Genomic DNA, 121,896 nt, shown 5'->3' on the forward strand with positions numbered 1-121,896 from the left:
CTGACCTTCCAGCCTGGGATCAAGGATGTGGTTCCACCTACCACTGCTATTTATACAAAATTATAGGCCTGTGTATTACAAGTTTCTTATTTTATATAATGCTAGCCATATTGTGTCCTTATCTCTAGGCTGTGATCCTACATGGTCAAACTTGACAAATCTGACCCCAAGGGATGTTGCCAAGATGGGTGGGTTTAAAGCAGCAGCAGCAGTGTTGCGCAAAGCTGAAAAAGCCTTTAAAAAGCCAGATGAGGTCCTTGCCTGGTACCTGAAGGTGTACGACTGGTCCTTGCAGCACGAGGATGCCATCCGCAAGGAGCTGGAGACTGACGGAGAAGGAGATGGGACGGTATCCAGAAATGAGTTTATGTCAGTCATTCGGAAGCGCTGGGCCACCGTGGATGAGGAACAAATAGAAATTCTTGCTAAAAAGCATGAAGTATCTTCTGACAGGATCAGCCTTGATGATTTTTTTAAAGGCTCAAAATACCTGCAGAAAACCTTTCTTCTATCATCCTTTGGGCCCAAAGCAAAGAAGAAGAAGAAACCACTGAGAAAGAAAGGCAAGAAAGGCCTCCCTGTGCCGATTTGTGTCGTCCCAAAGAGTGAATGCCCACTGAGGGAAAATGGCATCCCCACCTACATGGTTGAGGCTGTCCCAAGCATTCCTGAAGAGCAGCGATTCAAGCGGGCCCTCCAGTCCGCCCATCCCGTGTTCGATGACCGCGCCTGGTACGCAGAGGAGCCGAGGAAAACCCTCATGGATATCAACTACCTGGTCAGAGAAGGAGACTTTGTGTCTCTGCAGAAAGCCTTCGACCAGGGCGTGCCAGTAGACATAAAAGATAAATATTACAAAACACCTTTGATGGTTGCATGTGCAAGTGGCAACATAGTTCTGGTGGAGTTTCTTCTGGAAAAGGGGTAAGATCATTTCAATTTAATTGCTGTTTTGGGAAGGCTTTCAAAAGCATAAATATCCAGTAAATATTTGGATGCAAAAGGCTATGGTTTGTTTTTTGCTTACATAACATTTAATATTAAAGTTAATTCCCTAAGATCTCAAGTCACAGGGGGTAAGTTTATTATTTTTCACATTTTAGTAGGATGGAAATGAAAACAGGCAACAGACAAGTTCCCAGGACTGAAATTTTTGGTGTCTGGGCTGTTTACGTTTGGTGAGCAGCAGAAGTTCATACCCATGTCTCAAGTAATGCATCCTCACAAGTGAACTCGCAAAACTGGGAAATGATTTTGGGGAAATCTGACTGGAAGGACTTGCCTGAAATCATCGAGGTGGTCCTGGACTTTCTTGTTCCACATGCCTGGTTTAAACCTTCTCTTCCCTCTGCAGCTGAGGCAGGCTGAAACAGCAGGATTTACATCAGAGGCCCCTGCTACTAATTAGCCTGTTCCTCATTTTAGAAGTGCTTCAGCGATTCTGTAGCCTGCAGACACACTTGTGAAAAATCTCAATGACAGCTTAAAAATGAAAGCAATTTCAGAAAGATTCAGTCATACTTGTGTAACAGCGTAATCTCTTGTTGTCAGACTGCTGTGTGCTACAATCCTTCACATAAATGCTTAAATGAACATTTTCCAAAGATATTTACGTTAACTCTGTTCTCTCTGCTATACATAGATAGAATTCACGTTAATATTAATATCTCAGGGAAAGGGGCTGTAGTCATTGCTCTGGTTCCTGCAAAGACTAACAGCACATGGATCCCTCCACACCCTGGTAATTACACTGACATTCCTAGAGCACATGGAAAATTGGGTAATGTGTGTATTCAGGTTTACCAAAGGTAAAGATGTCGGAGCTACCACATTAATCCAGCAGATTAATCTCTACTCCTTTTCCCAAGCCTCAGTAGACAGCACTGGAGTCACATCCTACTTAACAATAAGACCTAGAAACACAGTGACTTAGCTTGAAAAAATAGTACCAGTTTTGAGATTTTTTTCAATTGACAGAAATTAAAATGGAGAGGAAAGTTATCAGTAACATTTAGGTTTGCACCTCTCAGCATCATGGGCTTGCAGTTTGGCACAGGCATTCGAATAGCTTTTACAATATAACCTTTTCAGTACAGAACCACAAATACATATTGAATACAAAACAAAACATGTATCCAGATAAATGGCTAACATTTATTAGGTTAAAATTAAATTGGTGGTATCAACTTTATATCTTCCTTCAGAAAGAATTGGAAGTAAATGAAATTTGGTCTGATGGGAAATTCTGTGCTTGATTGGCAGAGAATGCCAAGGAATTTTTAAGTCAGTGTTGCATTGTCCCTGCTCATATTGACTGGTTTCTTTCTCATAGGATGAAGTTAGGAAAAAGGGTTCAGGGGCAGACAGAGTCTGAGTGCAGGCAAAGAGGTTGTGTTGAGGGAAAAAGTGAAATAACTGAAGGAGCTTATTTTGATGAGAATTAAAACAAATTAAAACTGCATACAAATAAACCATAACAGATTAATGTCTGAAAGATAAGAGAGCTAAACATGATAGGTCAGGGGAATTTACTGTGCTAAGATGTCATCAAAGACAGAATTCTGAAAAATATTAAAAATTTAAACAAGGGAAGAAGAACAAATGGATCTGTGCTTTTATTTAGACAATCACCTGACCTGAAGAGCAAACAGCTATCCCTAGAAGCAGCTTCCTTCATAATTTTTCTGCTTTCTTCCTTCCTCCTTGTCCTTTGGGAAGACAGCAGCTTTTTGCCCACCGAGTAAGTGGGACAGTGTCCCCAGCTCCCTTTAGGACCCCTGGGGCTGGGAGTGCTTTTCCTGCCAGTTCCATCCAAAGGCAGCCTATTGCAAGGATCTCCCTGAGCTGGCCCTTGCTTTCTGCAGAGCATCCCACTTTCAATTGGGGAGCAGAACAGATCCTCCCCAGCAGCACACAGCTGAACAGTTTTTGAGTGCTCAGACTCCCAAGGCAGACCTTGTGTAATGGTTTGTCGAAGGGAAGCAGGCAGAGGGCAGCAACACTGAAAGGAAAGGTGAACACTTCCCTCTCTGCAGGCGAGCTCTGCAGTTGCAACATGTCCTGTAGCACCTGTTCTTGGCCCAGAAGTGAACTTTTTGAGTTCCTTAATTGCTTTCTGCCATTCTCGGTGAAGCTGGAGCACAAACACTAGCAGCCTTTTACAGGACTAAGGTGTTTGAATGCCTGTGTTTTTCCTGTACCCATGAAAAGCTCCATGTGAAGGACACTGATGGCTTGGGGGAGACATGAGCAGCACCCAGGCACATTTACAATTACTATTCCATGACAAGTTCAGGGACTCAAATGGGTTCAGAGTAGCAGCAGCAATATGAAAATAGCTATTTACATTGGAAATGCCATTGCAGGGGGCAGTTCCAGATTGCACATGGAGCTGGGGCTGTTGCTGCGGGTACCCAACAGCTGCAGCTGCCACAACTGCTCTTACCCTGTGCAGGGCTGACGTAAATGCAGCAGACAACTTCCTGTGGACCCCTCTGCACCACGCCTGCTATAATGGACACCTGGACATCGCCGAGGCGCTGGTGAAGGCTGGCGCAGCCGTGAATGCCCCTGCAATAGGGGAGGCCACCCCGCTGATGAGAGCCATCGAGGCCTGCAGGCTGGACTTGGTCTACTTCTTAATCACTGCAGGGGCTGATGTCCAGGCTATAAACAGCAATGGTAAATAGCAATGCCTCCAAAACAGGCTGTTTCTTTGTGAAAAACATCTGGAACACTTGGAGAACTGTTCTGCGTTTAGGGTTGCTGTCAGGATTGGGATGAAGGGAACAGGTTTGATATTAAGTCCCCAAAGTCTTATGAGGTGTCTTTTTACCTAATTGAAGAAAAAAAACTTTTAGGCTTTTTTTCTTTTTTAAAGAGACAAAAGATAATTTTGTCACTCCATCAAAAGAAAGAGCATTCCTACACAGGTTCAGTTAGTTTTCTCCAGTCTGGAATCATTATTGAAAAAAGGCTTTCTTGGGCTTTGCATATCTAGAAAATGAAGTAACATGATTAATTACTTAATTCGGGAGACTGTTACTCCTCACAAGATACATACAAAGTTATAAGTGCTTTAATGAAAACATTCCATCTAGTTATTATTATTTGAGAGAAAATTAGATTTCAGCTGTGGCTCAGAGTATAGTCTGCCACTCATTTAAGTGATTTATTTTCAGGCACAGGCAGCCCTGGTTACAAAACTTCCTTGCTGCTCTACATGTAGATGTAACTCCTGAGAAAAAATATTTAACAGAAAACCAAATCTGAGCCGGTACTGAAGTGTTACCTCCTCACAGCAGATCCCTCCTTCAGATTTTTTCCCACTGTCTCCAGAGTAATTTAAAAGTTCACATGCATCACCTTTCAAGCTCTTGCTCTAACATAAGAAGCAACATTGCTGCTCAATGAGACTTTCCTTGCCAAAATGCCTAGCAGTGAAGCCCTGCTTGGAGAAGGGACGTGTACTCCTTATTTCTTATATCATGTGGAGTTCTGATTCACACAGCAGTTCAGTCTCACCATACTTTACAGCCAGGACAGATTTTTTCCTTCATTAAGCACCGAGGCTGCTCCTTGCCAGCCACAGAGCAAGCACAGGCAGAAGGAGATGGCCAGCACAGCACAAGGTCAGGAATGCAGACCATCTCCTAGTGCTAAATGCTCTCAGCTCTCAGAGATCAAAATGACAACCTGCAGGACCAGTGTATTAACTGCAAATGGCAGAACATTAAGAACAAAGCAAGCAATACAAGAATTTCTGCAATATTCTTGCCAAACAGGTTTCAGAGCTTGTTTCTGCCAGGCTTTATTTCTGCACTCAGTGCTGATGATGGCTGGTCCTCACACCATGTCAGGCAGCTGCTGGCACACGGGATGGGTAATAAAATACTGGCCATATTAAATTCAGTTGATTGTCCAGTTGCAATAAACCGATGCCAAAGTTAATTTTCGTGGTTTACACAGATATTTATTTTTTTTAAATACAGGAAGGAGTGCTCTTGATCTTGCTCAAGTACTTGAAGATGCTACAATAATTGAACTGCTTGAAAATCAACTGCAAATTTTGGCAGAAGAACAAGAAAAAGAAGAAGCAAAGACTGCAAAAGGTGGGAAGCCAAAAGCAGCAGAGCCACCGAAACCTGTGAAGAAGGAGGTATGAGGGATGGCAACAAAGGACTGACTTGCTAATAGCAGGGAGCTTCCTTCCTTCCTTTCTTTGCCACCCATTCCTCTCCAATGCTGTAACTTGGGCAGCTTTGTTAAAGTGAGTATTTTCAGATGCCCATACTTGTTCTTGTATTAGAACTTGTTCACTGGCTGAAATTTGTCTTACTAATTAGACAAACTTCATGCCTTCCCCAGACACACATCAGAATGATGTCCTGTATCACTACTGGACACAGAAAAGAATTTCCTTTTCTTTTTCTCTCCTCCTGAAGTATATGCTCATCCAGCTCTGTTTTGGTAAACACTGAACAACCGGTAGCCATAATTTCTCAAAGGGAGAACCTCTTTTTTCACAAGATAAAAGCAATACCCTTCAAACTGGTTAAAAGGTTTTTTATTCTCCTAGTTGAACTCACTGAGACAACACCAGGCTTGCTAACTTCCTATTTGCCATTTTGTCCCATATCCTGTTTCTCAAATCCCACACTGATGTTTGCCTGTTTTATTTCTGAATGCTTTTCCTGCACCCTCTGGGAGTCTTGAGCACCTCAGCATTGCCCTATTCCCAAGCTGACACCAGCCTCCGTGACCACATCCTGGCTCTCCTACTGTGGATGAGACCTTCCTGATTGACCAGTGGTACTTCAGTCACATCCAGTGTGCTATTTAGGGACAAGATGAAATTTTATCTGCGTGGCTGGAGGTGTCCTTCAGCTGCCCTGGACAGTGCAGTAAATATGTGCCAGTAGCTAAATGTTGGCATCCCCTTTGCACAAAGGTTTTGAATGTCTGGGACAGCACAGGACTTTCAGAGGGAGGAGGATAAGAACCTTAGGTGCTTGTTGATTCCTCGCTTGGAAGAGGATGGGATCACCAGTGGTACAAGGTGACTGTCTTGGGAGTCACAAAGAGCAGTTAATGTTTTGGTGCCCAAGGAAGAGAGGTGCCTTTTACCTTTCAAAAGGTTGGCCCTTGCAATTTTTGATTTTAAAAAATCAGCTTTGACAGAACCAGGTTCTGAAGAGATTAAGAAAAATGCTTGCCCAGTAAACATCATAGCAGAGTATCAGAAGATGCAGGATGCATGCCTTGCTTCTGAACATGATGTATTGGTATAATTGGTACCTTCTTCCCCTTCAGTCTCCAGATGTGTCTCCACCACCTGAGGAAGAACCTGTTCCTGAAAAGACAAAGCGTTCCCGTAAGGACAGTTCTGCTTATTGGAAATCTTTGGCAGCGAGAGAAGACAAAAATGACATCTCCTTCAGACCCAGAAAAGTACGTACAGCAGCAAAACATGAGTGCAGTTCCATGGTAACTTAAAGGTGGACCTTGCTGAGATCAAAACCCAGAACAATCCAATGACATTTCCAGCATTCAGCTAGCTTTGAGATGATGTGACACAGCCTGGAGAGGGTGCCACCAAACAAGAGTAAAGAGTTCCTGGATGTATATTATATAATTACACAAATATAGATATAAAACAAATATTTGTGGAAATCAATCCCTTATCAGATTTTAAAATTGGATTAAAGGGGAGCCAGAGTAAAACAAAAATGCAACTACATTTATGACATGTATTTTTATATTCTGCTTTTAAAAGATAGGTGTCTATTTGCATAGCATGGGCACCAACTTCTAACTTGCCCTGTTGATTAGTTATCACATGATGACTTCTGGCAGTGACAGTTACTGAACTAGATGGATCACAGCACACTAAATAATTGCTACCTAGAGTTGGAATAGTGGAAATATAACCTTTGTATCAACCCTTTGTCACGGTCTTGTTAATACATGCTTAGAAACAACTGAGAAACAGAACAACATAATCACAGTGAGGTAATTTTTGTAATATTTTTTTCTCTTTAAAAAGGAAAAAAACCCCACTGCTGGCTGAGCGGTTGTGTTTGGAGTTTGTTTATCATTTCTCTAACCCTGATTTATGCTAGTTTCTACAATGGTCTCAGAGGACTGAGGCTACATAGCTGATGACTCTACAGCTAATTACTATTTTCCACTCTGAGGATTGTGAGCCCGAGTCAGTAATTTTAAATAATTACCTTAAGATCTTCTTTCCCACATTATCTGTAATCGGAGTCCATGGCATGATATAGATTGGAAGTGACAACAAGAGAATGCTCTGTTTATACACACACAGATTGCTGACCTCTCCTCTGCTGGGAGGCCACACTGCTTCTTTTCTGTGTCTCATAGTGGAAAGCAGTGCTAGAACGTGGCTCTCTTTGGCTAACAGTATCCTCTTAGTGCTTCTGTTGCAAAAGGCCCATCCAAATTAACTCCACAAACCTTTATTTTGTAGATATGGAGCCCTGATGCCACAGCAATGCAGCTTGCAGAAAAGCGAGAATGGCTCCGTGAACGTGCTGCTCTTTGTGGTCACATGGAAGATTTTACAACCCTCTTCAATAGAAAATTTAAGGAATAAGCACAGCAACTGGAAAAAGCTACTTCAGCTCATGTTTTGAGGGGACAAAGATGTAAAAGGCCATTCCTTTGCAAGGAAGCAATCGTTCAGTGCTCAGTAAATGTACCTCGGTTACCATAAAAGAAAATCTTATCAAGTTTTTTCTCTATAGCACCTGTTGCATTCCACAGCAGCAGACAGTTGTTGTTTACATTTCTTTCCTGAGGCTCCTCAGCTTCCCAGGAGGGAAAAGTCTTAGCAAATGATTTTTCATAAAATATTATGGCTACACTCCCACCACCTCCTGGGCAGCCCATTCCAAGGCTAAGCCTTTCCATGAAGAAATTCCTCCTAATGTCCAACCTGAATATGTCCAACCTCTTCATCCTCCAGGTAATTTTTCCTCAGCTCTTCCAATTTGCCAGATGGGGTTATTTACAAACATTGTTCTGGGGCATCCAAAAATTACATCATGTTCATTGTTCCAAATTTTTTTGCTTCTAGCTTCTTTCTAAGAGATTTATCTTGCTCCATCACTTCCTGAATGACCAATTGAAGCAACTGATTAATTTTCCATTCCCTCTGAATCACTTCTGGTTCAGCAGCTCCCAGTGAGCCTTCGTGAGAGCTGCAAAGCTTTCACCAATAATGACCCTCTGAGGGTTGTCCTGACTTCTGGAGAAAAAGGTTCCAGCAGGTCTGGAGCCCCCTGCTCACTGCACCAGAGCCAGGGGAGCCTGTCTGTGATGCCAGTTTAACATTGTGACCCACGTCTGCAGCAAGAACTGAAGTTCTTGTTAACAGATCCCTCAGGGGCAATCAGAGCAAAACAACACTGAATGACCAGTGTGTGATTTTTATCTGCCAGCATAAAACTTCTGCTGGCTGCAGATGATTGTAAATAACCAAAATAGTAGAGCTTCAGTCAAGTCATAGAAGGCAGTGTGGGCAAGGAGCCCATGAACAATTGTAAATGAAACTGCATCTCTGAAAGAAGGAGAAGCAAAGGGGCAATTTGCTGAACGGTCATCAAAATAAAATCAAGCAGCAGTCAGAAATTATATTGTAAGGTAAAACTGTGTTTCTGGCAGAGCTCTGTCATGGAGATTACCTAGGACAGTTCACAGCCTTCACATTTCCAACAAGGCTTTTCCTGGTTCTTAGTACAAGGTTGAGCAGCCCACCATTCCTTGTGGGATCCTTCATTACCTGTGTCAGGAAGGGATCATCAAAGCTTTCCAGGAACCTCCTGGACTGTCTGTACTTTGCTGTGCTGCCTCTCCAGCTGTCAGTGTGATTGAAATGCCTCACAAGAGGGGAGAACCAGGACCTGTGTATTGAGGCTGCTTTGAGCATCCTGCATTGTGGCATCACAGTGGTGATGGAATAAGGAGGCTGAGTCCTGTGCAGGACACCCACTGCAGGACATCCGTAAGGGATGGGGGAATAGGAAAACCTGCTTGGCCTGGAGGAGGCAGAGTCACCCACAGCTCCCCTGGCCGTCAGACTGGCCCGGGACAGTGTGACACAGAGCAGCACTGCAGGCACACAGCCCCTCAGCCAGGGGCAATTCTTGAGCAGCTGACACCCCAGCTGCCCCTGGCCCAGCAGGCCAAGGCCAAGGCACAGCAGGGCTGTGGAGTGCAGCTGGGATGCTGGCCGAAGGCTTGGCAGGTCCGGAAATGCCATGGCAGGATCCCCAGACTTGGTGAGGCAGAGGCAGACAGGTCAGCACATTCTCCCCCTCCCTGCCCACCCCATGGGCCTGGGGACAACGGGCTCAGGTGGGGCTGTCCTCACAGGGCAGGTGGCAGCTGCCAACATCGGCCAGCACGATGGCCAGCAGCACGCGGCCGAGTCTGAGCGGCTCCGGAAGGCCAGGCTGCGCGTGGAGAAGGCCATTAAGGTGAGGGCTCGATTTCACACTGCCCCGGGATGGCACGTGCCTGCGCTGGTGCACCTGTGCTCAGGTGGGCAGGCTGAGCTCGCTGCTGTCCCGCAGGAGAAGAAGATCTTCACAGTGCACGGCCCTTACCCCGTCATCCGCCGGCTGCTGCGCGCCCGCGGCTGGGTGGAGAGGAAGCTGCCCCTCAATGGCAAGCAGCTGAAGCAGCAGCCTGGCGACCAGAGGAAACAGCAGCCGGAGAAGAGGGCAAGTGGTGGCGGTGATGAGCAGGGGGAGGCAGGGCTGAACCCACATGGTGGGGCACAGCCTTCCTCGGGCACCGCAGAGCCTCTGCAACACCCATGTGGCACAGCACACGATAGGGAGAACAAGGGGGAAAGGGAAGATGAAGACAAGGAGGAAGACCAGGAGCAGTGCAGTGAGGACTCTGAAGACATCCATGACCTCATGGTTAGCTAAGAGGGCTAGAGCTGAGCTCTGCCACAGCTCCCCACGTCCTCCCCAGGGACCCTCAGGGGCAGGGCTCAGCCTGGAGCTCCCTGGCTCACCCCAGCCCACTCCCTCCCGCAGTCCTTCCTGGTGCAGGACCAGGTGCCAAACTTCCTCTGGACCATTCGCCTGAGCAGCGTTGACCAGGAGCTGCTGCCGAGGATTGAGGTGGTGAACCGCTATCCCCGGCTGGCCGCGCTTTGCACCAAGGTGGGAGCACGGGGGCCTCAGGGAGGGGGCACAAGGGGTGGAGGGGTCCAGAAGGGAATGACAAGCTTCTCTAAACAGGAGGGGCTGTGCCAAAACCTGCAAAACTTGTCCTGGTTTGAGCAAATAGACTTCAACACCTTTTTCCCCCGGTGCTACCGGCTGGGGTTCATGGACGAGGAGCAAGCCTTCACTGGTGAGCGTGGGGCTGCTGCTCCCCTGTCACTCCTTGTGCTCCAGTCTTCCCATGTCCTGTGCAGGACTGGCTAGGGATGATGCTTGCCTCTTGCAGAGGATTTCCGCCTGACAGCAGCTCGCAGCCTTCTCAAACTGGCCCTGCAGAAGGTCGGGGACAGGCCCGTGGGGACAGAGCAGCTCCCAAAACCCGACGAGGTGCCAGGTGAGTGCACAGAGCTGGCTAAGAGGGGTGGAGGTGAGTTCAGGGTGTGTCTGAGGGCTGAGCTTGGCAGCTGAGCCTCTGCTCATGTCTGTGGCTTGGGATCCCTTACTCCATCCCCTGCCCTGGCTCCAAAGGCACCCGTCCCACAAGAAGGCTCAGTGCTTCAGCCCCAAGGCTGGCGTAGGAGTCATGAATCTCACCCCATGCTGTCCACAGCAGGGCCGCGCTCCCCCCTGTATCCCCAGCTGGTGGAGGAGGCCCTGAAGGTCTGTGAGCAGCACCTGGGAGTCCTGAGGCACCAGGACATCGACAGGAACACCCCATCGCCCTGCCGCACATGCATCGACTGGGACCGCTTCCTGCTGGAATACTACCGTGTGGCACAGTGGGTGCTGAGCGGGACGGGCAGGGGGCGGTGGTGGGGCCGGTGCTGACCCCCTGTGTCCCCCCACAGTGAGGGGACCGGGCTGGTGCTGGGCAGGGAGCAGCGGGAGCGGTGCCAGGACCTGCTGCAGCGGCTGGAGGAGAAGCTGCCGCAGCTCGGCATAGAGGGCAACCTCAACATCTGGATCGTCAAGCCCAGCGCCAAATCCCGCGGCAGGGGTAGGCTGGGGAAGCATGGGGCACAGACCTCCCCGCGGAGGAGGGATCTCAGCATCCCTGTGTTGCCCAGGCATCATGTGCGCCACGCGGCTGGAGGAGGTGCTGGAGCTGGCGCAGAGCTGCACGGGCCCCCCGGTGCAGATGTGCGAGTGGGTGGTGCAGAAGTACGTGGAGCGGCCGCTGACCATCTTCAACACCAAATTCGACATCCGGCAGTGGTTCCTGGTGACTGACTGGAAGCCACTGACTGTCTGGTTCTACCGAGACTGCTACCTGCGCTTCTGCTCCCGGCCCTTCTCTCTGTGTCACCTGGAGCCGTGAGTGTCCCCCCCTCACCCTGGCTCACACTGCCCAGCCGCCGGCACCCCTGACCCAGCCCCGCTCTCCCTGCCCCAGCGCCAGGCACCTCTGCAACGTCTCCATCCAGAAGCGGTACAAAACATCACAGCCGGACCCCCGCGTGCCCCCCGACAAGATCTGGTGCAACAAGCAGTTCCAGGCCCACCTGGCACGCCTGGGGCGGGCGGGTGCTTGGCAGCGGGTGACGGTGCCCGGCATGAAGGCGGCGATCCTGAACGCCCTGCGCTGCACCCGGGACCAGGTGGGCTCCCGCAAGGGCAGCTTTGAGCTCTTCGGGGCCGACTTTCTCATCGGGGAGGACTTCCAGCCCTGGCTGCTGGAGGTCAACTCCTGCCCCACCATGAGCCCCTCCTCGGCGGTGACACGCCGGCTGTGCGCCAACGTGCAGCGGGACACGCTGCGCCTGGTGATCGACCGCAAGGACGACCCCTCCTGCTCCATTGGTGCCTTTGAGCTCCTCTACAGGGAGGTAGGCTGGGGGCTGGGGACAGCCACCCCCAGGCACCCGAGCCCCCACTGCCCCTCGTGTCCCCCTGCAGGCAGCCGTGTCCTCGTGTCTGACTGCGGGGCTGAAGCTGATGGTCACAGGCTGTTCCCTGAAGAAGGCCCAGCCAGCAAAGCATCGATCCAAGGACAGGCTCCCCAGCACTGTACCCAGAACTCTCCAGCTGCCTGCACCCTCAGGGGTCAGAGGCACCAAGGTCCCCTGGTCCAGAGCGGCACAGGAAAAGCTGTCTCCCCTGCGGCCGCCCAAGTCTAACCCTGCAGCACTGCCACAGCCCCCGGCCTGCTCTGCTGGGAGCCAGGAGCTGCCATGGCTCCTTCACCTGGTTGGGCAGCCCGAGGAAGCTCAGCCCCTGATCAGTAGTTGTCGCATGGATAGAATGCCAGGGCCACCAAGCCAGGGAGACCCCAGGAGCCCCCGGTGGCCCCCAGGCTACTCTGCTGGAGACCAGGAGCTGCCATGGCTCCTTCACCTGGTGGTCGGGCAGCCCAAGGAAGCTCAACCCCAGACAACTTTGCTGCCGATCACCGGCTGTCCTCTGGATAGGGCACCTGTGCCACTGCCCCGAGGAGCGACCAGGAGTCCCTGGCTGCCTCCGGGCGGTTCTGCCAGGAGCCAGGAGCTGCCATGGCTCCTCCACCTGGCTGGGCAAGCCGAGGACGCTCAGCCTCAGTTGGCTCACACCCAGGGAGCGCAGCCCCTGATCAATAGCCGTCCCCTGGATAGGTTGCCCCCGCCCCAGGAAGCGCCCAGGAGGCCCTGGCGACCCCCAGGGCCCGGGAGCCGTGGATTGGCACAGCTCAGTCGGCCGGGAGGGCAGCCCCAGGCTGCTCGGTCCCGCACAGTTCTGCCCCCGATCAAGGCCCGTCCCCCGGTGCGGGGGCCCGTGCCACAACCCCGCGGAGCGCCCAGCAGACCCTGGCGACCCCCGGGCTGTGCACGGGCCCCTGCAGGAGTTCCTGCCAGGCCAGCGCGCCTGCCGGCGCTGTGACAGAGCACCGCACCCCCAGCCCTGCCGGGAACACAGGACACGCCAGCTCCCAAGGGGTGCAGGGACCTGGGACACAGAGACAGCCCCCAGCGACAGCGCCCTGCCCGTCCTGCGCGGGCTGACACCGCAGCACCCTCTGCCTCCCACGGCAACCAGAGCCCACTGCTGCGCCGCGGTGCCACCTTACCCTGCACGCCTGCTTTAATAGACTTTGGTGAGAAGGAGCCTGCCTTGGACCTTCTGTGCGTGGGAGATGTGGACACAGCTGGGGATGGTGCTGCAGGCAGCACCCGGGGCTGCCAGGGCAGCTGCTCTGCTGGGTACAGACACAGCAGGCAGGAAAAGCTGCTCTGCTCGGCCCGCCTGCGGTGGCCCGTGCCAGGCAGAGCTGTGGCAGCAGTGACAGTGCAGCAGGGCACTGGGAATCGGCCAGGCACGGAGTGCTGGCAGGGCTGGTGCCCCTGGCACGCCAGGGGATGGCAGGAGGGATCCCATCCTGCGGGCGTGCCAGGAAAAGTAGTGGGTGCTTGAGCCTGGCAGCGGGTGGGATTAATGGGCTGGCAAAGGGAAGTCAGGTGTGCTCAGGACATCCCTGTGGGCTCCTGGGGCTGCTCGGATGTACAGGAAAGGAGGGGGGACTGCAGTGGGGCCCTGGGCTGCACCAGCTCCTGCAGGTTCCTTTTGTGACAAGGCTACCCACCTTGCTACAGAATCCCAGACGGGTCAGTTTGGAAGGACCACGGTGGGTCATTGGTGCCACTTCCCTGCTGCAGCAGCGTGATCCCAGAGCACTGGCACAGGATTGTGTCCAGGCATTCATGAGTGTCTGCAGGGAGGGACATTCCTTAGTCTCTCTGGGGCATCTGTTCCAGTGTGTGGAGTGAGTTCTTCCTGACAGCTGGAGCTGGCACTGCCAGGGCAGCTCCCGTGCTGGCAGAGAGCAGACAGGATCTTGTGGCTCCCCAGTGCTTGTGCCCACCAGGCCCTGTGCCTGCTGCTGTCCCTGGGGATGGCTGGGCCAGGCCCTCCAGTGCATGGTACATCAGCTGCAGAAAAAGGCTGGTGCTTCTGGCAGAGTTCTGACGTGGAGACTGAAGCTGGGAGAGTTCTCTGCTGTGAGAGCCAGATCATCAGGCCTCCTCTCTGCAAAAGTTCTTCCTCACTGGGGAACTCGTGCTGCAATAAGGTACAGACAGACCATTTTCTGCTGGCTGCCTTCATCAGGACCACTGTGAACAAGTGGAAGAGAACCTGGATGCAAAGGGAAAATCAAACCTGTCCAGTAGCAGGGGCCATCTCCTGCATCAGTTTGGATCATGTGCCCATGTTGGTGAGTAGCTCCTGAAAAAGTTGTTTGGCAGAACAATAACTGAGGGGGGGACCATCTTCTGTTCCCCTAGAAATCCTTCTGGGCATCACCCTCATGCCATCTCATCCCAGCCAGAAGGGTCTGCAGATTCTCCCAGTCTTCACATGTTGTTCCACACAAAGGAAGGGAGAAGAGCTGACTTGATTGGCATTTTGATATCTACCACTCAGTCAGGAAACCCAGTGCTCAGAAAATGTTTTTGCATGACTGGTAAAGTCATTCAGATGCCAGTGGCCCAGAGGCAGGAGTCGGAGCAAACAGAGGGGCTTGGCTGAGTCAGGATGAATCTTTCAAGACTGTCCTCGAGGGTGGCAGGGAGGATGTATTTAGAGACTTCCCTTGTACATCAGAAGTGGAATAGGAGAGTCTCTTGCATGAAGCAATGACAGCAGCACAGGAAGATTTTAGGTATGTGAGAGCAGGTGTCACAAGGAGAGTCAAAGGATGAAGCTCCAGAACTCAAATGACATCAGCAGAAAAAGGGTGTTGAACAAAGAGCTGGAAGTAAGCTGTGAGAGAGGGAAAGAAACTGTACTAATAGACTGGTTATGGAAAACTGAGTGATCACTGGTGGATGGTTTTAAAGGGGGGCAAGGGATAGTCAGAGAGAGAGACCTGGGTAATGGAGGGGAAAGCTCTGCTCTCCCCAGTGACAGATGCCTCTGGGGAGCTGAATCAGTTGTGTGCCAGAAAATGTACCGAGAACAAGGAAATCTGCAGGTAGGAGTTCAAACAGATTACTGCTGTGACTCAGTCTCTTGAGATGGGAAGCACAAGCAAAAAATAAATCAAAGGGGGAGACCAGTGGGGAGAAGTTAAACAGAGAGCAGCAACAAGAAAAGGCAAGGAAAGATGAACTCTGCAGATGTACACAACCTAAGGCCAGAGGAGTTGTATGCTAGTGCTGTTCACAGTCAGGCTGTCATCCAACCTGAGGCACACTTTGTGATTTGTCTTTGAAGTTCCAACACTTGTGAAGCCTCCAGGGATTGTTTCAATCTAACAGAAGGACCTTGGGCTGGCTGCTCTTGCTGCCTCAGAGTGCTTCATGTCCTGCTGGGTTCGTGCCCACCTGATTCCCTGTTTCACCCATGCCCCACCAGGCAGCCCTCACACATCTCCCCGCACCACAAACAGTGAGTCCCTTTGTGCAGCTCCTGGTTCCCAAGGCTTCCCTGAGCCTCCCTGGAGTTTCCCCAGCCTGCCTCTGCTATGGCTGTTCCAGGAGGAAGATGTGATCACAGTTACCTCGTGCTAGCAAACAGGACACTAAGTCATCGCTCTGATACCACAGCAGCCTCAGTAAAAGGCACAAAATAACATATAATGTAAATGAGAACAATCATTTACATTTGCATTGTTCTCATGTAAATGAGAACAATCCCTCTCACCTCTGTCCTCGGGTTAATCTTACCTGTGTCCTACATCCACTACGTGTATTTTGCCCAATTTATCACATATTTCACTAAGTATGTATTTATGACTGAAATACAAGAACCTGCTTTTTCCTCCCCATTTTAAACACATTTACCATTCTGTTGGGTTTTCCTGAAAGGCAACTTGCAACACAAATACTGTTCTAGTCCCAGTAATCTGTGCTCATACGTTACTGGAAAACAGACACAAATTCCACAAAGTGGAATTCTTGGGCTGCTGTAAGCACAGTGGAGCTAATAAATACATTTACAGCTTAGGACTTTTGAATGGCTCCTGAATAACCCAGCTTTATCAATTGTTTGAGACTGAATCCCAGGAAATTAAATTTAGCATTACTACTGCCACAAATCGCTTGCTATAGCTCCAAGGAACATCTCATTTATAATAACAAATCAGGGAAGACTTTCAGTAAGAGGAATTGTATTGACGTAAATGGGCTGGAGGAAGGAGGATTTCCTCATCCCTAAGTAATGGCTTCACTTCCTGCTCCCAGGATGAACTTGACTGGGGCAAGGCTAAATCATGGTGTGTTGGCATTACAGGCCATGGAGACCTCCTGGAAGCAGGCAGGGGGGAAAAATAAAATAAAGTGGCAGAGTATTTGCTGTGTGTGGTATTACAGAAGGATGGGGTGAATAAATTGTCTCCTACTAGCAGCAGTGCCTGTACCACCCAACAGCTGTTCTGTGGCACAGGGATTGCAGGGAAATCGAACTCGAGCTGCTACAGCTGCTACAGCCTGTGACATGCTGCTCACAGGAGAAACAGAGCCCAGGGACCCCCAAAGGCAGGAGAGCTGTAGAAACACAGAAAACAGTCTATAAACAGGAATCTGTTCGTTTTGTGCAATGCAGCTCCTAGCTGCTGACTAAGGATGCCAGAAGAAGCCTGGCGCATCATAGGGAATTGCTGTTGAGCTGTGCAACCATTACACAGGACAAACAGAAACATTCACAAGAGCCAGAAGTAGCTTCAAATTGCCTGTTAATTCTGGATGCCTGTCAGCAATTGTTATCTGATGGGCCAGAGCGAGCTGGCATCTTCTGCAGAGGAAAAAAAGAAATCAAATCTAACCATTACTTAAAAGAAATAGCTAAAGGATCATTTCATCATGACTTTCATCCCCTTTGCCTTTTAGCCCCCCTTCACAATGGCTGGTTCCTCCTGGCAGCACTCCCCTCCCAGCCTGCTGGAGCCCTTGGCCCTGTTCTTCCCCCCACTGACCCTGTGCCAGCCGAGGGGGTGGCGCTGGTGAAGGGGCAGGGCCCCCTCCCCGCTGGAATTGCCAGCAGCTGGGGCATCCCCTCCCTGAACATTCAGTGCTTTCTCCTTGTCACCGCGTGGCTCTGAAAGCTTTGAAGCTTTCCTGGGTGAGCAGATTTGAATTTATTGGTAAACAAGGAACATCCACCTTCTGACAGTCAAACCTGTGTGCGCTGACAGCACCATCCGCATTTGAAACACTGATTTGCATCTTGGTGTAAATGAGTTTGCTGGGGCCAGGCTTGTGCAGTGTGCTTTCCGTGTGGGGGAAGCTTTACCTGAATGTAAAAATATTCGGTGAAAATGAATTTCAGAGATGCGTGTTGCTCTGCTTACAGAACCCAATTTTAATGTGACCCTTCAGCAGTGACAGCAGGATCTGAAAAATGCTGAAATATGTCATTTTAAATAAAATTTTCGTGGGGTATGTAATCAAAACTTTAAAACTGACTGTTTTCTGTCAGGCTCAAGATAGGGTTATAAATTTAAAAAAAAAAATCAAAAACCCCCAAAAAAGAAACAAACAAAAAACCAAAACCAAAACCAAAAAGAAAACAAACAAATAAAAACTCCTTCATGCTTAATATCTCTGTTCTAACAGACTTTTGAGACTTACATCAATAGTTTTCACTAGAATGAATAACAGCAAATCTGCGGGCTTTGGGCAGTTGTTTCCTTGAGTCTATTGGCATGCTCACCCAGTCGGGGAAGACAAACAATTGCTCATGACAGGTCTGACCCTTCCCCACCAAACGCCTTGGCTGCCCTGCTGCCTGCTTGCAGGGAGGGCTCGCAGGGCTTGGGAGAGGCTGCCTCTCTCCCAACAGTGCCAGAAGAGTGGCTTTGGTGCAAATCCCCACTGAGGAGCTCTTTTTGCTTTGGTCCTGCTGCCGCCTGGGAAGCCTTGGGGTGCATTACACATGTGCTGGGAGCAGGGCAAGGCCAGATCCTTGCTAGACTCCTAGATTTAAAATCCTGCCTGAACCCTCAGAAGAGTTTTCTGAGATGTCATGAACACCATTCAGCCCCCCACACCTCCCAGTTTGTTTATCTCACACGCTGTGCCTTGGGGCCTGCATTGGTACCATGTCAAACACGCCTGAGAGACTCTCCACAGCCCTGTCTTTAGTTTATCCTCAGCCACTGACATTTACAGCCTCAAACTCAGCTGCAGCGAGAAACTGTGGGAAAGAGGTCCTGAGTCCAGTTCTGGTATGGAGCTCCTGACCCAACATCTGCTTGGGAATCTTGTGTTAAAGGGGCACTGGAATAAAAAACAACTTGGCAGGTCAAGCTTTACTAGCACACCTCATCAGCTGCCTCTCTTCGTGCTTTGAAGGGATGCCCATTCCCTCCCTGCAGCTCCCTTCCTCCTTATCACTGCAAAGGCCTCCTGAGAGTGTGGAAGGAGGAGGAGGAAGGATGGCAAACACCATCATGGCACGACAATGCAAAAAGACCATTCTCCTTTCTTTAGTAGTAAAAAAATGCCTTCTAATTCCAAAAGGCTTACACTACAGCAGCTGAGACACCAGTACTGTTTCACTGGGTTCTCTGCCCAGGGTCCTGACAACATTCAGAAATTTGCCTGGAAGCAATAAAGTAAGCCAAAAAAAAAAAAATCAGCACAAGTGAAAGGCTCAATTGAAAGTCACATCCAAGCAGGCAAGACACAGTGCCAAGGCAGTCAGCAGCCTGGTGGATATTTTAGGCTATTTAATCCTTCAATATATGCCAGATATCTACCTGCAAGCCCTCAGCAGGCAGCTTTGCTTCAGTGAGGGGTTCACTCCTAAGGAAGGTGTTGGTGCCTTTCTTCCACTGGACCTTCTAATAACATCAAGTTAAACAAATATTTAACACTAATAAATGCAGTACAACACAAATAACTGGATCCCTAACAATCCTGTTTTGGGGAGGCTCCCCAGTCCATAAGCTGAATTACTTTGTGAGGAAATCAGCTGTGTTTGAGGTCTGCTCCTGGGGGCTGGGGCACAGTGGTGGTGATGGCACAGGGGGCACAGGGGCACTTTGCCCACAAGCCATGAATAAAAGTCACTCTCGGGGGAAAGATCCCTCCACAAGGCTTTTGCCTCGGCTGGGCAAGAGGGACCCAGCGTTTGCACGCTCTATTTTCTTCCCAGCCCAGAGCAGGACGTGGGGCACCGCTGTCAATCTGAGCTGCTCTTCGCCTTCCCTGGAACATTCATCCGCAGCATTTCGGCTGTGGCAGGCACTGGCAGCAGGCAGGTCCCGGTGCAGGGCGCAGCGGAGGGACAGAGCTGTTTGCATTCCTGCAGGTGCAGCAGCGGTGCAGGGCCGAGCCCCGGGCACACTGCTCACCATTCCCGGAGGAGGCGTTCTGCCGCCTCCGGCCGCGGGGTTTTCGCAGCCGTTTTCTTCCGATCTCTGCTGCCCTCTGGTGATGCGCAGCCGAGGCAGAGACGGGAGCCCTCCTGAGCAGCCCAAGCCTCGGTCTTTTGCAGCAAAATCTCACTCTCAGCCTCATTAAAACCCCAGCAGAGGCACAGCGGGTTTGATTCTTCTTTGTCCCCAACACAAACCCTAAAGTCACTCGGTGAAGGATTTCTTGTCTAATAACACCACGGGGAATTCACTGAGAAGTTAATTCATCCTCATTACCTCACGTCAGGTAAATACTGGTTTAATAATAAAAAAAAAAAGGTAGGATGAGGGTTAAAGACACTTGAATTTCTCTCTGCATCAGGAGCCATTCTGGGAAAATTAGCCCTGCCCCATCCACTGCTGCTTACAGCCCCACATTTAGATCAGGCATCTATTTTCCATCACCAACTCAGGGAAGGGCTACCTCTCACAGGGTCTTGCCCAGACTCTGTGCAGAGCTCTGGGGAAAAACCAGGGGAGGATATTCTCTAATCCCTGCCAGATGCAATTTCCAAATAAGTTAAGACAAAAGCTGCCTTTCTTAGGGAGATAAATGCTGTGGCAAGCGAGCAGGGATGGACCCAGACTGCTGCATATTCCAACAGGCTTCATTTTCTCCCAAGCCCCGCTGTTCCCATCACCTGCTGCAAAACAGATCTTTAAACCCCACACAGACTGCTCTGCCTCTGCTGCATGCGCTCAGACCAGTTGAGAGGAGAGGAAAAAAGCCCCATTAGGCAGGCTCCTGGCTGAAGAGGTAGAGCTGCTTCAAGCCTGCTCCTGCGCTGCCTCTCAGCATCCTTCTGGACAATCTCCATGGCTCAGTGCTGCTCCGCAGGGCCCAGAGGGAAACGCTTCCCTAAAGCACCTGCCAGAGAGCTGGAAATTGCCAGCAGGCTGTTCCTATGCCACTTCACTTGGTCACGGTAGGGAGGCAATGCAGCCCTGTGGATAACACACCGACCCAGGAATCCAGCCCCTTGTTTCTCTGCTGCATCTCTAGGAACGAGCACTCCCTTCCTCGACGCTTGAATTTCCACCTCTGCAAAACGAGGGCATCTTTTCCCCCATAAAGCAGCGTGAGAGCTGTTGGTAACAAGATTTATGATTATTGAGGAGTTATTTAGTGCAGCTTTTAGATCCTGCTCCATTGATTTTGCTTCACAGACTCGGTGGCTCCTGCCGCTATTACCGGCTAACTCACGCCGGCCCTCCGGTACCTCCTGGCCGTGGTGTTTGTGGAGGAGGATCCTGGCACTCAGAGCTGCTCAGAGAGCCATGGTCACCAGGGGATTTACGGTCCAAATTAGAGCTTGGATGTAACCTAGTTTCTTTCTTTTTGTATTGCCCCCTTGGACGGGGTGCTTGCAACAAGCATAAACCACGGCCACCAGTGTCATGTTTAACTCATGTGATACTTAAGAGGGTGAAACAGCTTTCTCTGATAAGCCCTGTGAAAAGTCAGTGGTGAATGTAAATCCTAAAGTAGGTTACTTCTCATCATCCTGCTGCTTCTATGACTTGTGGCCAGTTCAACACCCCTTGTGAGCTCTGCTGCCCTGTGCTGCCCTGCTCTGCAGTCCCAGGGAAGTGATGGATTACGCAGTGGAGGGTTCTCTGAGCTGATCCATATTTTGATCCATAATGAGTCATTTTAAACAACTGTGCTGCAGAGCAAAGGGAGGCGCCTTGTCCAGGTCACGGTGTTTGGGTTTAGGTGAGGAGGTGGGTTAATAGCAGGTAAATGAACTTTCTTCCTCCAAGACTGTTCTAGGTTGCATTATTTGGATAGCAACAAGCAATTTTCCCCTCAGTAAAATCTATACTGTTTGGCTCAGTGGGATTAACAATTTTCTAATTTTTAAAAAATTAGAAAGCAAACCAATCAGTCAGGAGCAGACTGCCTGATCATCCTTTGTCATCCTTTTTGTATGTGTCTGAGCACACGAGGGACCAAGGCCCTGAGTCACCAAAGGGGAAGGTCTCAGGAAGCCCACGTCAACATCAAATCATTCAGCAGCACTTCTGCTTTGTTTATGCAGTTGTCATTCGGCCACAGTCACAAAACCAAGTCTCCCTTCAAGGAGCTGAGCTGCCAGTTTGAGGTCCACTATGAAACAGCCCAAACTCAGAGTGAGTGCTGCCTGTGCTTTGCCTCCCTGGTCCCCCATACCTGAATTAAACCAGGTAGGTTGGGAGGCAATGCTGCAGGATTTTCCATTTCCCAATCCGAGCAGACAGCAAGCCACCCCCAAGCAGATCATCCTACCCTACTGCTGCTTTAAAACCCAAGTCAAAACCCAAGCAGGTCAGTACTCCATTTAGACCCAAAAGCCAGGTTTTCATTCAAACACTTTTGTTTTACTCCAAATGCCATTCAAAAAGCCACACTGGACAGACAGTGTCTGCAGACAGGAGACGTGAAAATGCCTTCTCCATGAGTGGAGTTTGTGGACATTGGAGCCTCTCTACAGCACCACTGGGCCCTTTGCTGTTCAGGATGCAAATAATCGTCACTGAACTCACTGACAGATTTGGATTTTCATTTACTTGGAGAGAATGGCCAGTCCTTAATAAGGTAATTAAAGGTCCTCTTTAATAAACTAGCACGAGACATTTTATGTCTCCTGGCTAGTGCCCAGTGCAGCCGAAGTTCAGCTAAACACGCTGACGAAGGAACCTCGCTGTACCTAATGTTTATTGACCGGGTTTAAAGCGGCCGGCTGCTGCAGGGATCCCCGAGAGCCCGCTGCTGCTGGGGCTGGCTCCGCAGCTCTGCCGGGCCGGGGAGCCCTCCCAGCCGCCCGCCGCTCCAGCGGGAGATCGCGGCTCCCCCCGCTGCCGTCCCGTACTGCGGCAGCGCCGGAGCTCGCTGGGAGCCAGCCTGCCGGGAGCCGCTCGGGAAGGCTGGCCTTATCGCCGCTCAAACAGCTCCTCGCAGGTGCTGCGCTAATTAATGTATCACCGGGGCTGCCGGCAGCACACGCTCATTAACCGCCAGCCCGCTGGAGAGGGGCTGGGGGAGCTGGGATGCTGGAGCTGCTGGCTTTATTGAACTCCAGAGCTTTTTGCCTCCCTGCAGCAGCAGCTTTCTGCCTGCGCCTCTCTAACGCTCTCTGTCACAGCCCCAGGCACCACAACAACTTTGATTTCTTAAAGACAGACACAAACTAGATTTGTGCTGAATTATTTTTACCCATAGATATCACAGATGTGAAGACAGTACAAGGAGCGAGAGTGTTTTAACCAAACCAACCTGCCACACCTCAACCCCAGCATTTAAAGATGCCTGTGAATAATCTGGAGATTTCAGGTCACCCAAAAGGCTGTTAAATTGTACCCATGAGGATCTCTTTCAGAATTTCTAGTATAGCCGGATGCCAAAAGCACGGTGGCCTCTCACCTGCTGTCATTTTTGCTGGAAAACAATCTCTCAGTTTCTGCTACCTGCTGTCATCCTTCTTTTGGCTTTGCTTTATCCTTCATGCCCTCTGCCTCATGACAACAACTGAAATCTCTGTGGCCTGCCTTGTTTCACCTTTTCTACATCTCTCCAAGCCTGCACCTCATCCTGGCTGCCCCTTTCTGGACAGCCACCCGCTGGTTTTCTCCCGTGCTCTAAGTGGGGTTTCTGCTACATCACTTCCAGCTCCGTGTGCTTCTCCCTCTTGCATCTGACTCTCCCTCCCCATGGTTATCTTCTGGTTTTTGGCCCTCCTTTCACTAAACTGGCAATATTCCTGCACTGGAGGAAGCGCTCAGCGCAGTCCTTGGGCACGGTTTTGAATTCCCATTGCTCACAGAGTCTCCTTCAGTTACCCAAAAGGGAGCTCAGCAGATAACTTTTCAGCTGCCAGAGAGCAAAAGTCCTCAGGAGGATTCTCTATTTCTGCCCAGAGCTTCTCCATTGCTACAACCACATACCCAGATCATATATCCTAACATTTTTCCATGGGAAAAGATAAGTCAGCCAGAATCTTGTGACTTTCAAAAGCAATAACTTATTGTCTCACTGTTGCAACCAGGAATGCCTCGAGGAAACTTGTACTTCTGAATGCAGCCAGGGCACCCGCAAAGATTTCTTCTTGGCAGGATTCAAATCTGCACTTGTGCTGCCAAAATGCAAATGCCACTGTGAGCCAGCTGAGAGCACACCAGTAGCTCCAACCCTCTAAACAATCCAGATGTGTGATTGACTGGTGTTACCCACCTTGTACCTTGGGTTCACAGCTGCAGGTCAGAGCAGCAGGACGTGCCTGGAGCGTGTGTCAGCACCAGCCTAGACACGTTTGGCAGGGGCTGCTGGCACACAGGAGCAAGCGGGTTTGACATTGGCCACCACGTGGTATTTCTGAAAAGCCACACACCACATACAGCAGTTCCTTGGGGAGTTTAGGAGCTCTGATCCTCACAGCCCCACAAAGCACGGAGAGCAGCAGAGCCACCCATCACTGCTGGTGCAAGGTGCTGCAGCCACTTTGACCCGCAGCTCTTCTTTCCCAGCTCTGGGTCTGGCCGTGCTCTGCAGACATGAGGGAGCACAATGCTCCAAGGCCACAACATCAGCACAGAGTGAAATGATCGTGGCTTCCTGCTTCCAAGGGAGCTCAAGACTCCCACTGTAGTAGGGGTGGTGGCTCCCAAAGCTCTGTGATCTGCAGGACCAGACCAGCTCCGTTACAGGGCTCAAGCTGGTTAGATTTGACCCCTCCTGCTCTCACTGCTGCAATTGCCAAGATCTGTCTCCACTTTGTGCCCAGCACGAGAAGACAAGGACACTCGGCTCTGGGGGCTCAAGTCTCCCCCGTGGCCAGCACGGTGCAGGTGCCAGGTTGGAGTGGGTGGCAGAATGTGGCAAACCACACACAAGGACTTGGCAAGCCATGAGAGCACAGTAACTTCAGCTGGAAACTGCAACCCTGCCTTGCAGTGGAAGGATATCTGCCATGAGCATTTTCCAGAGCCCTGGATCTCTGCTCTTCTGCACTGACCCCCTCTCCAGCACGTGCAGTGAGTGCTACCACAGGGGAAGGTGCCCCTCTGCAATCGCCCCCGTGTGCCTGAGCTTCACCTCCCTTTAGGGAAGGTGTGGTCCCAGGGATGACAAGGACAGCAGACATCTCCAAACTGCCTGGGTTAGATCAGGCTCTGTCTGCACAACAACATACCATGAAAAGGTGCCAAGAAAATCCCTCCTCGAGATTGGCTGCAAACTGCCATATACATCATCTACATTTACATATACGTACAAAAGCTGAATATATATGTAAACTATATTTACATACAAACATATGCGAAAGCCTTTGGTAGGGTTGAATGATCCCTACAGGCTGAGCTATTTGAATTTCTCAGGGAAAGACTTAGGCTGCACTAAGGATGTTAAGCTTAAGATATTTATATGAAAAAAAATTAATATTTTTCAATAGCTGAAATTCTTAAGGCCTTAATCAGATTAGAGGGATTTAGAAGTTAGATCAATATCTCATCACACGGCATATAGAATTGGCTTTTTTCTAACTGCCTACAATAATGATTTGAAAAGGAAAGAAAATCCTACCATTTTAGCAGACTTCTCCAAGACCACACAAGACACAGTGTGCCACCCTTCTAGTTTCCAAGAGCTCTGTGGCATTCCAAGGCATTACTGCAGAAAACAGATGTATTTTTATGGTAATCGTTTTAACACCTTTGACTTTGTTTTGTAACTACCTTGGATCCCAATATGCTTCACAAAGCTGCAGAGAGAGGTGAGGGCTGACGAGTCTAAATTTAAGGAGCAGGAAACCTGACTCACTGCTGGCACTGCCAGGGGCTCCCTGCAGGAGGGGTAAATCACCCGGGCTGGTGTCTGCAGCACTCAGCCTCGCCCTGGAGCCCTTCTCCCTTCAGCATTAGCTCCAGGAGACATTTCCAGGGAGCAGGTGAGCATGAGGAGGCTGGCAGCATCCCTGAACGTCTCCATCACCGGCTGCAGGGTGTCCTCACCCACCTTCCATCGCCACACAAGGAAGGGTGATCTGGTCAGCCTGTGGGTGCAGGCCAAACCTAAACTTTGTGCTTTGCCTTAGGCAACCAGTTCTAAATAATAGTGAAAACTAACCCTTCAAAACAGGCAAATGGCCTTTTCAACCACAATTAAAAACCTCGGGGAATTTTTAGTTTCTGCTCCTGGCATTCTACATTTCTAATGGTAAACTAGGAAAGGGGAGAGTATATAGAGACACCTGGGTTTGGATAAAAAGTTGTCTTCAATTTTCAGAGATCCAGGTGTTGTTTAGTAACCTCTGAAAATGTCTTGCTGTTGAAAATGGAAACATTTTGATGACCATTTTTAAAAGACCATGAGAAAACTGGAGATGCCTTTCCTCTGGCCCTGCCCTCGGCTGGGAAAATCCCTGACTGCCTGGGACCACAGGAGCTGTGGAGCATCGCCCTACAAGCAGCCACAAGAGCCTCTGGGTCAATGCACGTCTCAGTGGCAGTGTTTGTATCTGACAAATTCTCTGCTTGTGAGACCCGCGTGTTGTGGTGACCCCTTCTTTCCTGTGCTACGAGCAGCAGAGAGGCCTTTCTGGAGGGAGGAAACTGTGCTGAGTGGAGGATAACATCTGCAAGGTGATGCTGCTGCTAAGATTTCTGCACTGTGACTTCTGCCACATCCAGAGCCAGCAGAGCTCCTTGGAGACAGACTCCTCCAAAGCCATCTGCTTGTGAGGGTGATACCTCACACACCTCGGAGGGAGCAAGCAGAAATGCAGCACAGCTCCCCTGCCCCCCTGGCTGACAAGCCAGAGCCCAGAAAGACTGAGCCCAGCCAAGGAATTAAATATCATGCTGGAAGACCAAAGCTCTCCCTCCCCTGAAAGAGAAGGTAAATATCTCTAGCATTTACAGTACCAAAGACATATTGGAGAAGGCTCCCACAGAGACACTGATTCAAAGGAAAGTGTGGCCAGGGTTTTGGCTAGCACGTGGATTTAGTCCCAGCTGCAAAGCCATGTCCTGAGGACAGGAGGGCCTGGGACAGCCAGGGTCACGCAGCCCCCCAGCTTCCTGGCTGAGGAGCAGCAGAGCATTAGAAAGAGCTGCAGGGGAAAATAATAGAGAAGGATAAAAATAAAAATAGTCAAACTTCATCTTGTCATTAATATATTAAAAAAAATACTCAACCACCATTTTGTCCTTAGCACAACAGGACCAGGCTATACTTTGGAGGTGCATCCCTGCTCCATCAACCCCACCACTGTCCTGCTGCCAGATCCCTGACATACTGGAACAGCCCTAAGGCACGGGGCCTTGCCACCCCAGAACAGGGATTTCCTTGGGAACATCAGCTTTGCTCCAGAAACAGGGTGGTGGCTGGTTTGGATTCACACTTCCTTGCTGTCAGGAAGCCAGGCCTGTCCCACAGCTTGGCTGAACATTGGACCTGGATGCAGGAATAATCTGAGGCTGAAATGATGCTGCTGGTGACAGAGAGAAAAGCACAATTTTGCTCTCACTTGCTACATCCCCAGCTCTCTGCTACCCTGTTTTGCTGTTGCTCCAGGCCCTGTGATGGTTTAAACCCTGTGGGCTGCCATGGAGCTGCAGACACTGAGCATCAGATCAGTTTTTCCCAGGGTGCTCCTGACTCAGTCTCAGGATGCAGCAGAAGCTGCCTTCCCTAGGAACCTTCTCCTCAACGCCGCAATTCCTGAATCTCTTCAAATAATCAACTTCAGGAGGAAAGCGAGGAAGAAATGCCTGTGGGATTCACTTTGTTTCAGGGGAAATCAAAGGCAGCAAGACACAACAAGACAAATTCCCTTCCCGTTAGCACGGAATTCTGCTCCGCACGCAGAGCTTCCCACGGCACAGCTCATCCCCAGTGACTCGTGGGAGCAGCTGAGGTTGTGCAGCCTGTCCTGAGACACACACAGCTCCCTGTGACACAGAAAGCACCCTGCCCTCCCCAGTGCCTCAGCAGTCTCTTTCACCCCTTACAACCTAGCTGAATGTTTTCAGCTGCCTGTTTCACTGCAGTCCTCCAAAATTCTCCGTCTGCAGATCTCAACAGCTCCATCCTCTCTAGGGCAGGGACTGCCTGCTGGTCCCAGCGCTGTATCTGCACTTTCTGGATTTCAGCTTTGGAAGAAGCTCAGGACAGGCTGAACCAGGGGACTTCTCCCACCAAAAACTAGCAGCAACAGCCTCAGACTCTGTTTGTGTCCCCAGTTCCCAGCGCTGGAGCAGAGAGCAATCCCTTCTCCATCCTCTTTTGCCCCAGGGTGCTGGCTGCAGGAGCAGGGCTGCAGGGCTGCTGGTGAAGCAGCAGGCACGGGGAGGCCCTCAGGGCAGTCACCAGAATGGCATTCCCACCAGTGTGGGCAGGGAAAGAAAGGGAATATACCTCGTTGGAACCCAGGGTGTCCCCAGGGTACACCCACAACACCTATTTTCATTCCGAGGTACAAACAAAGACTTCCTAGATTTAGAGCTTCTTGATCCATTTCACTCCTTGGACCCACTCCAGAGCTTTCAGCCTGTCTTTGAGAGCTGGAGTCCAGCTCAACCCATCTCCAACATCCCTCATTTTTGATGGCTTCTAGTCATGTCCCAGCTACCAGTTCATCCTACACTGGGTGGAAAGCAAGGGATCCCTTGACAAACACACACCCCCACGCCCAGCTCTGCCTTCCCCTTCTGCCACTCAAGCTTACCCGATCAGCAAAGGGGCCCTTGGGTTTCCCTGTTTGGTGTGGAAGCATTTGATTTGTGTCTCATTTTGCTGCAGAACAGAGTGTAGGCTGTTTCTCATTGCCAACCACCCCCTCAGCCTTCCCGAGGGGATATTCCTGTCCCTTGAGCCTGCTCTGTGCAGTGAACCCTCCGGCACCAGCAGCAGCCTGAGCATTTGTCATTAATAACATGATTTCCTGGGGATTGGAGAGGGAAGGTAACCCAGACCACCAAACACAGCTCTGAAATGATGAATCAGAAAAGAGGCACTCATTAAACATCTCAGTTCTCACTGTAAAAGCCTCCTTTAAATCAAAAAAACAGCTCTTAGAGACTATACCTGGCCTTCCTCTCCATCCATAGAGAGCCAAGGAGCCTACAAGTACTGATCAGGGCTGGATTCAGAGAAACAGAAGAATTTGTCTTGAAAGCTGCCCCTTTTAAGGTCCTCAGTTGTATTTTAGCCTGACCACCAAGACTCGCAGCAGTCTGTGCACCTGAGCTCCCTTGCCCAGAGTGAACACGTGCCCTGGGCAGATGGAGATGCTGAGCAGACAGAAGCTGCAGCAAAAGCAGAACTGTTGCATGCACTGCTTGAAAATCATTTCACTTTCAATAACTCACCAAAAGCAGCCCAGCTGCCACTAAAACCATTCATTCCCTTGCTCTGCCTTGAGTATAACAGTGAATAGCTGCATTAGAAGTTTTGTAGGTGCTCCCAGCCTGAAAGCCCCCTTTCCAAATTCCAGCCTGGAGAGACTTCCACTGCTGAGTAACGAACCCTGAAATTGGACAGCGAGGCTTGGGACTGCCATAGAAACAATGGAACAATGCACTGCCTCCACTCACAGGGAGCAGGGCCAGAGCTCATCCATACCTTCAAGGTGCAGTACATGAGAAGGCTGGAAATCATTCATAACTTTAACAGAGCTGGAGACAGAAATTTCACTTACAGGTAGTCATGAAGGAAAATACCTACACTTGTGGGAAGTTCTTGGCAAAAAAGCTGTAAAGAGTTCAGCAATGTGAAAAACTCACTGGAGAGAAAGAAACTCTGCCTGGCTCAGGCACAATCCACATTCCTGGGCCTGTTGCCCCTCACTCAGCTGATATAAAGGATATCCATGAGCAATGAGGTCAGATCCCTTGTGGCCACACCAGAGCTCAGACTTACAACCCAGCAAAGCTGAAGTACAAAAGAAGAGAAGGCCACAAGCTGCCCAAGTGTTTTCACAAATACCATTAACTTTGTTCAGCTTCTGACTAAATGTATCAATACATGTGCCCAGTAAAACTGGGCTTTTTTTCCTCCATGTAGAGCAGCCAAAATGCATCTCCAGCCATTTCCAGCACATGAAGAAACTGGAGGGGCTGGAGACTGAATGGCTGCTGCTAATTTATTACAGTCAAGTGAACAGCAGCCCAATCTGCCATTGCATTTGCAGGCTGATGGAAGAAGAGGAAGGTAGAGGGGCTGACAAGGGTTATCAGACATTTCCTCACTGGTGCTGCCAGGCACTCTGACCCATGCAAACCTCCCTGAGCACACAAACGTGTGACCCACACGTGTTGTGAGGGGTGCTGGCACCTCCCTGCCTCTGGGGAGACATTGGGAAAGATCACATTTCCTTTTCGTGACCTAACTGGTTCCTTGTATTTCTTTGCAGCTGCAACAGCAGCAGCCTTCAGCAGCAGCACAGCAGCCTCCAGGCCCAGTCCAAATCTATGATTTCCTTCAGAATTTTCCATGGCAATGCTTCCTGCTGTCAGTTTGTGTCTGCATCCCCGTCGTGATGTGCTGGGCAGGAGAGAAGCGCTGGGGCAATGTTCCCAGCCACCCTTGACTTCCCAAGGAGCTCTGAGACTGCTTATTTCAGTGCTGCTTCAGTGTTTCTCTCCTGTTTGAGAGTCTCAGTACATGATGCTCTACTTTGGGTAATTAATTTTTAAAGAAGCTGTGTATATTAATGCAAATTCTATTAGCGATGCCTCTTGGCGGCCTGGGTATTAAATACAATGCCATAGCATGACAACACTTGACAGTCTCCACAGTGGTAAATTACATATATTATTATTTTATGCCACTTTTAATGCTTTTAAGACACATCCTTAAAATAAACTGGAATTGTTAGTATGCTTATACTAAAGCACAAAAATATTCCTTCCTAATTTAGCCAAGCGTATGTTCCTATTAGAGCTGGAGATGCCAGATGAAGGCTGGCACACACCATGTGTGGTGCGAAGTGCTGGAGCTGTGCTGCCTTCAGAGGCATTGCAGAGGCTGATATCAACAGAGGCTCTGACTTGCTGTTCCTTTGGAGCCATGACCTGATATTCCACACTGGATGCTTAGCATCAAGGGACAATCGCAGCATTTGACAGCAAGCCCGACTGCTCTGCAAAACTGTTTGGTGATGGAAATTCATAAATCTCTGCTTGTGTGCTGGCCACTAGAGAGGGACAGAGGAAGATGCTTTGCAAGAGCAAATCCCTGCTTGGAGGAGTTTATAATGCAGAGTACAGCGGCAGTGCTGTGTTGGATTCAGCCTTTCCACGAGGAAGGAGAAAAATCTGCTGACAGGTTATATCCCACAGCAAATGAGTTGTGCTGACTGCTCTCAAGTGAGCAGGAGTTGGACACAGGAAGGGCACTGTGCAGGATCCAAGCAAAGCTGGATCTTGCACAGCACGAGGTACAGTGGAGAGAAAAGAAAACTAAACAGGGCCATCACATAAGTGCCTGACAGTTCACTGCTCTGCTAGTCCATAAAGCAAAGTAAAGCGAATCAAAAGGTCCGTGTGGCTGTTAAAGGCAATGCCACAAAACAGGACAGATGGATTTCTAGTTCTCCCTCTCTTTTTTTTTTCTTTTTTTTTTTAAAGCAGCACACAGAAGACATGGAAGCAGTTCAGCTCTCAGAGGGTGGGATGCAGCAGAATCAAGTCTGCACAAATAACCTGAACTCAAGATTGTAACAAAACCTGGAGCCAACCAGTTGCATTCTGGTCTTGGTCACAGCTTCACTTCACTGTGCAGGAGGGGTAACGCGGCAGGAGCTGATGTTCTGCTCCAGCAAACACTGTTTTCCATCCCCTGCCTCTGACTGCATAACCTCAGCCCCCTTCAAATGAAAGAGACTGAATCCACTGATAAGGTCAGGCTGCTCTGTGCCCCGAGGCATTCACCACTGCTCAGCTGAGCTCACCTGGCTCGCTGCACGGAAGGGAAAAGGTGCTGGCTGACAAACCCAGCCAAAAGGCACCCTCCTGGCAGTGACTTGTGACTGGACAGCATCTGCCTGTGTCAGGAGCCAGCAGGGCAAGATAGGGCAGATTGGTTTTGTGGCCGAGCCCTGCTACAGATGGGACCCTGTGGAGATGTGGCTGCCTGCAGACACCTTGGGCTCTGCGCGTGGTGTTTTTGTTCCCTTCGTCAGCTGGGACAAGTCGTGTCTGCAAACAGCACAATGCAGCAGGCAGTGCATGCACGCTGTGCCACGGGGGAGCTGAGCCTGCAGCGGGGAGGCTGCTGGAACGGCCACTTCTGTCCATCCTCACCTGCACACTCTCCAGCCCCGTCTCAGGAGAAAGTAAAACAAAACACACGCTTTGCTACGTAACGAGGCAGCAACACCAATGCACTTCTTCACTGATGGCTCCCAGAAGACAAGCACCAAGAGGCCTTGTCACTGTCTGGTAGGAAAACATAACTGAAAAATCCCAGTATTCCTTAAAGTCTGCAGTGCCTCCTCTTGTGTGGGCCATGGAAGAGGCACTGAAGATCTCTTGGAGTGAACCTCGCACAGCACCACCAGTGCTCCAGTGATGCTGGGAGAGGCCCCTGGCCTCAGGCAGCTGCCTGCGCTCCCCCTAAAGAAGAGTCTTTTCAGAAGGCTCTCTGCCAACTCTTATTTCCATCAGCTGAAGGCTCAGAGCAGCTGGGAGGTAGTGGTCACTAAGGAGAGGGTGAGGAGGGGGCAAGGGGGACGTCCATCACTTAGGCCTTGGGAGTGGCTCTCCCAGTTTCTTTAAGCCTCAGGTCCCAGCTCTGTAAATGCAGATATTTCGTTGAAGGTCAAAAGCCTTGTTCAGTCCCAAGCAGCTTTCCTCACATCCTTCCTCAGCCGTGCCTTCATTCCTCCAGAAAACAGACGGGAGGGAGCAGGGAAAAAAAAAGCCCTGGCACAGCTCTGCCTTGGACTACCATATGCTGCTCTGAATCGCCTCTCGGCCTCTGAAGAACCACTCCTGCTCCCTCCCCTCTCACAAGCAGATGAAAGTACCCATCCTTTGCTCAGTTTTCAGTTTGAAAACCCAGCCCCTGGCCCCTTCCTCACCCCGCTGGCACAGACCACATTTCTCTTCCCTGCTCACTGAGATTTGGTTGGTGGTGACGAGAGACTTTGGCAAAACATCCTCTTCCAAAGCACACGGCACATATGAGAGATCAGTGGCAATCATCCCACCCATAATGTCAGGATCTAAAGAGAGATTTAATCCTATGATATTTGAAGACTTCACAAGAACACGTTTCCTTTTTTTAATTCAACTTTGGGATTTCCTGTGACAGAAATAGCAATCTTCACATTATCCTTTCCTGTTGGAAGGAAAGTTTTGCTGTACGAGGCATACAGCAACGCCTCAAAGCAGTTCTTACCTCCTAGGAACAAAAGGTCACCACAAGAAAAAGCGCAGGAAGCAGAACTTGCACATTGCAAGGATCAAATGTAGGTCAGCCCTGGCCTGCTTTGAATTCTTCTTCCTCTGCACTGAACAAAGAGGTTAATTCCACCCCAGGCCAGACCACTCTGGGAGGGAGGGTGGCTCTCCTCCACCCCTTGGCTCCTCCCTAGGCTGCAGCTCAAGCCAGCAGTCAGCAGTGCAACGGGAGTGTTTACAAGATCTGAGGGCGTCTCGCTGGATTTTTTACAGGATGCAGGGTAGGTTTATTCTCAGCAATAGTAGTGCCATTCTCACATAGTCACTGGAGCTAACTGGGACACCAGACCTCTGGTTACAACTCGCACATTACACTGCAGGCACCAATTCCCCCAGCAAAGGCAGCTCTAAGCTCAGTGCACTGAGCTGCCCTTCTGCAGCCTCTGCCCCATCCCTGCAATGAAACAAGCTTTTGACACTGCAGCAATGCCCCCAGGGACTCACTGGAGGCAACTTCTGCACCTCCATACAGAGTGGGGGAAGGCTTTGGCAGCTGCAGGCAGGAGCACTTGCCAACAGCCCATCCACAAACCCCACAAAACAGAGGAAAGCTTCCACCAGCATTGAAGTCAGCCACTGTCAACTCTGATTTGCTAAAAAGCAGGTGAGCCTTGAAGCCTCAAAAGTGGTGTGTGGGGAGATTAGTTAAGAGGTCTGAGCTAATCCTCCACTCTCTGAAACCATCTTGTACAGAGAGCACAGCAAACCACAGCTCCAGTGCTGCAGGAGCAATTTGTTATCTAACAAAAGGCAGGGGGCAAAAAAAAGGACCCCTGTGAAATACTGGAGTGGGAGGGAAAGAACATCAGGCTTCAACAAACTCAGCCTAAAATCCAAAGAAACTTACAGGAAACTCTCTAGAAATGAAAGCAAAGGAAAAAGCAGCTTTCCTGGATGCCAGATGTGACTCCACGCCAGGGAGACCTGTGATTTTCTGAGAGGGAAAGGATTTTGCCTTGGCAGGACAGATCTAAGGACAAAGCAACCCAGATTTTTGTGACCCCTCTCCCTGCAGGTGTCCAACACCCTCTCTGCAGGTAACCTCGGTGCCAGTCACTCCAGGGGGTGGCTCTGTTCCTGCCAGACCCCAGCTGGGGAGCCTGCACACACCCGGGTCAGCCCCAGCAATGCTAAGAGGGGCAGAGGGAGGAGGCACCTTCCTCTTGAGAGCAGACCTTGTGCCAAGGCCGAATTCCCGGCTGCGAGGGGTCACATTTGGAACACGACTGGCACGAACCCGAGCCCCTGTGTGTCTCTCCAGGCTGTAGCTAGGGTGCCATGCCCTGAGCTTTGCTGCACTCCAAGGGCTGTGCGGGCCCTGGCACAGCCCCCAGGCACCCAGGCCTGTCCCTGCTGCCCTTGCACTCCCTGTGGCACACAGCCAAACGCGGGGGCTGCAGCAGAGCCCCTCACCCACAGTGCCAGAGGGAACCCCAGTGCCACCGAGCCCTGCCCCAGCTGCTTTGCACTTATTGCACCAGGGAAGACAGGCAGCTTTCCTTTTGCTGCCACGGCCCTCTCTGCTCAAACCTCACTGAGCCTTCCCGGGTGTCTGTCAGCAGACAAGGAAATTTTTCTTGAAGTGCAGCTTACAGATTGCTGCACAGAAATAGCTGATTTGCTTACAGTGCCAGGGATGCAGCATTAGGGATGCTCTTGAGTCACTCCAAGCATAGTATGACTACAATACAAACCACTGGAGCAGAAAGCCTGGAGGGGAGGGGAGGCCAAGGAAAAGAAAAAAAAAGAAAAAAAATGTTTTTTCCCTTTCCTAATATGACACAGAGCGCTGCTTGGGAGAGCAGAGACACAAACAGTTCCTACATGGCCCACTTTAATGAAGTATTGATTAAGGCAAAATTAAAACTGCATTTGTAAAGCCCAAATAATAAATGCTGCTTTGCATTTGTAGCACAAACCTCCAGCTCTAAGATCTTTCATGAATGCCTTAGTCACTTGCAAAATGGCTTTTGAGGAAGGTTCTAGATGCTGTGTGAAGCCCCAGATCATCACGAATTAGGGCTGCCTACATGGTAAAATTATGCTCATCAACTGAGTCAGCACTGGAACAAGTTTAGCAATAACAACACTTGATAGACAATAACAAGACAAATATAAGGTACTGCAAAAGTTTATTACATTGTAGATGTTCTGTGCAATGGCTGTCACTAGAAAAATTACTACAGTATGTAGCTAATAGCTAATTTTCAAAAATGTTTTGCAGCAGCTTTGAGCTTCAAATGAAAAGTGGGTGTTGTGAAAGTGAAAGCATTTTAAGCCAAATTTTGCTCTTAGACATGCTATTATTGCAGCTACTAATGAGATTTTATCTTATAGCCAAGAATGAGAGCAGTAACATGCAATTATTTGTTTGGTGAGGGTTTTTTTTAAACTGAAATAATGTTGATTCAGAGCTTGGTGAAGGAGTCTAGTCATATAAAGGGTTTTAGAAGTTTTAACATTTTTTTACACCTGTATCTTTGCACCAGCCAGGTTTTCATAGAATAGAAGTGAGGTTAAATTGAGCAGTACTTCTTTCCCTTAGTGAGCCCTGCATCACTCCCTCCCCCACTTGCCATTCAGCTCCTTTCTCCAGAGCTGCTCCATGCTTTGGTAGTGTTTTAATCCAAGTTTAGCCATATCCTGTGTGGCCACTGACAATCAGCTCCCCAGACTTCTCCTGGCACAGCTAAATATGTTTGTGCTATAGGAAAAAACAACACCATATGGCAGTTGTTTGATCTCTAAGCAGAAGCTGTTTTTTTGAGAACTGATGAGCTCCACCTGTCTAGAAAGTTTCATTTCCCTCCCAGACACTGCAAAAACACTTACTAGCACACCCCACATGTCCCCAGCAGCCAGGATAAGGAAACTTTGGAGGTCTGCTCTAGACTGTCTGGATTAGGACTGATTGCTGGCAATCTGCAGGGTCACTGTTGTCTTCAGAGGTGATCAGGGACTGGGTTTTCCCCACCAGGGACACTGCCAGTCTGTGATACTCTGCCATTGGGATTTCCCTGTCCATGTCCTGGGGTGTTGGGCCCAGCTGCAGCCCCTGCATTTGCACATGAGCTCAGGTACATGTATCACTTACATAAGGCTGACACACCACATTATCAGCCTGCCTCGAAGAGCCTCTGACATTATCTTGGATTAATTCTGCAGGCCAGTAATTCTTGTTCAGTGTATCTGTGACATTTATATCTACTCTCAAATCACTTCAGGACATAAAAGAGGTTCAGCCTTTCATGAGCCACAAAGTGCTCACTCTGACCTGCAACTGGTGCCAATTAGAGTGCAACCAATACGTAGTTTGGCACGTTCCATTGTGCCAGGATGTGGCCTGGATGCATCCATAGGGGGAAAAAAAACCAAAGAGCCCCCAAAACTCCAGGAAAGAGGCATGAAGAGGGGGGAAATAAACATAATCTCCCTGTGCAAGATGCTGGCTCTGCTTTCTTTCTTCATGCTGTGAAACTATTTGCTAAAGGAAATAATTTCACTCCACTTCCTTTGTGAAATTATTCTTTAAGTGCTGATTCGCCATCTGGTGCACAGCTCCAGATTCCAAAAGATATTTAGGGATTTAGCTCCCAATTTCAAAGAGATGTCTGACATGTTTTAAAAATCAAATTTCTATCTTTACATGCAACAATACATAAGTGTAACCCTTAATTTTTAAGCTGGGGAAAACAAATTGTAAGAGAAGAGTGAATTAAGAAAACCACACTTGACCTTGAATGCAAAGATGCAAACTTTGATGTGGAAGGAAAGTTATGGACCACATCTGTGTCTCACACAAACACAACCCACCAGGTGCCACACCAAAGACTTGACTGGTTTGTAATAGTCTCTCAAGCATGAAAATAAAAGTTAAACTTTCTTCACATCACACCCACTTCAGTAAAGGGCTCACTTGACTCTCACTTGCCACTGACATCTGGCTCCCAGGGAGCCCTGCCGAGGTCCTACTCCCGCAGCACCTGAGCAATGCCTGGTCCGTGGATGGAGGTGGGAAGAGCCTTGGTGAGGAATGCTGTCCCCGTGGGAGCTGCCTGCCAGGCTCCAGGGACGCAGCCATGCCAAGGTGGGGGTCGGGCACAGCACGAGGCAGGGCAGGAAGGGCTGGGCAGACTGGGACACGCAGCACTGGTCCTCACCATGGCCCCATCACCTCCACTTCAGTCCCCTGACACAGAAGATGCCTTCACAATAAAAGAGCTCCTGAGATGCTGGCTGCTTGCACATTTTCTCCTTGTTGGTAACTTGAAGACTTTGCGCCTTTGCTAATAATTTTCCTGGATTTTTAATTCTTAAATTGGCTTTTTTTCATCCATGCACTCACACTATACTGAAATACACATTTGCTTTTTAAAAGAATCCTTCTGATTTTCTCATTCAAATGAAGTTATTTTAAAGAGACTCTAAAAGGGAAATTTCTTGAGTCATCCATCCCTAAAATGTCTTCACTATCATGAGTCTATCCACCAAGGACTCCAAGGGACACCAAACCCAAAATGCACAGCTATTCTAGAGCCCTTTTGAGTTATAAGCAATAACTGAAGACCAACCTGAATTGTTTTCAGTCTAGGAAAAAATGCTGTAAAACTTATTTGGAATGTGAGCCAGTCTCCCAATAGATGAAGGTTTCAGACAGCTTTCTTGGTTTTCAGATCTAGACTAAGCCAGGATATCATGGCACAGATAATGTGTCTAACACAAGACATGTAACAAATCAGTTTAAGTCAGTCATACATGCTACTCTTCTGTCAGCATGGGATCTTTCAGAAAATTGTAGTCTTGCTGGAAAACCTTGCTTGGTGTTTCATTTCTCATTGCAGTGCCAACAAATAGCCAGGCAGGTGAAATGTGAGGGCTACAAATTCTCCACTGAAGTCAGTGGCATTGCACCAACTGAAAGCAAAGGTAAGTTAAGCCCATCTTTCACAAGGTTTAAAAATTAAGGCTCAGCACATTGTCAAGCTTCCTTCTTAGACACACTGATGTCTGAGAAGTTTGCTTCAAGAAACAATGAACTGTCCCATTCATCCTGTGAGCTGCTCATTCAGGAACCAAATGACTGCCCTCCTCTCCATCAGCCAAGATTCCTGCTCTCACATCTCAGGATAGCACTCTGGAGCAGCCTGAAGAACCACTTAAAAATGCTGTATTCATTATTCATTTCCAGAGTTCATTAAATAATCTTTCATATTTGTTTTCTTTGTATTTTAGCCACAACAGAGTGCAAATAAGCTAACTGCTGGGTCTCAGAGGAGAAGATCAAGGATGCTGATTACCTCAACATACAGCCTGTGTTCTGCTGGAGTTTCCAGAGGAGCTTTGCTGCTCCTGGAGGCCCCAAAGCACACCGCAGGTAAGCAGCAGTCACTGCCTGCAGCCCCCATCACCAGGCTGGGAAGGGCTCTGACAGCCCTCACCAGGGGTACAAGAGTGGAGCATGAGCCCTAAAGCAGCCCTTTCCCTTGGAAACAGGCATTCAGGGAGGAAAACAAGCAGCAGGCAAAGGCTATCCTTAGGGACGGCAGGAACCAATACTCCACCCAGGGGAAGCCATCCCCAGGGAGCAAAGAGCACAACTTCCATCCCAAGCACCAGGCAGATGTCTTCCTGAAAGCAGCACAGAACTGACTGATGCAGAAATCCTGGTGAGGAAGAACCACCACTACTGGAAATAGTCAGAGTTTTAGGTTGAAATATTATCCCTATCTTGACTGATTTTGAGTCAGAAAGGCATCCCTGCTCTTCTCCTTGTGCCCCTTTCTGTCACAAGATGGATGACTTTTGCAAACCAGGAAGGGCCAGGAGAAATGCATCCCCCCTACTGGCATTTGTTGCAGGACTGGGCAGCTTCCAGGCACTGTGTGAGCTGCTTCTACGCCGCTGTCCTCAGCAGCCTTCCCAGCCACTGCTCTGCTCCCTGGGGCTCCGGGGAGGAGCAGCAGCCCCGGCACCCGAGGGACTCCCACAGTTGTTTTGCAGACGCTCAGGCTGTTATTTAACTGCTGCATCCTCAGATGATAGACTGAGGTCATGGCAAGCAGCAGAGACCCACAGTTGCCAGAAGGGCAGGGCTGCAGGAAAAGCAGCCTTGACTTTGACAAGGTGAGAGGGGAAGGAGAGGGCTGAGGCTGCAGTGACGTGGCCTAAAAACACCCTCAGTGCCCTGGTGGCCTCGGTGTCTCACAGGGTCAGCTCCTTCCCGAGAAAGGGCTGCACTCAGGATCAGGAAATCCCTAAGGACAGGTAGCATCTCCCAATGCATGGGGCCTAAAGCGAGCTCCTCCTCCCCCTCAGCACCAGGAAAACAGAATTAACCAAGTGCCCACTGCTGAACACAGCGCTGGATCCAAGGAGAGCTCAGAGCAGCACTGAACCTGCACCAAGGCAGGGCAGCACAGAGGCTGCCACAGCCAGGGATGTGCTGGTCCTGCTGCTGCCTGGGTTTCCCACCCGTGGCAGCACCAGCTCTGCTGATATTTATCCCGTTTTCCATCGGGGCTCTGGTTACCACAGCTTTAAATATTTTTTTTCCTTTTTGATGTGGTTGCTCAGAATGAGGCAGGTGAAAGGAGACACAGAGGTCCTGGATGTGTCTGTTCAGATGAGTTTTGTTAGCAGGGTACATTGCTCCTCTCATCAGCTGCCTCCCACCTCATTTCTTTCCCCCACACAACATCCCTTGTTTTTAGGCACTAATGAAGGCAGCAAAATGGTTATAGGGCTCTGGGGATCCTTCATCAGGGATTCTGTACCTATTTTAAAGGACTGCTTCCTTCACATATGTAAGGGTTTCTCTCCTAAGGAACGAATCCACTTGAGAGAAGGGATGCAATGCAGGTGATAAGTAAAGTGCAGTCTTTTAGCTGAATTACTATGAAGAAATAATCAATATTTACCTGCAAACTTTCTCACCACCCTGCAGGGCAGCTGCTCCAACACATGGGCAGAGATGAGTAAGGGTGCAAAAGAAAGGAAAATATTGCTAAATCCACTCCCATCCCTTGAACAGGGCAAATACAACTATTAAAAAGGCAAAAGGGAGACTCTTTAAGAAGTGCAGTTGTAGCCAGGTGTTTTCACCTGCCACACTCACCCTTTACCTGTGCCCAGGTGAGCAGCAGGGCACTGCTGAGCTTCACCCTCAAGCCATCACTTGGAGCAGCACGAGGTTGCTTTTGCTAAAACATCTTGTAGTCACTTGAGGAATTTACTGTGAGAGCAGCCTTTGGCACTCTGCTCCCTGTAGGAGAGTCAGATGCTCAGAATGTGGGTGACTTCAGGAGACAGCAGTCACATACACAGAGCACCATTTTGAGATCCTCTACCAAACCAGACCCAGGTTTGAAGATTTAAGGCTCCAGGCTGGTTGGAAAGCTCAGCCTCACTGGCCCACCTTGTGAAGCAGTGGGTTTGGCTGCCTCAGGCCCAGATGAAGCTGCAGATTTATCAGTGTTGTCCTCTGAAGGAGACAGGTGTCAAACATCGACACTGTCACTCTGCTGGCTCTGCAGACTGATTTGGTCTGGCCCAGAGGCTAAGATCTGGTTCAGCAAGAGGAGGCTGGAGTTCAGCTAACCTGTGTGCAAGCAAACTCAAGGCCAGGTACCCTGCACAGCACAGGGGCTTTCACGTCTCTGACTCAGATGAGGAGCCAACCCAAGAGTCCCTTTCCCCAGAGACACAATGGAACCCACCTTCATTGCCATGTGTGCAGCTCCTCTTAAGCCAGCAGAGAAACCATCCCAGCATTCTCATTCCTCTGCTCAGCAGGACACAGTATTCCATACATTCCATGCAGCCATACTGTGGGGTGTGCTGTAAAGCACACGGGTGTTGGAAGGAGCTGGTTGCAGGAGTGGGATCATTCACCTCTTACAACAAGCCAGCTGTCCAAGGTCACTGATGTCCACTCAGTGATCAGTAAAATTATCTGAAGGCAATTGAAAGATATTCACAGCACACAAAGGTTCACCAGCAGCCTTGGCTGGCTCTGGGAGAGGCTCAGAGCTAAAGGGAGCTCTCCTCACTTTATGGCTTGAGAAGCACTAAGATAAAACACGTTGGAAGAGAGCAATGACAAAGAATCCAACAGCACATCCCTCCCTCAGGAAGGTGGTCATTCCTTTCCTAGGCATCTTTTTGTCAGTCTGTCTGTATCCCACCCCTCATCAGGACTCTGTGCCTGGAAACACCATCTGAAGGATTAAAGAGCTTCTCTTGCTCTTTAAGAGGGAGCAAAACAATGGCTTTGTTCAGACCAGGGCCCTGCAACTGGAACAATCCATGTGGGCTGCTCTGCTGGACCCCAGAGAACGCAGACACCTCTGTTAGGGACACCAAGAGCACTTCAGTGACAAACATGAACAGAAAGAAAACTGCCAAGAACAGAGGTCACAGAAATAGGTGCTGTTGTGATGGATTTTCCCCAGAGAGTAAACTTAGCAGTGATTCCATGCCAATACCAGTTAGTAACTGCCATTAATAAGATCAGTCCCCTTCACACTATGCTGAAAGCTGCAATTAAGAATTCATTCAGGGTCAGATCTCTAATTAGTTTCTTTCATGTTGTGTACCCTGGGAACCATGGGGGTCCCCAGAAAAACAATGCTGGAGGAAGAGTCACTTGGGTTGTTTCCTGTTGTGGCAGGAGGTGCAAGGGAAGAGAGGATGAAAAATAGAGGCTTCACCATCAGAAGAAGATATCTTAAGGGTTTTACACCCCATATTGACTGGATTGGCTTTTGGAAATTTGACTTAATAAAAATAGGCTTTCTGAAGCAGCCAGCTGCTGCCTGCCTTCTCCCCCACACCTATACAAAAGCAATACAGAGTGGGCTAAGTTACTGCAGCATCTTCCCTTGCTTTGTTTTATTTTTAACTCTGTGTCTTCCTCCAGTTCTCAGAACAACTCCTGCACAGCACTGTCATTTCAGACTCATTTCCCCAGTGGATTCCAGATTCTTGCGATGTTTCAAGTATCCCTGGATGAAATATCAGGACACATTATTTTTTCTTGATCTCAGTACCCCTTTCATTATTTATTTTCACTGGGCTTCTGAAAAGTACTTGTTTAACTGAAAAACATGGGGACAGCAGGGCCTTGTTGTACACACAATCCTATTTCTTCTGACCTAAGCTTTGCTGCTGGTTAGGCCTTGCTGCTACAGCACCAGTTACACTGAAGCCAGTCCTTTCCCTTAGCACAAGTCAGCAAGTCAGTCTTGGCCCTCGTGCTCCAAGAGTGGCAAATGTAACTAAACTGACTTCTTCCATCAAATAAATCATGCCTTGGAAGTGAAGATAATGGGGCAAGTTACAATTTTTAGCTGGCTTCCATGTGGGATTTTTATCCCATTATCTACTGTTGATGTCATTTCTCATTAGAGCACCCTTGTGTCTCATGCCTCAGTCAGCCCCCTGAGGCAGGCTTCAAGGAGTATTCAATACAACATTCCCAGCTGACTCATGGAAGAGCAAAGCACCTGAAACCAGCAAACCTGCCACCAGGCAGCCTGTGCTCCCATACCCACACTGCTGTGTCCCCTGTCACTGGAGCGCTGCAGGACACGTGCCACGGTCCCTGGCAAACACCAGGCTTCAAAGCCTGCACGGAAATGACACGGCAAGACAGCAGCAGTACCCACAAGTACCAGGCTATGCCACGTTTTGCCTTTTAACCATACTGTGTCTCACAGGAGCGGAACAGCTGCAATAACTCAGCACAAATACATCCTTTGAATCTCTCCAGACCCCTGCTGAGGCACGATGAGACCATCGCTGTACAAATTCTCCTTTTCGTGGAGGAAATGGCAACCCCTGCCCAAGCAGGACAGTCCCTAGCCCTGTGCTGTTTGATAAGCTGGCTCGGAGAATTCCTCTTCTCACTTATTTTTCTGTCTAAAAGGTACATTAAACTGGTGGAAGAAGAGGACTTAATCTCAGGTTGCCATAAAAAAAAAGTAGTAAGTCCAGATGGAAAACAAGTCCCCTCACGAGTTACTGCCTTCCTCTAGAGAGCAAAGCAGTGGGTTTTACCTGTTTTTTAATCTACCACTGCATAGTCAAGCCAAGCTAAGCTATTTTTTCTGACCCATCTCTGGCTCCACCTTTGAGGGGTAACACCCAAGTACTTTTCCCCAAACTCCTCCCCTCCATGAATGCATCATTGCTGGTTTTGCTTTAGAGTTGAGGATTCCACAATATCAAGATGCATTTTTTTGCCTGACTTCTAATGAAGGCTATGCAGACAAAACCGAGCATGTTCCTGCTTTGCCTGCTCTCTCCCAGACCCCAGAACTTTCCTGTAGAAAAACAACAGTAGTGGAAATCCAGTTTCCTACTCAGAAAGGCAAGAGGATACTGCCACATCCCCACCCAAAATTTCCACATTTCACTTTTTATGATACGCTTTTGTTCTCCACCTTTTTTATAGTTCTTAATATCTTGGGGTATATCACGAGCTCTCATCTTTTGCTGCACAAAATAGAAATTGAACTGAGATCCCAGCTCAAACTTTTTAAAAATTAAAGACAAAATAATTGCTGTGTCCACTGAATCATAACCAGGAGTCCTGGGAGAACAAAATTGGAAACTTTGCAGTACACAGGTAGATTCCCCAAACCAGAGCTCTGAATTTCAACTGCACACAATGTTCAGCTATTTCATCTTCCAGTCAAGATGTGCAGAAAGATGAAAACAAAGGCTTTAGATCTCAAGAGAGAAATCTAATCACCATTTCTCAGATGACAAGGTAATCCACATGTAGAGAGATTTACCTGCAAAGCTAATTGCAGCAGAACTGGAACCCCATTGCCTCACTCCCATTGCCCTGCCGTTTCCCCAGAGAATGAAGGCAGTTTGCAGCCTGGCCTGTTTCCTGCCCCAGGAAGGGAGCCTTCAGGAACAGTTTGTACTTGGTTGGTCTCAGGAACCACTGAGAATTCAGGGGTCCATTTACATTGTTTGACTACTTGGCACCTAAACAGGTTCATATGAAAACTGCCAGACCTAATGATGAAGAATATTCTAAGATCAGGGAAAAAAACCATTATATAAGTGAATCACAGTTTGTCATGCCAAACCAGGTTCTTGTCTATTGCTTTGAGGAGTGTGAACGAAGCTCATGCCTTTGCTAGCATGGGCTTTTCCTACAAACAGTCCGGCCTAGCTTGGATTTTGTCCTCCCTTCCTTTCCCTCAGCTACATTAAGCTGATGATACTCGCACACACCTAGGCAGAGGCAAACCCAGCCATCCAGGTGAGCAGCCTTTTGGAGCACCTGAGTCCACAGGAGACTTGAAAGTGGCTCTTGGACAGCCTGCCAGCACACAGAGCAGTGCCACTGCCCAGCTCTGGCTCTGCAGGCCAGGGCTCATCCCTGGGAAACCTGATGGTTTAAGTGCAGGGCCATTCGGAGCTTCTCCCCTGCTGCTGTGCACTGCACAAAACCCACGGCGGTTGTTGTGTGACCCGAGCTGCTGCCCACCACAAAAGTGCCTCCAGCTGCTGTTTGAAGCCCTGTTGTGATGTGCTGCTGAGCCAAGGGGCTGCCCAGGTCCTGCAAGGCCATGCAGCAAGGCATGGCTGCGCTGTCCTGCCACGTGTGCCCTCACAGCACACCTACCCACACCACGCTGGTGCCAGCCCTGCCCCACATGCCAAGCAGGGTCTGGAATGAGGAGACACACACTGCTTTATCTTCCCATCATCTTCCCATCATCTTCCCATCATCTCCCCAGTTAGGCAGCTACAAGACTGTCTCAAGCAAAAAAAAGAAAAAAAAATCAAGATGAAAATCAATAATTTCTTCCTTAGAGAGAGTCTAGATTATGATCTGAAGCATATCAGTTTAAATTTAAATACCTCCCAGGTCTCTTGGATTAATCATAACCATTACCTTGCACAATCTTGGAGTTGTCAGCATACAGGGAAAAATTACTGAAAGCAGAAAAGCAGAGACTTGAAATGGCTATTTTCTACTGCCTTTCGCCAGTCTTGTCTATTTTAGACCACAAACTCATTGAGGCATGAGTATCTTCATCATTATATATGCTATATAGCACAAGAGATGATGGGATTAGCCTTGCTTTAGGCACTACTGTCAGGTTAATTTATAATTGGCAGGGTTATATTCAAACTATGATGCACCCACCACTCCCAAACGCCCTTCTTGGAAAAGGTTTTATACCAGGAAAAAAAAAAGGGATTTCTACATAATGTTTTTAAAAAAGGAACTTATGAAACTTAGTAGCTGAACTGTAATGCTAAGATTCAGATTACGGCCTGCCAACTGCTCCTGCATTGAAAGAGAAGGAGAGCTGTTCCACACGCTGGCTTTTGTTACTGCTCAGATGCTATCCCACAAGCACTGCAAAACTGCAGCTTAGCTCTACAGAATGGGTCTAGAGGAAAAAAACCAAAAGCAAAGAGAAAACAGGAGGCTTCTAGCACAAGTCCTGCCCTGCAGTCTGATCTCCAGTGCAGGCAGGTGGAGCTGAGGGCTCCAGCCAGCACGCAGCATTCTGCTGGCTGGGGATGCAGCAGTCTGCACAGGGATTGCTCAGTGTGCACAGGGGGATGCTGGCAGGCTGGTTCTGAAAGATCTTGAATACACCCAAAAGGAGAGAACTCATTTACTCAGAAAAGATAGAAAAGACCTTTTGCAATAATATCAATAAAATCTCATTTGATCCCTACCCCCAAATCCTCACTGTGAATTTCAGACTGATTTATCCTCAGCTGGCTGAGAGAAGCAATTAAAATAGAACATTAAAAGAGACTTAGGTGCATTCGGCACCGTGTGTGGATATGTGGCAGTAAATCTGTTCCCTGGCAGTGTGTGGGAGAATTCCTCCCTGCTGTGGATTCATCCCCAGTATCAGGCAAGGCCTCGCTTGCTTATTGCCAAATAAGCAGTGGGACTGGTGCATAGGATGGCAGCATCCCAAGCTCTACATGCAGGAAGAAAACAGTGCCAGGGCTGACTCTTCACACAGGTAAGCTACATTTCCACAAGGAAATGTCATGCCAGCTATTAATTCATGCAGGCTGCATCCCCCTTCAGCCTGTGCTGTATTATCATCTGTTTATGGGGGAAGGTAAAATCAACAAACTGTACAGAGCCTTGACCCTCCCCCCAGCAAAACCAGTCAATGTCACCAAGCAGATCGATTGAAAGAGAAAAGTTCCAGTACCTTTATCACACCCAGAAGTTTCTCCAGCTTTCAGTGTGAATAAGGCTGTGTTATGAATGATCATGTATGCAATACAGCAGTAACAGCTGGAAGTTCTGGATAGCCCCTGCAGCAACACAAGAGGGCACAGCAATGCTGCCCTATCCATGCAGGGCCACATTCTGGCTCCTGTCAGAAGCACATGTGTGGGGAGCAGGGAAAAAATGGAAAATTCCTGGGAGGAGCCTCCAAAGCTTAGGAGGCAGCATATGATCCAACTCCCCCGACACCAGCAGGGCAGCTCCTACTCTGCCAAGCTCTGTACTGCAACAATCTTTGGTCCATTTTCTACCAGCTGTGGCTGGAGGTGTAAGTGCTGGAAGCACAGCTTTCAAGTAGCTGAAAGCTAGAAAGCAAATATGAGCTCCAAAGGGAATATTTTAAATTTCTTTGAGTACCATGTATTTGGGGCTGCATTCCCAATGAATTCAAGTACTGAGATTATCAACAAGCCCGGTGCTGCTAAAATCACCCAGAGGAAGGACTCCTACCTTGAAAGGACCTTGGCTCCAGCACAAAGCTATTTCTGCCTTAGCATGATCAATTCTGGGCTTTTTGTGCAGGAGAGTCAGATCAGCCAAAGGGCTCCTTCTGCAGAGAGGCTCCAGTGCTGACACAGAGAGCATCACCCAGTGAGGCATCAGGCACGTGCCAGGTGACTCACAGGAGCATGGGGACATTCAGGAACCAAATCACACAGCCACGGGGTATTCTGGGTTAGGAGGCACCCACAAAGATCAATGCCACCCTGTGCCTGGGGGTGTTGTCCAAATGCTCCTTGAACTCCGGCAGCCTTGGGGCAGTGACCACTTCCCTGGGGAGTCTGTTCAGTGCCCATCCACGCTCTGGGTGAGGAAGCTCGAGAGTGAAGGGTTTAACCAGCCTCTGCCTTCCAAGGGTCCTCCCTGCTGGGAACAGGAGCAGCTCTGCTCCCTGCTGTCGTGCCTGCCAGAGGCTCTGCACCACGCTGGGGCAAGGCTGGGAGGCAGGAGAAGCATCCTGACCACTGAGGAATACAGTCAGGGCAGGCAGCTCAGGGTGGAGCTCAGACTGAGCCGAGGAGGGCAGGGGCCTGAGGCAAGAGGCCCTGAAGTGGTGCTGACCCATCCCGAGCTCAATCTGCAGCTTCACCCCGAGCCACCTGCCTTGAATCAGCCTGCCTGTGCCTCCTCCAGACAGGCACCACAGGCACAAAAGGCAAACTGCAACAAAGCTGTTTTCACGTCCAGACTCACCCTGCATATGGCTCTGGACACTGCTTTCCCGCTTCTGGGGCAGGCAGAAGCTTCTCCTGTTCCTTGAACTACTGGAAACACGAGTCAGATATAAACTTCAGTAGTCTTGATCCTGTTTGCATGTGTGCTGTGTGGTTGAAAACACCCCAGGAATCATTTACTGCCATGAAACCCTTGGGTGGTAGCTTGGGATCCCCTCACAGGTAGGTGCTCACAAAGTTTGAGGCAGGGACAAGGCAAAGCCAACCCTGGAGCACATCAAGTGAGGCAGCATTAGCAGCCCAGGTGAAGCCCCCGAGCAGGTAACACACACAGCTCCCTGCCCAACCACTGTGTCATGGCAAAGACCATCAGAATTCGCCTGACTTCTGTCCTTTTACAGTCAGACAGACCTCACAGCTTCAACTCATACAGGGCTCTGCTCCTCCCTCAGGTCTTCACCTCTTCCTGCCTCTGCTCAACAGCTCCCCTGCACAAACCTCAGCCTGACACCAGCAGCCAAGTCCCCACAGTCTGCACCCAGAAGCCAAGAGTCAGCCTGTGACTGACCACCACAACAGTAAACCTTAATTTTGGCCTTCCTTGAGCTGTGGAAAAAACAACTGGTCAACAGTCATACTGCAGAGGCTAAACCTCCATCCTGCAGGTGCAGGAAAAGTCAAATAGCAAACCATGAATCCAGGCTGGGACAGAAGCTAGCACAGAGGGGACACCAGCTCCATTTACCCTCTGCCTTTGCTTCCAGCGAGGCTCACACTGCCTGCACAGCACACCAGGAGCCCCCATCTCCTCTGCTCAGCCAAGCCAGCAGCCCAGCTCCCAGCAGAGCCATCCCCAGCATCCCTTGAGACCACAACAGCAAAAACAATGCCAGAGGCAAAAGCCTATTTTAATCTCCCTGTTATCTGGATCATCCTGGCCATGAGGAACATGACATTGTTTCAGCTGTAGCAGCTACACTAAAATAACAAGATAATAAACAATTAAAATAGATTAGTATTTCTCTAGTCATCTTTTAACTCCATCCCTTCACCTTGGAAGGGTGCTGGCAGATCATGAGTAAGACCAAGTCTCTGGACATCTTCCAAAAGCATTTTTGAGGAGTCAGAGCCAAAATGCCACAAGCCTGCTCTGAGGCCCACAAGCAGAAAGGAAGCACTGCTGTGGGCACTGGTAGATCTGGAGAGGCAGCTGAGCCTGCTAAGGGCTGTAATGGGCTTAACAGAGGTCCCAGGGGAGGCTCACCCTCACCTGGGGGTGCTCAGCTGGGTCTGGGCTGGCTCTGAGGGACTCCCCTTAATAAAGGGTCTCTTTTTTTGGCAAGTGTAAGAGCTGCAGTCTGACTGGTGGGTGGGTTGCTCAGACAGTCTTCAAATAATGAGGATTCCTGCCATGTAAGGCAGAATCTCTAGGGAACTATTTATAAGTGATCCAAGAGGAATCCGTATCATCCCTCAGTCCAGAGCTGTCTGCAGACCTGTGTTAAAGCCCACAGGAAATTTTGGATCATTTCCACATTCTCCAGCCCTTCCCTCTCATTTTCTTACACTGCCAGAGCACACCTGGGTCAGGCAACACGAAAGCAGCTCCTCAGCATGGCAGCACAGCCAGGCCTGACCCTCAGCAGCCCCTGCCACAGCAGGAGCAGGCTTCACAGCCTGCAGGTGGTCAGGTGTGGTCACACCCCAGGTTTGGTACTTGCATGAGAAGTGGAGATCCAGCAGTAAACTGACATCTCCGATTCAGCTTCATCTTGTGCATGAACCTCATGTGAGAGCAAGGCTCGCTAATTACTCAAGAGGAGTCCATAATTGTGCATATTTTAAATACAGGCAGGTCAAAGAACACTCCTTAAAACAGCTTAAAAACACCAAAGGCAAGAATTAGGCTGGGAGAAGTAGACTTTTCTTCAGACAAGCACTAGTTTCTCAAAATATTTTGAACATTTGTGAATTAAGGAAGAAAAAACAACACTCCACATTCAGAAGCTGGGGAGTTCTTGACAGATTTGTTTCCCTCACTTATAATTTTCAGCAAGTTTATCAATTAAAAAAGATATAAATTTTCTGCAGAACACTAGGAAGGGAAATTGAAAATTCTCAGGAAGTTAGCAGGGCAGTTTTTACTCCCATTTTACACATACATGAAGACATTGACCCATGAATCCTCAGAGAGATTATTCCTATTAGACCAAGGGCGCATTAGGCTCCTTTTTGCCTCAAACAAGGCTGAGGAACACTGCCAGGAGCAATTTTAATCCTACTGCAATGTATATGGAATCTGAGGAACAAAAAGGGTTAGCACCTTAAGCTACATGTTTGTCTGATCTATCATAAAACTCAGTCCTGTTGTACAGAGCAGACCTGGCCTCCTTTGAGTCAGCTGAATTGTTCCAGATGCACATCCTGTGACAAAGCTGACATCGGGCCCTGACTTGCCTCTTCCCCTGTCTGATGTAGTCCCTTTCTGGGCAGAGATTAAACAGACACCTCAGGCTTCCCCCAGAGCCCTTGGTGACAGAAATGAGTCTCCAAAAAGACCAGCAAGCTTCTGCCTTCCCTTTCCCTACAAACAGAAGGCTCCTCTCCAGGCAGTTGCCCCCTTGGCTTTCCAGGCTCTCCTTGGAGAGGTAGATTGCAGAGGCAGCACCAAGTCCCACTGGGTAGACATACAGTAAACAATATGTGAAGGTGGAAACATTTACATCCCTAACAGGGAGGAAGAATCAACAGGAAGGGAGGCAGAGGCAGATTCAACTCCAGCTTCAACAGGGAAAGAGTAGCATGTTCTGTGAGAGAAAAACCAAGGACTGTGCCAGGCAGTGCTCATGGAGGGGCTGATGCTTTTGTAGCTGAGCCCAAAACACCACTTTTCAAGGTGGAAGTGACTTTTTCCAGAGTGGTACAGTTGTTCAAAATACAGCCTAGGAGCAAAACCCAGATCCCTGTCCTTCTTCTAGAGCTTGGTCTCTTCCTTCACTCTGCACAGCAAATAACAGAATTTACCAAGGTGACAAAACATTTTCTTGCTCAGCACAGTGAAAATAAGAGCAAAAGGTGTTACCCAAAAGTCTAAACTGAAAGCCTACAACAACAATCTTGTGATGGACAGTAGCACTCGTGGGCTCTACAAGGAACAGCAAGCCTGCTAGTCTGACATACTCCATGTCAGTTATCTATGCTGTGTAAGAGCTAAGGGTGAGCAGGGCAGCCCTAGGATCTGTGAGCCCTGCACCTCAAACCAAAGACAAAACGTTGTGCCTGGCCATTAAAGGCCTCAGCTACTGAGTCTCCTAACCCTGGAGATCCTGGAGTCTGGGAGCAGACTGCAGCTCTCTCCTCAGGGAAGGACTCAAAGTGTTCCACATGGAGTGTTTCACCGAAACCAGCAGATAATGGCCCTGACAAAAGCAGGCCTTGGGGGCAAAAGAATCCCTGGGACTGCACCTACACTAAAAAAACCAACACTGTATGCTTGACTGGACTGCACCTCGCTTGTTTTGTCTGACTGAGGATGATCTAAAGCCCTGTTGTGTGGCAGGCAGCTCACAGATAAAGACTTATTGAGTGAGGAAGCCTTTCTTTTTTTCTGAATCACTGCTGAGGATGCCCAAGGTTATTGCAAAGTATTGCATCAACACTGAATCACTGCCTCCATGGCATATTTAAGTACAAATCATCCCCTTCATAATTTTTTTTTATTCCAATGAAGTAAAAAAAACCCAAACATATAAAAGGAAGAGGAAAAAGCATCCCAAGTCACCTAGTTTCTCAACTTGGATTTTAGCTACACAACCAGACAGCAGCACTAGCTGTTAGCTCAGGAGTTTGGAAACAAAGGGAAAGGAGCAGGTGAAGCAAGCCCAGGAGAATCCAAAAGGAAAATATCTTTAAAGTTCCCCTGAATTAGTGACACTTACCTGTTTGTTCCATTTTGTGCCTCTGGGTTTCTCTGAAATAGAGAAGAGCAATTATGAAGTGACCCACTTTCCTCCTGTTTAGAGTGAGGAGGAAACAGGGGGAAGGGAAAGAAGGGGAGGAGAGGGAGAATTGCAGAAGGATAATATCAAAGGGTAGAGAAGGAAAAAACCCCGTATTCTTACAGCAGGTAGGAGGGTAAATTGTGATGACCCAGTTTGAAGGAAGAGCAGGAACTAGACCTACTAACAGTCAACACCTTCCCACGCACTCTCAGGAGAGGAAACAGCAAGGGAGAGGAACAAACTTGGTGCTTACAGCTCCTCTTTGAGCTGCAAACTCATTCCTCCGGGTTAAAGTTTGAGCAAGGGAAGTTTCCCACCAAAAGAGCATCTGTCTCTCCCCATTCCTTTTGCCTGTGTAAGGGAGGAGTGGAGCCACAGCCCCCTCCTGGCTGGGACAGAGCAAATCAGGTGCAAACAGTGAAGGTAAAGAGCTCAGGTGGTTTGCATTCGCTGAGGCTGCCTCGCAGGTGAGGGTGGGAGACTCATCAGGATGCCAGGGGGTGGGCGATGTTCCTCCTTGTCAAAGAGCCAGGAGGTGGCAGGACACGTGCTACAGCCAGAGGAGGTCACCGTGCTGCAGGGTCTGACAGGCAGCTCTAGCCTTCATTCTGCTCTGGCCAGCATCCTCAGGAGGTGCTCACGTGCTGTGGCTTTCACCACCAGCTGGTGGCCCTGAACCACTGCCTCTGTAGCCCGCTCAGGGCTGCCTGTCCCATGGGCAGAAACCAATATCTGGGGGAAAAGGGGCCCTCTGGCTTGCTGTACGTTTTTGTCTTTTGCTGCAAGATTAGTGAGGTTTCTATTTCCCTTCTTAAATCCCATCCACCTCACTCAGTATAATCAGGCATAGGTGGAATGAAGTTAGTACTCATACACCACTTCATAGCATTCAAAAATGATTCAATAAACACTGTAACAAACACAAGAGTTGTGCAGTTGGCAATTATAACCATAAAGGAAGGACCAACCATTCCCTCATGTCCAGGTGGATTATTAAAAATCACAGTTCAGCTTGTTGAACTCATCACAGCTCCACTGGTTTCAAAGCCTGCACACAAAGAGGATTGCACTTCTCAGTTCCAAAAGTCCCACTTTTAAGTAGCCTGTGTTTCCTGTAAACAGCCAATAGCCCCCAAAAGCGTGACCTCGTTAAAAGTCTGTATTAAACCAGGGCTTTAATTTGCACTCAAAGATTAGTTGTCAGAGTATATGGCTAAAATCATATGGAGAAGTGCAAGTGACGTTGTGTGCTAATATATTGGTGTGTGCTACTGTGGTTTTGTGCTCACAGAAAAGTTAGGCCAAAGACACAGGGGACTGCAGCACCACACAGCAGTTCACATCTCTCAGTTAATCCTGTGTCCTGCTTTGTAGGACCTCTGTCCTTTCTTAATTCAGCTTTCAGTCAGGTTTTTGAAGTGGTTCCCAAATTCAGGTCACATACACAGAAGGAGAATTAAAATCCAATGATAGTTAATTTTACTAAATCAGGATCATTTAAAATTAAAAACTGGATTTTAATCCTTACCTGCTGACTGTGTCATAGGAACACAGAAAGCTGTTTCTATGTCTTCTTTCCTCTGTATAATATAGATCAAATGGCTGTAGTCCTCCTTCCCCTGTGTCCAATACCTTTTTGACTTTCTTGGGCAGAGCTTTCCTCTCACGAAAGCTGAGCTGGGCCTAAAATTCCCATTGGCAAGGTTTCTGGAGGCCTCAGACCAGTCCTACCTCCATAGCAGATGATAATCCTCAGAGATGAGGCTATGTTGTGACTACTTCTCCTTTGCATAAGGGCTAATAGATGCTGAAGTCTGGCATTGCAGGAAATGGCACAGTAATAGCACAGCTGAGAGAAGGACCCAGCCAAGGCAGGGGGAGCTGGGGGCAGCAGTGGAACCCAGACTTGCCAAATATTTAAGTCCTGGTTGCTCTTTAAGCAACTAGTCAGGAATCAGGTACTGAAACATCTTTGGGGATCTGGCTCTGCACATCTCAAAGAGTGATCAGGAAATCGGTGGGGACTCATCTCTAGGGTTTATGTTACAATTGTATTTTAAATCTCTCTATTTTTGAACATAAGCCTCAGAGAAATCTTGGCTTGGCCTAAACTGGAGCACCCAATCACAGACAGGTCCTTAAAAAAGCCCACAGCCTAACTGTGCATCTAGAGATCCTAAACATGCAGGGGAAAATTAGGCTCAGCCATTCCCTCAAATTTAATCAGAAGGAGCCTGGGGCACATAGATGCAAGTGCTGTTGATGGTCAAAATTCGAGTTACATAAAGAGCAGTGAATGACAGAAGGCAATTAGGAGTTCTGCGAAAAGGGCTCCATCCAGCCTGTTCTTATTGCACATATCAGACTGGGGTATGCCTCAGCACCTCAGCCTGGGAGCAGGCAGAAACCAGAGAGGCTGGGAAATGCTCAGTGCCAAAGCAGGTACATTTCCCCCCTCTTGTTTGCTCTATGCTTAGCTCAATTTCTTTCCCAGCCACATACTTGAGGCCAGGATGAGCAGCTTTTGGATAAACAAGACATTTCCCTCTCTGCTGAAAAAGAAAAAAAAAGGAAATGTCTGAGGAAGGTGGAGAGATTCAAGGCAGTCTTTGTGTTACAACTGACTCTAAGAGAGCCCAGGAAATAGCATCCAGGACCTGGTGGCACTGCCAGCGTTTTGGTGTTCCCCTCACTTGGCAGCCTCACAGCCCAGCTTTGCAGCACACAGGGGTGCGAGCTGCAGGCTGAAGGTGATGCTGTGAGCAGCAGGAAGCTCCTGCTGCCCACAGCTCTCACACCATGGACAAAGCAGGGGTCGTTCTTTCCCCCTTAACCCGCTGCGGGCTCTGCCCCTCCTGCCCTTCCCCGGCCCCTGGCCGGTAACGTGGGAGCACACATCCTGCTGCTCTCATGCAGGAGAGCATGTTCCTGCCTCATTATTCATGGGCTGTGCCCACAGGTACTGCTTGTTAAGCCTGCTGAATATTTGCCTGAATAATTAAGAAGGAGCTGAATCATTCTTAGACCAAATTCCGGTTTTCTCTCTCCTCCTACTTCATTTATAGGCTTCTCTTCTCACATATCCCCTGTACACAGTGTGAAACGACTGTTCAAATAGTACCAGATAGAGTCAATGAACTCCCCATGTGCTTTTTCTTTATCTTTTAAAAATTATCCTTAGAAGATGCTAAAGAATCAGTTAAAATTGCCTAGTGGCACTTATTGCGACAGAAATCCCGGCGCTGCGGTGCAGAAGTCTGCCCCCCTCCGCATCTCCCAGGTTAGAGGCAGCCACATTCCTGAGCAGCACAGGTCCAGCCCTTCCCTCGCTCCTTTCAGAACGAATCGTAGTTGTTCCTGCTTAGCTTATTGGGCAATGTTTGTCATCTATCTAATGATTCTGCCCTGTGCTGTTTTATTAAACTACCTGATTTCTGCTGCAGCAGAGCTGGAAAATGAATCTTAAATTGAACCCAGTTTTCTCACTGGAAAACTACCTCTTGTCCTCCTCCCACTCCCTCTCTGCTTTCTCTCCCTTTTACCATTCCTTGCATCTCTTTCCCCAAGTTATGCTGCATTTTATTTTGCCTTCACTGCATTTTCGTCCCTAGCTTTTAGTGCACAGAGCCAAATTCATCCCTGCTGGTATCCAACGGACTGAAATTCTTCTCCGAGGCATTATTGGGCTGAATCCAAACCATTGCATTTTCATCCCTGGCTTTTGGTGCACAGAGCCAAATCCATCCCTGCTGGTATCCACGGACTGAAATTCTTCTCCGAGGCATTATTGGACTGAATCCAAACCAGCCAGCATTTTGCAGTGCTGGTGGCTTAGCCAAAACAACAGTTTATAATCTTTCTTTTGCTTCCCTTATCTAGCGTTAATATGAATTATTAATAAGTACTAGTATTGCTGTCTCGAGAATCATACTTGTTTCTGGAGCACCTATCAGCCGAGCTGTGTGACTGAGAATCCCTTTTAACTTTCTGTGTGCTAGGCAGTGGCACGGTGCAAGCACACGGGCAGCCTGGACGCCAGCGCAGGGCTCGCTCTGGGGCTCCTCTGCCACCCGCAGTGCACACCTCACCCGAGAGCAGGCGATTCGCCCCTGCGGGAGCCGGCCCGCAAAGCTTTGTGTTCCCAAAGCGCCCTTTGTGACGCTAAATGCGTTTCCCAGTCAGGCTGCTGCTCCAGATCCCTCACCTGGAGAGGGTGTCTGCACAGTGTTAGTCTCAGGCTGTGTTTGCAGCCCGGGAGCATGACAGACTCTCTCCTTCCCTGCGGTTTCCGTGTGCACAGCTCATTAGATACTCTAATGCAGCAGGAAGCCCCTCTCGACTGAGAATTCCTTCTCGTATATTTAGCAAACTTTTGACTGCTTCCTTTCAAAAGAGACTGAAGGACATATTTTCGTAGGAAGAGGGTGCGACTCACAAAGCACGATCTACAGTCACGTTTTTCTGTGGGGAACTACAGAGCAGGGGAGGAGGAATCACCCGCAATTCTCTCTCCTTCTCCCCCGCACCTCCCTCCCTCCCCTCCCCCTTGTAACTTTTTTAAAAGGGGTTTATCGCTCCAAAATACAGCTGCAAAGCCTCCCCGCTCTTCCGGTCTTCGCCTTGGCAAAAGGGGGGCAAGAAGGGAGGATGAGGATGGAATTATCCTCATGTGGAACTGGTGTTTTGACTCTGCCATCCGCAGACTGCTCAGAAAAGCCTGCACGCACGGTGTGAGAGTTAAACCCAGCCGGGGCTCGCTCATTGCTCGCAGGAGAGGCTCACACAGGGAATAGGGAGACGTCGCTGCTCATCTCCTGGTCTGGATGGTTCCATAAATGAAAGCCAAGGCTTGTGGGGTGAAAGGGAAAGGATGACTGAGGTTATGAAAGAGAGCATCGCACTTCGACTGCAATCCCCAACCTTCATTAAGATCCCCATTAAGAGATAAATTTTACAAACATACACCGTTTTGCATGAAATGAAAGGATTTCCTCCCCATTAGAAATCACGCTGGAGACAGCTCCATTTGCTCCAAATTAGGTATGCTCGGAATGAATATTTTAATGAATTAATTCATTATAAGCCAAGCACTTTCCTCGAACAGAGTTACTGTTTCCTTCCTCAGCAGCAGTGGGATATGCTCATTGAGCTGTGTGTGCGTGCCTGTACTTGTCCAGGCTTTGTTTTTGATTTCTCTCTCTCGTTTTTTAACCTGTCCCTCAAATGATCAGTTACAACACATGTCCTTAACCATGGATTTCCTCGTGTTTGGCTGCTCCGACTTGGGAGAGGGGAGGGAGGAGAGGGAGAATAGACAGATTAACACACCCAGACCCCTGGCAGGATGTTCTGAGAAATAAAAAGAGGGGAGAGAAGGAAGAATTCACACATAAAAATAGAAGCCCACGTAGATTGGCCATATATGGAGTACCGGGGACTTCAGAGGGATACCCTCTTCGGACCACCCCTTTGGCGGAGGAAATCGCTGCTGCGGGAGGGCCCCTGCCCCCCTGCCCGGGCGGTTCGCCCGCAGCCGCCCCCGGCCCCCAGCCCCGACCCCGGCCCCGTGACTCAAGCCCGCCCGGCCCGCTCTGCCCCCTCCGCTCCCCCCGCCGGGGAGCGCTATTAAAAGCTGCTGACGTAGGAGCGGACGGCCATCTTTGATGAGGGCACGGCTCCCGATCCATTGAAGAAGGAGACCCGCGGAGGTCAGCAGCCTCCCGTCCTCGCCTCCCATCCAGCTGCGGCACCGAGCCACCGACCCCGCCGCGCCGCGCTCCGCCAGCCCAGGTAAAGGTGGGACACCACCGCGGGCACCGGCTCGGCACGGGGAGGGGGCGGTATTGGCGAGAATGAAATGGAGAAAGAGGCTACATTTAAAGTGGGACCCGTTCGGCTTTTTGTCTCCGGCCTTGGGCTGCTGCGGGCACAGAGAAGGGCAGGGAGAAGGGGGTGATTTCGCCGCCAGCCGCATCGCCGGCTGGAGCCAGGGGAGGCAGCCGGGCTGTGCCTCTCGGCCGTGCGGGCGGCGGGAGGCCGGCGGAGAAGGCAGTGTCGGAGGAGAAGGGGAAGCAGCGCCATTCCCAGCTCCGAGCGGGGCGGAGGGCGTGCGGGCGCTCTGCGCTGCTGGGCCGGCCCGGGCTGCGCCGCCCGGGGCACTGCAGCGCCCGCAGCGCGCCGGGCTGCGGCGGAGCATCAGCACCGCGGACAGCGCGGGCCCGAGCGCCGCGGGGAGGGGACCGTGTCCGTGTGTCTGTCCGTGTCTGCCCGTGTGTGTCCGTGTGTGTGCTCAGCACCTCAGACAGCGCCGGGCCCGAGCGGCGTGGGGAGGGGACCGTGTCCCCCCGTGTGTGTCCGTGTGTCTGTCCGTGTGTGTCCGTGTGTGTGCTCAGCACCTCAGACAGCGCCGGGCCCGAGCGGGACGGGGAGGGGTCGTGTGTCTGTCCGTGTCTGTGCGTGTGTCCGTGTGTGTTCTCAGCACCGCGGACAGCGCAGGGCCCGCGCCGGGACCGGGGAGTGCGAGCTGCCTGTGCCTGTGTCTGTGTCTGTGTCTGTGTCTGTGTCTCTGTCCGTGTCTGTGCCTGTGCCTGTGTCTCTGTCTGTGGCTGTGTCTGTGTGTCGGTGCCTGTTCAGCACCGCGGCAGCGGAGGCGGCCGTGCTGCAGCGCCCTGCGGCTCCGCGCCCCCCGCCCCGGGGCTGCCCCCCCGGACACGGGACTGGGAAGCGATTCCCGGCTGGCGAGCGGCGGTGCTCCCTCATTCCAGAACAGGACCGCGGGCAAGCGCAGTTGTGGTTCTGTAGCTCAGAGTGAGAAGAGGGAGAAAGAAAATTTAAAAAACAAACAAACAACAACAGCAAAAGGCTCATAACACCAGTTCCTGCAACTAATCGGCGTTTGGCACTGCGGCCCGTGTCCCGGCGCGGCGTGTGTGCACGGGGGGCGGGGGTTACATAACGGCAGCCCGCGGGTCCCCGGGCGGGCCGTGCACCGGGGAGCAGCGGCAGCCCCGGGCTGCCCGGCCCCGGCGCGGTGCCCGCGCGCCGCTCTGCGCGGCCCGGGGGACGTGGCCCCCCCGCCGGTCCCCGCGCTGCGGAGCGGTGCGGAGCCGCCGCCTTATGTAACGGGGCTGCCCCGTCACGGCTGCTGGCCCCGGCTCCCGCGGCGCCGCCGGTGCTCCCTCCGCCCGTCCTTTCCGCTTCCCGGCACCCCAGCCGCCCAAACGCCTCGGTGCGGCCCCAAGTTGGTAACTTCGCTGGGGTTTTTTCTGCGGGGCGAATAAACGAGGGGAGAAAGGGGGATTGGGCTGCGTGTCCAGACACTGCGCTGCGTAGCTGCGTCAAAGCGGAGCCGCGGGATCTGCCAGATTTACGTGCCTGGCTTGAATAATTGCTGCTGGTTTCGTTCCCAGCCGACGAGCGGGGAGGGGGGAAATGGGGGGCTGGTCTGCGGCGCTGCCTGCGGGTGTCAGAGCAGCCCCTTAACCCAGACCCGTTTGCTTCCAGCCCCGGCCGCAGCATCTGCAAGGACATGTCTGTCCCACACCCCCGCCTCGTCCTAGCCCTGGGCATGGAGCAGCTCCCCCACCGAGCAGCACGAGGATGGTGTGGGGCAGCCACCCCTGCGGGTGGCAAGGGCAGGGATGGAGCATCTGGGAGATGAGTGCTCTGGTGGGAATGGCTGGGGAAGGGACTCTCTCCTAGGCCCCCAGCCACCCGCACATCCTGCAAAGAAGCCAGTCTAGGAAGAAGCAGCAGTGGTTTTCCATTGCTGCTGCATCGTGCAGAACGGGTCAGCCAGGAGGTGACAGCTGAAGAGTTTGGTTCCTAGGATGGGTGCCAAAAAGATAACAGAGGTGACCAGACCAAAGATGCAGGGAGGCCTGATTGACAAAAGCAAAACCTTGAGGCTACCTCTAAAGTCAAGAGGAGATGCAGAAACTCAGCATGTTGCAGTACCAAATGCAGCTAGATAGCAACCCCCAAATAAATGCAGCTTAACTTTCTTTCCACAGCTAACTAGCAAATGAGAGTGGCATTTCCGAGAGCTCTCGGGACCAGGCTTTGTGTCCATTGAACTCATGGGGGCAGTGAAAGAAAGAACAGCAGAATCCAGCCAGCATGAGCCCTCAAAATACATCTAATGAGATGCAGCTCCACTTCCCAGATTTATTGCACTGGAGGTGGGAGATGCTTTTCAGGTCAAGGGAAAGCTTTTCATTTTTCTCCCTATGCTTTAGGTAGAGCGACAAATGGCAAGATTAAAGTGCTAAGGCAAATAAAGCACGGTCTCTGCCTAGTGCTTGCACTGCTTTAACTGCGCGAGGTAACGAAACAAAACACTTTTCCTGTCAGTGGGAACAACTTCAGCGATTTGTGTGTATGTGTCACAGGGCTACAGCTGCTGCATTTGTAGCAACCCTCAGGAAAAATAGAAAGTATATGGCATGGTGTAGGGCGCAGTTTGCTAATGATTTCTTCTCTCAGGATCAAATAATAGAAACTGTTTTCCCTTTACCTTGGCTTGTTGTCACACAGTTACTCTTTCTCTTGAATTTTTTTGTTCCGCCAAATCTCTGTCACAACATTTTATTACATAAGGAGGGTACTTTCATCTGTACATATTTGTACCCCCACACACACTCATTTCAGAGATTTCCAGGGTGAAAGCTGGGTGAAACCACAACAGACCAGGCTGACTTTGCAGCATTCATTGGGCAGAGCACATTTTTCTGTCTGGGGAGTTTCATGCCCTGCTACCAATGCAGCCACCTTTGGGCTGGGCCAGTGCCAGGCAATCTGTAACAACAGACTTGTTCAAGCATTTCAGAGTTTTACAGTCTGAGACAGACAAGAAGAATGTGTTGCTGGAGAGCTGCTGCAGGATGCACTTCTCAGGCAAATCATGATTACCTCTAGGAAGCTGGGCTTTGGAGTGGGCATAGGGCTCGTCTATCTACTCCTGGGAATGCTGGATAGAGTTTTTCAAGGCTGTAAGTTGTCAAGGAATAGTTTAATTTTTTTAGCTTATTATTTTTGAGCCTTCAACAGTATGTTTTTCCTTAGTTTCAATAAACTGTCTTTCTTGCCTACTGACCTTGCAGATTCAGCTTGCTGCATTGTATTGCAACGAGCACTTTCTCCAAAACACACAAGTTTTATTCCTAGTTCTTGTCTGTCACCCCTTTGTTACGCCCTCCGCAAATGCTTAGATACACAAACTCCCACCAGCAAAATCTGCTTCTTATCTGATCATAATTTTCAATGTGCTGTCCCACATCCCACTAAATTTTCTAGGACTTTCCACCAAGCACAAAGACAAGTCAACTGCGTAGGTTCAAAATTGTTCTTTCCTGTTTTGTGATGGCCCAAGGCTGACATTGCAAGACCCAAAAGTAGATCTGAGTGGCCTTGAGGAAGTGTTTGAACCACTTGCCCTGCTGTTTTTGAAGGAAATTTAGCTTTGCTCTTGCATCTTTCATCTTGTTCACTTGCTATTTTCTCATCACCCCATGCTCACCTACAATCCTCTTTTAATTCCTGCTAAAGATCACCAGGATGCAAGAAACACATCAGGGGCATTAGGACCCTGATGTGAAGGGTGATGAGTGTCACCTTCTGATTTTGATTATTCCAGCAGGTCTAAGCCAAAGTCACTTGGAATCAAGGAAAATGCTTCCTTGTACCTAATTTTGTGGGACTTGTAAAGGAATATTTAGCAGTTTAGGTTTTTCAAAGGGAAACAAATTCTTTGTACATATTCCCTCTGAAATATACTAGCACTAGTGAGTCTAAAGAGAATGTAATATTGCATTAGAACATTTTCCTTTTTTTTTTTTTTTTAATACGGGACATGGTATCTCCCACCAGAGAAAGCTGAATCCTACTCCAGGCACAGGGAGGAGAAGAGAGAAACACTAAGTAATTAATCATGGCTGTTCCTGGCCTTTTAGAGCTGAAAGTTAGTGCTGACCAATCTGTTCTCTGTCTGGCTATTTAGGAGATTTTTTTTTTTCTTTAGAGCTAACAGTGCTCTGTTTCACTTTTTGAATGGGATTTAACCTATTATTCGGCCCCATTGTCAGTTGGTGGGAAGTGGCATAACTGAGTGCTGTACTACTCTACAGGCCAATAATTTTTCAAGCTGGGACTCCTTGTTCATTTTTTAAACCAGAAATTGGTCTATTTGCTGAGGGAGCAGCTCTTCTAAAAATAGATCTCATTTCAGATGCTGCCCTCCCAAAGCCCATCCCTATTTTTTAGGGTCTGGTCTCATTGTCGCAGACGCTCATGGCCAGGCTGCCTCAGAAGTGGTGACAGGGAGCAGTGATGAAGCAGAGCAGGAGGAATGCTGCCTGTCTGTTTCAGGTTGAGTTCTGCTGCACTCTGCTGGTACATAGCACCAGCAGAACTTGAATATGGTGTAAAACCCAGGACACAGATGAATTTTTCCTAAAGGCACATTTGCGTGCAGAAAAAGTCAGAAATTCCTAGCTGTAGCCATTAATTTGTCTTTCAAGCTGGGGACTAGTGTGAAGTTTTCCTGCATTCCACTAAGTGCCCAGGGAAATTAGGCTTCTTCCCTCAAGTTTTAAAAAGGCAATATTCTTAATGGCTGAAACAATGTATTTGTAGAGTTTAAATATGAAAGAACAGAGGCAAAGCCAAGTCTCACTGTACAAGGGCCTAAAACGGAACAAGAGGAAATGTTCTTATATGTTTTCATGTAATTATAGTTTTTCTTGTGCTTTTGATATGACCAAGTGTTTGTGCCAGCATTTGCTGGTAGAATCCATGAGCAAAGTGAGAGTTATCATAGACTGTGGCAGTGCTCACAACTAAAATTTGTATCCTAGACATTACAAAAGGATGCCTCATGTAGGTGGTTTGTGAAATTAATGCAAGATTTGCTATTTCTTCCTCAAAACCTCTTCCTCAACACAAATGATAAGGGAGTTGCACATCCAAGGCACTGCAGAGTCCTTGGTAGGCACGTTTGTAATTCTGCATTGATCTCTTTCATCTCCCACATTTTCTCAGTAGCATTCCCTTGCTAAAAATCCCAGCAGATTCCCTTGCTAAAAATCCCAGTAAATCTCCAAAGACTTTCACTGTCACTTGTCTGTCAAAGAGACTAGAAGTGTAGATTGAAAACTAAAGCTCTGATCAATTCACAGCTCAGTGTTCATCATGCTCTCGTTATTTGTTATACTTACTCTCCACCCAAAGGAGGGGAATTCTGTTCCTGAATTGCAACACAGTCATAGAAGAAGTAGTAATTGTATTTTTCCTTTTGTATAAAACAGTTATTTGGAAGATGTGCCAACCTCTCCTTTGGTTCCTTTTCCCACTCCTGGAAATTATAGTTCCCAATGGAACTGTGCAGATGCCAGTTCCTTGGTCTGTCTTACAGAGGTAAATATATTTCCTCCAGCTACTCTAAAAAATTTCACGAAACAAAAGTATACTTCTTCAAAAGAGCTCATTGTCAAAATAGTGTTACCATTCACTGATTCTTTTTTTAAACAGGAACAGAAGTCTCCCATGCATACTTAAGCATTTTTTAAAATAAAAGGTACTAAAATTAGCTTCACCATGCTTTAGATGGAAATTAAAGTTTTCTTTCTCCTCCCTCTGCTAGTATTTCTTGTTCAGTCTGGTCCCATTCACATCCTTGGGCTCCTCACCACTCACCTGGCAGGGATTTAGCCAAGCTTGCATTCCTGCAGGCATCGGGGAGCTGCAGCTTGGTGCAGCCCAGCGCTGCTGCTGCTGCCTGCAGCCTGTGCAGCCGGGGCACACGCGTGGGCACACGCCAGGGCACACGTGTGGGCACACGCCGGGGCACACACCGGGGCACACGCGTGGGCACACACCTGGGCACACGCCTGGGCACACACCAGGGCACAACCGGGACACACGCCAGGGCACACACCAGGGCACACGCCCGGGCACACACCAGGGCACACGCCCGGGCACACACCGGGGCACACACTGGGGCACACGCCTGGGCACATGTGTGGGCACACACCAGGGCACACGCCGGGGCACACACCGGGGCACACACCAGGGCACACGCCAGGGCACACGCCCGGGCACACACCAGGGCACACGCCGGGGCACACACCAGGGCACACGCCCGGGCACACGCCGGGGCACACTCGTGGGCACGCACCGGGGCACACGCGTGGGCACACACCGGGGCACACGCCCGGGCACACAGCTCTGCGGGCCCGGGGCTGCCTGTGCCCCGCCGCGCTGGCCCCAGCCGCTGCCATCGTCAGGGAGGGATTCCTGTTCCCTGTTTGCTCGGCACGGACAGCTCGCAGGGATCGCTGCTCCTGTGAAAGTGGCAGGAAGGCGCTGGCAATCACTTGGACTGGAGATGTTGTGTAACATCTGAACTTCAGCTCTTGGGGGCCGGGGATAAAACACCAGACTGCACGTGGGATATCTGGACTGAGGTGCAAGCATCACACATTAAACAAATGTAACCTTTGCCAAGTGCGTCAATTGCCTCCATCCATAAAAGAAACAGCTGAGATTCAAACAACTTCCAGTTTACATCCCTTGGCTTCAGATGTAGGACAAGTATCCCTTACCTTTGAAAAGATATTTTTATGAATATTAGGGGTAGCAGTTTCCGCTGTCTGGGGGTGGTGACCTAAACTCAAAATGCAACGTTCTCCCAACAAAAGTGCTTTTCATTTACCTGGAATTTGTCAGGGTGTTACTCCTGATTGTTCCCTTCAGGTTAGGAAAAGGCTTGGCTGGAAGATGCCATATAAATCCAGATTATTGCTATTGCATTCATGATAGCAAGGGGAGAACGTGCTCTCAGACCAGAAGGTGGATGAAGCATTCACGCATTTGCTCGTGCATTACACAAGACCAGGACTTTGCCAGAGCTCTGTGCTCCTCCAGAGCTGCACTGAGCTGCAGGGGAGAACGGGACTGAGCCCTCTCCCTTCAGCAGCACCAATTCCAAACCAGCAACACGACAGCTGAACATACAGCCCAGCTGTGTTCTGTGAATAATTGAGTATTTCAGCCAAACATTTGCTTTTCCAGAGAGCGTTCACCTAAGTGACACTCAAGGATGTGAAAAGCCCTCAAGAAGCAAACCAAGGTATGCAAACCCAATTAAACTGGAATTCGCTGCCGACTTCCAACAAGCAGTTCTCCCCAGGGAAGCGCTTGTTTTATTTGTTCAGCTGTATGGAGACAGGTACTGGTTGCAGAGCTTACTGAAGGATTTGCTGCAGCTTTTTTGCCATTAAAATCCTGTTCTTGGCATACGGGATTTGCAATTCCTGAAAATGTAGGTCTGTTATTGTACCAATAGCAGAGGCAGGAGGCAGAAAGGCCAAGAGCAGCAGAGGGGTTAGGATGGTGCTGGATGAGTGCAGGAAGGGATTACCTGGCGTGCCTGGTGGTGGTCACAAGAGACTGGGCTTGATAAGGCAGCGAGTCTCCTCAAGTCTGCTGTTCCTAAGAGGTTTGCTTATTTAACAGAAGAAAAGAGAGGAGGGGAAAAAAGGCCTGGATGGTTCTTTGCTGTCGGTTTAGTTCATTTTAGAGATGAGCATGTCAAGAGACAGTGGAAAAACCCCTCGAGGCGCCAGGAATGCACTAAGTATAGTTGAAAATGCTCTAGACTGCCTTTGTAACGCAACAGTAGGGCCATCTGCAGGCTTTGGATTCTCAATATTGACAAAGCATTTTTAAAGCATTGTGTTGTCTCGTTCCCTTTTTCTTAATTAACTGTTTTAAATAGTACAAAATAGGCTGCTTGTGAAGTGACTTGCAGGCTCTGAGGATCGTTTTCTAAGCCTGGTAAACAAGAACAGGTGTGTAGTTCTAACAGGCTGACAAATAAGAACGCAAGAGAGCTGCCAACGTCACACAAAAGGTCCCCAATTTCCAGATTAATGCCCAGGGCACTTAAGGTTACAGCATTAAGCAGGCTGATAGAGGGTAGCATGTGACAGAAGAGCCGAGCAGCAGGTCTCATCCTCTGGAGGTCTCAATAGCTGTGTTGCCTTTTTATTTTTCTTGGAGTTTAGAGTCTCCTCCCAGTCCTAGCTCAACTTCCGCAGCCTCAGCTCTCTGCTCTCATCATGCTCCCCAAGCGGCCTGAGGGAAGCCACCCTCTCAAGAGAAGGAGATGCAGAGAAAGATGCTTTTCAGCCCCATTTAGGACAGGGGCTTGGTATGGACAGACAAGGCTTTACAGGCCATGGGCCACCCAGATCAGAGGGACAACAGGAAAAGAGTAGGAATACAGGAACACAGTGCAGGTGGAGATGAAGAGCTCACTCTCTCTCAGCTACAAGGACCCCAGTGCTTCCCTCTCTTTTGACTGGGTCATTGACTAAGAGGTCAGAAGAAGTTACCCACTGTGAACAGAAGCCCCTCTAAAACAGAACATCCCACAGGTTGCAGGGCTTCTCTGTCATAACTGCTTCTCCAGCAGTACAGTATTCCAGCTTTGCTTTCAGAAATTGCCCACAGTGAAGAATGTGACAGTACATGATTTTTAACTGAACAGTGCAATCCAATAAATTCTTTATTGTGGATGCAAGGATTTATCTGCAAAGTTATTAAGCTGCTATTTAGATTGATGAGCAGCTCTGCTGCTGCCATACTGTGATTTTCCTATGGTTACCCCTATTCCTTTATGGAGTAACACTTGCTTTCCTCTTTAGAGTTCATATTCTTAAGAGCTCCATTCTTTCCCAGTAAGGATCCCATATTTCTGTCCTTTCCTTGCCTGCAGAAGGTCTTTACTTGCATCTAGAACTTTCCTCACAAAACTTTTAAAAGAACTCCCAGCCTGGCAGATGAAGAGATAAGTCACTGATCCAAAGGCCAGGGCAGACTCCATGATACTGGAAATTAGGTGTTCAAGCACAGAATGTGAGACTTCAAAACCGTTTAAAGATTTCAATTCCTTTACCTTTTTTTTGTATTCTGTTTTTGCAATGAATTTCCAAGAAATGTGTTGTACATTCAGCTGTTCTCCAGACAGAGTTCTTCCATTCATGCCTGCAGTCAGAATCTGTTTCTCAAAACAATCACCTTTCTGCAGCAGGGAAGTCAGACACCTTTTAGAATTTAACCAGGCTCTCCAGTATTGTCAAACACAGTAGGCCAGTTAATGGGCTTAGAAGAGTTGCTTTATCTTAACCAAAAAATGATCCACTGTACCAATATGGATGAAGAATAGGACAAGAGGGCAAAAAGCAGAATGAATAACTAGGGGAATAAAAAAAAAACAACAAAACAAAACAAAAAAAACAACAAAGCACAAACCCAAACACAAAAAAGAAAAAAAAAGGACAAAGGCCAGCAGACTCAAATAAGAGAAAGTACAAGATGGGCTTTTTGTTTAATTCTCTTTCTTGCTGTTCTTTCCCTACGAGCACACCATTAACAATTACCTAGACATAAAAAGTAAATGTCAATCCTCAATTTTTTGATAGAGTCATTTTAAAGGTGTCCTGAAGTGTTAGGTTATAAAACACTCTCACTCGCCTTAGCAGCCACAACCTTGCGTTCCATCTTTGCATTTCACAATGCAGAGGAGTGCAGAGGCACATCCTTACTCCTAATCTCAGTTTTATAGGCACATACAGACAGCAGGGTGGCAGGATTTGTGAGCAGTGTCCCCTGTAGTTGGTGTCTCAGAGACAAACAGCAGAGCAGAAGGATAACAACTGCTACCCACTCACTGCAGTGCTGGAGATGTGCACTTGCTCTGCAGCACTTACACTGAAAATAAAAGCAAAGCAGTGTTTGTGATATCACAAGGCAGAGCCCAGACATTTTTCCTCTTGCTAGAAATTCTAAAAAAGGCCCTCTTTTCAAGTGTGTTAGAAATAGAAGCCTGGTTCAGAAGAGACGTGAAGCTATCAGTGCAAATTAATAGTGCCAGATGGGGGGTTAAATTGCTGCCTCACAGCTGAAGACACGCGAGGGAATGGAAGTGGTAGACTGACTATAAAGAGGGGGCCATCAGAAGGGAGGAGATCCCACTGCCAGGTGGGATTTGTGAACGCCCTGCCTGTGCTCGTAAGCAGGTGCTCAGATGAATGGTTTTATGGGCCAGAGCGAGAGGGAGAAGGGAACAAAGCCATGGCCATTTTGGAGATTATGTCTCATGGTGAGGATTTTACTGCTTTGCTTGGGACAAGCTGTCCAGCAGGACAAGCTGCAATGGAGTGTGGTGGAGCCTGGTCTCCTGAGCTGGCACACGGGACATGGGAGCTCACCAGAGCAATCACAGAGATGTGGCTGTGCACTGGGATTGTGTGGCAAGGTTTTGGGGGGCTTATGAAGGGCAAATTCTGTGAGAAGCTGCCCGAAACTTCCCCTGGGTTCAACGGAGCCAGTTCCAGCTGGCTCCAAGATAGACCTGCCTCTGGCCAAGGCTGAGCCTGTGAGTGATGGTGGCAGCACCTCTGGGATAACACATTTAAGAGGGGGGAAAAACCTGCACAAGAGTGACTGCAGCCAGAGAGAGGAGTGAGAAAATGTAGGAGGAACAGCTCTGCAGGCACCAAGGCCAGTGAAGGAGTGGGAGGAGGTGCTTCAGGTGCTGGAACAGACATTCCCCCACAGCCTGTGGTGCAGACTGTGGTGAGCCCATGGAGGTCCGCGGGGAGCAGAGATCCACCTGCAGCCCATGGAGGAGACCCATGGAGGAGACCCATGCCAGAGCAGGGGCCTTGCCCTTATAGGCTGTGACCTCATGGGAAGCTCACACTGGAGCAGGACCTGTGGACCCAGGGGGAGTGGATCCCACACTGGAGCAGTGGCAGGACTTCTGATCCTGTGGGGAACTCATGCTGCAGCAGCCTGTTCCTGAAGGATCACACCCCAGGGAACGGCCCCACGCTGCAGCAGCCTGTTCCTGAAGGATCACACCCCACAGAACAGCCCCACGCTGCAGCAGCCTGTTCCTGAAGGATCACACCCCACAGAACGGCCCCACGCTGCAGCAGCCTGTTCCTGAAGGATCACACCCCAGGGAACAGCCCCACGCTGCAGCAGCCTGTTCCTGAAGGATCACACCCCACAGAACGGCCCCACGCTGCAGCAGCCTGTTCCTGAAGGGCTGCCCCCTGGGAGTCCGTGCTGGAGCACTTCAGGAAGAGCTGCAGCCTATGGGAAGGACCCAGTCGCAGAATGTAATGGAGGACTGTCTCCCATGGCAGGAGCTCCATGCTGCAGCAGGGGAAGAGTGTGAGGATTGTCCCCCTGAGGAGGAAGGAGCAGCAGAGTCAACGTGTGATAAACTGACCGTGGTCCCCATTCCCTGCTGGAGGGAGAAGGTAGCGAATTGGGAGTAAAGTTGAGCTGAGGAAGGAGGCAGGGGTGGGGAGAAGGTGTTTTAAGATTTGGGTTTCTTTCTCATTGTCCTACTCTGATTTGATTTGAAATAATAAAATTCAATAACTTTTCCCAAGTTGGGTTTGTTTTGCCTATGAGAGAAAGTGCTGCATTACCCCTTATCTCAATCCACAAGCCTTTTGTTATATTTTTTCTTCCCTCTCCTGTTGAGTTGTGGCTTGTGGGCACCTGGCATAATCAGGTCTGACCCATCACAAGCTGTTGAGCTGGGACAGCACTAACTTCCAGAGCAACAGGGAGCTTTGTCAGGAATACTCCAGGTTTAAGGGTCTTACTGAAAGAATGGCAGTTCTTACACTTAGAGAGCAGCTCTTTAACATAGTTACTTCTCAAAACATTTCCGTGGAAGAGGAAGATCTGTTTGGCCATAATTAGGCCCTTTTTAACTCTCTGGACACAGTGACAAAGGATCCTGTTCACAAAGCAAACATCTGGAGTTCAAACACTCCAATAATGCACAGCTGCATGATGCAGAGGACAAGCAGTGGAGCTTCTCCTCCTTTCCGTGGAAGTGCAACGAGCAACAGGAGCGCACAGTGCACAACAGAGGCTCAGGAAGCCTTGAACACCATTCTTTACATCCCCAAGGAACAGGGCTGCAGTTGTGCTCCTTTACACTACACAGAAAGCAACAGCACCGCCCCTCCCTGAACCTCAGAGCTAGCAGTGACTTAATTCTGACTGAGACACTGCCGAAAGTTACACACACAAACAGACTGTGCTTTGTACCAGGCAGGGATGCATTGTATCCCATCAAACCCTGAATCAGTTGAGCATGAGAGCTATTTTGCTATGAGTCACCATCTGTCTACAGCAGAACGTGGTCAGCTCCTCTCTCCAGCACCGCAGAGCAGAACTGACTCACCTCTGCTGGATCTGTTCTTTAAGTCCAGCACAGAGGCAGGGCTGAGAAAAGTGGCTCATCAGCACTCAGCAATCGCGTGGCTGAGATACGCTCCAGCTATGACGCACCTGAAGAAATCAGAGGGCAATTTGCAGCACACTAATTACATAGTGAAATCCCCATCATTTTCTGTGTTCTGGGAATGCTCACCACGGATCTTGATTTCCTTGGCTTCCTCTTCATCTGAAATGATTTGATGAGTCTTTTTTCAGAAAAACAATCTCTGGATCTTCAGACAGATCACTGCACACATTCGAGGCTTGACCTGTACTGCATTTCTTCCATGTTGTCCCAAGGGCTTCCTGCTCCCTTAGTGAGTGTGCGAGGGCTGCAGATGTGGGAAGGTGTGGGAACAATGAAAAGCTTGTGTTTCAAATCCAGAATTTGCTCTCTCTGAATATTCCTAATTAAGTATTTTTAAAAATGCTATTTTGGCAAGCATTTTTTCCTGTAACTTTATCCACAAGATTTTTGACAGAAATCTTAACAGAGACATGTGAAATAACTTTGTTTTGAGGCTATTAAAATGCAGAATTGCAGCTGGATGTATGCTGGTCCCATTTCCCCAGCTGAGCTATCACATTCACCTCTGCAGAAATAGCAACTGTCACAGCAACAGTCACAAGAGATGCAGCCCTCAGAGAATCACACTGAGCAAAGAAGAATATCTAGGACAGTGATTTAGCTTCTCTGGATTAAAATGTTCCTCATAGATGCTTTAGGGTTATTGAAAGTCATCCTAAAGGAAGATGACAGGCTGTTCAGGCCTGCCACCAGTAACACAGAGGAACAAATAGTTATTGCAGGAAGGCTAATACCGTATTATACATGGAAAATTCTAAGCAACTTCCTGGGAATGCTGGAACAAGAACATTCAATCTGAATTTCAGAAAATCCCTTTCTGTGCTACCATATGTTGGAGTATGGGGAAAAGATGTGAAACCGGCTTTGAACCAGTGAGGTATAAAAAGGTTTTGTTGGGGGTGACAGTCTCATTTTCACAAACTCATGGTCACTCTGTGGAAGATGGGACACAGCAAACAAGATGCATGGCATCAAAAAAAGCATCCACCTCAGGACAGGAGTGGATTATTTTGAGTTGAGACATGTGATAATTTAAAAATTTTTAACAGAACTGCCAAGACCTGTCTCTCTTCAAAGGAAGACGAATGCATGTGGGCTTGTGAGGGTCAGCAGCAATCTGGCATTCTTTGGGCACATGATGCACACTGCAGGACTGCCAAACACAGATGGACTACAGGGAAACGTCCAGATGTAACTGCAGATGTCATAGGAAATTAAGCTCACTTGTGCTTGTGATTCAAGAAGTTCCATTTCTAGGTCAGATGACAGCTTACTTGGCCATTACTGCAAACATCTCTGACTTCTCTTGAAGTTTTCTGCCTAGAACCCACAAAAAAGCAAAGGAAAAGTGCCATTTTCACAGGAAGCACATTGTAAAGCCACGTGAAGAAGTAACTTTATGAAGGCTAGTGAACTAAGGAAGACGGTTGGTTGCTGAAGGATGAGGTTCTTTACTCAATAAAAAAAGGTACATTGGCAAAAAGAGCTGCGAATATTTGATGTCACTGTGAAAGCCAATATTGCCAGTTTTGCGTATGTAAAGATGTAAATATTTGTTCTGGTAAACACAAATGCTATTGTTTCAAATCAGTTAGGTTTTTCACTAAACTGCCAGTAAAGTTTATTCATCTACTGTGTTGTAGTGTCCTGTTGAATGATGTCCTGGTCTAGTTGTGAAATGTGGGTCACTGAGAGATTAATTGTTTGTTTAATAGCAAAGAATATGGAAATACTGTTTAATCAATGCTATTGAAATGAATTTATTTCAGAATTCAACCACCTCACTCTGGAAAATGCCTCCATTACTGCTTAAACTAATTAGTATTTCTCACATGAGGACATTTCAATTATATGGTAAAATATGAAAGCTCAAAATGCAAAATATGGGGGGAAATTTAGTATTTTAGATTAGAAGTGTTTTGCATTTTGTACCTATTCCAGCTCCTGAGAGAACAGTCCTTCCCTCCAGAGGTAACATAACCTATTGCCTCTGTTTTAGTAGCTGGCTGACTAAGTGTGTGTGCAGAATGTGTAACAAGGTAGTCAGATTCCTAGGCAGTGAAAACAGAACTTTGATTTGCTGTAGGAAAGAAAAGGAATAATTTCTGTCCAGGCTTTGATAAAGATGACAGTAATTTTTAGAAATAAATATGCACTTTTTTTCATTGTCTGCAAAGCTTCCATTTACGTAAGAAATGAAGAGTTTTAATCTTCTTAGTAAGCGTTTTGATCATTATTTGATTAGTTTATAAAATCAGTATATTGCACATTTTCAACAAAATGGGAAATTTTTTCTATTCCTTTGCTTACTTGTGTCAATCTCTGTCTGGCATGAGCCTCGTTCAGCTCCTGCCAAAGAGTCTCTGCTGATGAATGACATTTGTTCTATTGTTTAGTCCCAAACCCCCTAACACACTTACATTGATTATAGACTTCAGAGCCAAGAAATACTGACATACAATCGGAACTGGGGAGAGAAGGGGACAAAGTTTTTTTGTTTGTGCTTTGAAGATGCTGAAAAAGCCTTTACAGCCTCATAACTTTGGCGACAGAAATGTAATGGAAGTGGGAAATGTGTACATCTCATTTTTGGATGAAATGAGGCAGGTGAAGAGCAGTTTGGGCTTCTCATGGCCCAGCCATTTCTGGAGATGTTGTATCAGATGTCTGGGATAACATGGAAGCTGTGGCTGGCAGCCTGTGATGCAAGCCTGTGATGCAGGTTCCTGTCACTTCTGGAAATAGCATTGAACAAAACACATGCCCTTGAAGTTTATACTGTTTGGAATAGCGGGTGCTGTGCCATGGGTCAGAAAGAAGGATCTCTTTTAAATCAACAAATGGCTGCAGAAATGATACTTTAACACTTTGTCCTACTGAATTCTGTATTTTTACCACAGCATACACTTGTTATAAATCCCTGGTGGTACCCTCTGGGCACCTTCTCAAGTCTCAGGCTCTACAAAATCGCCCTCCAGAGCAGCTGGAAAAGCTGAACACAATTCTCCTTTCCCTGGCTTTGCCCACACTCCATGCCTCTTCTGCCTGTGGGCCCTGGAGTGTCTCAAAGGAGAACAGACTGATAGGAGCTGCTGTTCCTTAGTGGCCTTGGACGGGGCTACCAAGGGCCTGTTATCCTGGGAAGGTGGCCAAGGCACCTGCTGGGAGGTGACTCTGGGGACACATGGAAGGCTCACATTCCATGATCACCTTCTGTTTAACTTGATTTGGCCATGTTTAGGGGCTGCCCTGACCCTGGGGGTGGATGACCTCTGAGGGGCAGGGGTGTCCACTCTCATTCCTGGGTCCCCGTGAGCAGTTGCTGATGCCATGAACCTGTGATGCTCTGCCCACAGACCGTCAGTGTGGGACTCCCTGTGCTCCTCAGGGGTGTGGCCTTCATGTCCAGAGGAGCAGGAAAATCCCAGTGGTGGCAAGGAAAGGGAAGGGGAGAGTGCCCCTAACAACTCAGCATTTCTCTCCCTCAATGGGGATAATCACCACACTCTGGTTTTGGTAAGTTTTGGGGCAGGGACCCATAAGGGCTCTGTTGACAATTTCAGGAGCCAGACCATCCTGACAGGCACACTGCTGCCTCCACTAACCGTGGGCAGCCATGGAAGGAAGGAGCCTCCTCAGCAGCCCAAACGTGGCACATGCCTTACCTAGTCGGGCTTCACTGCCTCCATGACATTAATTTGCTCCTGACCTAACGCTCCCAGCGCTGCAGTTCAACGTGTTTATTAATTCTAGGAACGAGCTTTCAGATGAATTTTATTGTTGCACTGAGGCACAACGAGGTGAAGATATGTGGGTTCTATTCCATTTTCCATATCTATGCCATAAAACGTTGCATTTGTGCCGCCTGTATTGTGAGCTTGTATTAGTGCTTAGCTTAAGGCCTATTGAAATGTCCTGGAAATAAAATAACCTCATTAAGCTTTGGGGTAGATTCTTAAATTCTTGTCCATTTTTCAAGTCAGAGGAGGTTGAAGCAGCAAGGCTTGACAAAGAACTAGGATCCCTTTGTCATGAAGTTTCACTAACCTGGCTCAGACACAAAAATACTGGGAGAAATTTCCTAGTGGATGATCACTGCTGACATTAATCAACTTCTAACAGGATTCATGGGTTGGTCTATTGTTTTCCATCTCAGGGATTTTAACACATTCCTCAGAAGAAGATGGCACAGGTTATTATGGAAACAGGTGCCTGGACTCATTGGACTCATTTTGGGGTGTAGAATAGAAAGTGCCACATTTCAGTAGCAGAGAAATTTCTTCTACTTGCTACTGACCAGCAGGGGAAAGCTCTGCTTTCAGAGAACCATTCTTAAATATGAATAAATATTGATTTTTCATTATGAATAAATATCTGAAATCAGATAAGTTAGTCAATATAAGCTACTTTGAAATCAGCCTTATAAGTTAAACTTTGCTTGCCCTGGGTTCATAAGGAAGATTCCAGTGCTTCAGTACAAGAGAGATTAATGCCCCTGAGAAAATCTGTGCAGGAGTTTTCTTCCTCATCTTTGCCTGACAGGAAGAAGGATTTTTATAGTTCATTAAAGGGACTGACCTGTTCCAGGCTCCTAGGGCAAGTCCTCAGAAAAGACAGATTTTAAATCCTTACCTCAATGAACTCAGCACTAGTTTAGCTCACCCAGCCCAAGGCACTTCACTGCTTTTCCGTAGTGAAGAAAAAGAGGCATTCAGAGCCCTGCCTCACAAGATGGTGGTTTGCTTCCTTAAATACAGAATTAATCTAAAATTACTTTCCCATTAATTTGCCGGTTTCAGCTACAGCTACAGTTATTTCCATATGCCAGGACAAAGCTTTAAATCAGGATCTGTATTTTGGGGGTTCCTGAAATTCAGATGGGAGCTGAATTTGCTTCCCAGACTGCTGGCAGCTGTCTGCTGGGCACTGATGGTGGTTTGTGTTCATCCAGGGCCTGTCTGAAGTTTCAGACAGTGATTACCCTTAATGTCTAATGAAACCTGAGGAATTAATTAGTCTTTTGTGTGACTCTGCTATCCTGTATTACTTAACCTGGATTCAAGGCAGCCTCGTGGGGAGGAACGGGGAACGCAGGGAAAAGGGACGGAAACAGATAATCTGTCATCAGATAATCTGTGCCACCCGGGTTTGCACAAACGCGGGGCAGAGCACGAAGCCTCGCCAAAACCCGCACTTGTGGCTCGTCCCGAGGCTGCCCAGGCTGACCCCAGCAGAGCAGGGCTCGGCGCTGCATCCTGCAGCAGGCTGCGCTCGCTGCAGCACTGCCGGCACTGCCGGGCAGCGGCTGCAGCGCGGGCAGCAGCAGAACGGCCCTGCAGCGCCCGGCCCTGCTCGCTGCTGCACAGCAGAGCTCCTCCTCAGCATCCCCGGCAGCCTCGGAGGGAGCCGAGCAGGGCTCACTGAAAGGGAGCCCGAGCAGGGAGGGAGCCCGAGCACACACCGCACACACCGCAGTGCCCTCTGCTTTGCAGGAGCCGCGGTGCTGCGAGGAGGAGACACCCTGGGAAAGGAGGATTACGGGGGGAGAGGGGAAAGGCATGCCGGTGCTGCTGGAGCCCAGGAACCCGGTGAGGACCGGCAGGGGCTGAGAACACATCAGGGCTCGCAGCATCCCTCTGAGGAGGGGAGCGCTCCTTTCTCTCTGGCAGCCACCCGGGCCAAAGTGTAATAAACCCACAAAATGGATTATTTTTCTTTAAAAATAGACCGTGTTCCCCCACGGACTCCTTAAATAAATCTGTTGGCCCTGTTCTCTCCAGCTCAAGGTCAGCGGGAAGCGCAGCCCTGTGGGTGCAGCGCCGGTGTTTCAGCAGGCGAGCGGCGAGCCCGCGGCTGTGGCCGCAGATGCGCTCCCTGCCTTCGCCCCTTGCACGCTGCATCGGGGCTGGGCCCGGGGAGCTGGTGGGCAGCTGGGCTGTCAGTCACAGGGCTTGAGCCTACAGCAGCTGAAGTACAGTCACAAAGCTTTCCTGAGCCATTAACTCATGTAAGTGACATCAATATTCCCCCTTTTCATCAGCCGTGGGTGGGTTTTTTTATTTGCCTGAACAAGGGGGTTTCAGTCTACCAGATGGGTCCAGGATGTATGTCCTCAAGATCTGCTCCTTAGATGAATTTTCAAAGCTTACAAGAGTAACTTCATTTAAGTCTGTGGCCTCCAATCTACCCTTGGGTGAAGTGTGAAGACAGCAGCTGCACTCCAAGATCTCTTACACCGCATGAATTTTCTGCTGTATGTGCCACTGGGGCTTCAGGAAGGAAGGCATCATCTCCCTCTCTTTATTCACTTATTGAAAAATATTGTCAGCATGGTGAAAGCAGTTCAGTCTGAAATATCTGAAATGGGCAATGTTGCTTACAGAAAACAAATTCTGTTTTAGTCACAGAATTGCTCCCACATTATTCTTAGGTCAAGAATGAAGAACCATGGGTTTTTCAGGAATTTAAATTACATAAAATACACAAGCAAACAATGATTGCTTTAGATTTAAATTGGATTACATTCAAATGAAGTTCATGCCCCATCCTGCTGTCTTTACTTACAGTAAAGGAGTAGTATTTATAAATATATAGTAAAGCATGTCAATATTCTTGATTGGAACTTATTTTACTTACAAATGACTTCATTAGCAAGTATTGTTCTTGTCTTCAAAATGTTTCCATTTCTAAAAATCCATATACATTTGCAGGAGGGGTAGAAGTGATGGGGAAGCTTTCCAAAACTAAACCCAGCTGAAAAAATCAAGGGATTTTAGCTGATACTGAAAGACCAGAGCTCTTCTACCCAAACCTGAAAAGATGGCTCTCTGCTGGTGGGTCTCAGAGGAGAGACACATTTACTGCACAGCTGCAGCAAAGCCCTTGGGTGCAGCATGCACTTGAGACACCTCCCCTTGCACACGGCTGCTTGGCAATTTAGGAATGCGAAAACACCTTGTGGGGCAGAGCATTTTCTAGTGCCTGATCTCACAAGCTTCACAGCGTTCCAGCCCTAACCCAATGGGGACATGTCCACAAGACACCTTTTGGGAAGATGCCCCTCCTGCCCAGACATTCCCTCCGTGTTCGGGCTGTGCAGGGCCAGCGCGGTGCCAGCACGGGCTGTGCCCTGTGGTTCTGTCACACTCGTGTCCTTGGCACAGCTGAAGACACCTCGGGCTGCTGAGCACACCTTTTGGGAAGATGCCCCTCCTGCCCAGACATTCCCTCCGTGTTCGGGCTGTGCAGGGCCAGCGCGGTGCCAGCACGGGCTGTGCCCTGTGGTTCTGTCACACTCGTGTCCTTGGCACAGCTCGGGAGCCGTGGTGCCTCTCGCTCCCAGCCTGGCGAGTCGTGCCCGCGATGCTCTGGGGGCAGCGCTGCTCAAGGGCCTCTCCTGCAGAGGGCTGGAAAAGCAGCTGCACCCAGAAACTCTGCATTTATGCTCAGGTGAAGGAATGCACATGCGCCTAAATAAATGAGAGTCTTATGAAGGAGGGGAGGTTGGAAGGCAAATCCTGCTTACCTGATGCAAACCAAGCACTGTTTAAATGTTTAGAAGAATCAGATTGGCTGTCACTATTCATCCTCTGCAAGGAATAATTTATTCCTTCATTTTGGCATGGCTTTTTATAAAGCCTCTGGTCTTAAAGACCCAAAGTCACCTCATGTGGGTCCCAGCAAAGGCAGAAAAAGGTTTAGGGATTTAAATGAAAATAGAATTGGAGCTTTCATTGCCAGGCAGTGAGGCAAAATCCCTCTGCCCTCAGCTGTGTGCACACACTCTGCTTGAAATCTGGAGCTGTAGGATATTGACAGCAGAACTGTGGGAATATCCAGGCCCAGTTCTGGGAAAATCCTCTATTTGCTGAATTCTGTGACTTGTTTGTGACCAGACTGTGGTTGCTGTCAAATGTCAGCTATTAAATTTTTTTTGCTGAGTTTATTCTTGCTGTTTCTGTTGTTAGTACATGAATTGCTCTTGTCCCAGCTCACTGCTGGGGTTCATCATCCAGCAGCTGAGTGAGGGTGCTGGTTTTGTTTCCATATGTGCTAGAGCCAAAGAAACCTCTTGGCCATGTTATGTGAACCTTCACATTTGATCCTCCATCTCTGCATCTCCAGCTATGCTTTTATGTCTTGGAGGGATATAAGGCAGCCTGGTTTCTGCTTTGTTTCAGGGTATTTGGTGTGCTGTTTTCTTTATGTCTACAGCACTGAATGCACCTTCTTGCCACCAGCAGTAGTTGTACCTTCATAGCTCAGGGATCTGGACACTGAATATTAAGGATTTCAGCAGGAACCCCCATGTACCTCTATGTGCAAGCAGTTGCTTCCCAGGAGCCAGACTGCTGCAGCCAAGAAACAGTTAATTGTTGTTTATTTTAGTTACATGATCAAATTTAATCACTTGTTCTACTGTACAGCAGAGCTCTGTAAATCTCATGTGACCCCACAGGACTTACCCAGCTCCCAGGTTTCCTTAGTGAGAAGAAGAACTGCAGCAGGGAAAAGGGGAGCTCTTTCAAAATGTTTTCAATTCCAACCTTTCAGGCCCAGCATCTGTGCATTGATGAGGGTTAATGATGCAAGTGTAGGACCCGGGGAAGGGATAACATTCCCATAAGGAACCGGAAAACTTTCTACTCCCAAACACAAACTGAAAGGAAAAGATTAACAGCCAAACCAGAGCATCTTGCATGCCCTTGCAGGCCTTAATTCCTTCACAAACATGTGCAAACTCAATAAAAAGAACTAGCTAAATAAAAATCCCCACGCAGAGAGAAAGATTTTGATCCTCTGTTAAAACAGTTTGAGCGGAAAGGATTTTGCAGCCTCTCTGTTAATCTGCTGATCACGTGGCTGAAAGCGATGCCCTTGAGGCACTATCAAGGCTGTTGTTGAATTGATTGGTCAATAAAAAAAGAAAGAAGGAAGAAAAAAAAGAATAGAAGTTGTGCTCTTGCATTAGTACAGCTAAATCCTCGCCTGCAAGTCTGGGTAATCTTCCCTGGAGGAGTGCACTGGGGTTTTTCTCATCATGCTGTGAAGGCTGAAATGGACTTCTGAAAAAAGAGAGGTTTCTAATCAGCCTTCTTTGAATTTGTGTTACTGATTCCTGGAAAATGAGTAGCAGCCAGGAATTAGTTGTAGGTGTGAATCAGAAAGCAGCAGTGGCCTTTGAAAACAGGTGAATAAGTTTTGCATAGCTGTGGGCTGCTATTATGCATTCCCGTGGCCAATACAGTTTGTTACTTAGCCTAGAAATGTCAGATGCTTTCAATATCTGACTTGTACAACTCTAAGTGCATTGTAAGCACCCACTGTATCCACCTTACCCGGTTGTTCCCAATTTATTGGCTTTGATACAAGTATCCACCAGTGGAGAATGATGGATATGACCCAAGGACCTTCCCATTGAACCTTCCAGTTGTGCCCAGTGAAGGAAGCAGCCGGATCTTCTCCCTTCCCTGAACGGCATTTGCAGCATTTGCAGCACTGCAGGGCTTTGGGAATGGGTCTGGACTGGTCAAGGGTCCAGCTTCCCTTCAGGGAGATGAGCTGTTTAATAGCAGCAGGAATTTTAGTTATCGTGACTCTGTAAAAGAGCCTTGAAATAATAAAATTTAAACTTGTAAAGGTTTAGTGGTTGAAAATTGGGTTTCCAGCCCTTTTTGGTACATAAACTTCCTTTAAAAAAAGATATTCTGCTGTGTCCTGAAATTGTGCCTGCTGCATTTTATGTACTCACACGTCTATCTGTGTGTCACCTGTGTAAAAACAGAGAAGGAGGGGACTTAAAAACTAAATAGGGTCCTTTCTTTTTATAACATGGCTATAGCTATTTCTTTTTTTCTAAACAGAAGTAAGCTTTTCAAAGTTCATGAACTCTCCTTCAGCTTTAAATCCTGCATCCACAGTTTAAGTTCCTAGCAGAGACCATGACACAGTAGAGGAGAGAGGAGCTGGGGGTAGGAAGTGGCAGAAAGTGAGCCCTGAGCCAAGACCATGGCAAAGCACAAGACATCCTTTGGGGATACTCAGGGCGCCCTCAGAAAGGTCAGCATTTTCCTTTTTGTTTTTGCTTGTTCATTTTTAAAGCTCTTTTGCCCCAGAGAAAACCCACTGGCCGTAGTGGGGAGGCGCAGGAGACATTTTGGGCAGCAGTTCCTCGAGGGGATGGGCTTTGAGTCAGGCCTGAACCTCTTGTGCCTTTGCTATTTCACTGGTGGTGCTGCATCCTGACGTGGCAGTGCCCTCCCCGCAGAAGGCTGCATGCACAAGGAAAACTGCCCAAGCTGGGAAGTTCCCTTCCTTCTTGCTGCCTGCTTCAGATGCTGTATGATATAACGAGAAGAAGGCTGGGTAGACGGAATATGAATAATCAGTGATAACCAAGAATCTCAAAAACAATGAGATAATTTCTTAAATATCTCTTTTTGCTGTCCCTCAGAGCTGAAAAAATCAACCTTCCTTTAAAAATCCAATTCTACAAATAACATCATCAGCCCAGTTTCATAATGCTTATATTTTGTCAGCTGCTGATTTGACTCTGACGACTTAGTTAAAGAAGATTTCTGCTAAAAATATATCAGCCCACTGCTTGAAATGCTTTTGCCACCAGGCAGAGATGGAAGGATGAGTATTATAAACATAATGAATAGCTTTGTTTACCACAAATACATGTCAAGAGGGGAAATGTTGTCTATTTACATTCCCGATGCCCTCACGATCGCAGTGTATTTTACTCGCCTATTAAAATGTTTACATTTAGCAAGAGCTGCATTAATTGAATTTTTTTCATTTCTGTTGAAGAATCTTACTGGTGTTATACAGCTCAGGGGCAAGGGTAGGTGTGAATCCTGGGCTGCAGTGAAATCTTGCAAATTGCAAACCATGCAGAAAGAAGTGAAATGCCAGCTGAGTGTGCTGACAGCCCGTAACAAACAAACCATCAGGGGAACACCTTTTCCTTGTCTATCACTTTGAAATCAAAGCTTTGGCAACATCAGTGGTGATGAGGTTAACTGTGTCACTGCCAATCTTTTCCACATTTTTCCCTTCTGTCGCAATCCACACTAAGCCTGTAAATGTGCTGCTTAAACTCCCAGCTTGTTTCATCCAGTCCTAGGAGTATCAGGACTAGTGAGGATGGGATAGCGCCAATTTTTAACATACAAATGAAGAACTTCACATCTGTTTTAACTGTGAAGTTATTCGTTATTACATTCAATTTAACTTTTAAAAAATAATTTTTAAATTAAATAAAGTTATCACAAAATTTTCTCCTGACTTGCAGACTTACAAAGACCGCGGCAGAAATTAGCTCTGCTTTGTGACAGGCCAACGCAAATGTGCTCCCTTTTCTTACTGTAATACTCGTGGGTTTCCTTTCTATCATCCATTTAGCCTAAAAATACCTTTTTTGCAGTTTGTGGGATTCCTTTTCATCATCCATTTAGCCTAAAAAAAATTCTTTCTCCAGTTTGCGAGTTTCCTTTCTATCATCCATTTAGCCTAAAAAAATCCTTCTTCAATTTGTGGGTTTCCTTTTCATCATGCATGTAGCCTAAAAATGTCTTTCCTCAGTTGTCAGGCTGCCGTCTTGGATCATTATGAGAAATTTGAGGATGAGCTCTACTGGTTTGCATTTGCTGCCATTGATTTGATCTGTGTGTAATACAAGAGCATGGAACTCTTCTGACGTTTTGTGCTGACTTTGCCGAGGCAGAGAAGACGTAGGAAAGGTTGAGGCAATGTGGAGCAAGGTCTTTTGAACAACTACTATTTAATGCTCTCTTGCAGCAGCTCAGCTCCCTTTCTCTGTTGCCACTGGGCTGCTCCTCTTGGTTTGTGAAGGCACAGAAGGAGGCTCTTCACCCACCATTGTGTTTGGAACACTGAGGGTGATGACGAACCTAAACCAGGAGATCTGGAAGAGGTTTGGATGTGTATATGAAGGGGAGGCTGGACCAGGAGTTCTGGCACTCTTGAGAAGACTGTGCAGAGGAAACACAGTTTCTTTCTACAAACCTAGGAACAGCAAATGCAGCAGGTCTTGTGGAGCCAGGTGGGAATGCCCCAGGAAAATTAGCCATGCAGCTTTCTTATTCCTTGCTGTGCCTTGAATCCCTCAATAAATGTTTTGCAATACTTCCATTTTAGATTTCTATTATATCTCAGAGAAACAGAAGGGAGCAAGTTAGAGCCCCAGGAAAATCTGGCAGAAAAGTATTTAAGATGCCAAGCACCTCTGTTAGGTGTTTCCACACTCACACCTGCCCCTCCACACACTACTGGCCTCTCCCAGAACCAGTCACTGGCTCGTAGCTCCACCTGCAATTCTGACCCCACTGGCAGTGGTGGCACTTCCTTCAACTTGAAACAGGGCGTGACTTTCACCACTAGCTTCTAAAATTGGCCATTAATCAGATTGAGTGGCTTAGGAGCAGTGTAAAGAAACCCAGGTTGGAATCAAATTGAAGAGAGCTGACTGCTCATCGTTGCTGCAGTGATGGCCGGTGAATATTCTGAAGACCTGAATGGATTTAGGGCTTGAATTCTACTGAAAATCATGACACAGCCAGAAATCTCATCCTCCAGCTAGGCAGCTGCCTTCAGTTTTTTTCTCCAAGATTCTGGCCTCAGAATGCAAACAGCTTTTCACAAGTCAAGACGTTTTCTTTAATCCTCTCTATTAATACCTGGATTTCTTGTTCTGAGCCATCAAGATCCAGCTATGCCAATGGCAAGTGAGGTTGTAGGATATTTTGGAACAGGTATCTCCTGGAAGGATAGGGAAGCACTAAGCCCTTTCAGCAAAGCCCATGTCCTCAGTTTAAATACTCTGTGAAATGCCAGACACCCTTTCCCAGAGAAGAATAATTCAAATGGAGCTGGCATAACCAAGAGCTGGTGGGATGACAAACAGTCTGCCTACCAGGAAAGGACTAACAGATCTCATCTTTCACATCATAAGAAATTCTGGGAAACATTACAAGTCCTGTTTCTGTACCTCAGAGAAAGAGAAGGAGAGAGCAGGGAAGAAGAGAAAATATTTCAGCCACAGAACAACACCAGCACAGGAACAAGCTGCTGTTTCCTAGCTGGGAATCAATTTGTGCTAGAAGTAAACATTTTCCAGGTATTGGAGAAGTGAGGGTGTGGACTCAGAACCAGTGGGAACACAATAAGCTTAGTGATTCATAGGACATAGCTTGTTAAATTATAAATGATGCTACATGAGACAGGGAGCTGCAGTAACAGGGAATTTGATTCACAGCAGCCGGTTCTGTCCAGGTCTCTGCTCTGTGCTGCCAGTAGATGTGGTGCCCACTCCCCCTAAGAAGGGTTCTTTCTTCACCCTCCACCTCTCTGCCTGGTTGCTCTCCCAGATGAACAGAACAGACATTTTTGCCTTGGATGTTTTTCTGTTTCTGTGGGAAAGCAAAATTTAAAAAAAAAGAAAAAAAAAGAAAAATGTGTGGGTATATAGGTGCAAAAATGACTGCAAGGAGATAACACATTGAGAGGTTTGTTTTCTTTCAGCAGTAAAGAGAAATGGATAGAAAGTCAAGTTTTTATTACTCTGAGGTGACATTGTTACAAAATGGCTGCTCTCCTGTATGGGGCTCGTATTTTTTGTGGCGTGGGAGCCTGGTGAAGCACAGGCATGTGGTGGAGCAGCCTCGTGGAGCAGCCTGTTGTCTGCAGGTGACAGGACAGCACTGCCCTGCCTCGGATTGGGGTGGGCTGGCAGAGGGGACAATGTGGCAGCACGCTCACCAGCATTTATCCCAAAGGCCCAGGTGTCCTGGAGCCCAGGCAAGGTGCTGGTCCATGCCCTGGAACAACTGCAATTTAAGCAGGACAAAACAAGGGCAAGATAGGAAGGAAAAGAAGGATTTTATCTGTGCTGTGGAGATGGGGACAGATTCAGCTGTCAGACGTGGAGAAGCAGTGCCATCAGAGGGTATCCAGGGCACCTGCAGGTGCTGACAGGTAGAGCCAGCAGCAGGAAACCCAGCACCTGCAGCACCTCACACAGCTCCAGAGATCTGTCTTCAGGCAGGGCAAGCGAGCCTTGGCAGTAAAATGAGTTTCCTAAGGCGATGCAGGAAGACAGGAACAAACTAGGAATTACCCACATCTCCCAAATTCAGATTTGCAATTTCGCAGTGCCTGTCTTGTCCAAAGTCACTGCCTGACAAGCCCTCAGTGGTAGGCATTGCTCTTTACTGACTAGCAAGCAAGAATTTGGAGTGAAATTGGTTATTATCACTATACTCTGTCAGCCTGGGCTGTGGAAGTGGGCCCAAAGACTTGAAGCAGTGCTGTGGGACTGCAGCAGGAAAGAGACAAGGGGTCTGTGTCTTGGGTTAAGGCTGACAGACCCTACAGAAACACAGCTCCAGCTTTTTTGCTTAATCCCTACCACAAATGTTAAAAAGGTGTTTCTTTGGAATGAGAACTTTGCTGAAAATCTTGTGGATATATTAGATTCATGCAATAGGATGTGCTGGAGAATTGAACAGCAGATTCCTCAAGACTTTATTTGAAATCTATTTATAAATTAAACCTAAATTAAAGTTCTGACTAATTTTTCATTGTTACATTTTATGCCATAGTATAAAATGTTTAAATAGGATTTTTCTTTACAAAATGATCTAATTTCCTCTCCAAGTGCTTTCAGATCAGTTAAAATACAGTAAGAGCAAAAGCAGGGCATATTTAGTTATAGTCAGTATTAATTGTGGTAAGCTCTGTGTCGAAGAAGATGGAGATGACAGAAGTCAGAGAAGCTGGTGCTTGTGAGGCTGTTGCTGAGAGCCCACAGCCTGTAAAAGCTAAGTTCCCAACTCCCTTCAAATTCTCACCAGCTGTTGCCTGTCACACCGACTGTGGGCAGCACACATGTGACTTTCCTGGCTTTCTGTGGGGATCTGCCTTCCAGGACTCCATCCTCATCACAACCTCGGGGGGAGCCTGCTGGTGTCAGTGACACACACACATAATGGTTTCTAAGCATCCCTTTGCAGCAGGTTCACGCTTTTCATGTCATTTCATTCCCTGCTGGTGTTATCAGGCAGTTCCTGGGCTTTGGGGTTAATGCCAGAGCATTTCCTATAACCCAGCTGCCAGAAGCCCCTGTAGGGAAGGCTTGTGAAGGTGGTGGAAGACATGGCCAATGTGTTGGACAGGTGAGCTGTAGAGAGCTCCCACTGGACAGTGGTAGCTCCTGAGGAGTCCAGCAGGATCAAGGATGTGTCCTGTGACAGGAGGATCCTACATAGCCCCAGAGCTGCCTTGGGCCTGACCCCACAGAGGCTGAACAGCCCTTGGATGGCACATGGGAAACCAAATGAGGGGCAACACTGGGGAGCAAGGATGACCCCTTCATCTGTAGCTGCACTTCATCTCCCCCTTTGACAGTGCTCCTTCTCCCAACAGCCTGACAATAGCAGCAACCTAAATGCCACCTTTAAATGGCCCAACATCCATCCTTGATCCTTGAAACACTTGATTCAAAGTCTCTCCTCAGATTTTCTGTGGCTCTACAAACACCACATCACCGTGGTAATGCTTTCAATTCTACAAGAAAGAGGCACAAGGAGTGAGACTGACCAGCTCTGACTTTTTTAGTAAGATACGCCAATGCAGTCATCTTCTGGCTACAAATATCTATGGGAAGAGTAGATGTGTCCTTTGTCAACAGGGAGAGTGCTTTAAAAAAGAACATTTTATTGCTGTGTTGCCTTCACCCCAGTAAATTGCAGCATTTTCATTTCCCTGTATTTATTGCATTGAAGTGTTTATATCACTGTGAAGCAAATATTTGCTTTCAAAGGTCAGTCGCTGTATCTCTCTTCCTCTGGGGACAGCCGTGGGTCTCTCTGAGCCTTCAGTGTTACTCCATACGGATTATATAATGTTCTTGCTAAGGGATTCTTTACTGCATCTTGGCACTACTGAAATACCAGATGCAGAATTCAAAGTATAATAGGCAGTGCCTTTCCATTAGCCAGTCTCTGTATTTCTCTCTAACATTGTCTGTGGTGCTTCTGTATGAGCACTGGCAAAAGGGACGAGACTGTCTGCAGGGAATTTGGTGTAAATGACCCGAGTGCCTGGAGTTACTTGCATTGTGTAGGAGACACAGCACATGCCTGGAACATGCTGTACACAATATTTTGTAGCAGTGTTTGGGCTTTTTTCTCCTTTTCAAAGAGCACCATGGATGTTTGTGTGTGAACCCAGAGGATTTCCTTTTCCTAAATGGAAAAACCAAGGTGCACATGAAATTTTGAGGCTGAATTTGTATAGGCAATTACCATAAGTATAAACACAAACTAAGTTAATGTAGGGTCTGTAACTTCTGTAGCAATTTTTTTTAATCAAATTTTTAGGTTGAAAGAGCTTAACATATTGCATCCCTGCTTTGGTTTTCTGATTTGTCATCTCTGCAGGGACCGTAAATAAAATGTAGTTCAAGTTAAAAGTACAGAGTACACTTTGGAGAATTTACTCCAGTTATATTAGAGATTCCTAAGGATTCCTAAGGCAATTGTAGGATTTTGATACTTGGTTCAAATTAACTTCAATGAGAACAGAATGCAAAATATCAACTAGTAACAAAAATATAAATTCTGCAAGGAATTTATTACCCTAAGTCCTCGATACTATCTTAGGCCTGTTTCTGTTCTACTTAAACAAGTGCAGGTTTCAGTGGGCCTGAGCCAGACCTTATGCTTGTGAAAGTCTATCCAGTATCAGTAAGAACAAATTCATCATGGTTTAACTTTCCTTGACCATTCCTGAAATCATTAATTTTCAATGTTTTAAAGAAAAGCTTTTTATATGTGTTCCTAAGAAACACCACTTTGTACTTCAGAGAAATAATTCCCTTTAAAACATAATTCTTCTCTCTACAGGATTTTTATGGATAACAGGGTTTGTTGTTGGAAATTTCTGTCTGAAATGACACTGGAATGGCATTTCAGCCTAAACAGGACTTTTCAAGGAAAATCCTATCTCTAATCTGTCCTATTCCACATTATAAATTGCAAAATCTGAAAAAAAAATTAAACTCATTCCTTGCCATCTACAAAATATATGTAGTTTATCACAGCGTGTGCAAATCAGTAACCTTTATTGATTCTTGGGCATGGTTTTCTATTAAATAAAGTTGAATCAGCACGCTGCGGGGCACTTCTGTTTATGACTAAAACTTGATGTAAAATGACTTGTCTGGAAGAATGTTTTTTGCTATTTCTCAATCCATGCTAAGTGCTTTACAAATACCAAACAATCTCAATAAACCTGTCAAGTTCGATCACTTGCTGCACAACATCTCTCCAGTTACAAACGCTGACACTTTTTTTAGCTTGATGCAAAATAAGACACGTCTGTCACTAAGATGCCAACTGATGGTTCTAACAAACCAAGAAGGGTAACTGAAAAAACCCCACAAGAGCATGGAGTGACAGGACAAGGGACAATGGCTTCAAACTGACAGGTAGTAGGTTTAGATTAAATGTTAGGAAGAAATTCTTGACTCTGAGGATGGTGAGTCACCAGAACAAGTTGTCCAGAGAAGCTGTGGATGCCCTGTCCCTGGAAGCATTCAAGGTCTGGTTGGATCATACTCTGAGGAGCCTGGTCTAGTGAAAGGTGTCCCTGTCCATGGGGTTGGAATGAGATTATCTTTAAAGAACCTTCCAACCCAAACCATTCTGTGCTTCTGTAAAAGTCTCTCCACATTTGTTACATTTGTTTCTTTTTTTTTTTTTGCACCACCCATTACCACCACTGGCTCATGATCAAAAAAAAATTGTAAGGAAAACGTCAAAAGTCAGGCTGGAATCTACCTGGGAATAGAATTTTCTTTGAATTTTTTTTTTTTTTAATCTGCAGAGACTGACCAACAGTCAATAAATAAATTGCTGTTGTCAGTAGAAGCCCTCATGTCACCTCCACTCACAGGTCTGTAATTATTCAGCTCACACTGGATATGCTTAGAAAATGAACCAAATTCCCTGTTAGCATCCCACCCTCTCACTGATGCATCACCTCCCACTTTACAGCCAGTGAGATGATACCAACAGACACAGAGCAGAACCACTTTCCTGCCCATCAACATCTATATGTATCTACCAATTAGATCAGTCCCAAAGCCCTAAACAAATTGTCCTGATTTTGGCTCAAGCTCAGTGCTACTACTCTGCCAGCCCAAGTGTAGTGAGGGGTACAGGCAGAGGAGAATATTTTAACCAGATACTCAAAAACTAGTTCCGCAGACTTAATCTTGGTGTTCTGGTACAGAGGCTGTGCCAGAAATATTTCAGCTGTGGGTTATGACTCAATCTGGGGAAAAAAACCACAATTTGTGAAGCAGTGACCAGTGCTAGAGCCAGCCTGTGCCAAGTGGGACAGGACTTTGGAGCACCGTTCTTTACCAAAATAACTTCTTTTTATCCCACCTGAGCATGCTCCATTTGCTGGCCAGGAGCAGTGTTTTCCTGGAGCTGAGGCTACGAAGGGCACCACCAGCACAGCAGCAGGGTGGGAAGGTTGGGGTGGCCTTGAGAGTAGCCCCACACCTTCACATGTCCTTCTGGAAGAGATCAGTTCCTGGTTTATCTTTTCCTCTTAAATATCCAAGTGCACCATGTTTTTGAAAAGCCCATTTCCTGCTGTTTGTGATCATCCTTGAAGTGTCCCATACCAGCCTGAGCATTAGTCATGAAATCAAGCTCTGCCTTTGCATCAGCTGGGGTGCACACGAGTTGCCTAAGCTCGGTCCTTCACACTGCTGTGACCATGCAGCTGGCAGGACCAGGTGGCCTCCTTCTCCAGCAGACATTTAGGCTCCTACACATGGTGTGACCTATCACAAAATGCCAGCCTCCCTCTGACAAGGATGTGGCGATGTGCGCAGTGATGAAAGTGGAATATTGTGCCAGTAGCTGCAGGGCTGACTCCTCGAGATGGATTTCTTCCTGCTGTAGCTTCAAAGAGGAAAAGCAACCACGAGTGAGGGCACAGCTAATGTGGAGGCATGAAGGTCACATATTCCCTCTCAGATAAGAAAAAACAGCAGATCTGTTGCTGAAGCTGCAGAGGAAATGCAAGGAACTGTCTGCTTTCCTTACACCTTTCTAAGCAAACAGGGTGTGATCCAAGAAATATCACTGCCACCCAGCTCTACCTGCTCAGCTCGTACTCCTGGTGTCCTGATGGAGAGCACCATCAAAGAGAGCAATGGTTTAATCTCCAATATATAGCAACTTCTATTTTAACAGAGTTGCTATTGCTGAAATTTTAGAGCCAAGCTCTGCCCTGACTTATCTTGTTTCATAAAGGCTGCACATATCGCAAAGACAGGACAGAAAACAGCCCCGGGATCCTGCCTTCTTTAGAGCAGCTTCGCTGAAAGGAGCTGCTTTTGTCCTCTTTCTGTAATTGAGCATGATGGCATCTGCTTTATAGCTGTTTACTTGCAGTCCCCCACAACTTCCCCACCTCCTCTGCACCTGCAATTAGGTTTTCCTGCAATGAACAAATCTAACATTCAGTGAGCAGTAATTTGCAATGTGCCATGCTTGAATCAAGCAAAGAAATAAGCCTGTGTTGTTGTTATAAAGACCTGACAGATGGTAGGAGGGCCCGCCTTTCTTAATCAAGTCATGCTCAGTAATCAGAGCTAGCTTGAATTTGTAACAAAAAAGAAACCCTACCAAATCGAGGATTAATGGGCTGCATCCTGACCTCTGGTTAGGACCAGCTCAGGGGTGTCCTTCTGTACCAAGCCAGATAACGAAGATCAGAATCTGACCCACTTTGTGGAGAAGTTGAAAATACCAGTTAGGTCCTACCATCACTTCCCCCAAAATGAAGGGTTCTCTCCCATGTAGACTTCTCCCAGTCTATCTGTAAATATTATTTCATAGTCTGGGCTATAGCATGGTGTATATTAGCCAATGAAAATATGCAAACTTTCGTAGTCCGTAATTTAATTACAAATGTGTTAGCTAAGCACCCAGCCCTCCAAACAATGCAGCTGAAACATGGGACATGAGGGGCATAGGCTTGACCTTGACCTCCTTCACATTAAGCCTTTCAATTCTAGAGAAGAATGAATGGGTTTCAAGATTGTTTCTGGCAGCAAATAGTGTCTCCTGAGTGTCCAGCTTCTGTATGAATTGCATTTGAAAGGTTAAGAAAAAAGGAAGGATTTGCTCTCTACTACATAGGAATTACTATCCTGAATGGCACTTTGGGTGAGGACAGGGATGTAACAAAAGCGTTTTTGTGGAAGTGATGTTTAAGCACAGCTCCTAACCACACTGTTTCTCTTCCTATTCGCTGTCTTCCAGGCTCACAGACCAGCTGAGTGCAAATCCTGATCCGCAGCGTCCCCACACACCCCCACAGCTAAAATGGCGGAAGACGCGGATATGCGCAATGAGTTGGAAGAAATGCAGCGGCGTGCCGACCAGCTCGCTGATGAAGTGAGACCAGTAGCTAAACTGGGAACTTGGGGCTGAGCTTGGTGTGAAACACACAGCCAGAAATAGGAGCTGATCCTGCAAAGGATTTCTAGAGCTCTTTTCCATCAGCTTTACACTGAAAACAGAATTGGAAATGAAATGAGCTGGGGTAAAATTTAATGTTGTGTTCAGTCCAGATTAGGGAATTTATCGATCATGAGTTTCATTTAGGTATTAGATTGTGAATCAGTTTGACTGGCCTCAGAGCAAAAGGCAGCAATTTAATATTTTCTGAGGATTCCTTCGATTTGTCAAACCTTTAAATGTTACCAATTAGGTTTCTGAAGAGTCATAGTTGAAAACCACAGGCTTTATTTTTAAAGTGGAACACCTGCGGTTCCGAGCAGCACCACCGCAGCGTGTGAGCAAGGGGAGCACAAGCCTTGGAGACTGCAGCTGCCTCGAGGTGTGCTGCATTAGCCATCCATAGAGCTGGAGATGCAGAGATCACCAGTGCCCTGCAGATGGCCTGATTTGGAGGAGAAGAAAGAGTGCAGGAAAAACATCCTGTCAGCATGAGCTTGCACATTAGCATTGGAAAGCATAACTTTCCAAATCTCAATGTTTTTTTCCTGTTTTTTTTACAGTCCCTTGAGAGCACCCGTCGAATGCTGCAGCTTGTTGAAGAGGTAAGGACTTGCACTTCATTTGCACTTCCCTTGTGAACAGAACTGATGGAGAGCCTGACACTGGAAGTGGCTTTTTTTAAATTCACATTGCTAGAGCCTGGCCATGGCTTTATGTGCCACTGTCCCTGCTCATCCCTACCCCTCACTAGGACTGTGCAAGACACCGCTCCCTGGTTGCCAAGGCACTGATTTGGTCATACCTGAAGATGAAATGGGAGAGGATTCTGGAGATAAATTAAGGAAACAGTCTCTGAAGGTGACCTCAAGTCAGGGACAAGTGGCTGAGCTTGCTGCAGGGCTCTGGGAGCCTTGTGCCAGGACCACTCTCACGTCCTTGGCATAACACTGCATGAGGGGAAGGTGAGAAGGGCCCTTGATCCATTTTCCCAGTCTGCTTTAAATACTTCCCTCTCCATAAACACTTGCAGCTATTTATAGAACATTGGTCAGCACAGCATTTAAATGCTATTTGTTTATGTATCTCTGAAATATTTATCAGGATTTCAAGGTTCACAAGATGTCCTAGATTGACCACTTTGGAGCTGGGAGTTCTCTGATTTTCCATGGTGCTAAGGAAGGGGACCCTGGCTTGGTCCTCACAGCTAATACCTTCCTGGAGGCAAAAAACCAATTCGTACTTCACACTCTCCACAATAAAGAGGTTTAAAAGTTGGAAAATCTCAACTCAGTTTAGTTTAGAGTGTTCAGCCATCAGGTGGTGGAAAACTTTGCTGCTGCCTGACAGGACATATTATTTTCAGACACCATGCAAGCCCTGGTGCTGGAGTTGGTGACATTTTTAATCAGGGCCATCAGCACTGACAGTCCCAGTACTCATGACAACCAGAGGAGTCTCCAGCAGAGACAACAGGAAGAAAATTACATCAGGTCTCATTCAGGAACAAGAACAACCCCAGCCGTAGGCTTTATCGCCTTGAAATCAATCACCACTGTGAAGATCAATGGAGTCCAGTGGAGACAAAATTAAATTTCCATGTACAGACAGACAGATGGGTCACTGAGCATAGTCAGCATCACTTCTCCTCCACAAACACTTTAGATCGGGGCCCCTTGCAGCCAAAACGCGCTCTTGTCTCACGAGCAATCTGTCCCTTTTTGCTGCTCAGTTCCCTGGACACGCCATTCCTAACCACCCTTGACGTCAGCTCTGTGCTGGATGCAGCTCCTGCTGAAATCTATTCAACAACAAGGAAGAAGCCTCATATGAGTACCCCCACAACACAAGGCAGGAGAGCCTGCTGCCCCCAAATGCCTGGGATCTCAGTAGACAAGGCAGATGATGAGTGGGAAGGAGGCGCAGGAAAGGGAAGTGATTTGCTCGGGGCCAAGCCATCAGTAAATATCAGCCCTGCCTCTCCCGAGCCGCATTTGTGCGGCCTGTGCGCTGCCTCAGTCTTCCTAACATATTGAACCAGCATATTGTGAATGCCACTGGAGTTTCAGTACTAAATCACAGCAAATGGCAAAGTGGGAGGAGAACTGGGACTGCTGAATTTACCAATGAATTTATAGCACTCTTTGGAAGAGCTCAGCATCTCTGGACCTGGCATTTATTCAGATGCCACAATATCTTCCTGTCCAAATAGAGAAGCTGCTAAAACTAGCACTGAGTAGTCAAGGGAGTTCTTCTAAAATGAGCTGAATATTATTTTCACTAATGTGACTACAGGAGACCTTTAAAATTCTTCTGTGGCCTAAACAGCTGGTTGATTATTCCAATCCCTTTTCCTAGGTACTTTAAAAAAATGCAGCATTTAGGGAGTGAGAGATTTTATACTGAAAAGACAAATTGTGAGAGTATTTGAAATTGAACTTGCACTGCTCTGATTTAATAAACCCCCAAAATCCAATTAGACTTCCTCACTTAGCAGAACCTGTCTAGTAGATAGAGATAGGAAATACTCAGGGAAAGAACGCTTTTTACTCTGTTCTCTTGATACAGCAGATCTGTTCTTTCTTTCTTAGGAAAAGGATGCGTCCATGTTTAAGCATTATTACTGTGTCCATTTGTATGGATTGATACTGGGGAAACACAACATAAACAGAGTGTCTGGACTCCATCCTGGAGACAGGAGAGTGCTGTCCATCCAAGGAAGCCCGTAGCCATGTAAGACCTAACAGCAGGTCATAGTCTGGGCACATGTCCCCAAAGGACATGCCCTGCTTGCCCCAGAAGACTATCCAGAGTTTGGAGACCAAGCCCTGATGCTGTTGCCAGGGAACATGGGCAAGGAAAACCAAGGAGGTTATTGCTTCTTGGTTTTATAAGCCAGCTTTGCAAGAAGCTGATGTTTCCAGTCCTGGCAAAACAAGAGAGGCAAGAAATGTTACAAAAGCAGCCACGGCTTTGCCCCAGGGCAGCTCCATTTGGAATGGCAGATTCCAAAACCCAGTGTGCTCCGTGGTGCTCATTGTGCCAGGCAGTGCAGTTAATCTGCACTGACCAGTGCTCTTTTGAGCCACTCAGTGCTATAAATACCTGTATTTTATGATGATGCTGTGCAATGTTTGGGCCAAAACATAAAATAAAAATGAAGTGAGGCAGAACAAGTGAGATTAAATACAGTTTGTATCTGACCTTCTTTTCATGTTCAAGCTTTTTTGCTCCGAGGTAACATTATGCAATGCAGAATATCACACGGGGGGAGAAAAGCTGGGAGTTTGCTCCCATCTCCCAGTGCCACCACCATGGCCTTTAAGGAAAATCAGTTGTGGTAATATAGGGAAAAAAGGATGTTTTGTAGCTACGAAGCTGCAAGGAAAACATGACAAGATCAGTGGTGGTAAAAGCTCAGAGGAAAGCACTTAGGAATGTACAGACAAAAGGGCTGTTTTGTACATTTAAGTTCAGACAGGACTATCTTCTCTCATGTGAGGTGAGAGTGAAGTATCAAAGGTGAAATGGTGAGCTATAAATGTTTGATAACTGGTGCTGCCCTGTCCAGGATACTGAACACACAGAATGCCAATTTACCAGCTGTGAGTATACCCTGACATTTATTATCACAGCCAAATGCTCCTTAGTATGAAAAAATAGAAGAAAAAGTGCTCTATTAATTTAGAGTTTGGCCCAAAACTGATTTGAAATTTACCTTTGATATCATTAGACCTATTGGAAGTACTGAACTATTGGAACCATTTTCCTCAGAAAAGTGTTTTAACCAGTGTAATTCCACATATCTGGCATGAGGGAATATGACCCACAATTCTGGCCTCCCTTCTCCAGTGCAGGACCCGTGTGTGTGCTAGCCAGGGGGATAGCAGATTCACGTGGGCTGGGGGTGTGCTTTACCAGGCAGAGCAGTGTGTGCCTTTAGTCAGGGACACACTGGAGCGTTAACAGCGTGACAGGGAACCTGCAGCAGGAGCTGAGCAAATTCATTGCTACGGATGACTAAAAAATGTTTCTTTGACCACAGTTTTGTCTTTAGGGTGTTGACAGTTCTCTTTAGTGTCTTTGGGAACAGCTAGCAATGTCAGCCTGTCCTGGTATATAATTGTCTCTATTAATTTATTCAAAACAAACCCTCTAATTCTGGATTAAAGCAAAATTCTTCATCGAAGTGGAAGTTTATGTGTTCTTCACATAACTGACAGCATATATGTGTTTTTCAGGATACCTCCTGAAAGGTAGGGAAAGTGATTTCTGGAATTTTGATTCTCTATCTGATACATCATCCCCTTATAGTGTTAGGAAAATCTTCACTCAGGCTAAACCAAAATTTGAGTAGCTGCCTTTGGTAGGATAGGACCCAACACATTGTGTTCCTGGAGGGACTGATGAGCCCCTTGAGAAGTCATTCCAATTGTCTTCCCACTTTTATTTCCATCTTGGGAAATTAAGTTCTGTAACAGCAATAACAAGAAATGATACAGCAATGCAATTCCCCTCCAAAGTGCTGGGCAAATTTTAGTGAACATTTTGTTGCTGACTTGCTTTGAGTGAAGCACTCACAAAAAACCCCAATCAAACAAACAAACAAAAAACCCAAAGCAAAAGCAACCAAAAAGTTTTTAAAAACTATTACAGAAGACTAAGGATAGTGTCTATTAAAGCCTCCAAAAGGATTCCTAGTAATGCTGTTAAACAGGCTTCACTGAAGCACTGACAAACTAAAGTATCTGTGGGTTGTATTAAGCCCTGAGGTTTAAAATCATATATTCTGGGTCTTTGATGAATAGCTTTGCCAGTGGCCAAATGGAGAACCTGGGCATGTGCTTCATATGAATGATGCAGAACCCAAACCAGAACTGCTTGTTCATTTGCTTTTATTCAAGCATTTGAACCTAGCTGAGAGATTGAAGGACATAAACTTTCCTGAAATGTATGGGGTCTGTTTCACCCAATGTGATACATTTTTAAGTTGGAAGTGTTGGCCTCCTGCCCTGAAGGGTCATCTCATATGCGAAATTATTTCATATATTATATATTTTACCATCTGCAGAATACTTGAATTATGAATAAACAGAGGAACTCGAGGGCCACCATTTTAATGCCCCAACATAAGCAATTCTTGCTGTGCCATTTTCTTATAAGGGACAAGAAAGTGAGAGGTTGGCTGTGCCATGGCAAAATCCAGCAGTCCAAATTCTCCTCTCAAGTGCAATGAGAAGACAAGGAGAGTCAGAAGTTGTTCTCAAAAGAGATGGTGTTACACATTAAAGAGCTGGATGAAAATGGCATGTGCTCTGTGAACTCTGCAGGGTCCTGTGAAAGATGCATTTTCATCTCTCTGGTCTGACCTACCCTAAGCATTTCACTTTTTTGAGAACCCTTGTTTTGCTAAAGTAATGCAGGATTGCCTGTACAAGGACTGGAGGGTCTGAAGAGATTCCTCCATGGCACAGGAGGGGAGAAATACTCTAATCCTGGCCAAGGTGAGAATTTAGCACACAATAACATGATGGACCCTGCAAGTTCTACGAATTCATGGCTTCCCACACAAGATATCACTGATATTTATGAGCACTGGATGTGTGTGGGAATCCTTCCTGAGCCCTCAGGACCAGACAGAGCCAAGCACAGTCACTGGGCCCATGGTGATGTGAGTGTGTACCCAAGGATTCGGGGGCAGAGGCTGTGAAAGCTGTCCTTCTGGGCTGGCACTTCACTGCAGAGCTTTCATCACCTCCTGCTGCACACTGCCCAGCACTCAGCTCGGGTGGCACCTGCTCCACTGAGGCCAAGGGGAGTTTCTGCGATACTGCCAGTGCAGGAAATGCCAACCTGCCTGTGTCTGCCCCCCAAACACTCTTGTTGGGCACATTTCTTCCCCTATATTTCTTTAACTGAGGTTTTGCACTTTCCAGAGATGCCTCAGTCTGTTGTCACTGCGGGTCAGTCACCGAGTGTTTCTCTCCTGCTCAGACATCTGGATGATGAACATATTTTTGGAATAGTTCTGTCTTACAGACAGGTTTGGGTCTGTGTTATCTAAAATATCAGTCATAATGGAAATACTGAGCTTTTAGAAAAGTCTGGGCCTATTTTAAATGAACAAACATGATTTATTTTTTGATTGACTTTACACATTTAATTCTTTCTGTGGAAAAGCTGAAAATTAATGCTTAATAGAAATTTGGAACAGAAGGAGATTGTCACTTGATGTCTGAATCACATCTCATCCTTTTCAGTCACCACCTCTTTATTAGCTTCAATATGCTTTCAATTAGACCACAGATGCAGACAAGTTTATTCATTGCACACCCTTTAATATTTTCACATTTGTGTTAATGCTGTGGCAGGCTGTTTGTAAGAGGTGCAATATTGCCTGATAAAATTAAATGGCACCGATGGGCAGGTAAAGAACAGAAAATTTGACCTCTTTAGCTCTGTTTAAGTATTTGATATAAAATATAAACCATGGGGTCTAGTCCCTGAGCTCATCTCCCAGCACATGCTTGTTCAGGTCACTGGACATCTTAGCTCTATAAAGGTGGTTTGCTTAGATGTTAAACACAGTAGGAAAATAAGGTCAGATGGTTAAAGAGCAGTAAATATTTCTCAGCCCAGCTATGCTTGATTCAGCAAAAGGTTTTGGAGCTCAGTATTTGGAAGGGTCCCATGTCAGAGTGCACCCTATTTACTGAAACACAAGGTGACTCAGGACCCAAGCAGCCTTCTTGTGTTTGCATGAGTTTCCATGTTTGTTAAAATACATACAAATCTCGGGGGGGGGGGAACTTCCCTGGTTACCAAGAGTATAAAAAGATCCAATAAAAAACTGTTGTACAGTAAGTGCTTAGCAGACACAGGGTGCTTAGTGCCCCACAGAAAACATAAGATAAGTAAAGGTGGTTTCTTTATTCTAAACTGGCAAACCTAAGATAACCCTTGGACCCTAAGTTTCTAAAGGCTGCAAAAATTAAAGCTGGCTGGGATTCAAGTAAACGCAGTGTGAACTTGAAGGGAGAGGGAGCAGCAGTGGGTGCCTGCTAGATGGCTGACCTGAGGGCAGCAGGGTGAAGCAGACTGGGGGGAGGCAGGAGGCCTTTTCTGTCCATCTGGTAACTCACACAGTGACTTTTTACAAAGAGACAGCAAACCAGCCTGCACACATCTGATGCTTTTCCCAGTTTCTGCAGTGATGTAGACATTAGAGATATGAATGGGAGTGCAGGGAGAGGCAGAGAAGAGCACAACCTTGCGTCCCTCTTGAGCAGGATCCTCTGGAAGCAGAGCAGAGAAGCACCAGCTGCAGCAGGCAAACAGCCCTGAGCATGGCAGGGTTGGGCTTGTGGCAGAGCCAGCGTGGGCTGTGAGAGCCTGGGAGTGCCCTGTGAGCGTGGGCAGGGCAGCTGATGGCCAGAGACACTTCACTGCACCCACAAAATCTGATCAGCAGTGAGAAGGGCAGCTGGCAGGAAGGATAACATGGGGTCTTTGATTTGCCTCCAGGAGTGGTGGCTTGAAAACCAAGAGGGTCGGTCAGGAGTTTCGTTTTCTGTCCTGATGTAGCTGTGCAACTGTGGGCATCTCCCTGCTCTCTGCAAAATTGACACCATCACCCCCTTATCTGTTTCACAGGAGCATGCATTGCTTTCTGTTCATGGCAACAAGTAAATTACTACTGCACATGTCCAGGTAGCTCTGCTGTCAAGCTGTCAGGCCACAGAGGGTTTACTTCATCTGTTATTGACATGCAACACTTGGGAGCTCATTCAGGCCATTAATTATTCACAGATGTTATCACTGCTCCAAGCACAATGGAGCTGGTTTCCCCTTTGTAATTAAAAAGGAGATAATTTGATGCATGACATAGTTGAGTACCACAGCACCCAGGAACCAGAGACACCTGACACATCCTAGAGTGGTGATAACACATAATAAAAATTGTACTTGTGAAAGGTGCCCTACCCCTGGCTCAGGCAGGTGGAAGCTGTGGATGGCTCAGCTTTGCTCCACCCCTGTATCCAGCAAAGGCAGTGGTAAGAGTCTCACTAAGCTGTGGGAGCAGAGGCAGATTTGCTGTGTAGGTGTTTTGAAAATCCTACCTTCAAGCTCAATTCAAAGTCCATTAATGCTAAAGGTGTCTGTTGACTGTATTAAAACTTGGCTCAAACCCATATCTATTAGATCACTGAGCCAAAAAATATGGCTTAATCCTATTAAATATTAGCCTGCTTTAAACTGGATTTCCTAAGTAGGTAAGCTTTCTGACTTCTGTCAGCAGCAAGAGCTGTGCACAAACCACTGTGCCACCTTCCCAAACATGTTTGTGTCACACCTGTTTTCCCTGGGAATTTCTCCTGTGAGATTCACATCCACCTACAATTTCAACACCCCCATCCTCCCTTCTCCTGCTTCATTGGACTTTGAGATTAACCTTCTTTTTTTAGAAATTACTCTTGTGTAAAATGATTATTTTAATCTCAAGGTCCATGGCTTTGTGCTTTCTGCAGAAGTTCGGTATCCCAGTGAATCCAGAAGGCCTGATGGTAAAATGGAGAGTACCTAGTTCCTCACAGAGTGTCCAGGCACATAAGGCCTTTGGACTGTACCATCAGTCCCTTGTCATTCCTTCCACTGTTTTTCTTGTGTCTTCCTGTGTCCCATACCAAGGACTGAGTGTTCCCTCACTGATCTCTCTTTCTCTCTCTCTCTTCTCCCCCTCTCTCTCCTTACCTTGCTACCACTATTGGGATGTAGAGTAAAGATGCTGGTATCAGGACTTTGGTTATGTTGGATGAGCAAGGAGGTAAGTTCAGATTGCTTCAGTAAGGAAGTATAACCCTTCTCCAAGTGCTTTACTGACTGTGTGCAACCCTGGAAACAAGGGACAGAAAATACGTGTGGTTGTGCATGAGAACCCCAAATCCTCTTTGCCTTTAGCTTTTTTCTCCAGCAGAGAAAAATGTACAACAGCTGCCTAAGAGTCTGTACTTCTTTTGATTGATGTCAAAGAGAGCTGCAGGCTGAACTCAACCAAATCACCATTTGATTTCAGCAAGCTTTGGGTCAAGATCCAGCTATATGACCAGAAGATTTTCCTCTAGAAGTGTAAAATCCAGCATTATTTATGCAGGTGCTAAGTAATTTTTCCACTTAAATCACAAGTGAAAGACATGTAAAAAATGCATCCCAAGAGAAGGTAAATGGGTTTAGTTTGTGTAAGATTCAGTTACTTTTTGTGCAGTAGTGAGGCAGTGAGAACGACAGAATTTAAACATTAAAGGTATTCCACAATCAGTTCATTACAATTGTCCATATAGGAAGTTTCAGACTTACACTACCTGTCTGCAGATGGCAATGACAAAGACAGAGCCTGATATGTTCAATACATTCCAGGAAATTACATTTTTGCCCTTCATAATATTACAAAGAAAAGGTAGCCTTCTCTCCCTCTCAATAAAACTAATAAGTCTTCATTTGCCATAGACCCACAGCCCCAGGAAAATGGTGACTCCAATAAATCAACAGAGCAGAAATTTCTGCTACGCTCTATCAGACCAGCCCCCCAAAGGCCCTTGTTATTATTTACTATGTGGCAGGACACAAAATTATTATTATTTCTGCAGAGGTAATGCTGTGTTACTCATCAAACCTAGACAATGATAATAAGCCAGGGTACGGAATTCTTGGGAAATGGACTGCAGAACCCGACAGGGCCTTTCCAGCTTTAATGTCCCTGCCTCTCTGACACTATAATGAATGAAAAGTAATAACAGGACCTAAATGGAAAGTATTTTCTTCTATGTATGTCTCATTGCTTTCCCTCCACATCCTCCCATTTAGGAAAAAAAAAAATTAACCGAATTTTGTCATATCGATTTGTCTTGACAAGAAAAATATCACAGAGAACATTTTGTTGTCTTCAAAAAATAATGGCAGTAGAAAACCACCAAATACAGAAAACCAGAAATTACTTGTGTTGAAACAGATATGGCACCTGTCTAAATAATGTGTTTTGTTTCAGCAGTGGATTATACGGTTGTAATAAATCACAAATATTGTCAAAGAAAGTATGCTAATACCCAGGTTTGTCTTGCAATGTAATTCACAGGCAGAGTACCAGAAACTTTAGTGGCTCCTGGGAACGTATGTTTCTGTTCTTTAACTGCTCTATTTCCACAGATTTGCTAGGGAGGTTTATTTTTATTTTAATCCTGAATTTTGCTGGGTTTTTAAATTATTATTTTTGAATTCTACAATTGTTAAAGCCCTGTATTCAGAAGTTTTCTGACTGATTCACTCAGTAGCAGGAAGGACAATCTGAGTGAGCCAAGGAGCTGAGACTGGACACACTCATCTCTCTGGAGTCCAGGGAGCTCAGCATTAAACCCTTCTTGAGAGTGAAGCCTGAAATGCGTGCTGTACAGTCACAGATGCAGTTAGTCAATACCTCCAGGAAAGACTCGGAAGGTCTTGAAGCCTCTTTAAATTGGCTGTGGTCATGCCTTAAGTGGTTCAGTAAATTTAGCTTATGACTATACAGTGTGGGTTTCTCTCAAGGAAAACAGCCAAATAATGTTACCAACCCTGAAAATATTGTAACCTTGTACTGTGCTAAATGTTTAATTAAGTTTTCTCCATTTTAACCATATGTAGGTGTAATAATTGCTAATTTTTTAATTTCATTGTAGCCATAAAGGACTTACACTACTGGGCAAAATACACTGATGATGACTTTGAACCCTGTGTAATTAGTGGAGTGTGTGCAGCTCACGCATGTCTCAGCAGATTATCAGATTAAGGAAATCATTTGCTAACACTGCCATGTGATCTCTTCACAGCTGACTGCACAAGTCACTTAAGATTATTAGGTGTTAAATATACAGAAAACATGACATTGATCTTTCCAGTGGGCGGCAGGCAGAAGATCTAATCTCTGCACTTGCTTGAAGCTCTATTTCTAGGTTTCCTTACAAAATTGCTTGTTTTGGAGTTAAACAGACCTTACATGGAAAAACCTTTCTGAGCCAATTCAACCCAAGCAGTGCAAAGCAGAGCTGATTTTCCGCTATCAGTGAGCAGAAGTGTCTGGGATGATAAAAGGCAGTAAGCCAAGGTAATTTCCCAATGCCAGCTATTTGTACAACAAAGCCAGCCTGGGTAGCTGCTCTTGCCCAAAGGTTTAGCACAGCTGGCTGCACAGCAGGTTACAGTCTGTCATAAGCCACACAGATCTGGAGCTTCACAAGAACTCCCTGTCCCACAGAGAATGGCACTCCCATAAAAACTAGAGACTCCTCCGTGTCCTCTGAAGCATGGGAACCTGAGTAGCCCCTCTGCAATATCAAGAGTTATCATATTTTCGGTCAGGTATTGTCACCCAAAGCAGCTGAACACAGCTCTTCCCCTGGGGAGCCCACAGGAAGGAGCCAGGAGTTTAGATTTCCTTGTTGTTTTTTTTCCATCACTAAGAAAGTCTTTCCCAGACCACATGTGCATCTATAATGCTTACATTTTTTAAAATCTGGTTTTGAGTCAATCTCCCATAATTAGTGATTTAAATATAAATATGTATATAACTCTTTACACTAAAATGCTCATATTTTACATGAAAAAATAAATGCTGCAAAGGATTATTGAGCAATGACAATTCCTCTGCTTCTTTAAAATATGCTAACTTAGAAAAATGTTAATATTTGGATGCATTTTGGTTAAAAGCAGCCAGTAGAAATTAAACTAATAGTACAAAGTGAAGATATGAAGGTAACCTGAAGCACTAACACAGAAAAGGTCCCAGGCTGGTAACTCTGTTCATCCATAGGGAAATCCCATCACCTGGACATAGTAGCAGGATTAAAGATTTGGACCTTCAAGGACATTTTTTTGTGTGATAATGTCCTCATGCAGTTTATTACAGAAGAATTTTGTTCTTGTATTCCAAATGAGGTGGAAGGGAGAAACTTTTCCAATAACAACAGTAGCAGCACAGTCATTTTTCATCCAAGACAGAGGAATAGCCACAACTTTGATAAGAGACAAAGAAAATGTCAGTGCAATTGGAATTTTCTCTTTGCACCATGAATGCACAAACAGCAATGCTGGGGAACATGGGCAGCAGATTAATCTACCCAGCAGATCTTACTTTACATCAAGCTTACAAAGGAGGTAAAACTTGGAAATAACTGGGCAATCCCACAAACAAAAACACTGGCACACATGCGAGCTGACCTCCGCTGCTTTTGCAGGAGCTGTGGGTTTGGCAGTTTTGTATGTTATGGCTAATTAGCAAAATAAAAGGAGACTAACAACTACTACTCCAGTTTTCACAAGGAAGATGGTATTAATTATGCTGAAATCGTAGCACAGAACAAAAGACAAATGAACCCACACAAAGCAGGTTGTGCCTTTGTCTGCTGTTATTTTTAGCAGAGCTACATGTGGGCTCGCAGCTCTCCCCTCCAGCTTTCTCCACGGGTACCTGTGCCCAGCAGTGCCTCTCAGAGCACAGCTCGGTCAGAGCTCAGCATCTCTGAAAAGGCTGTCCCACAGTCGACGCTCCAGGATGATTCTCCCTTCTGGAAAATGGGATGACAGCCTAGCTTTGGAAATACTTCATCTGCTGAGTCTCAAATTAAACCCTCTTGTATGCAATTATGATTGCAATGTGTTCTTAAGATGTCCTTTGTGTTTTCTTCCTTTTTTTTCTAATTAAAATTGCCCTTGGGGAAAATTGCTTTGCTGCACAATACACCAGGCAAAGGAGCAAGTTCCAAGCTCCACAGGCATTTAACTGACATTCAAGCACAGGCCCTAGATCCTGGACACCAGCGAAGGAATATTTGTTATAAATTACAGATGGGGAAGCAAAGGCGAAGCAACACCACACTTGCTCTGTGCTGGTCTTGCTACCAATGCCCTGTAAGATGCTTTTGCAGATGTTTTTGCTCAAGACACCACAGGAGCAGCTGAGGGATACCCTGGCCACAGCTTCCCTCCCCCAGCCACTTCTCCAGATCAGTCACAGGATGGGGAATTGCCAGGATGTTACAGGAGATCCTGGCAAAGACCCACTGGCCAATGGCCACAACTATGATAAAACTAACAGGACTAGCTTGTGTTCCCTCAGTTACCTTACAGGAGTAATTCACAAGTATAATGATAGAGGCAAAAATCTATTCTTGTTTGTGCCTTAAGATAGGGCATTTGTTTGCTGTAAGATCTGGAGGAAGATTTATGGTCACTGCCTTGAAATGAAAGTGATGCTCTCAGACATCAAGATAGAAAAAGGGTTGCAGCATTTTCCAGAGGGGAAAAAAATGAAGGAAATCACAATGAAATGTATTTCTGATGTGTATTCTGCCTCCAGACAGCGCCAATTCTCTTAGGTATATATCACACATAAACATATAGGTGCAGTTTATTCAAATAATATTGCAACAAACTGTCAAAAGATGTTCAAACTCTGACCTTGAAGGGCTTCTCTAAATGGAAGACAAAAGGCATTATCTCTCGTAGGCGTGAATTTGCGTAGGCTCATGGCAGTATATGCCAACAAACTGTCTTCCCTAAAACCTTTAATACAGCACAGAATGTTGGAATAGGGAAGATCTATGGACACAGACATTAAATTAACCTCTCCATTGCCATCTGATTTCCTACCGGCAGTGTTTCATTCTGGGCCACATTTTAATAGCAGTTATACCAAAACAAATCCAGTGTGACCCCATTAAGTTAATTCCACCATAATATTTATGCCTCAGTAATTGTGGTTAGACTCATGAATCTATTTCCTTGCCTGTGGGACCAGATTTTCGACAGGTACAAATTGTCATTGCTCCACAAAGCCAGCATAACTATGCTGATTCAAACCAGTTAACAATCCAGTCCACGACATTAACAACTAGCAAGTGGCTTTAGGACCAGCAGCCAGCTGTCCAGACTTCTGGGCTACAAATATGACATGGAGTTTTTTACACTGATGAGGTTTCCTTTAATGGAAGATAAATGAGTTGTGGCTCCCTTTCCTATTCAGCAACAGCCCAGGCATCAAACACAAATCCTGAAGTAGGATAAAAAATGTCAAGATTCTAGAGAGGGCTGTAGTTAAATGGAAGTCTTTGAGTTGTGCCAAATATACTCTTCAACAAGCACTCATTTATTTGGGCAGAACAGAAAACAGGTAAAGACAGTTCAAAAGGACCTGTTGCATACATGGCTTTAGAGAATGTGCATCTAGGCAAGGAGAATTGTTTCCACTGAGAGCTCCCAGTGTTACCAGACCTAGGACTGACCCATGCAGTGTGAACCTGGCTTTTGCTACTGGACAGACCAGCTTAGAGAAGCACTAGCAGGAAAATCAAAGAAAGAAAGACCAGACACCTCTCATATTCCCCCAGTGTCAAAAGGCACGTGTGGGTCCAGCCATCTTTTAACTGCCAAGGGGCTCTGCAGTGCTCGGAATGAGGAGCTGGGAGCCTGTGGCAGAAGTGCAGCAAATCCCATCACGCTGCATGAACCAGCATCAAAGCCAGCTCACACTCCCACAGCTGCTCCCCGGAGCGAGAGCAAGCGTTGCCCAGGCGAAGAGCAGGAGCACGGGGAGGGGTGTCCCCTTCTACCACAGACTCACATTTCTGATGAGAATTACAGTCTGTGCCTATGGACACCAACCAAAGCTTCTGCTGAAGCCTAAATTACAACGTGCATTAAGACAATCACACCTTGCTTTTCTGGTTCTCAGCACAGCACTTTACCTGGCTGAACCTGTGCAGTCCCTCTTGCAGGCTTCCTTCTTGGTTTCCCAATCCTTTGCTTACACAGTGTGTGACCCTTTCAGAGGGCGGTGCCAGGTAACTCTGATCCTCTAAATATATCCTTGGATTTGGGATCAATAACTCCCGTGGTACCAGGAGAGAGGCCCATCCAGCTGAGGAGAATGAGAGCTGACAGCAGAAAGGCAGATGAGTCTCACCATACTGACATGGCACCTCTCCTTCTCAAAGCCCAGTGTCATGCAAGAAGTAAACAAAAAGCACAAGTTCAATACTTGAACTATTCCAGCTTTAGCCCAGGATTTTCTAGGCCCTTAAGGGGTGAGGTTCCTTTTCCCCTTAAAATTAATTAAATAAAATTAATTTTAATGGGAACTGGGTATCTAAACCCCCCAGAAAGCTTTGAAAAGCTAAACTTAAATTGTTATTAAAAACCCAAGTAAGTAATTAGGCCTCTTCATGTTCTCAAAGAAGTTAAGAAGAGCTTTTTACTGATGTCAATATGCATATGAATTTTCTTCTAAAATTTTCTTCTTTCTTTTTTTTTTTTTTTCTGGATAGGACTCAGTTAACATCAGGGATGACATTAAATTCCTTCTATAACCAGGGCTCTTAGTTCCTTCCTCTGCAGTCTAATTCAGTGTTTTTCTATTCCATATGGGGACTAGGGATGTATTTGTGATTTACTGGGACTGCTTTACTTTTCCTCATTAGGTACAGTTACAATTTTTAATGGATTGAAATGCCACTCCAAGTACCTTTCTGATCCTGGGTAGTATCTGAGTCTATCCTTTAGGAACAAATGGTGTGAAATGTGAATCCCACTTAAAATGCTGTCCCTACTGCAGACTCCACACAAGACCCTCGATCCAATTGGATCTATATCTGTTTATCTCAGCGGAGAATCCTGTTCCTACACTTTTATGTTGTGGCATTCTGTTCCTCTAGGGCATTTTCCCCAGCTTTAAAAGTGAAAAGAATTAACACATTAAGTTATTCTGAGCCACCAAATCACTTAGAAAACCAAGTCACTAAGAAAACCCATCAGCCTTAGATGGAAATATGCCAAATTTTGTTTAATGCCAGCAGAGAGACAGGGTCTATATGTGTCTGGTTTCTGTGCCTGGTGCTTCTTACCTTGCACTGGAGCAAAGCAGAAGTGACCCCAACTGAAAACATGAGTCTTCACCCAATGCCTGTTTCCATAAGGTCCCTTGGGAGAGACAAGGAACGCCACAGCCGGTGACCCTCTCGCAGAGAGCATCGGCTCCCGGAGTGTTTTAGTTCCTCTGTGCTCACTGAGGTTTGCTGCAAATCACTCCTGATTTGCAGCACCCACTCAGGGAAGAAAGCCAGCCCTGAGGCCACTCAGACTAGAGATCAATACCCAGCACCAGCCGAAGTGGCAGGTCTGTTTCCTCGGCCTCTGGAAGAAAGGGCACCTCGACACCAGCCCTTACCAGCTCTCTCCATTACCACTACCAGTAACTACCAGCTCTCTCACTCACTAGTCACAGCAGTTGTGCTGCCCAAACCCACCTAATTCTGAGGCATTTGTAAGCGTAAGTACCGGAAGCGTTTTCCATGGAAGGACTTCTTTTCCCTAATATTAACATACATAAATGCAAAATAATAACACTATCTTTCTTTCTCCTGGATGTCACTGTGTCTTAGTAAGGTGATGTATTGTATTATGTTTCTGGACCTTGAACTTTATAACCCTTCCTTTCTACATCATTACATCTTGTTTATATTAATATATTTCAAATAAATTTCTCCTTTGTTTTACTCTTCCCATACTAATAAAAAAAGATCTTCAGCATCCAATGCAGCATACATCCTTTCAGCAATGCATCAGCTCAGATTAATGCATTGTAATGTCATTATTAACTCAGTTCTACATGGTCATTTTTCATGTTCTGTTGAAGACAAAATCAAACAAACAAAAATACAATTCATTCCACACTGTCATCCCTTTGTCCTGACCAGAACAACTCGATCGTGTTGAAGAAGGCATGAACCATATCAACCAAGACATGAAGGAGGCCGAGAAAAATTTAAAAGATTTAGGGAAATGCTGTGGCCTTTTCATATGTCCTTGTAACAAGTAGGTACTGGGTACCGGCTCTGCTGTGTGGTGTCCAGTTTTTTGTCACAGTGAATGTCTGAAGTTTTTGTCTTTTTTTTCTTTGTCCTTTTCCATCTGCTTCATTCTGTGGGGATAAAATACTTGTGTTTAATCAGAACAACTGGAACGCATCGAAGAGGGAATGGACCAAATCAATAAGGACATGAAAGAAGCAGAAAAGAATTTGACGGACCTAGGAAAATTCTGTGGTCTTTGTGTCTGTCCATGTAACAAGTAGGTGCTGCCTGCCTCATCTCTTTGAGCACTTAAGGCTGATCCCAAAGGCCTTGTGAAGCTCATCCTTGCTAGGCACATGGACAGGATGAGCATGTGGCATGCAGAAAGAACGATTCTGGTTCAAATGCATTCATTTCATAGCATAGACAACTGACTGGGAATTACTGTAGATGCATTAAAATCAGGCATACTGCAGTGAAAGCTTCACTGTTGACACCTTTTAATGGTAAAAGTTTCAACATTTTACACAAAGTGTACTGAGTGGTTCCATTTTCCAGCGGACAAAAACACTTGGGGCTACCTTATTCCTGGACATTCTAAATTTTGAAACATATTTTCATGAACAAGTTTCATAAACAAAAGAGCTGAAAAAATGCAGAAGAGGTCATACTAAACATTGCTCCAAATTATGGATGAAAATCACAGTTTTTGTTGTTCAGCAGAAATAGTCCTTGATGAGATCTTGAAAGAGATGTGATGTTTCATAATTGGAACCCAACTTGAAATGGTTTTCATCCTGCCACAGGCAAAAAATTTGACAAAACCTCAACATACCAAATTTCTCTTGTTTGGGTAGCACGTACACTAAGCAGAAATGTTGAAATGCATTGAATTTGCTTGCATGCCATCACACTTGAACGAAACCGTCCTCCAAGTAATGCCAAGCTTGTTTTAAATGCCAAATGAAAATGTGATGTGCGGTTATGCGGGTGTAGGAGACCAAGGACCAACCCAAAGTCCTTGAGGAATGGCAAATCCAGCATGCAGTGAGTAGGCATGAAACCAGGTTGCAGGAAAACATTCTTAAATGGTTGGCCAGAGATTGTGCAGGAAACAAAGCAGAGAGGACTGTTGCTGTAGAATTAAATTCCCTTTCTGTGTGAACTTCGTTCACAGCCAAAGCCTGATCCTACCCTGATTATCAAGACCAAAAGGAAAGAGAGCTGCCATAGAGTTCATAGGGTATTTTGCCAAAAATCAGAGGAGCAGGACTAGGGTTTTGCCTAATCAATCACACTTATTTTGAAGTTAATTCCCTTGGGACACAATGCAGATTCTGCCTGAGGTTTTTTGCTTCTTTGTACCAAGCCTTGAATACTTTTTTGGGGTAAACATTTTGCCCAGAGTTATTATAGCCTTGATGTGCGATGGGAGAGGGGGCAGGAGGAATGGGAAGGGCTGCATACATGCCTTTTGCAAGGGCTGTGAGATCTGACAGGCTGCAGCCCTTGCTGCCCTGTGCCAGAGGAGCTGGTGCACAAGAGCTGCAGGTACAAATGCAGCAGAAACTTCACATCTCCCACACTGTACGAGCTGTAAAAGCTCAGAAGTGACAGCCAGACATGTGACAGCGATGGGATTAGCACCTGGCACGTGGCACTAAAACATTTGGTGTTTCACTACGGCTGCAGCATCATGCTGCAAGAACAGAATGATTCTGCAGGGGATGTAGGGGACATGAATTTGTAAAGGGGCCTCTTCCCTTCTCTAAGGCTTTCTGACCCTATGAGTCTGCAGCCATATTTCAGAGAGCAGTACTGCTAGCCAATGCTCAGAGGATGGATGAAGGATGGTTTCAGAAAGTGTTCCCTGAGCCACTAAGCCAGGACCCCACCGGTACAGATAAGACAATGTTCTGAGAAGTGGAGTGTGGGAGAGAGAGAAATCCATACAGTTCTGGGCATCAGAATCACCATCATCCCCTAAAGCTCTTCTGGCTGGTGGGAGATTAATGGCGTATATTTATAAAAAGATTATCCACTTCACATGTAACTCTACCCTGATATACAGTGAAAGTACAATTCCTTGAGCCTTAAAAATATGTAAAGCTTGATCCTACGTTCTTAGGAAACCGAAAATGCCCACAGCATGGAACTTTGACCAGGTTGCATTCAAAAGGACAACTGCTATTGACCATGAGCAGATCCAAGCTCCACCTGTTGACTTTAATTGGAAGTCCACAAGAAAACAAGAGATCAGATTCTGGGTATAAATAAAATAATTTACCTCAAAAATAGAAAATGTCTCATTGATAAAGTTGCACAGGTCTAAAGAACAGGCAAAACCCTGTAAATGTATACGCAGCAAGAGAATTACTTTCAGGCATTTTAGAAATGCCAAAGCTGATGTATAGTTTCAGAGAACTAAAATTAAACAAGCCAACCATCATATTTTTAAGTCTTCACAAACTTCAATAGAAAATAAGCAACAGAACAGATGAGTAGGAAAGATCCTCTTTTAATCTATATTTTAATTCTATATTGGATCATACAACACATCTTCAGGCTCATTTAAAACTGAGCTGCTTCAGGGGGCATGGAGAGAGCATGACACCAGAGATGGGTTTGTCATGTCCTTTCCCAAATCTCCCAGAAGCACGTTCAGTTCCTCTCCCAAAATCCAAGCCACAGGGCTGTTTATAGTACTGATTGGAGCTGGCCAAGAAACAGGGAAACCACAGAGATTTGCAGCTCCCAGTGGTTTTGTTGGAAACAGACTCATTTCCAGAATAAAATCACAAACGTATACCTGTGGACCCCAGATCCTTACATTCCCCTGTTAAAATGTTCAATCTTGTCTGGTGACCCCAACGACAGCAGCCCAAAATAGGCTGCACATGTCAATCTGTCACTCTAGGGGTGCCTGGATTTAAATTTTCTATCCACGGCAGCTCAGTCAAAAATGGCTCTCTGAAGGTTAATGTAACTGCCACAAAATACAAATATAACAAGTTGCTAGGCTATTTTTGAAGTCCTGTGGTTTAAAACTCCTGAAGGAAGTGATGATCCTTTTTTGCCTGTGTCTTGCTTATTGTGAAGGCTGTTACTGCTGATGCATTGAGGGTATGATGAACTATTGGGGCAACTGTGCTTAGTGAGAATGCTTTACTTCTTATTCATGCCTGTAGCTGGTGCATGAAGGAAAATGTAGAAAAATTTCCCTTTCTGATGCTAGATTGCTCGTATCTTTTATTTTCTCCTGCACTCATTTCACTTCTGCCTATTTTACTTTTTGTCTCTGTGGACAAAGGTTTGTACATCAACTGTCGATGTATGATTACTATTTTCAAGTACCGATATATTATTTGAAAAATCTAATGAACCCTATGATAAAATCATCCCCAAATCACATTGGGAAAGGTCAGTGGCTTTTAATGCCTATTATGCCACATACATATTGAAAAAATATCATCAGAAGCCAAATATGCTGCATGGTAAAAGATTAAATTGTAGCCAAATCTGTTTTTCTCTAAGAGGGTGTGTTGCTGTGATGTGATGTACACACTATACTTGGCAGTTCTGTATTTATGTCTGTCTGCCAGTACGTCCTCTGTGTTTGATGTCAAAACATATGTGTCACTGAAATGGAACGTTTTCTACTTATCTGTTTTTCTTCTCTTCTTTTTCCTTTTTTTTTCTTTTTTTTTTTCTTTTAAAATTTTCCTTCATTCTGGAAACTAAGTCAACATCCAAAAACCTGTGTGCAATGTTGTAGACCTGACAACTGCAATTCACCCTATTGGAAACTAAAGCTCTGACCATCACTGTTGTGGCAGTAAAGTAAAAAATAAGCAAAAAACCCACCCCCTCTTTTTATTCAGGGTTATGATATATCGGTATACAAACAATGACCCTCTATCTGAAAACTCATTTGCTTGATTCAGCTTTTAGCTTGGAGAGGTAAAGAGTTTTGCATTTGTCCTTGTGCACTTTGTGCTTTGTTACTCATCATCTTTTTCGCATAGGCTTAAATCAAGCGATGCTTACAAAAAGGCCTGGGGCAATAATCAGGATGGTGTTGTAGCCAGCCAGCCTGCACGTGTCGTAGATGAACGGGAGCAGATGGCCATCAGTGGTGGCTTTATCCGCAGGTGAGCCTTTTTATCCACTCTTTTCTCTCCGTTCTCCTTGTCACTGATATATTTAGATTGCTTCCATATGGTCAAGAGCTCTGTGGTGCTCATTAACTCCTTCAGAGGTGCTGGGTAGTGTGATGGAGCCAGCGTTTTCCACCAAGTGGTGCTCGGATTCAGGTTGAAGGTGACTCAGACACGACCTAAAGGTTTACTGCATCCAGGGACTTCTCCTGGCCCTGAGGGTCTCCTGAGCTCTAGTGCAAAGGATGGTGACCTTGCTGGAAATCCTGGGAGGAAGGGTCTTAGCCCTGAGAACCAGAGGATGCTTGAAAAACAAGCCCAAACTTTTCTTTTTGAGGCTGCCCAGATTTGGGCAATAACAAACTAGGAATAAAGTCTATTTATTTATTTCACAGCAGCACTGTGAGGGTGCAGACAGCCATGGCCAGCCAGCACTGTCCTCAGCACTGCAGCTCCCAGTGTGAACACTTGTCCTGGGGGCCTTATCATGGGTCTCACTAATGACACCTGTCAAATGCCTCAGAAATGAAGTGTCAGATAAATACTAGTTTATTGCCATTATGTCTCAAGGCATGTAGTGCCCATTATCCATCCTTGCCAGAAGATGTACCAAAGCATCCAGCTGCCTTCCTTTTCTTTTCAAAAACAAAAAAGCCTCAGGCTTCCTGCCAAAGCACCGAGCCAAGCCCAGAACTTGAAGAACACTTTCAACTAGAGGTGCACCCCTCCCCTGCTCATGAGTGTCCTCAAAACCTCACTGCATTGGGAATGATGCCCCATTCCTCAGTTGCTGGGAAGCCACAGCTGTGGAGGAACAGAGTGGGAATCCCTGAACTCTCAAATCAAAGCCAGTTTGATGCACACAGCTATATTAAAGGCAACCCCACTGCAAACTTCCCACAACACACAGGGATCCAGCACAAAGTACCTACTGATTACAGAGCTTATGGGGCATGTATTTAGCTGACAATGCTATCAGCATATTTGTAGGCAAAGCTTTGATCTCTGAAGATTAAGGACACTAGTTTAATAAGTAATTATCTTTCCAAAAACTATTATCCACTTATTTTTTTGGCTGCTGTGATAAAGGGAAATCAGTGTGATAGAAACAATGCTGTCATGCAATCTGGAGCGTGGGATGGAGTTGCCATTTAAGTTTGATGGGTCTGCCATTCACTTTTTAAAAAAATTTCTGGATGGCAACCCCACCAAAATGAAGTCTGGGACATGATAATAGAACAGCAGTGAAGGAGGTTACGCTGCACCATGATTGTTCTGCAAATAGCCTGGAGCACTCTTCAGGCACCTACATGAACACAAACTGCACAAGAGGCTCAAAATAGGAATTTTCTGAGTGGCACCCATGGACCTTGCTTTGCACAGCATCAGTCACCACCTGCCTCTTCAGTCTCTGGAGAGTTGAACTGGGCCTTGGCTCAAGCACAACATTTTCCTTCCAAAAAGCAAGCAACTGCAAAAGATGGTGCTAAGATTGAGAGATAAATGATCTTTACTGAAGCCGGTAAATCTGAGAGAAGCTGCTTCTGTCTTTCACCAGAAATACAGTTAATTAAATAGGATGCTAGGTCAGGATTTTCACAGCTGAAGCGCCTCTTCCCCAATATCTCTGTGAGCCCAAGCATACAAGAAGTGGACAGCATTCATTAGTGATCTGCAGTCCAAGGAGGGGAGCTGCTATCGCCGCTGGAAAGTGGTAATTCCAGCACCTTCCAGCACTTCCCATGAACACTAACCACACACACATCCGAATGGAGCAGGCTCTCATCCTTGGGGAAGGATGATCACTGCAGAGGGGTGCAGCATGTGGTACAGGCAAGCTCAGACAGCAACACGCCTCTACCAACAGCAGACACGAGCAGTATAAACAGAGCACTGATAACCCAGACAACTGAGCCCGACATCCAAAAAATAAGCATGTAACATTTTTCATTAATCCTTTTTGTTCAAAGCAGAGCAGCCTGATCCTCAGGTGACAAGCGATGGAGGATGCAGTGGAGGTTTTGGGTGAATCACAGTTTCAGGAGGAATCTCCTGCCTCTGCTTTACAGAATTGGGTTTTTGTTCCCAGGGTAACAAACGATGCCCGGGAAAATGAAATGGATGAGAACCTGGAGCAGGTCAGCGGCATCATTGGCAACTTACGTCACATGGCCTTGGACATGGGCAACGAGATCGACACACAGAACCGCCAGATTGACAGGATCATGGAGAAGGTAAGAGCTGCCTTCTCCGTGAGGACCCCAAAAGGGGCTCTGTTTTCCCTTCTCCAAGGGGAGAAATGGGCCTGGAAAGGACAAGGGACAGAAATAGCTCCTCTCTTCTCCCTCTAAATCCTTGGGGCAAAGCAGAGCTCGCTGCTGTGAATCTGCACCTCCAGTGCAGGCTGGGTTGAACCCTTGCTGTTGAGTTTGCCACACAGCTGCAAGGGGATCCCCTAGCAGACAGCAAGGCTCCTTCAACAGCTCTGAAAAGGACAAGTACCCTGAACTATGCTGAACTGTGGGGCTGGGTTCTGACTGCCCTGGCACTTCCTGGAAAGTTTTAAATCCTCCTGGGCTTTTCCTTCCTCAGAAACTCCACGAGCAGCTCAGGAGTAGATCACCTGCTTGGAGAGCCAGTCCTCACAGAAGGATGGGGATTTATTAGAATCCCAAATCTTTGCCATATGGTAACAGTGCAGCCAGTTTTGTTGTGCTGCTTATAACAACATTAGGACAGAGATATACCTCCTGCTTTCTTGAGGGAAGGTGTGTGTGTATGTATATAGATTATGTGTCTGTGTGTGTGTGTGTGTGTGTGTGTGTGTGTGTGTATACATATATATATATACACATATACATATTTATTTATTTATTTATTTATACATAATTGGGCCCCACAGGGCCCCAGTGGAATACAAAAGCTCAGCATTAGTTCTGCAAAATCACCATCTAAAAAGGCAGAAAGCACTGTTCCAGTGACAGACCTGCACTGCAGACTTCTGAAGCAGAGAGCAGCCCCCTCCAAGCCTGGCTGGGAGCTCACTGCCATCCTGAGATCCCACGATCTGCAGGCCATCTGCATGGGTACTGGCAGAGCTCCAGGCACAGGCACAGCCAGGCTGAAGTGACATAAGAGGCTAGATCTTCATCTGGTGTAAAACCAACACAACGCTCCACTTCCGCCGAGATTTACACAACCTGAGGATCTAACCCAAGGACTTACATGTGGTGCTTAGAGTTAATTCTGACCTCAAGTGGTAGAGCTGGTGCTCTTGAGCCGTCTTACACATGCACGCCTCCTCGAACAAGCAGGATGCCCATGCCTGTTTTTCATGTCAGTTAACTATATCAGAAACTAGTAATAAAAATTAAGGAAAATACTGCACTGAGGGATTCACTCAGAAGAGTGAAGAGCTTTCCTTATTGGAGGCAGATTTCAGAGAGGACTGGGTGATGTATGCATTGTCTGAAGGGTGGGAAGGTCATCCCTGAGAGAGAGGAGCCACCTGGCATGTAGAGCACGTGGCTTGGTGTTGGTCAAAAGTCTTGCTTTATAAAGCTGCATGTGTTGGACTGCACTGGAAAATGCACAGAATTACTGGGATGCCATTATGCACCATTTAATATTTCTGGAAAAAGAAGGAGCCTCGGGGGAAGGATTTGCTGTTGCTATTCAAATGCAAAGAGCTAGAAAGCAGCACATCTCTCTACACTTTGAGAGGGGACAGGGAGTTTATACAGCCTGCACCATGAGTACCTTTAAACACGAAGCCTATGACATACATTTTCTCAAAGCAATGAGGATGTGCATTATTGTGTTCCCACTTCCCCTGCTCATGTCACAGTGGCAGGAGACGTGCCCTGTGGATGGAAATCAGTGGCATCCTACCAGTGCCTGCAGAATTCTATCTCAAAATACAGCAAGCCCAACAAGTCACTGTTCTCCTACCAGCTCAGGCTTGCAAATATCTGGATTTTGAAAACACTGACCAGGCCCTCTGTGCACATAAAGCACATGGGCCAAACCTCTAACAGTGCATGCTGAGAGCAGCGAGCTGAAGGACTGGCCTTCCACAGCTCTGTGGTCTTCTCACAGACTTTGGCATTTTGTATAGCAATGGCAAAATAACATTGACAGCTAATGCATTCATAAAATCACCCAGGGCCCTTGGCTAAGGAAAGTGACACATTTGTGAAAGATGGATTTGCATTGTACACAGAGAAGTCGTCATGAGAGCAGCACAAAAATAAGACAGTCTTCAGTCTTAGTGAAAAATAAGCCAAATTTCTCAGAATAAGGGCATACAGTAATGAGGTACTAGGAAAAGGAACACAATGTATTTGTAAAACCCTCTGTAAAAGACAGAAATATTGGTTAGCTGGATAACAGCAAAACCTCAGTTGCACACACATCCAGTCTGCAATGAAATATGGCAACAGACCCTCATCCCCCTCACAGCATTGAGGGTTGTTTTCTTGACCAGCTGGAGCACTGTGCTTCAGGTCAGTTATGATCTTTAGAAAGACCCTTGGCTGGCACAGTTTGCAAAAGCTGGGGTGCATCACAAAGCTAAACCAAAGTACCCTGGGACACATCATAAATGCTCCTAAAGGATTTATGTTATACTGAATTCCTGCATCCAAACCAGAGCAATCTCATAGTGCAGCGATGTAATCTGATCTGTTCACAGTAATCAGGACAGCAATGAATAAAAGGCTTTATTTTTCTATTCCTCAGATCAGAGAGAAAGGAATAAAAACCAAAATGGCAGTGTGATGAGTAGGTCAAATGGCAACATCACCAGAAGAACCTGGCCCTAAAATGTACCATAAATAGGAGGCTGGGAGGAAAGTAGAGGGGGCTCAGGTCACTCTGTCTTGACCTAAGTGGGAAGGTCAGCACAAAGAATCCCACTGCCTCCAATGCAACATCACCCGCCAGATACTAATGTCTAAACATAATTAGGAACATGATGTTTAATCACTGTTCAATGAATATTCATGCATTTCGTGACAAAGGTAACTGCTTCCAAACCCATTAACTTTTTAGGTAGCCTTTTGGCAAAAGCACACAAATTTGCACTGTGGTAGACAAGGTCAAACTCACGGCTGAAATAAAGGAGTGTGACTTGTAATGAGTAGTTTTGCTGATTTACGCTTGTTGAGGAGCTGGCGTGTGCTACTGCACTAAAAATACACATAGCATTTTCCAAAACAATTATGGAGAAAAGCCCAAGATATTTCAGAAAGATTTATTGCACATCAGCATAAATATTCTTAAAGGATTCTTAAATGCATGTGGGAAAGTTGCTTCACCATGCTGTCTTTGTAAATTGGAGATTTAAAATAAATCTGTACATCTCTGGGATACTCCCCAGAGATGTGGGGCAATCATCAAAGCCATCAAACCACAGAAAGAGTTTGCTATTGGGGCCCATGATTTTAAAGCAGCAACACAATTCTCACCTTTCCCACAGGTCTGGTTTTAAAAATTGAAACCATTTTCTATCTAGTCCCTCTGCTAGAATAAGTTGGCATGGCAACTTGGGGTTGAGTGGAGTTTTGCCAGTTTTTGTCAGCTAAAACAGTGTCTTTAGTCTCCAAAAGTTACTTCTGCAGAGCTACAGAAAGTCATGGTCCAAGTGTCTTCCCACTCAGAGAGAACTCCCCAACCTCCCAAGTGGTGCCATTTTATTAATGGCATTTTATAATCATGGCAGGTGTTACCCCAGGGAAAACAGTGCAGCTAATGGCTCAGTCCATGCTGGACTAAATTGCAGTTTGACTGCTTCAAATCACAGCAGAATCCCGTCCTTTTCTTAAATCCCTGCCTTTCCTATTTATGCTGCTGCCCAATGAAAGAGGCTACTCTCTCTTGCAACTACATTGGTGAACTTTGGAGTACTGGCATCCCTCCCACCTATTCCCTTCCTTTCACATGCAGAGCAAAGATATCCAGGCTGATCTTTTCAAATAAATTTATCTTTACTAGCATTCCCTACATCAGATGATCCAGTTTCTCTGCTCCCTGACCAAAATTTTAGTTTTGGCTAGTACCTGATGATCTAAGTTAGACTACAGTCTGGGTCCACTGAATCTTAGAAGGCTCTGAAGCTTTTCCCCAGCAAAACGCAGATGCACACCACCAGTTCTCACGGTGTCATCCGTTACCATCAGCACCACCAGTGCTGTGGACAGCACCAGCTACAGGTCTGGCACAGTTCAGTGGAGCTGACCACAAACAGAAAAGGTCTGCTCAAAGGCCACATGAAGAAAAAACAGAAAATCTGTAATCTCCTTTTGGGTCCCTAATACCACTACAAAGGGCAGCTCTCCAGTATTTTCAAGTTTCATTTTTCCGTAGCCTAGTGGAATTATGGAACTACCTACAAAGCACTGTCTTTCTTCCCTGTACTCTTTTTTTCTCTTATATTCTCTTTCTTCTCTGTACTCATTCTTCTCTTTCCTCTGTGTTTCCCCAGGCTGATTCCAACAAAACCAGGATTGATGAAGCCAACCAGCGTGCAACAAAGATGCTGGGCAGTGGTTAAATGCAGAGAAGTGCATTTCCTTTTAATGCTGTCCAGCAGGGCAGCACCTTCATGCTTTTATCATGGTATTTATCTACTAGGTTTGCACACATGCACATATCGGCCCCATTGTAAATGTTGTCCTGTGTAGTTTGTCAGCTTCCCAAAAATGATACTTGTAATTATTTTTTTCTAGATATCTTTCTTTCCAAAGGTTGTACATAGTGCTGATTTGATGGCTATAGCTCACTATTGATGTTTTTTGGGGTTCTTCCTTTCCTTTCCTTGTTTCTGTTTTGGATTCCTTTCCTTTTATTTCCTTCTCATTTTTTTTTAATGATGTTTGCTGAATGACAACACTGTTGGAATGCTAAACGTGCTGTTAACCTTTAAATATACAGTATTGTTCTTGTAAAACTGTGACATTCCACAGAGCTACTGCCATGCTCCTGTCTTTGGGTATCATGATGTTTAAGCACTTAAACCTGCTGTCTTCAGTTCTTCATTGCCATTATCTGTTGTTATGATTTCATGATTAGACAATGTGGAATTATATTACTATAACAAGCATTGCACTAAAAAGTGATGTGATTTATGCAGTTATGCATGAGGAATAAATAGACTTTTAGACTCCTACTTAAACAAGAATTTTCCCATGGCAGTAGCACACCAACAATGACAACAAAAGCATGCTCAGTATTCGGAACTCTTTTGGGACTATGTTATACCAGCAAGTTTGCAGTTGTGCCACTTTTTTCTTGTTGATATATATATAGTTATTAATCATGAACATTTTTTTTAATTATGAAAAAAAGAGGGATTTGGCACTCACCATTTAGCCATTGCCAGCAAAATAAAAGCTTGGCTGAAAATATGTCAAAGACAAAAAGAAATAAGTGTAATATATTGGGTTTGTCTGCTGCTTTTGAAGACTATCTTTTGGAGGAAACAACTACCATATGAAATGGTGCAAAGAAATGTAATTTTTATAAGGCTCTCTCTTACTAGTCGCTATCCCCATGTGGTTTGTTATTGGTACAGTTCTCTGTTGCTTACCTAGAGCTATGCACACCAAATCGCTGAGATGTTTAGTAGCTGACAATTAAAAATAATTAAAAAACCTAAATGAATGAACTCTAGATAAACTGTGAGATAAATATCATTTACAGCATGTAATATGAAAATTCCTTATGTCTCCTGTCAGTTTGTGAAGTGATTGACATTTTGTAGCTAGTTTAAAGATTATTAAAAATTATAGATCTCAGAATCCATGTTTGCTTTATCCATTTGTTGCCCTACGTGTCAGTAACAACTTGTTTGGAATACACCTGGGAGAAGAAGTGCAAAGTCTGAAGACTCTTTACAAACTGCTTTTGTATTGTGTTTCATAGGAAACTAAAGATTTTCGTTTGCAGTACTGTAGAGAAGTAACTACATGAAAAATTACACTTGGTACATTCCAAGTGACTGTTATTTTAAATAACGTGGCTCAGATTGCCAAACACCAAATCGAAATAATTTTCTCTTGTTCAAGGGAAAGAAAAAATGACATAAATGTTATGGCAGAGAAGGATATAGTTCCTTAGTAGATAAAATCCATTCCCGTAGTGAATTTAGTTATGTGCTAATACACCTCTTTTCAAGGAAGGCTTTGACCTACAGAATTTGGATAGTCTGCTAACAATAATTTTCTCAAATGACTAAGGACAACTAGAGTTTGCTGCCAATGAAAAGCGTTATCATATTTTCCCAGGGTTTTTTCCCCTATATGGACAAATTAGAATTAATTCTGCACAAGTGACAGTTCACTCATGTGTCTCACATGGCCGTAAGTCAAAATACACAAAGAACATAAATGCTTGCATAATTAAAATTGCATGATAATGCAGACAAGCTACATTTTCTTTAGCAGCTTTTTATTTTTGGTGTCTATTAAAAATTCATTTATGCAAATATTTTCCCCCACTACTTCAAACCAAAGAATAAACTTCAAGCAAACACTTTCAATCTGCTGACCATTTCTAATCCTGTCTGTTGGGGCATTCCAGTATTTGTGACAGCACAATCATTCTGCAATGTCAAAGCCTACTGGGGGAGGGCAATAATCATATTGGAAAATGCGTCACAATGGGAACATGCAAATACAAGGATATTTGCAAAGGGTGAGAAATAGATAAACAACTAATGAAGATGTTATTGGAGGTATTGGTTTTTGTATTTGACAAGAATGTACCCTATCGGAAGAAACTCATACTTCCAAAAGCCATTAAAGCTGATCAAAAATATAACTGTTGCTGTGAAGGAACATGTTTTGACATCTGTTTTCATGTGGAACAAAGATCAAAACCCAAACTACTGGAACTTTTTGCCAGATGGGAAGCTTAAAGGACAGAAACTTTGAAATGTTTCATTGCAGCTGGCTTTGTATCCTCCTCCACTGCATGCAGGGTCTTCTATGAGCTGGCTGAAAATTACTTCAGTAAATATGTTTCTTGAATTTCTCTGATATTTTTGGAAATTGACTCTTCTAGGATTAATTATTCTTCAAAGAATACAAAGAAAGGCTTGACCTCATGTAGTTTATCACTACAACAATCTGCTTTTGTTTGTTGAGTTTTGTGCACCCCAAATCCCTGGTGTAGCAGCTGAGTTAACAGTGGGAAACCCCAGATGCTTTAAGCAGAACACTGCCTGGAATGTGGCATTTCCCTTTTTCCCCTTTCTCCCTCTGGTTGGCCCCTGGGTCCCTGATACCCTGCAGCCTCTTGCTGAGGCTGAACAAGCACAGGCAGAGTTACCTGCTTGAGGACAGGGGCATGGCAAGGGGCTGGAATTCAACTGTCCCTGGATAAAATGGCCATATTGAAAGGCACAAAGCTAGATAAACTATCTCTTATTTCTAGACTTTTAGTGCCATTTCACCAATGGCTTCTAGGATGGCAAGACCCTCATGTTGGTGTTGGTTTGAGGTGGCCATAGGGAAAAGGGATTTTAATATTCTCAATTGGCATAGTTGAATAAAGCATGCAGCTGGATAAGTCGAACAAAAAGACAATGTCTGTTGACATCTAAAAATCCACCATTAAAAACTTCTTTCACTTCATGCATTCTCCTCCTTTCCTAGCCTAGGTGACAAATGGCAATATAAAAACAACCAAGGAAGGATATTTGAATGTTATTCTTCAACAGAACAAAAATCATAAGTAGTGTAATAACTCATGAAAAAATAAAAAATATTACCTTCATCAAATATCTGACCTGATTTCAGCAGAGAGAAACTAAGAAAGAAAATTGAAAAAGGTAAGTAAAAATCAAAGTGGAAACCTTAAAACTTTTAGGATGTTAATGATTCCCAACTGTAGCACAAACGCAGAGCTTTTGAACTCAAGAGTGTTACAGCTTTCTGGAGTGACACCAATGCAAGAAAAGAAGCCATGAATAATACTCAGCATCTTGTGGTTTGACAGAGCACATGTTATAAAATGTGAATGGATTTAATGCAAAGGTAAGGTGAAAAATAACTATTATTCTTGAAAATTTGGTTATGTTACTGTATATTTAAAAAACTATAACAAAAAAATCAATATTGCTTGATTTTAATTTGTTTTTGGGAAATTTAAATTATATTAGCCTACATGGACAAAATACATCCTTCATTTCTGAAGAAAACTAAATATGCCAGAGTTAGCACAGCAAACTGTAAAGTGCCCCCTGAGAGAGATGCCTGTGCCATGTGATACACTTATTATAGATATACTTTTAATCTAGAACTAGAGATGATAATTATTCTCCAAAATATTCTGTGTGCCACACTAGCTGCTAACCTCCACAGGCTTTGGATCTGGACCTGAATGTGCAGAGATCACCAAAGACTTTTATTTAAGAGATCTGAATGCAGATAAACTAATCCACACACT

General features: G+C 46.7%; 3 protein-coding genes across 4 annotated transcripts in view; all 3 read left to right on the forward strand.

Annotated features, from left to right (window-relative positions):
* The window catches only part of ANKEF1 (ankyrin repeat and EF-hand domain containing 1), a 16,803-nt gene extending 8,954 nt beyond the window's left edge, over positions 1 to 7,849 (forward strand). Inside the window, exons 6-10 of the mRNA XM_039716996.1 lie at positions 129 to 924; positions 3,455 to 3,681; positions 4,992 to 5,158; positions 6,313 to 6,450; positions 7,493 to 7,849. Coding sequence (XP_039572930.1) covers positions 129 to 924; positions 3,455 to 3,681; positions 4,992 to 5,158; positions 6,313 to 6,450; positions 7,493 to 7,618 — 1,454 coding nt within the window. The 3' untranslated portion in view covers positions 7,619 to 7,849. The remainder of the gene's footprint in view (positions 1 to 128; positions 925 to 3,454; positions 3,682 to 4,991; positions 5,159 to 6,312; positions 6,451 to 7,492) is intronic.
* Positions 7,850 to 9,052: 1,203 nt separating this feature from the next.
* On the forward strand, positions 9,053 to 13,180 carry LOC120505923 (tubulin monoglycylase TTLL3-like). Its single transcript, XM_039716873.1, is given in 11 exon segments — positions 9,053 to 9,324; positions 9,400 to 9,953; positions 10,074 to 10,202; positions 10,281 to 10,395; positions 10,492 to 10,599; positions 10,816 to 10,984; positions 11,054 to 11,230; positions 11,232 to 11,519; positions 11,599 to 12,031; positions 12,102 to 12,212; positions 12,794 to 13,180. Coding segments are annotated over 11 exon segments (2,511 nt in total). The 5' UTR covers positions 9,053 to 9,284.
* Positions 13,181 to 57,008: 43,828 nt separating this feature from the next.
* SNAP25 (synaptosome associated protein 25) lies at positions 57,009 to 119,513 on the forward strand. 2 transcript variants are annotated; one of them, XM_039717046.1, is made up of 8 exons: positions 57,009 to 57,233; positions 90,219 to 90,353; positions 90,980 to 91,021; positions 99,192 to 99,240; positions 107,195 to 107,312; positions 111,316 to 111,441; positions 113,537 to 113,681; positions 117,932 to 119,513. In XM_039717046.1, the coding sequence occupies exons 2-8, from the start codon at positions 90,282 to 90,284 to the stop codon at positions 117,998 to 118,000; spliced, it is 621 nt and encodes a 206-aa protein (XP_039572980.1). In that variant the 5' UTR covers positions 57,009 to 57,233; positions 90,219 to 90,281; the 3' UTR covers positions 118,001 to 119,513. The 2 variants fall into 2 exon arrangements, with proteins under 2 accessions (XP_039572980.1, XP_039572979.1); XM_039717045.1 differs by lacking the exon at positions 107,195 to 107,312 and adding an exon at positions 107,450 to 107,567.
* Positions 119,514 to 121,896: the final 2,383 nt, after the last annotated feature.

This window comes from Passer montanus, unplaced genomic scaffold (genome assembly GCF_014805655.1).
Source record: "Passer montanus isolate IOZ18808 unplaced genomic scaffold, ASM1480565v1 scaffold37, whole genome shotgun sequence".
Classification (NCBI taxonomy): domain Eukaryota; kingdom Metazoa; phylum Chordata; class Aves; order Passeriformes; family Passeridae; genus Passer; species Passer montanus.

Coding starts and splice junctions, on each gene's coding strand:
- SNAP25 (XM_039717046.1), top strand. CDS start 90,282: ATGGCGGAAGACGCGGATATGCGCAATGAGTTGGAAGAAATGCAGCGG. Junction 90,354..90,979: donor CCGACCAGCTCGCTGATGAA/GTGAGACCAGTA, acceptor TTTTTTTTACAG/TCCCTTGAGAGCACCCGTCG. Junction 99,241..107,194: donor TATGTTGGATGAGCAAGGAG/GTAAGTTCAGAT, acceptor TGTCCTGACCAG/AACAACTCGATCGTGTTGAA.